Source organism: Pituophis catenifer, unplaced genomic scaffold (genome assembly GCF_029215685.1).
Source record: "Pituophis catenifer annectens isolate HBS135680 unplaced genomic scaffold, rPitCat1.0.hap2 SCAF_2, whole genome shotgun sequence".
NCBI lineage: Eukaryota > Metazoa > Chordata > Lepidosauria > Squamata > Colubridae > Pituophis > Pituophis catenifer.
In genome coordinates, this window is record NW_027256882.1 from 161,149,439 (window position 1) to 161,293,617 (window position 144,179).

Below are 144,179 nucleotides of genomic sequence, written 5' to 3' on the forward strand. Positions count from 1 at the left end.
TCACTTAGCAGTTGCTTCTCTTAATGACCGAGTTGCCAGTCCCAATTATAGTTTCTAAATGAGGACTATTGTCCTATGCTCTGACTTTTAACCATTATTAAATCAACTACAGCCAATTAGCTTCATACAGCACACTGTGCTGGAAATAAAAAAAGCATGTCAGGTTACAACATGTTATGTTAATCAAATTACTCTCTTCCTTTCATTTGTACCCTGCCTCTATTCAAATGCACAGAGATGCTTTTTGAAGCGAGAGATTTTTGCTCCAAATCCTTTGACTTTTTGCTCAGATGACAAAACGAAGGGTCACTCCTGGCTAGAAAGAGATAATTGTTTTGAAAAATGACTAAAGAGTGCCTCTAAACAGATACAGATTATATTTATCACTCTGTAAAGAAGCACACCCACCTCCTACATATCTGGGATAAAACAGCAAGATTTTGGTGTTTTTTTTTAAAAAAAGCAAATTTTAAAAAAGATGTTGCTGAGCCTTGCTTTCTTGTAATCTTAAACATATAGGGACAGCCACTGCGATGAATGCTGAATTGTTGTTGTTGTTTTCTTAAATAAAAATATTTCACATTTGCTTTTTTCAATAGAAGGTGTGCAGCCATCAAAGGGGGAAAGTAAAATCATATGGGTATGCTTAGAGAAGGAAAGGCCAGGTTACAAACCCAAGGCCCACAGTTCCTAGTATTTGTGACTTGCCCCATTGACTGCAATGTAGTACATGCATTCTGCTTATAATAATGCAGATACCTTTGCTCAGAGAATTCTCTGCCTTTTTTCTATCTCTGTTAATGCAATGTCTGTGTAGCTTTTTTCAGCTGGTGGGTGTCTATGCAATAGGGACTTTGTCCTTGTGTCAAATATTATCGCCTGCCGAATTTCCTATGTCTGTAGATCCCTTGTTGTGCGGGTGTGCCTGGCCCCCTCCCTGTCGTCTCCATGCCCAGGCTACCATCTGGCTTTGATCACTCCCCCCCACTCCCCACTGGCGACGAAGCTCTCTTCTGTGGTTTCGGATGTAGAAAATGTTCCAGGAAGTGGCTTCTCTCTTTGGATTTATTCAGGCAGCCCAATCGGAAATTGTTACAAAGGCAAAGGGTGCTGAGTGTGGCCTTCTTGGCACTACCCTCTGCTGGGCTCTGGATGGCTTAGGGCCTGGGCTGCTGGTCTTCCCCATCCCCACGCGCCCAGGGATTGTGGCTCTGGAAAAAGTTTTTCTCCTGGCGTCACTATGAAGGAAGAGAGGACTGAATTGGAGGAAGAAAGAAGGGGGAACAGACAGGCTTCACACTCGGACTGAGCGCAGCCTGGGCAGTGAGCCCAACTCTACTTCTTTGGGTGGGGCGGGGGGTAAAGCAGTCCAGCAAAGTCCGTCAGCTTCCTTGCAGCTTTGGCATCTTATCTTCCATTGGTCCTCAGTTTGTTTTACTGCTGGCTGTGATATGTCTGTGGGTGTTTGAGGTGGGTGGATAAAGATTCTGGAAAATGCTGCCTCTTTTTCTAACGGAGACGATGGAGAAACGACGATGACGGTACAAATTTCAAAATAATTTCGAATGACCAGTGACCAATATGAGCTGAAGCCTACTCCTCATATGAGCTTGAGATGGCTGAAAACATTAAAAAAAAAAACATGGCTGGGAGTACAAAGGGACATTAAATGTCTATAGAGATTCTCAATCATCCAGCTCATGATTGGCCCAAAGGTGCTTTTTCAAGAGGCAACTGGACTTTCCGGTTTTTCTTTGAAGATGTTTCGCTTCTCGACCAAGATGCCTCTTCAGTTCTGACAAAGGGACATTAAATATCCCTGGATATCTTACAATTGAATCCAAGGCTCATTCCAGTCAGCAAGTAAAATTTGTGCACAGGGGATGCAAAGCAGGGGTGGGTTCTACTTACCTTTAGTACTGGTTTGCAGTGGGAGCGCACGTGCACGCTCGCTGCACGTGCTTCTGCACATGCGCAGATCACCCATGATGAAGTCATGGCAGGTGGGCGGAGCCTCCCTCCGGTTTTACTACCGGTTCTATAGAACCGGACAGAACCGGGAGCAACCCACCCCTGTTGCAAAGAGTTCAATCCATCACCAATTAAATTGGTTTGTTCCATCCAGAACAACTACTGCAGAAATTAACCACGGTTAATCTTGTATACACAATAGGAGCATATTCTGTTCGTAAAGCAAGTCTGTTTAGCATCTTGCTAAATTCCCGTGTTGGTGGGAATGCTTCAGCAGACACATTGGGAGGGTTTCAATGGACAGGAACATCTTTACCACCCAGTTTTTCTAGTGCAGAAGTAGTCTGCACTCCTTCTTTCCTGCTTCATACTCACTGAAAGCTTCATGAAATGAGAGGTCCTTGGTGTTCTCTGAGCTTGCTTGTTTTCTTGCAGATGTTTCATTACCCTAACTTTGTAACATCATTAGTGCTGATGATGTTACCCAGTAATGAAACATCTGCAACAAACCAAGCAAGCTCAGAGAGCACCAAGGACCCCTCGTTTCAACCCTGAGCTACAAATATTCTCCTTTATTGGCTTCAGGAAATGTTGTGGGCTCAAGGAGGAAAATGCTAGTTTAACATGAACAAGGGCCGCTGAAAGCTAGCTCAGCCATTGACTGGAGGGAAGGTCGTAGCAAGGTCATAGGACCATTCAGAAAAAAATGTCATCGGGGCACATCTGTACCATGGCATGCACAAGTAGAGTGTGATAACAGTTAACCAGTATATATGAAAACCATAAAACAATCATGTTTATACTCCAGGTGGCAGCAAAGGCTTATTCTTCTACGAGTCTGTTTTCAACTCGTTCGTAGCCTCTACCGCATAAATAAAGGAGCTAAGCTGTGTTGGACTGGTAACTAACAGCAACTTTTAACATTATTGAACGATCATTGTGGCAAAACAATAGCAATGAGGTCCAGAAAGTGATGGCTCAGTAATGCTAAGATATGGTATAAATTACTAAGAGGGACATGCCACATATCTGATAAAATTGGAAACCCACGAATCTGGAAGATACAAAGTGGAGGAAAGTATATACGGACAGGAAAAGAAAAGGCTGCTATTATTTCTACCTTTCTTTCTTACAACTTTAATCCTTACAATGCAATGAAATCTTTATAGTGTTTAGGAGAGTGGGGGAGGGAGAAGGAGACCTTTTTTTTAGTTAGGGGGGGAGGGAGAAGGAGACCTTTTTTTTAGTTAGTTCAGTATTATTTCCATTTTGTTACACCTTTTTCTAAAATTAAATACACTCAGAACCAAAGCTGTGGTAATTGAACACGGTTCCATTAAAAGTCTTAAATCCTCACATTTTCATTAACCAGTTTCATTCAAAGTTTAATGCTAATGTGCAAATTTAAATATTTGCGGTTACATTTTTGTTTAGTGGAAACCTCTTTGAAATGTTAGAGACCAAAGAGCCTTTTTTTTTTTCATTTCTTTTTCACCTCTTTTTCCTTATACCCTCCTCTCCTTCAGCAACATTTCTGCTGCCTGGTCTTATGCTTGCTCTTGATGTCTGCTAGAAATATTCAATAGAACATAGGACATTATTCCCTCTTTCTGGCAATGGAAATTTCCCATTCGGTATCCATTTACTATATTCGCCTGTTCGACCATGATCCATATTCTAAGCTTTCTAGTGCTTCCAAGGTGTTTTGGACTAAAGGACCCATAAGTGATGCCCATAGCCAATTATAAAGTACCAATTTATCAAAGGTAAACGGGTAAAGCTGCTTGTTGACATGTTCTTTAATTTCCCAGGATGCTTATTACCAATACTTTAGGTTAGTTGCTGTCCCAAAAGACCACTAGCCACCATGTTTTTATTTCATAAGAATGGCTATCCAGAGACATTCTTAGAAATAAATTGGAAGCTAGAAGCGGTTGTTTTATTTGGCAACCTCCTAGCTGTCTCCTTTTTCTTTCCTTTAAGAGACTTGGTGGGCTGGTGTTTTCGGCTTCCTGCTTCTAGGAGCACGAAGCCGAAAACACCAGCCTGAAGATGACAAATGAGACTTCGTCGAAACTTTGCCAAGACACTTCCAATTTTACGTGGGAGAAGACCCGAATAACCAAAGACCTACATACAAACACCCGCGAAAACCTGAGAAAACAAATATATATATATATGTATATATCAGTGGTGGGTTTCAAAATTTTTTACTACCGGTTCTGTGGGTGTGGCTTGGTGGACGTGGCATGGCTTGGTGGGCGTGGCAGGGGAAGGATACTGCAAAATCTCCATTCCCTCCCCACTCCAGGGGAAGGATACTGTAAAATCTCCATTTTCTCCCGATCAGCTGGGACTTGGGATGCAGAGAATAGATGAGGGCGGGGCCAGTCAGAATTTTTACTACTGGTTCTCCGAACTATTCAAAATTTCCGCTACCAGTTCTCCAGAACTGGTCAGAACCACCTGAAACCCACCTCTGATATACATATATATATATATTTGATTGATCAATCAATCAAATAAGGTGGAGAAACCAGCACACAGCAAGAAAGGGACCTTTCTCACTGCAGTTGTTAAGTGAATCACTGAAGTTGATAAGTTAATAACCTGGCTGTTAAGTGAATGTGGCTTCCCCGTTCTCTGCTTCTCAAAAGGTCGCTAAAGGTGATCACATGACCTTGAGAACACAGCAAGTATGAACCAGTCGCCAAGCATTATAATTTTGATCACATGATCATGTGGGTGCCACAAAGGTTGTAACTGTGAAAAATTGTCGTAATCACTTTTTTCACTGCCGTTGTAACTTTGAACTATCATTAAATGAACAGTTGTAAGTGGACTAGAACCTGTACTTGAAATGCAGAGACAGAAACTCAGCTACAGGGCATCTCTTTTGGAAGCCTGGACAGTATTTCTGAGTTACCTAAAAGCCTAATCTAATTAGTATTAAAACACTGCCAGCATGGCCTTTGGGTTTCTTTTATTCAAGAAGTAACACGTTAATTTACCTTAGGAATTTTCTTATACTTCTTGCTTCATTCTACAATGACCTAGTTCTAAAAATCCCAAACCCCCAGAAGTTCTTGAATCTCACCACTAAGTGTCACTGGATCCTCAGAAATGTTGGGAAAATAAATTCTTTTCACTGGACTTTATTAAAAATTGTGCTATTGTTTCCTCCGTCCAGCACAGATTTTCGCAATTGTTCTAATGCACATCAGGTAATTATTTATTGCCATCAGAACAAGAAACAATCACAGATTGGATTTATGCTTGGTCACCAATTTAACCTTTACTAATCTGAAGGCAAATATCTATATTTCAAACAAGATTCATAGCAAAACACTGAAAAATCTGGAAGCTGCACACTTATCTGTCTCTATAGTACTCATTATGGTAGTCCCGAGCTTTAGGGATTTTGCTGACAGAACATTACATTTTATTTTCTTTATATTTGATTTTTCTCTCCATATTTGTCCAAAATTATAAAAGACTTTTATTGGACTTGCTTCTACTGGAAGCTTTCCACAGAGAATTAATTTTTAAATAACTGTGGTTAAGATTCATCATCTCCTACGGTAACTGGTGATAGTTTATGGAAATGTTTTATTTCTTAGCAAATAATTTTATAGATCTCCTCATTTGAAGAACATTTTTGAAAACATAAAATGGTATTAAATGCATCCTCCCCTTCATTTTTAAACTTTCTTCTGCATTGTGACTTCTTTTCATATATCTCAATGCTTCCACAAAATTATGCGTCATTTCTTGCCACAGTGATTTTTTTGCTTGTAAAATCCTCAACTTGGTACAGATGATAAAATATGCATCCAAGAAGCTTAAAGCATCATGCATAATGGATTTTGGCCTCTTTTGACTTTTCATAAGACTATTAGATGGATATGACTCATAAGTCTATTAGATGGATGTGACAGAGAGGATGTTACTTAGAACTAAAGAGAGTTTTAAATCTAGATGTCCCAGTATGAATTTTTATTATTGTCCGTTATATATGTTGTCTCAGAGAGACTTTATGATAGAAAGCCATCATAGTAAGATTACCAGATGCTGTGGACAAATATGACCATCTAAATTTCCCAGAGGCAGATATCTGAGCTACAAAGATCTTGATTTGCACCCAGCAGAATTCTCCTTATAACTATATCACAGCAAACAAATAAGTTTGCGAATTCTTAAGGATTTATCAATGCCATGTCTTTGCATAACTGCACCCTCATGTGATGCCATATTTTCTCATGAGAAACACAACATTGTAGTTGATCTGCTGATTTCTTACAGCTTCCTTGTTACTCTTTTGAGCATAATCCACATTCCAAAAGAGAACTCTTGCTCTTCATTTGCTTCCTGTCAATAAACTGACAAGAAAGTTGTAACACAGGTTCCTTTGGTCATTTCAAGTGTTACACAATAGATTTAACAACACTCTCTCATAAGAGAGCCATTAATGGACCTGAATGCCTAGTATAGACTTCTGCGCTGCACTGGATTTTGAGACTATAAGGGAATTTTTTTTACAAACACTGGTTCCTGCTGAGACATCCCTGCATTCACCAATTGCAAACTGGCTTCTATTTCAGCATTGACATATGGTTGCAACCATATGGTCTGGAGGATTATTGTTATTCATCCTTTGAGGAGGAGTGGCTGGAGTCTCAGGAAGGCACTTTTGGAAATATTCCTTTGTGACTCATGTATATTGAGGGAGATGGTCCTAGTGATATTGAATAGCTCTGGAAATCAAGTAGCACTTATTAAGAATAACAGAGGTGGGATGGATCCTGTTAGGTTTGAAGTGAAGGAAAACAACCTAATCTTTATTCTGAGACAGTCATAATACAATCTGTCAAACCATATGACCCCACACTGTTAAGCAGTTTTAAGTCCTGCGGATTTCAATTATAGGTTTTAGCATATTGCTATACTTGCTGAACTAAGTAGGGATAAATCTACAGAATGCAGTGCTTATTTTGATTTGGCTTAGTTGGGAAAAAGGTCATTTGGCATTTTGCAGTTAAATAGTCCTGGCATACTGAGAAAATGCTAGAAGACTGAAGTGAAGCTAGTGTTGTTTTCATTTTTAAAAACCTCTTAGTTGAACTTCAATGCCTGAGAAAATCCTAGAAAAGACTATCAAAGAGCAAGCAAGCAGGAAAAAAAGATTGCTAAAAACAAACATGGATTTGTTAAAGCAGGTCAAGCCAGATTAATTTTTAATGCTTTTTATTTTTTGATAAAGTGATTATGTTAGTTGCCCAAGACAATGCTGTAGCATACTGTGCTTAGATTTCACAGAACATTTGATAAAGCTAATTATAGTCTCCTTCTTGGTAAAATGAGGCAATGGGGATGGATGGTCCTGCTACAGATGGATTTGTGTCTGGTTCAACAATCTACAGAAGGATGTGTGAGAAGGATCTAGGTGTCATGGTAGATTGCAGATTAGACATGAGCCAGTTGTGTACTGCAGCTACCAAAAGAGCTAACAGAATCAACAGAGATATAGTGAGATCACAGGAAGGGATAGGCATATTCCTTGCTGCATTGGTCAGATTGCAGCTAGAATATTATATCCGGTTCTGGTCACCGTAATACAGGAGAAATGTTAAAAGACCTGAAAGAGTGCAGAGAAGGTCAATGAAGATGGGGAAAGACTTGGATGCTACTTCTTATGACAAACAATCCCTTCCATATAAGACTTGTATATTGCACGGATCAGATAGAGGGCTGAGAAGATATTACCTGTAGACCCCTCACATCCTGGACATAAACTGTTTCAATTTCTTCCCTCAGGATGGCGCGATAGGGCATTGCATACCAAGACAACCAGACAGAGGGACAGTTTTTTCCATCATGTCATCACTCTGCTGAACATCTAATTCTTGCAGTTGTGACTAATATCTATGTATATTAAGCCATATAGTGTGACTGCAGTATTATTTATCCTTATTATCTTCTTTGCTTCCCCCTTTATTGGTAAAATTGCTTTTATTCATTAAACATGAGACTCAGTCAACTGATCATTCAAAAATGCATCACAAATACCATTGACTGGTGCTAATAGTTGATACAGGTTGCTGCCAGCATCCTAGGTATCAACCAAGTATCTTCTTAAAATATATGATGCTCCGAGTAGTGCAGTTTTTTGCAGTTTGCTTGTGGTTATTGCAGGAAGCTGCAATTTCTTGATGTGTTTTGTAAAATTCTTGGACATGGTACATGGACATCTAGACAAGGGGACATTTTTTTCCCCTCATGCCATCACTCTGCTGAAAATCTAATTCTTGCAGTTGTGTCTAATATCTATGTATATTAAGCCATATAGTGTGACTGCAGTATTATTATTTATCCTTATTATCTCCTTTGCTTCCGCCGTTATTGGTATTATTAATATTATAATTATTATAATTATTATTTATATTATTATTATTCTCTTTGTTGCTTGCATGTACAGTGAGTGCTTCTATACGAGAGACAAATTCCTTGTGTGTCTAATTACACTTGGCTAAATAAAGTATTCAAACTCAAATTCAATTCAATGAAAACATAGGTATAGGTATATTTAACCTAAAGAGAAGATTAAATAGAAGACACAATAGCAGTCTTCAAATATAGGTACTCCTTGACTTATGATCCCAATTGGGACCAGAATTTCCATTGCTGAGCAAGGCGGTTGTTAAATGAATTGCAGCTATTTTTATGACCTTTTTGTCATGGTTAAGTGAATCACTTGGTTATTAAGTGAGTCCGACTTCCCCCACTGATTTTGCTTTTCAGAAGCCAGCTGAAACATTTGCAAATGGTGATCGTGTTACCCCGGGACACTGCCACTATTGTAAATACATGCTATATGCAATGCTCCCAAACTTTTATCACATGACCATGGGGATTTTGTGACAGTCATAACTGCAAGGACCGGTTGTAAGTCACTTTTTTAAGTACCTCTGTAAAAATTAAGATCACGTAAAGGGTTAATACCACTTTATAATGCCTTGGTAAGGCCACACTTGGAATACTGCATCCAGTTTTGGTTGCCACGATGTAAAAAAGATGTTGAGACTCTAGAAAGAGTGCAGAGAAGAGCAACAAAGATGATTAGGTAACTGGAGGCTAAAACATATGAAGAACCGTTGCTGGAATTGGGTATATCTAGTTTGATGAAAAGAAGGACTAGGGGAGACATGATAGCAGTGCTCCAATATCTCAGAGGCTGCCACAAACAAGAGGGAGTTAAGCTATTCTCCAAAGCACCTGAGGGTAGGACAAGAAGCAATGGGTGGAAACTAATCAAGGAGAGAAGTAACCTAGAACTAAGGAGAAATTTCTTGTCAGTTAGAACAATTAATCAGTGGAACAACTTGCCTCCAGAAGTTGTGAATGTTCCAACACTGGAAGTTTTTAAGAAGAGATTGGATAACCATTTGTCTGAAATGTTATAGGGTTTCCTGCCCAAGCAGGAGGTTGGACTAGAAGACCTCCAAGGTGCCTTCCAACTCTGTTATTCTATTCTATTCAAACGGTTGCTAAATAAAAGATTGTAAACCGAGGAGTGCCTGTACTTGAAAGGCTGTCACAAGGAGGAGGGTTCAGATTTATTCCTTGTAGCTCCCAAGGATAGGACAGCACGCTCCCACAGGGTGGGCCTCCTCAGGGTGCCATCACTAAAGCAATGTCGACTGGTGGTTCCCAGAGAAAGAGCCTTTTCTGTGGGGGCACCTACCCTTTAGAACAGGTTACCCCAGGGATACAAATGATCCCAGATCTTCGTACTTTCCGTCGTGCACTTAAGACCTTTCTATTTCACCAAGCCGGGCTGGCATAAATCTCTTCTAATTGTTCTAAATCTTTATGCTGAAAATTCTTAACCAATGAACCAAATTGGCTTAATCATCTTATATTCACATTTTATATGTATGTTATTTTAATTGTTCATCGCCCTGAGTCCTTCGGGAGAAGGGCGGTATAGAAATTAAATAAATAAATAAATAAATAAATAAATAAATAAATAAATAAATAAATAAATAAATAAATAAATAAATAAATACCAATGGATGAGAACTCTACAGAAAGAGAACCTAACTTGAAATAAAGAGGAATGTACCAGTTGTGGATTTCAACATTTTTTACTATCGGTTCTATGGGTGTGGCTTGGTGGGCGTGGCAGGGGAAGGATATTGTAAAATCTGCATTCTCTCCCCACTCCAGGGAAAGGATAGTGCAACATCCCCATTCCCTCCCCACTCCAGGGGAAGGTTACTGCAAAATCCCCATTTCCTTCCGATCAGCTGGGACTCTGGAGGCAGAAAATAGATGGGGGTGAGGCCAGTCAGAGGTGGTATTTACCGGTTCTCCAAACTACTCAAAATTTCCACTACTGGTTCTCCAGAACTGGTCAGAACCTGCCGCAACCCACCTTTGGAATGTACTAACCAGAAGAACTATTGCGCAATTGGAAAGCATGTCTCCTACAGTTGTGCTGCTCCATCACTGGAGATTTTTAAGTAAAATCTAGACAGCCATTTGTCTGGGCTGTTAAGAGGATTCCTGCCCTAGGCAGATGGTTGAACTAAAAAACTTCCAAAATCTCTTCCAAATCTATGGTTCTATGAAATATACAGGTACGACATGGATTTAAGGGACAGCATCAGTCAATCAGATTTTCAGTCACTCCATTGTTTCCGCATCTCAAAAGAGCCAGTGGGAACTTCCAGTCAGTGGTGGGTTGCTCCCGGTTCTGTCCAGTTCTTGTGAACCGGTAGTAAAAGTGGCGGGAGGCTCCACCCACCCACCCAGATGTCATAATTGACGATCTGCGCATGCACAGAAATGCACGCTCCCGTTGCGAACCGGTAGTAAGGTAAGTAGAACCCACCCCTACTTACAGACAACCAGACATTCTGTTGCCAAGTTGTTACGTCAACAATGAAACGAAGACAGGCATTAAGAAATTGTTCTGGGACTTTAGCATACCATGATGGAACAGAAATGGCCATTTGCACTTATTAATGAGTCCTTGATGCTCACAGAAATCCAACAGCCAAAGACAGCCAGTTTTCCCTTTCCAATGTATGAAAAGGGATGTCTCGGCCAGTTAATGCTTATCTGCTGTCCAGTACTTTCCCCTCAATTTTGTCCCAAGGCTGTATTTATTCTACCTTGCCCCCCAAAAAGAAAAGGAAAATAAATAGTAAACTTCTTTATCTGCCCAGCAAGGTGACATTTCCCTAGATATGCAAGTTTTCTACAAGGACCTCTTCACATTGTCTTGGTAGGACAATGGAATCGAGGTACCCCTCCAATAGCCATGCAAACGCCACTGTGCAAAACAATGGCTCCTCGGTCTGACCTCCTAACTGCTGCAGTTGCACCGAGAGCATTTGAGTCATCCCGAATAGAATACAGACTAGCAGAGTTGAAAGGGGCTTTGGAGGTCTTCAGGTCCAGCCCCCTGCTCAAGCAGGAGACTCTATGCCCATGATGGTGAACCTATGGCATGTGTGCCAGAGGTGGCATGCAGAGCCCTCTCTATGGGCACACGAGCCTTCGCCCCAGCCCAGCTCCGCCATGCATGTGCCTCCCGCCAGCCAGTTGGTTTTCTGGTCTCTCCCACGCATGTGTGAGGAGCAGGGTGTATGCAGGAGATGCGCACAAATGCACAGGGGGTGGGGTGTATACACAGGGCATGTGTGTGCATGCACGGGGGTCGCACGGGGGAAGTCACACGTACATGCACGGGGGCTGCACGCACATACATGGGATGGGGCGCACATGGATCCCCATTCCCTCCCCACTCCAGGGGAAGGATATTGCAAAATCTCCATTCCCACCCCACTCTGGGGCCAGCCAGAGGTGGTATTTGCCGGTTCTCTGAACTACTCAAAGTTTCCGCTACCGGTTCTCCAGAACCTATCAGAACCTGCTGGATTTCACCCCTGAACTGGAGTCTCTTGTGTGCAAAATTTGCCCTGTCCTGGTGAGTTGTGATCCCAGATACATAAATCTCATACTGGCCATCTAGCATAAATGAAGGAATGCAAAGGAGTTGGGCTTCTGTGCCCTTTGCTGTCCCTAGAACTTCTTACCCTTCTTTTAAGAATAAAAGATTGGCTCGTTTCCCACTGGTAGGAGTATCGGAGCAGAGTGTCCTTCTGTTTCTGAATCCCAGGAGCATCAGTAAGTTGAAAGAAGTTCTACAGATAAACTATTCCAGGCCTGCCTGTCTTATCAGGAAATAGGAACTCAGAGACAATAGAAGCAGCAGTTGAAATGTTGGACTCACTATTGCTTTAGTCTTGCCCTGGTCATTTACTTCTCTATCCGTCCTATTTTAAAAAGTGGTTATGAAAGGAGGAAGCATGTAAAAAAAAAAGATTTCCCATAAATAACATGGTTATTATAGACACCATCAATGTCCAGCAATGTGGTTAATGCATGGCACCACGTTTAATGAAGATACAGGTAGTCCTCAACTTATGACCACAACTGAGCCCAAAATTTATGCTGTTAAGTGAGAAATTTGTTAAGTGAGTTTGCCCCATTTGTTAAGTGAATCATTGCAGTTGTTACATTAGTCACACGGTCGTTAAGGGAATATGGCTTTCCCATTGACTTTGCTTGTCAGGTCACAACAGGTGATCACATGTCCCTGGGACACTGCAACTATCATAAATATGCACCAGTTGTCAAACATCGAAATGTAAATCACGTGACTATGGGGATGCTGCAACGGTCATAAGGGTGAAAAATGGTCATAAGTCACTTTTTTCAGTGCCGTTGTAACTTTGAACGGTCACTAAATGAACTGTTGTAAATCGAGGACTACCGGCATTTTGAGAATGCCCTACGGTGTTGATCTTACATTGACCCATATTTCAACAGTTATTCTTGTGCTTTCTATTTTGCAGCCTGGAAAATGCATTGGGTGTCCTATGAATGTTTGCCAGTAGTAGTGTTGGCGCTGCAGAGCCCAGAACTTGTATCCACACCCATAAGTTGTTATATATATATAACATATATATATATATTAAAAAACCAAATTGTAGAAGAAAGTATACTATAAATATATAGATAAGCAATAAAACAGTTTAGGCTTGTTCTAATGGGTTCTGGTACAATACAATGATGACAGAAAGCTTGCAAATCTACTAGTGATTTCAGAGTGCTGGTTTGACAGCAAGAGATCCTTGTGTTCTACTTTCTATTAGATACAGGAGGAGTTCTAAAGTCAGCGTATGAAATCTTGTAGAAGAGGCAATACAGAAATGCATAGACTAGAACAGAGACTCAGTTTCTTAAATTTCTCATCATATATTCACTCTGAAATGGGAATGATGTTGTATATTCACTCTAGAGAGTAGACCACTGAAGTGAGGTAGAGAGTAAACTCTGCAATCGCTTAAGTATGTACCTAAGTACGTATATCTACTTTGATGGAGTGAACTCTTCTCTATTCTCCAAGTCTTAAGTATCTGAGGTTCATAATTTATCTAGAGATTTTTCTAATGTCAATAACCAGTATTTGCAAAAATTGGCTTGAAAAAGCCCTGGCAAATACACTTGACTTGCCATCCCCTTCTAATTCAGAGAATTCCCATCTACTCCAAACCTAATCAGAATTTGAATTTGCAATGCTTCCTAGAAGGCTCTCCTAATAGAATACAGATATCTGCTTCCTACATTAGGCTTTATTTGGGTTCTACAATTTTCCATTTGCACTAAACTTTGTCACTGCAACAGAAGGAAGACATGAGCCCCTTGTTGGAACAAACTCTCCCTTATCAGAACAGAAGGAAGCCATGATCTGCTGTAATGAAACCACCAAACAACAACAACACCAATCGATTATTTCTGTTTACAGAACTGAAGTTCTGTCTAGTCATAGTCTTGGTTAAAAGTATTGCTGAACCAACACACTGCTCTTATTTTAATAAGGTAGACCTTCAGGCCACTTGGAATAAACAAGGTCACGTTTACTGCTGTCCTCTTTACAAAGAAGTTCTGACTTGAATGGAGATTTTGTGCCTAGGCCCAACATCTTTGCATTCCCTTGAAAAACCAAAATAACCATAGAACGGACAATTTGTAGCCTCACATTACCCACCTAGCTGGGTGCACCCAACACATTTGGTTAAAGTATTGTTGTCTAGTTTGTGGCTCAGCATGAATCCAGTCAGCGTGATCTCTTCATGGTTATTTGTTCACACTTGGGCAACTGGATTAATTGAATAAATCATGAATAAGGGAATTATAAACAACCATCTGGTCTTTGCTCATGTTATTCCACCCAAATGGCATCAAAACATCTCCTCTCCTCTCAAGTAGTGAGCTGTGTTTTAGAGCAGGGGTCTCCAACCTTGGCAACTTTAAGCCTGGAGGACTTCAACTCCCAGAAGCTTTGCTGGCTGGGGAATTCTGGGAGTTGAAGTCTGCCAGGCTTAAAGTTGCCAAGGTTGGAGACTCCTGTTTTAGAGGACTCCTTTGGATGAAGTTTGACTATTGTACTTGTTTGCTTTTTATAAATGCAGTAAGAGTCTACGGTGACTGAAGATTAAGCAGAGCTGAAACTCTCTCAGTCATACAGACGAGCAAAAGAAGAGATAGGCCATAGATCACCAAGCATGTCAATGTCAGAGATGAGTTTTTGTATTCCTACTGACAAACTACTTAACGCTGGTATTGTTGTCCTTGAATATAAATAATTTCAGGGCTGGTAAACCTAATTTGTTTCAAGGTGTGTCTGAACATTTAAACGATATGTTTCATGGCTACACCCTCAATTAGAGGAATCTCCTTTTTTTCTAGGTGAAAAAGGCGGCCATATAGAGCAAATTTGTTTTGGTTGTGGCTGCTCTAGCCATTTTTTTCTATTGTCCAGAAAATTAGAATTTAAAAGAAATACAGTTGGCTTCACCCATTAATGCCATGGTATAATGTAAGCCTAAGAGATCTTGATGGGATGTGGTGGCTCAGTGGCTAAGACACTGAGCTTGTCAATCAAAAGTTCGGCAGTTCAGCGGTTCGAATCCCTAGTGTCGCGTTACGGGGTGAGCTCCTGTTACTAGTCCCAGCTTCTGCCAACCTAGCAGTTCGAAAGCACATAAAAAATGCAAGTAGAAAAATAGGGACCACCTTTGGTGGGGAAGATAACAGCCTTTAGCATTTAGTCATGCCGGCAACATGACCACGGAGACGTCTTTGGACAGTGCTGGCTCTTTGGCTTTGAAACAGAGATGAGCACCGCCCCCTAGAGTTGGGAACGACTAACATATATGTGCGAGGGGAACCTTTACCTTTACCTTTAAGAGATCTTGGCTGCAAGTGCTACTGTCATCTGGATTTTTGAAACCCAGATCTGGTAGTCTTATTTAATAATTGAACCTATCTATTGCAATATTAATTTATCGGCTAATATTCAGTTTGAAATGGGCCTCACAGTTAAAACAAGATGTACTTTTAGTGCAGTAGCAAATGTTTTTCTAGAAGAGCACATTAAGTAAGTCTCTGAAGATTGCAGACAGTATGATCAGAATATAATAGTATTAGTATAGAAACAGGGCTGAAATTGTTGGCTTGATTTTTAAGGGTTTTTGGAGGGGGGGTAAGAAGAGGAAGAAGTTGAAAGGAACCCAGTTAGGTGCCAAGTTCTGTCTTTTAAATAGGTTTCTGTTTTGTGAATGGCCATTAATAAAGCAACTAATAACTTTTGGTTATCATCTGTGTCACTTTTAACATCTTCACCCTAAAACCTCTACGCTTTAAAATGCCTTCACCCCTCTTTGAAAGTAAGTAGGATAGATTTCATAATGAAAGAAAACAATTATGTTACAAGAACTATGAGATACAAGTTAGCCTTTGATCTGTTTCACTTTATATCACCACCATTATTTCATTACTATGCCATGAATATGAGATTGAACAGAGCTGGGAGGGAAGAAAATGCAGTCAGCATAAGAGGAGACAAGAAAGCTGACAAGGCTGGTTTATAGTTCTGGCTAGAGATCGAAGAGGGAGAATCATCCCCTTCTCACTCCAGTTGCTCCCTATGTCCTCACCCTTATGCAGCATGATCCACACTGGAATTACCTGCTGCATGGAATCAGGAATTCTCCAGTGGTTCTGCTGGCATTTTGCCTTGGACAGATATTTGCAGAATAAGGTATGCAGGACCACCAAGTTCTAAAGCTACAAACAGCAATTAATATTTTGGAGAGGATGTAGATTTGGAATGGAAAGAAATGCTGGTACACTGATACTGCGGGCTAAAACTATTTCCACCATAATAGAATTCAATACAGCTTGCCCTCCACAGAAAATATAGCACGGGAAAATTGCAATAAACAACATGGCTGTCATAAAACAAGCCTGCAAAATGACTGCGATAAAGACAGACATTGCCCGAGAACTATGGATTGGCAATGGTGCTCTGATTAGTGAAGCAGAGTCTGCAGAGAGGGGAAGAAAACAAATACAGAGTGATTACTACTCTAAAAAGAGATTCTCAGTCAGCCAGATCCCAGAATGTTGGACAAGCACCATCCCTGCAGGATACTCTGGTTAATAATTGCCTCTTTGTCTCCTGCCCTTTGCCCAATGTCAGAGATCAAAAATGGATCTGTATTTTCTGGCTGTTCCTCAGCAATAATTAGTGCCCAACTAACCTTAGGAAAGCTTAGGATTTCCATAAACTTTTCTTTGTGGTGATATTATTAGTATCTATTATTTGTCAGAGGAAAACAAGAAACATACATTCTTCAGCTTTTCTCATGGAACAGAAGTGCTATAATATGCCATTTTATACTATTAAGGAAAATCTATTTCCCTCCTGATTTTTTGAATTACAAAACCCAGAATCCCTGATCATAAGCCATTTTGTTTGGGGCTTGTGGGAGTTGATGTTGAAACCATCTTGAGGATGGTTAGGGTTAGGCAACCATCTTGAAGAGGCCATGTTCCCTGCCACTGACTTAATCTCCTAACTTTTAATATCCTTTAATACACATATACCTCACAAAGCACTCCTCCGAGACTCAACCAATGAATCTTTAGTGAGGAATATACTGTGGTTTATACATTTTGTTGTCATGTTGTGGCAACTTAGTCACTTAACCTTACAACAGAGATGTGCAACCCTTTTGTGTTTAGCCCCTTACAGTACCTGGTGAGTTAAACCACCAGGAGGTTTTTGACTAGTTGACATCAGAGGCTGTGTTTCATTTGGCTAGATCAAAGAGCTGAGTCAGACTGACAGGCGGGCTTTCGGTGCCTCTCCAATCTATACAACCATTAAACTAGTATCCAACAAAGGAAAGGAGCAAGTAGAAGTTGGGAGGCTTGCCTATCAACATTCAAGCAGGAAGCCCAGACAATCATTTGAACCATCTTTGCTGCAATAAACTCTGCACATATCTGTGGATCTGGAATCTTAATTCTAGCAGGTAGCGTGTGATAGTTGATTCAGTTTGGAATGCTGTATATAAGCGTGGTGGGTGCCGTCTTTCTTTTTCTCTCTTTTCCAATACAATTGATTTTTTAATCAAGAGATTTTGCTATCTGGATTTATAGGTTATTTTTCCTTAAAATATTCTCCACATATAAAATTGTACAGTATGTTGCACAGCAACTCTTTGTGCTTCAGGCTTTCCACAAGGTTTCTTTTTTGAATTAAACTTAATTCAACGTGGTGTCTTTCCTAATCTTTCTAAAACTGGGTGGAAAGGAGAATCTAGAATGGAAGGGCTAAAAGTCTGCCAGCTGGATAAACTAGGTGGAATCAGAAAGTTCTGTCTCACTGCTGGGCCTCTATCTTACAGTAATGCTATTTTTTTTACTGGGGAATCCTTGGAACAAGAGTTGCATCAGTACTACTGGAGATTTAAATTAGTCTTCCTCTCTCGGCCCGTAACACCTTTATTGCACCTCCCTAAGACCCTACGATCCCATATTCAAAACTCAGAAGACGATACTGAATATAGCTATACAATTTCATTCCAAGTTCCAGACAAATTTAGCTACCTATTAAGGTCAACTCCCACTTGGCAAACAAAAGGCTAAAAATTCTCTCTGTGACACTCTGCTTCCATTGAAAGGTATGTCATTTAAGGAACCATGATCAGGAAGAAGAATGTCAGCAACAAGAGAGACTGATAGTTAGATACTTCAGATTTTGCAATAATGACGCAACTACGAACTTGCCTTATCATGTGGGAGGCAGAACAGAGGCAATAGTTGTAGACTCTAACATGGGGACAGACTTCTCTGTCTCCCAGCTTCCCCATTCTTTTCCCTTTGAGAGGGAGAAACCCTGAGCTGCAGCAAATGTGGAAAATCCATCCCACACCCATTCAGTCTGTCCAAGGATAAGATAAAACTTCTGCATCCGTTCCTTTCTTGCAAACTCCCTTCCTGCTACTGATTAATAAGACAGTGCAGTTCATGCATAACCCCAACCTAGCAAGGCTCCTGGGCCTTGAAGATTCACAGCTGTCTGGCTTCGATCAGGTGTTCCTGTTTACACCAGAACAAAGCTGCTATTGGAAGAAATGTCCTTCTGGGTTCAGTTCCAAGTGGGGAAAAAGACACTGGATTCATGGAAGTTGCTTGGGAAGAAGGTTTATTGATGAACAGGATCACATGGCTTCCTGAGCTCCTGAGTTCCTGAGCAGAAAAGAGCCGAGATGCTGAGAGTGCCCTGGTTTTATGCCCCCTCTGGGCCCCACCTAAATCTTCCTGTTCCTGTGTAAGAAATGCACTCTGATTGGTGGTCAGACTCCCATGGGGCCATGCAGAGGCAACTCTATAGGTTGTCTTTTGAGTTCCAGGCTTGGTTTGGCCTTGCTGGGGGATGATGTAATCTTCCCAGGTGCCATTGGTGAGTTCTGTTGCTAGATAGGTAGAGGACTAATCCTATCTTTGTTGGATCTTGGGTGAGGGCATTTGCCTATGAATAGATCTAGCTATCTCTTCATCTCTTAAGTGTGGACATCTGCTGTGGGCTATTGAGGATGATGGGGATTATTAAGAGTGAGTCTGTTTCCTGCCTAAAAACATGTTTCTCCATTTCTCATCCAGGGAAATATAACATTCTGCCTTTTTAATATTTCCTAGAATATTTCATTTTCCTAGGAGAGGGTGGGTGTTAACTTCCTACACTGGCAATCCAAAAATTCTAATATCAGACCTCAAGTATAAGGATGGGGGAGTTCTCTCCCCACATACTACCTTCCTATTAGCAGTTTAACTCAGGCAGCAAATTCCAAGTCAGCATCCCATTTGAGATAGACTGGGAAAGAAACACAAGGAATTGTGTTGACATTTACCACAAACAATACATTCTTGTTTGGACATGTCTGGCTTGAGATGTTGCCCTAAGGAATATTTGAGTGCCAACATCATCCTTTTGATACATTTTATTACTAATTACTGCATTTATATTTCACTTTTCCTCTTGAAAGCTTAAGGTAGCATATGGAATATCCCTGCCTTCACCACAGCCCCGTGAAGTAGGCTGTGGGTTGTGAGAGAATGACCAACTCAAAGTTAAACTCTGTAGTACAGGGGTCTTCAACCTTAGCAACTTTAAGACTTGTGGACTTCAACTCCCAGAGTTCCTCAGCTTGCTTTGCTTTGCTGGCTGAGGAAATCTGGGAGTTGAAGTCCACAAGTCTTAAAGTTGCCAAGGTTGGAGACCCCTGCTGTAATAGAAAGGATGTGGTGGGGAAAGGATAAGCTAGCAAGGTGGGGAACAAGCGTATGGCACCCCAGATAATGCCATTTTGAAAATACCCACCAAGTGAAACCAACCAGCTGGCAAGGAAAATGGACTGTCTGCAACCTCTTATAACATAAAAGTGAGAAAAATAAATTCAGGATTTAAACTTTAGGGAACTCGTTTAAAGAACCAAGCTCTTACATTCCTGAGAGAGCATATTCCTAGAGCGGCCTTTCACAATGAGCAAGGCCTCCTCTTATTCAGAGTTCATCCTATCATTTCCTTAACTCTAAATCCTGGTAAGTTTGTTTATACAATAGGCCTTCATAACATTAACCTTTGTTTCATCCCGAGTCGTTACCTTGGGAAACTTGAAGTTGTCCATCTTTCAGTTTTAATTTTCCCTTTTCTTCCAACAGAACTTTTGCCATCTGCGCAACTGAGCATATTTCATTGACCATGTGACTAGTGACACAATCAGGGATCCGCCTGATTCTTCTGGTCACTTTAGGCTGATGCAAACATGACCCTTCACCTCTGGCTGCTGGGCATTACCCTCCATGGCCATTTTGACTGAGCTGCAAAGGAAAGGAGACATCAAACTTCTACCGAGGCATCTGCCCATGTAATGACTAATTTTGCTTTCCGAAGAGCTGCCAGAACTGCTATTTTCTTTGAGAAAGTTCACTCATTATGTTGGTTGCTTCTACATGCCTTCCTGGTTACCTGTTGTAGACTCAGCCTGAAGGAGGAGCATAACATGGGGAAGATGTATTTATTGTAAGAATGGGTGCTTGCTTTACAATAAACAGGGACCCCAAGAAATGGGAAAGCAAATGTTTTATAGAAATTGAGAGCTGCAAGACAGGATATCCTAGGGATCTGATTTGCTGGCCCATTTACTGAAGCTACCCTGATCCTTGTTTCTCTACTTGGAGTTACTTCTATTGTTAGGCAAACTGGGCTTTTCAAGAGGGCAGCAGTGCTGAGGAACTTCATTGTTAAAGATGATGAGACTTTGACGTCATCAGGCTGATTGAGGATGGATTACTTGGGAGTTTTTTTAGGTTGCAATTCCATTATAAAGGCAGCTCTTGGGCTGTGCTGTGAGCTGGTGAGGAGGCCTTTATTCTTTGGTTTAGATGGAGTTGCAGGGGAGAGTTGTCTAGGGACAGAGAGGATCAATTTGGATCTGATAGGATTAGGCAAAGTTATGGACTGAGTTTGACCCCGGTCATATTTAAAAGAAGGGAAAAGAATGACACTTCCAATTGGTTTGTAAAGTTTATTTTTTTTTCACACTATACCTATGATTGTATCAAGTACTTTTAGGATACAGGTTTTGTGCCTGCCTATCCCACTTAAGGAGACTGATTGGTAACACTTTGTGAGAGTGGAAACAAAATCAAAGGAATTCACCAGTTATTTTCCATAACTTGTCCTGCATTAAAATGGTAAGCACAGCACATCTTGGAAGCTTTTCCTTTCCCCTGATCCAAGGAGAGGCCCTCTGCTTATGTGCAAAGACTCCAGGACCAGAAATACAGGTAGTCCTCAACTTACATCCCAATTGGGACCAGAATTTCTATTGCTAAGCAGAGCAGTTAACTCTTGCCCAATTTTATGACCTTTTTTGCCATGGTTGTTAAGCAAATCATGTAGTTGTTAAGTGAATCTGGCTTCCCTCATTGATTTTGCAGTGCAGAGGCTGGTAGGAAGGGCACAAATGGTGATCATCATTTGTGGGGAGGACACTGCAACCGTCATAAGTACCTGCCAGTTGACAAGTACCCACACTTTGATCACATGATCTTGGGGATGCTGCAATGGTCATAAATGCAAGGACCAGTTGTAAGTCATTTTTTTTCAGTGGTGTTGTAACTTTGAATGTTCACTAAATGAATGGTTGTAAGTCAAGGACTACTTGTAAGGCTCTTGTCCCTTCACCTCCAGTAGTATCATGCTAGTTTTTATGCTTTTATGATGGATAGCTTGGAGTCACTTTCTGAATCCAGGGACATATAAATGAACAGATAAATGAATAAATAAAGAATATAAAAATAGGATAAATATTCAGACTCGTGCCAATTTAAAATAAGGGCATGCCAGTCTTTGTGATCACCGTAGCCATTGAGACAATTGTCAATATTTCACAACATTTGAGTATTAGAGAAAGTACCTTCCACCTTTGGAAGCCATCGGCTGAATTTCTGTAATATTCTTGGCACTGCATTTCCGATTTTATGTGGCAATATAGAAAATGCCATGTAAATTTTTATTCTCTCCTGCAGGAAGAGCTCTGCACAAGATGCTAAAATGGCTTGGTAATATTTGATAGGTTACTGCAGGATATTCTCTTTAAACCTTATTCCTCTTCTTAGAGCTGGAAATGAATAGAAAAAGGTGGTCACATTGACGATATATTGCTAATAACCCCTTCCCCCCCCAAGAATGAAAGTTCACAATCTACTGGCTTATCTAATGATATGTCCAAAATTGAGGCCAATCCTTAAGAAGTGATTACAGCTTAAGCCCCAACTCTCATTAAGCCTTTGAATAATATTTGGTAGGCATAGAACGCCACAGCTTAACAACTTCTCTGATTTCAGACTGTTGACCTGGTAGCCCTAGCACCAATGAACAAACACAGGCCTGTGCCTGTTGGAGGAATCCAACTTTGGTTGCCAAGCATATTCTACCCTGGCATTCTGCTTCTGATGTCTACGCCCTTTTCTTGTGCTTGAAAAGGTAACATTATCAAATAGCTGCTTGAAATATCTCAGGCCACCCAGGAGCTGCTAAGCTACATCTGCAAGTCTCACAGGACAAGTTGGAGCAGTTCAACGCTAACAAAGCCACACCTCTGTGGGCGCTCCGCAGACTTCCCTCGCCACTCCCAAATAGGCCTCCTTCCTCTCCAACTTGCGTCAAAAGGAAGATGAGGTTGGGGCTGTTTCATATAGGTCATTTTTCCTCCATAAGCAGGTTTAGAAAGAGAGTCATCTCGTATGCGTAATGAATTGCAGTGATTAAATCGATCTTTGCTAGTTCTGAGCAAGGAAAGAGGTCACTCCCTTGCTATGCCACTATATGGCTGAGAAGAGCAGCTTTAGAATTCCTTTATACAAGGACTTGGAGGTAGAAAACTGAAAACAGATCCCGTTTCTTAGCTTCCATGTATTGCTTGAGCACATATAAAGGGGGAGCAGAATTGTGCCCATCAGCCCCATCCACAAGCCCCTTTGTAGGCAGTGGGAGGAGACATGCATTCAAATACATGATGCCTCTTTCTACCTTTTGCTTCAGGCACAAGGAACAGCAATAATTAGCGTACATAATCCTCCACGTATTAAGCCAAGGCATGTTTTACCGCCATGTTGACGGTCTGCTTTTGCACGGATTCGTTTTAGAGGAAGCAGAGAAAATTACCATTAGTGCTCCTAATTCAATACAGGTAGTCCTTGACTTACCACAACTGAGCCCAGAATTTACGTTGTTAAGTGAGACATTTGTTAAGAGAGTTTTGCCCTTTTTTTATGACTTTTCTTGCCATGTTTGTTAAGTGAATCCCTGCAGTTGTTAAATTGGTAACACGGTCATTAAATGAATCTGGCTTCCCCATTGACTTTGATTGTCAGGTCACAAAAGGTGATCACATGTCCCCAGGACACTGCAACTGTCATAAATGTGAGTCAGTTGTCAAGCACCCAAATGTAAATCACGTGACCATGGGGATGCTGCAACGGACATAAGTGTGAAAAATGGTCATAAGTCACCTTTTTCAGTGTCTTTGTAACTCTGAATGGTCACTAAGTGGACTGCTGTAAGTCGAGGACTACCTGTCTTGCTTTCATAGACTAAATCATTTTGCACTGGAGAGCACATTTGATATATTATGGAGAATCTCATAAACTGTTTGCCATGGGTGGAGCCACTAACAAAATGGCTGCAGTACCCCAGCCAGGTACTTTCTGCCTTCGATCAAGATCCCTATTCCTATGAATGGTCATGTTTGGGGGTTTTTTTCCGGGTAGATGAAATCAAAGAACTCAGGAGCATTTTTGAAAATGAAGGTTATCCTGGAAACTGCTTTGCTTTGTAGCAGTGGTGAAATCCAAATTTTTTTACTACCGGTTCTGTGGGCGTGGCTTGGTGGGCTTGGTGTGGCTTGGTGGTCGTGGCAGGAGAAGGATACTGCAAAATCCCCATTCCCATCCCACTCCTGGGGAAGGATATTGCAAAATTTCCATTCCCACCCCACTCTGGGGCCAGCCAGAGGTGGTATTTGCCGGTTCTCTGAATTACTCAAAATTTCTGCTACCGGTTCTCCAGAACCTGTCAGAACCTACTGGATTTCACCCCTGCTTTGTAGCATTCAGTGCCCTTATTCCATTATTTTTTTAAAAAAAAATTAAACAGAAACACTTTGGTGTGGTGGTAAAGGTGCTACCTAGAAACCAGGAGACCATGAGTTCTAGTCCTGACTTGGGCATAGGGCCAGTCACTCTCTCTCAGCCCAGCTCACCTCATGGTTATTGTTGGGAAAGTAGGAGGAGGAAGGAGTATTATGTATGCTCACCACTTTGAGTTACTTATAAAGTAAGAAATGTGGAATAAAAATCAAGCAAATAAAATAAATAGAGAAGAAGCCGAGTGGACTCAGAGGCATCTGTGAGCACACTGGAATTCCCAAGATTACCTGTTTTCAGGAAGGAAGGAGTTTTTCACAGCATTACTAGAAAATGATAGGAAAAGCTTCCCATGATGTTGTTATATGTCACACTTACATGTAAAACTGTCTAATAGGGCCAGTTGGATGGCATCACAAAATTGTTTTTTTCTCTCTAGATTGTTTCCCCAGGAAAGAACCTTAAAAAAATGTCTCCACTCACATGATTGAGAGCCAATAAATCACTAGAGCAGTTCTAAAGGCGAGTTTGTACAAAAGCACTTCCCCTTTTTTTATAATTCACATGTACATGTTCTTTTAGTCTCAGACTTCCAAGTGGGAAGAATAGTAACCAGATCAGTGAGGAAAAATAACTTTATCCATTTATTTATTTATCTTAAAACGCGTATGCTGCCTCTCAAAATTGAATTTTCCCAAGGTTTTTTGTAATACCGGTACATTTAAATTCACAATATATAAGCCCTGAATCGTTAATGTGCATGATTAAAATAAACTTAGCAAATACTTCATCTCCTATGTTCATCATCTTTTATGATTATCTTTAAAAAGAAAAGTAACATATCTATCCTAAAATAAATAAAATAAAAAAAACCCTGACCCAAAAATGCTTTTTCCAAGAGGCAACTGGACTTTCTGGTTTTTGCCTCTTGAAAAAAAGCACCTTTGGGACAACCATGACCTGGATGACTGAGAATCTCCATGGACATTTTTTAAAAAAACCCTGAAGCTGTTTTCACTACTTCTAATCAAGTATTCAGTTATGATTTTGCAACCCAGAAGATACTTAAAGGAACTTCTCATTCATTCTGATATTCTAATTCTAAATAACTATATTACGGAAGAAGAAAGTATGAAAAGGATTCAAGAGAAGGCAGGATACAGAAGCAAAAGGAAATTTTACTGACTATGGAGAAACCATAAACTGAAATATTATAATTTCAGCAAAATTAGGCTGAAATTCTATGTGTTTACTAGAAAACAAGACAAAATGAACTTAATGGAACTTACTTCTGAATAGCAGTGTATAGATGGCTGCTGTGGGAGCAGAATTTAAATTGGGATAAAATACACTTCCAATTAAATATAGGTTTTTAGTTCATCATGTGAGCTTCCATAAGTAATTCCATTGTAATTTAGCATAACTGTATGCAACTGCTTGGATTGATTGGATTCAGGGACTACAAAATAAGCCTCTCTCTTGCCCCTATGGAAACGAACAGGATACGGTTCTCCTATTTCCATTCCTTTTTCACAAACTATATCCTTTCTCTCCCCAATTATAATTATTTACTACAATAATAACAGAGGAAGGCAGCTTAACTCTGTTCTATCACCCCAGGGAGATATAATTGTTGTAAAAGATGTTAGGTAAAATCTGTATTTTTAGCAAATAGGCAATTCTTTGCCATTATGACTCAATAGCTTCAAACTAGTCAAAAGCTTCTGAACAGCCATTTAGTTAACAAAATCTGTGGCAAGCCAAACCCTGCTGTTGCCAAACTAGAGTAGGAAACAAGCAGCAGTTCTAGATGGATTGGCAGATCCAGACCCAGAGATCATGCTTGGATCTTCTAGAGGCAGCTTCTACTTACTCCAACTCTTCTTCCTCATACTTGTCTACTTAAGTAGTAGAAATTATGCAGTAATCAACAAGAGCTTGGATTATGATTACTTTGAGTTATTGCTATGACCAGTCCAGTTTTAGCTAGCAAGCTCTTAAAGGCAATTCCAAACTATAAAATGTGGAGATTAGTTCCAGGAATCTGCAATGCAACTGGCAAAGGTCCTACACTACTCTTTTTCGAGGAAGGGGAGGAGCAAGTGCCTTTTTTCCTCTTGTTTTTCTGGGAGTGACCTCTGCCTTTATAAACTTCACAAGTAAAACTATTTCCTGAAAGAGATGCAATACGGTAGCCAGAATTGCTTCATCTGCCGATGGTTTAGTTTAGCTGAATTGTAAATATTGCCACAGAACAGCCATTTTTTTAAAAAAGGAATGTGATCCTGCCAGCCACTGTTAGCCCAGTTAGAGAGTTCTTCCATAAGGCAACATCCAAACACAGCTCTCCAGTGCAGGAGACAGTAAAAGGTATGCTGGTTTAGATGTGCACTGACCACATTTCCAAACCCTGTTCTGCCTCAAGAGTGAAGCAAAAGAGGTCCCCTGTTCATGCAAGAGGCAGAAGGGAGGAGAAAGGCAGGCCAGGCATGTGTTCTCTGGTGCCAGTTACTGGAAGCAGATGATTGCCATTTTTTAATTTTATTTTTTTGCTGTCAATTCTCCAGTTCCACACACTGATCGCTCAAGTATGGATAAGAGAACTGACAGCCAGAGTGGTTCTCCGGCTGCTCTCTCCTCCTCCCACCCACGCAGCCCCATTTTTCCTGCCACCAATGCCAAGAGAAGCAGTGGAGAAGATGGGAAGCCCTGTTTTTTAACTCTTCCAGCCACCCATGGCAAGAAAAATCAGGGAAAAGGGGAAGCAAGTCTTTTTGGTGCTAGCTCTTCCAGTGCCTGAGGATGAGGGAAAAGAGTTTTATTAAGTGAGGTAAAGAGCCGGTTCCCCCTTCCCTCAGTATAATCCTCCACTTGCGACAATTGAGCCCAAAATTTATGTTGCTAAGTGAGAAATTTGTTAATTGAGTTTTGCCCCATTTTATGACTTTTCTTGCCACATTTGTTAAGTGAATCACTGAAGTTGTTCAATTAGTAACACGGTTGTTAAGTGAATCTGGCTTCCCCATTGACTTTGCTTGTCAGAAGGTTTCAAAAGGGGATCACATGACTCTGGGACACTGCGACCGCCATAAATTTGAGTCAGTTGTCAAGCATTTGATTGTAAATCATGTGATCATGGGGATGCTGCAACGGTCATAAGTGTAAAAAATGGTCATGTTACTTTTTTCAATGCAGTTGTAACTTTATATATAAAAAATCAGTGGCCAGGCACCAGAGGTGAATTTTACTGAAGTTTATTGATCCATATATACCACAAATTATACTGAATTATCTCTGCACACTCTAATTGCTGTGAAGTTATTTTTGCCTCTTTTTGGAAAGGATTTGATGCCTTTTATAGAAGATGGCATTGTTTAATTGATGGAACTTGGAACATGCCAAATCTGTCAGACCTTATAGGATGGGTGGAAACAGTGAGAAAAGCAAATCTTCAGTCAGGTGCTATACCATAAAGAGCTTTGTGGACATCTTGCATCACACATAGAAGCTTGCCAATAACAAGTCCAGCTTGCTGAGCAGCAAAACTGAGCACCTGCAACTGCTCATGCCACTGCATTTTGGACTAACTATAGTTTCCAAATGGTCTTCAAGGGCAGTCCCACTTAAAGTGTGTTGCAATGGCCTATATGCAAGGTATAGGAAGGAAAGGGAACAAAGTGTTCCAAATGGATATGAGCAAAGGGCCTTCTGGTCACATCTGCTACCTGCTCTTCAAGCAGGATCTGCAAGTCCAAAAGAGCTCCCATTCTCTAGGAGAGTGCCCCATTCAGGACTGAAGATGGAAAATCTATGGCCACCTGAAAATTAAGGAACATGGCCACTCAGTCACATGTGGGTAGACTTTAATTATGTTCTTTCCCATCAAGACAAGCACTGGGACAAAACCATGACAGGATCAGAAATATTCCCTTCTATCATTATCATTTGGTTGATCAAGGGCTGAGATACATAGCTAGTTATCATCAGCATGTTCTCCCTGCTATCACCACCAACTGGAACTAATCATGGAGAAAGGAGATGAACCACTGCAAACTTATACTTTCCATTCAGAAAAATATACCATGATTGATAGTATCAAAAACCGAGAGACCAAAGAATCAGGACAATAGCACCACACCATCCCTTCTCTATTATAGGTAATCCTCAAGCATGATCAATTTGAAACCACTTGAAGCTACAACTCTCTTCCAAAAAAGAGAGGTTGAAGACTGGATAAAGTTGTCCCATACTGTTGGGTCCAGCAATGGCTTTTTGAGGAGGGGACCCACCACTGCCTCCCTGAAGGCAGGAAGAACTAACCCTCATTCAAGGAAACTTTCACTACCATATGGATCCAATCACAGGCCAACTCCCAGGAGGGATATAACATATATAGTATTTGTATCTGTATTTGTTGAATTATTTCAGAAAAGTATTCAATGAATACCGTGTACAAAGGAATTCAAGCATATGTCAATATACTGTATATACAAAGTACTATGCAATACCCTAAATACATACTCTGCTTTCTTTAATTGGGTTCTGATCATTCCTGTTCTTCTAAGGATCTTCTAAAATTCCACAGAATTTTAGAATTAGTACACATTACTCTTTGTATTATTTACTTCAATGTGATCATATGCAATAATTCAAAACACATTTGGACGACTAAAGAAATACATTTTTAATAACCATTTGATTTCAGATAATTAAGTTTAAAGTTTGCTCTTATTCATTGTATAAATAGTAGAAACAATGCCTTTCTTAAAGCATTATAATAAGGATTCAGGTTCTCAAGAAGCACATCTAGCATTTCATCCCTGGAACCATTAATATGCTTCATTTTCTACATAATTTATAGTATAGCACTTTGAAATGAAGAGCTGTGGGTTTAAACACTACTACTGTTAAATACAATGGTTAAAACAGAAGATTCCCACCTTACATTTCTATCAGTATTAAGATCCTATGCATTTATACAGATTTAAGTATTTTTATTTTTTCCATTCAATCATGCTTGATTGTTGGAGACTGCCTGGCCAAGTACATGCAGTTTTCTTGGCAAGGTTTTTTATAAGTTGTTTGCCATTGCCTGCTTCCTGGGCTGAGAGAAAGTGACTAGCCCAAGGCAGCTGATTTTGTGCCTAAAGGGCACCACAACTCAGTCTCCTGGTTTCTAGCCTGATGTCTTAACTAGTACAGAAAATTGCTTCTCATTGTCGGAAGGCAATGCTTCTTTTTCTTTTTTTCTTATCTTTCCTTCCCTTTTCCCTCCCCACTCCTTTCCTATTTACTTTGTACTTTGTATTTTATATTACTTTACAACTCAATAAAAATGTTAACTGGGGGGGGGCAAGAAAATTGGCTCTCATATTCTTCTATTTACAAACATTATTTCTCACATTTCCTTCAAAGAACAGGAAGCATATGTAGATCTTTCTACTGTTTTATATTTTTATTTATTTATTTTGTCAAGATATATTTGACTTTTTGGGTAAAACAAACTAAAATAAGGCTACTGATCCAAAATTGTCCCAAGTTTCATTAGGAAATTCTGAACCTGGATCACCACACTTAACTCGACATTTAACTACTGTATTGAAGACACTGAAATTACAATCCTAGTTTATATGACATAGGGCCAGCAAGTTTCCCCATGTACTGTATAATAGAAAAGTTGCCAACTGACCCACGGAGGGAGACACAGGATATTGTACTACCTATATTGGCAGGTTATTGCTTTTCCTATTAAATAATGTAGTTTATTTGAACCTGTGCAGCCACTTACCATCTATTTTCTAAGAAGCCCTTTGAGATCTATGAGGGGACAAGAAACATTATTGGAAATACAAGACATGCTTCCAGAGAGTGCTTTGCAGCATTCTGAGTTCCCATTCATTTAATAATAATATAAAAAGGGCAGGGAGCTTGGGTTGAAAAGTGTCAGCAGGCATAATTTTCTGAGGCCTAAGGAACAGTTGTCTTACACCACAGTATGTGAGGCTGCCTGCAGTGCCCAAAATCATTTTTTGTAGCTTGAAGTATTATTTTGTAGGCCATGAATTTGAAAAACTATTATATATCTACTACTACAACTAATATTAAAATATTAATTAGAATAGTGGTTAATGAAAAATGCTGCAGGCTAAATGATTGAAAAATTATTTTTACACTTTTTAAAATGCAAATATATTAGCGTTCAATGACCCATCATGTTAGTTTCCTTTGTACAGCTAGTCCTCCACTTACGACAATTGAACCCAAAATTTCTGTGGTTAAGTGAAACATTTGTTAAGAGTTTTGCCAATGTCGTAACAATGAAAAACGGTCAAAGGTCACTTTTTTCAGTGCCGTTGTAACTTGTGACAGTAACTTTGTAACCTGTCACTAAGTGAACCATTGTAAGTCGAGGACTACCTGTAGTTCACCCTTTTATTGTACACATTATCTAACAAAGCATCACATTTGGGAAGAGTCTGCAACCTGATTTATAGCATGAGCAATTTATGTTATCCCAATGTGTTGTGTATCAGTGTATAAGCAATATCTTTCAACATGTGAAAAGTGCCCCTTAACAAGACTAATTTCATTTCTTCTTTTCTTGAAAAATGGGCGCTTCACTGACAGGAGCAAGCAAAAGCTTAAGCACTGTGAACGCCAATCCCTCTTCTTCTTTTTTTTAACACCTTCTTTGCACTAACAGGTAAGAGAGAGAAACTATAGCGAAACCACTGAATCGGTGGCCGGATGCCAACCCCCATTTCACCGATTCCCAGAAAACAGCTCAAGCGTCACTAGCCGTTACATAACGCTTTCATTAAATGGAGGCAAAAGCGGAACCTCGCTTTCCACATCCGAGCTAAAATGGCACCACATCCGTCACTTTTTGCTAAGGCCCATGAGCTCCGTCATCCCCCATTGGCCAATTTAAGGCCGTCCGCGTCCCTCATTGGACTAGGCAGGTTTCCGCCTCCCTGTTGTTGCTGCCCTTCGGCTCAACGCTTAACCGCTCCGAAAGGCTTCTTTTCCCTCAACTAGGCTCTCCGTAGCCGCTGCGCGTGTCATTTCCTGCCCTGTCTCCGCCTTCTTTTCCTTTTCATGAAAACCTCGCGCGGCCTTCTCGAGCTCCGATTGGGTTACAAGCAGGTCGGTCACGAGTCAAGCGGTAGGATTTCATCATACGCGCGAAGCTTCCGAAACTTCGCGCGACAGCCGATTGGCAGACCGCGACGTCAGTTAACTCCCTCCTCTTCGTCCTTTCCTCGCCCGTGTTACTCGAACGCTCGGTCGAAGCCCCACCTCTCTCCATGGGGCGGAGCCTCGCTCAGAGGCGTTTCCTGGAAGGGGTGCCACCACCGAGCTCTTCGTAATCTGTTTCAATTTTCTTCCTTCCCCACCCCCCCACACTACCACCACCATCACCATTCCCGCTCCAAGCCCCGCCTTGCTTTGCTTGAATAGTCGGAGGACACGTCATTCACCGCTAGTACCGCCTTCCGGAGCTTCCTTCAGGCTTTGTGATTGGCCAGAGCGGCGGGAGGCGTGCCCTTGGGCTTGGGCCGTGTCGGCGCAGCTCCCTCCCTTCGCCAACCCTTTGGCGGTCACCGGTGGGGTTAGGCTGCCTCGTCACCGACTTCGCTGCCCCCGCCCCGCCCACCCCTCCGGCACCACTTAGGTTAGCCTTCCCCGTCAGCCAACATGAGCGGTAAGGAAGGGACCATCGTGGCCGGGCGGGGGGCGCCGCCTTCTTTCTCTTTTTCCCGCCCCGCCCAGCCCAGCCCCCCGGGCGGGGGGGAGATCCGAACGGGGGAGGGGTAACGATTCTGGGGAGGGGAAGCCGTGGTAGGGGAAGCCTTTTGGGGGAGGGGCCCCGAGGAGGGGAGCGGGGCTTGCGATGGAGGGTGGAGGAAGCGGCCATGGGAAGGGAGGGCAGCGCTGCCTCAGGGAGGAGGAGGATCGGGCGGGACCAGGTGGGGGCTGGAATTTCTCCGCTGGAAAGAAGCGGCGGAGCCGGATGGATCCTCCGTCTACCTCTCTCCGGTGTTCCTGCCCGAGGTTGGGAGGGAAACGCAGGCGAGGCCGGAGAAGGAGGAGGAGGAGGGAGGAGGAGAGAAAGTAGCAAGGGAAACGTTAAAAAGCCTCTCTGTGTATGTATATGGTGTGTCCCGTCGTCGTCCCCCCTCCCCATAGTCCACTATCCCATTCCCCCCTCCCCCCCACACCCTTGGATCCTTGCTTCGAAGCCGAAGGGAGAGAGGAGAGAGGGCTTCGGGCCATGTGCAAAGTGGAAGTGGGGGGGGAGGGGGGCCCAAACTTGCAGTTCCGGAGAGGCCCTGTGTTGGCTTCCCAGGAAGGCCGGAGGCACTTCTGAGAAACGATAAGGCCTTGTTTGGTAGCGTGCCCAAAATATGAAGAAATCCACCCTTTGCTTCTGCTCTTGGGAGAACGAGAGAGAGAGAAAGAAAGAAAAAAAAGGGGGGGGGATTAGAAAGAAAAGAAAAAGAAATGCAAAACCCGCAGGGCCAACTCCAAAAGATTTAGCTAGGCCTACTTTTCTCCCTTCTCTCTCTGATTCCGATGCAAAGGGAGAGGCGTCCTGTGTGTGTGTGTGTGTGTGTGTTTTAATTATTATTAACATTGGCGTGTGAGATGCCGAGATACTTTTAAAAAAAAAAAGCCCTTCGTTGGACGAGGAATTTTTAAAAGTCTGGGATCGTTAAGGTTTGGCACTGGCTTTGCTTTGTGTACACTTGGGTGCAGAATTCCGTATTGAACCAGCTGCAAGTCAGAAGTTTGCATACTCCTACGCCCCTTTGGGAGTGACTCATGCAACTACTTCCCCTTTTTTCCTCCCAGCCGTCACAGAGAGGCAACTGCCTTTTTACCCAGAGAGCCCCCCTCGTAGGCCCTGCCCTGCAGAGAATGAGAGTTTATGATGAAGAGGGCTGCCAAAGTGCAGCTGTTTTTGGGTTTTTTAAAAAATAATAATAATAATAGCAACACTTAAGAGAAAACGAGGATTTTCATGACAGAGAGGTGTTTTTTTTTTAAAGATGTCTAGCCGCCTTAAGACTCTTGTTAGCGGATGTTGCCAAAAAAAAAAAAAAAGTAGTAAACAGATCTCTGGTATTTATTTAATGTGAGTTTCCGAGGCTTGAAATCCGGTTGGTTTCTGCATCATCGGCATGAGGAAGTGGCCAAGGCGGTGAGGGAGAAGGCTTGTAAATATGACGCAATACCGATATCCGCCTAGCAATTTTGATTCGGACCTTCTCCTGGGATGTTTTCTTTTTATGGATGTTTGTGAAGGTGTACTGCAGCAATTAATAGCAAAATCTGATTTGGTCATAAGAGCCCCTCTTTGGATATTTTTATTCTGGGTCTTAACGACAATTCTTCATGATCACTTTGCCCCATTTTATTTTCCTTGTTGATGAACAGTGCGTGATGCTAATGCAGAGTTGCTCTTTAAATTTTAATCATAGTCATTTGTTGTACCTTTATTCAAAGAGATTGGGAAGTAGTATATCATATCCTTTCTCATTCTTTAAGCAGTCATGTAAGATGCTTGGGCTGTTTACTGTTTATTAAAAATGTGAGCATAGGATTTTTGTAGTTACATTTTAATTGCTCACTGGATTACACTATAGTCACAATGCTTTACTTTGTGTTGAGTGTGCCACTTTATTTAGCGTCTGCTGAAGACCTTAATTTTTAAATCTGTATTTTTAAATAAAAAATGCTGGAGATCTCTTGCTGCCCAATACAGTTAGTCCTCAATTTACAACCACAACGGAGCCCAAGATGTATGTTGCTAAGTGACAAATTTGTTAAGTGAGCCCCATTTTACAACTTTTCTTGCCACATTTGTTAAGTGAATCACTGAAGTTCAATTAGTAACATGGTTGTTAAGTGAAACCAACTTCCCCATTGACTTTGTTTGTCAGAAGGTTGCAAAAGGTGATCACATGACCCTGGGACACTGCAACTGTCATAAATGTGAGTCAGTTTTCAAGCATTCTAATGTAAATCACATGACCATGGGGATACTGCAATGGTCATAAGTGTGAAAAATGGTTGTCACTTTTTTCAGTGCCATTGTAACTTTGAATGGTCACTAAGTGATCTGTTGTAAGTCAAGAACTACCTGTATCCTACATAAGATCTAATGCTAATGATACATTTTTAAATAAGGTATGCGCCCTTCTGCTTCCTCTTGAAAGAACTACATGCTTTATATAATTTATTTAACTCTTATTTATTCTTTTTTCTTTCTTATTCTCTAATTTCCATGCAGATCATGATATTTCAGAAGACATGGTTGTTATCAAGACTGAGAAGGTGGATGAAGGCTGCAGTAATGATGGAGGAAACTGTGAGGCCCAGGTAAGAAAGACTTCTGAGGAGAGATGGGTTGAGGGGGGAGAGTTCTCAATTTGCAATAGAAAGATACCTTTGGTTTTTAATATATGTGGTGATGGAATATTCTCTTTTTGTTTGAAAAGGGGTGATTGCTCATTTTTGCAGTTTTAAAAAAACTTCAGTATTTTTGCAATCCTCTATAATTAAAATCACAGTTGAAAAAGTGATGATAATCTGAACAGTTCTTGAGTTAGGGGATGAGTAAATTTAAAACAGGTTAGGTTAACAGATTAACAGAGTTGGAAGGGACTTGGAGGTATTCTAGTCCAACCCCATGCTCAGGCAGGAGACTATACTGCTTCAGACAAATGGTTGTCCAGTCCCTTCTTAAAAATTTCAAGTGTTGGAAGCATTCACAACATCTGGAGGTTAAAGATTCGTCAAAATGTTATTAGTATTTCTGTGATGTTGGAATTTCTACTTTCTCATGAAAGATTGTTGGAGTGTAAAATTGTTTAATCCAAGTTCAAAGTGAATATTTCTGAGTAAAATAGTCTAACCTGAGTGAGGAGGGGTGTTTATTTTATTAGATGTTGGTTGTTGATGTCTTACGTTGGTTAGACCAGTGTGTACAGTCACTGCTTTAGGAGATTGGCAAATCATCTATTAATTGGCTTCCTTCTTGTGCTCCTTCCCAATTGCTGTTGTTTTATACTGTCATTTGGGATGGCCAGATACTTGACTCCTGTCTTGCTCTTTATTTCCTGATAGGAGTCTCAGCCTTCTCCTCTGGCCCTGCTAGCAGCCACATGCAGCAGGATTGAATCTCCCAATGACAACTCTGATGGTTTACAGGGGCAACAGGGAGGCTCAAGTGAACTGGATCTTGCTTCTGCAACTCAAATCTCCCAAAATGCAAATGGCTGGCAAATAATTTCCACTGCTTCTGGAACTTCTGATTCTCCCAAAGATCTGGGGAATAGCGGCAATGAAGACAACGATTCATCATCCAAAAACCGAGCTGCCACCACTGGGCAGTATGTGGTTGCTGCCACCTCAAATATGCAGAACCAACAAGTTCTGACGGGCTTATCAGGAATGTTGCCGAATATTCAGTATCAGGTGATTCCCCAGTTTCAAACTGTGGATGGTCAACAGTTGCAGTTCGCCACTGCTCCCACTCAAGTTAGTGTCCAGCAAGATGCCTCTGGCCAACTGCAGATAATTCCAGGAACTAACCAGCAGCTCATTACAAACAGATCTGGCACAGGCAATATCTTGGCTGCCATGCCAAATCTTTTGCAGCAGGCTGTCCCCATTCAGGGAGTAAATGCTCTCTCAGGGCAAACCCAGTATGTCACTAACGTCCCACTGGCTTTGAACGGCAATATCACCTTATTGCCTGTCAACAGCATTGCTGCCAGTTTGGCCCCCACCTCTCAGTCAGTTACTCTAAGCAGTTCTAGCTCTCCAGAGAATAACTCTCAGCCAGTTTCCGTCACGTCAATCAGTTCCTCCAGTGTGGCTGCGACTCAAGCCAGTACTGCCTGTTTTTTCACCAATGCTAACAACTACAGTACCACTACCACCACCAGTAATTTGGGCATCATGAATTTTTCTACTGGTGGCAGTGTGGGAACAAATGTTCAGGTGCAGACGCCACAGAGGACAAACAGCACTCAGAATGCCGATGCTGTGCAAGTTGCGGTCCAACAAGGACAACAGAAAGATATTGATCAAAACCACCACCACCAGCAGATCCTAGTGCAGCCTCAACTTGTTCAAGGAGGACAAGGCAGCCAGACCTTTGCTTCTCAAGATGCGCTGCAGAACCTGCAGATCCAGGCACTCCCCAACACTGGTCCAATCTTTATTCGAACGCCCACCGTAGGGCCAAATGGACAAGTCAGCTGGCAAACTATTCAACTTCAAAATCTTCAGGTCCAGAATCCGCAAGCTCAGACAATCGCTTTGGCTCCCGTGCAGGGGGTGTCCCTGGGGCAGACGGGGAGCACCAGCACAACACTCACCCCAATAGCTTCTGCCTCTCTACCCAGTGGCACGGTCACTGTAAATGCCGCTCAGCTATCCTCTGTACCGGGCCTTCAGACCATCAACCTTGGGGCCCTGGGATCTGGCATCCAAGTTCATCAGCTGCAAGGGCTCCCTCTCACCATAGCCAATGCCACTGGTAAGTAGGAGGTTCTCATAGTGCAGGGGTGTCAAACTTGCGGCATCACGTGATGTATCGGGACATTTTTTCCCCTTCACTAAACCGGGCATGGGCATGGCCAACGCATGACGCATCCGGCCCATGGGCTGGGAGTTTGACATCCCTGTCATAGTGCATGTTGTTGATTTCCATGTACATTATTTTAAATTGTTATTTAAACCAAGTTTTCTTTACTGAAGGAATAAATTGGAACATAAAGAATAAGTACTGAAGGTTGGACATGAAGAAACAAGCTAAAAAAACTGCATTTCTAATTCTTAACTTTTTCACATCAAGAAATAACTTTTTTAAAAAAAAAATTATTTTAAGGTTACATGAGTCTGTCAAAAGTTAAAGAGGGCTGCCTTCAGAACTTTTAAAAGTGTGGTGAAGAGATACATCTCCTGTAATATTTGCTGTATTTTTAAAAGAAAATTCTGCCAAGAATGATCAGTTACAACACTATATGTTTCTTTGCTGTGCTGTATTTTTTTTTTACTGAGAAATAATGTTCAAGTTGGATTTAGATGGTCATTCACACTATGAATGGCAACTGACTATCACTATGTTCTATTTATCGCTATGTGAAGAGTTAGTCATCTAGCATTATTAGGTACAGTACTGTATATAGAAAATCGAATAGATCCCAGAACCATTTTGAACCACATGCTTGTGGCAATGTGGCAATGTTCCCACTTTGCTTACCTCGGAGTTTCCTTATTTGGACTTACCTTGAGATTTTTGCACTTCAAAGAAAATGTTTAAACATGCTCATAACACGTTTAGGATCCTATCAATATAATTTGATGGAGAAACCACATGTAGTATGTTATGGCAACCATGTGCACTGTGTGGCCAATCCCCAATTTATGTGTGGAGCCTCAAAATTCATTCGGTAGTGAATGTAGTAACCTGCATAGAGGGATAGATTGGCATCTGCTAGACTAACACTCATCCACCTTCCTAGTTGGATAAAATATATGGAAGGAATTTTAAGGCTGTAACATTGTGACACACATTCAGCTATATGGAATAAGGCCATAAGGCAGCAGCTTCTGTACATTTGCATGTCATATGTGAATATTTGAGAAAGGATTGAGTGAATGGTGGATGCGAGAAATTGAAAAAACAGGTCCTCTAGGATCTGCTGTAGCCTTTCTTAATTAGTTACCTTCCAAATGTATTGGAATTAACAACTTTCAGAATCCCTACCTGGCAAATCCCTTGGAGTCAAAATCATAACACCAGGGTCATCAGAGTAAAGAAGATTGAATGAAGAACAAAGTGTGTAAAATATATTATGGCGTCGTGTTCTCCCATATGCCAAGTGATTGGCTCTGCAAAATGTTAATCATATGAGGCCTTTTTTTCCTTCAGGTCTTTATGATTGCATAGTGCAGTGATGGATAACCTTTTCTGGATCGAGTGCCGAAAGCATGCACTTCCAAACCCCCAAAATGCAATGTGCATGCACGGCCCCACACAGGCGACCGTGGCTCCCCGCCACGCACATGCACAGCAGAGACTCTAAGACCTGCTGGCTGGCGGGATGCACGCAGCGGAGCTGAATTGGGGCAACAGCTCGTGTGCCATCAGAGAGGGCGCTGCATGCCACCTGTGGCACACCTGCCATAGGTTCGCCATCATGGGCATAGTGTAACACAAGATGATTAAACCATTAGAGATCATTGAGTCCATAGTTTCCAGAATTCATTTGAAATGATTTATGCATTGATGATTCCCTAATTATTCAATAATTCTGTGGGTGGAAGAGTAAATATTTACAAGTAAACTCTTGTGATTTGAGGATCGCACACACAAAGGGGAAAAAAGATAAGAAAATGCAAGAAACAGTTTAAATGAGGTAGGGGAATAATACATGCACATTGAGTCAAAAGAGCCATTGATCTCAGGATAATTTCTGGATGGACAGTTTTGGACATCCTAAGTTTTTATTCTATGATGCTGAATTAGAACTCAAGCTGATGCTAGAGAATTAAAATAAGATTAAACCTCTAATGGCTGGAAACATCTCTTAATGCTAAGGAATTACTGACCCATGAAAGTAGTACAGAATGTGCTTTTAAATCATTGTGTGGTGTTTTCAGAAGGTCAAACTTTTGTCCTGAAAATGTTTGAAATAGGGTGGTTGAAAGACTAGGCACCCCTCCACTATACTGCAGACTTTGCATGGATGAGGATACCAGAATAAAGTTGCCTTTCAAAGCAAAAAGGGGTGTGGGCAGGAAGATATTTATTTAATTTTTATTATTGATTAGAATATTTGATATTTATTAAGCAGATAGTTAAATATTCACACAATTAAGCAAATGTAAAGTTATAGGGGGCTTCTCATTTTCATTGCGTATAGAATTTTGGATTTGTTCATTGCAGTGTACTTTTTTCCCTTATTTGGACAAATTGCATGGATGTGGCTACTAGTTCTGTTGCTTCTGTGAATGAATATTGTCATTCATTCTTTTACTTGCTTGCTTTATAGCAGTTTCCCAAACCTATTAGCCTGGATAAGATTTATGAGAGATCCAATCTATATTGAGAATATGAGGTTCAGGGAGCTTGCATTATATTACAGGTGTTATATTGTGAGCTTCAGTTATGAATTTTTGTGTTATGCATCAAACATTACAGTTTTGGAATCCAGTGGCTTATTTATGGTGAATTCTACAAATAGAATTTTTAAAATGAAGGAAAAAAAATATTCTCAGCCTTCTATTGTTTATAAAACTTTAATTAGAGTTGGAAACCGGAAGGTGTTGGCTTGTAAGGTTTTCTGAAGTGAAAGGTTTCCCAGTCACAGCTACACCATCCACAAAGGCTTGACCAAAGCCTCAATATGCCTGTAGAAGTTGCCACCATTTTTTTTTTTTAATGTGAGTTACTCTTTGTAGAAAAGCCAGTTTGGTGCAGTAGTCATCTGTAACATCAGTAGTAGTTTGTAACATTAGACTACAAACCAAGAAACCAGCTGGGTCAAAAAAAGCTGAGTGATTTTGGGCCAGTCCCCCACTCAGCCCTAGGAAGTAGGCAATGGCAAATCATTTCAGAAAAGCCTTGCCAAGAAAACCGCAGCAAGTTCAGTCAGTTGCTAGGAAACAACACTGACTTTAGGGCACACAACACATACACACACTACTCCCCATATATTCAGTAAATTTAATCACGTTAACTTTATTTCAGTAATGTTTGATCTCACCCATTTTATTACGGGCCTATCGATTTTGGAGAGAGTGATTGATGGCATATCGTTTAGGGGCCAAGTGCAGTGCTCAGTTTGAAAAGTGTGTGCATTTCTCTAAATGTTTATGTTTTCGGCCTAGTTCCTGCAGTTTTTCTCCTTAAAGACCACTCATAATTCTATAACTGGTACTAGTATTAATGCTGATGATCCTTACAGCACTGATTATGACAAGTTTTAATTTAGCAATGGAGGGTATGCATAATTTTAAATAGATAATTAAAACATGGGGCAAATGTAGGACAGCTATGAACTTATTTTTTAAATGTCTTTAACATTCAGAGTACTGTAAAGATTTACCCTTTAAAATAACTACAAGTAGTCCTCGACTTACAACAGTTCATTAGTGACCATTCAAAGTTACAACAGCACTAAAAAAATGGACTTATCACTGTTTTTCACACGACCATGGCAGCATCCCCATAGTCATGTGAACAAAATTCAAAAATTTGGCAACTGGGTAACAGACTCACATTTATGATGGTTGCTGCGTCCTTGGGGTCGTGTGATCCCCTTTTGCAATCTTCTGATAAGCAAAGTCAATGAGGAAGCCAGGTTCAATTCACAATCCTGTTACTCGCTCAAAACTGTGGTGATTCATTTAACAACTATGGCAAGAAAGGTGGTAAAATGAGGCAAAACTCACTTAACAATTGTCTCACTTAGCAACAGCAATTTTGGGCTCAATTGTAGTCGTAGGTTGAGGACTATCTGTATTTGTGAGTAGAAAGTATACTTACGTTGCAAAGACTCCACATTGAAGATTAAGAACGATGCAATAGATTTGTGTCATTTGTTCTCTAAAACTAGCTCTTGGCACTTAAAACCTGGTGCTGTTTTTTGAAAGAGATTTGATAAAAGACCATGAAAATAATTATGTTTGGAAAGCCTGTTTTGTTTGTTTTAATTCCTACTTTGCATTCATTTTAGAGGATTCTTAAACATTATGTTCTCCAACTGCACTTGAGAACTTTAGAGTTGATGGTTAAATATTGCCTGACTTAAGTTACTGTTTCCTTATATTATTTTTTGAAGAATTGTGTTTTGTAGTATGCTATTTATCAAAGTGGTTTTTGTTTTTGAAATCTCTTGACAAAGCTGTTGATAGACTTCCTCATTAATAGTTTTGGATTAATGAATACTCTGATTTTTTTTCACAGCACTAGTATCAGGTTTTCAAGTTAAGGTTAAAAGCAAAATGACTACATTACTTATTTGTTATTTTTTTAAAAAAACTTTCATTTGGGGGTTGAAGCAATCCAGTTTCTTAATGAGAAGTGAAATTCTCTAGACCCTATTTGCTGGGCTTAAAGTTATATTTAAAATTAAAGTTGTATTTACTAGCAGATCAAGAATAAGAGAAAAGAACAATTAAAAGCAAAGATTTCAAAAATCTTATCACAGGGTCTAGAAACTTACTGTTTAAAAATAGAATATAAAAGTTGTGTTATTTTTCAAAAATATTTTCAAAGCCTTCTGTATCCTTTAGCATTTGCCTTCATGCAGCCTTGAACTTTGCTTTCTATATTTAAGCCTATAAGGCAAACTAAAGGCCAGGCATATATATGTTATATTTTGGGTTTGTAACTTGCCACATGGCCCAAATTTGCACATTAGAGCAACTTCTAATGGTTCATTTAAATATCCCTTCTCTAATTTCCATTGAAGGTAGCAGTATCTCTTCTGTGTTCCAAAATTTAATAAAGTTAAGAAATGATCAGGCATGTCTATAGTACTAACTGATTTAATCATTATACCCTCACTTTCCTAAACCCTCAGGATCTGTTATTTTCTGGGGGGAGGGTAAAAATTATGTGGTGGCACATAATTCCAGTTACCTTGGAATAATTGGGGAGAGTTCAAACATTTCTCTTTACCATGTATCTGTGTTCTTTAGTTAATATAGGTACTTGTAACCTGTAATCCTTAAATCCATTTCTCTCAGTTCCTGAAGCCACTTCTGACAGGCTTGACAAGAAAATCTACAATTAGATTTCCTACAATACTGAGTTGGGAAACAAAACTATAATGCATATAACTAAAATACATTAAAGACAGTTTTAAATACATACACAACCCTTCTCTAATGGAAACCTAGCAAATGATGGAGAATCCAGACCCTACTAATATGGAAAATCTGGCACAGTGCCAACTACAACTACCTTGCCAACTACAACCTTCCTTCACATAAAAAAACAAGGAATGTAACTTTGGGTGCCGAATGGGATTAAGGTTCAACTTTAATTTCTATCCAAGTTCAAATATTCTTGGATAAATTTCCTTCTACTATATTATAAAACACATACAAAATGTATATACAAATCCAGTTCCCTTGAACACGTGTCAAATATATAAAATATACTTGTGTAAAAATGGATGGAATGGGCCTTTTGCTTTACTTGGCCCACATTTTTTTTTTTTTTGCACAATGACTAATTAGGAACCTTTGAGGTAATTGAACTGAGGTAGGAGACACTCTTAAACTGTTACAATAAATCCTTGATTTACCTGACTAATGGTATAGGGCTATTTGTTAAAGCAAAAAATCGATTAACATTTGAAGCCAAAGTAAAGTTGGGTTTTACGCAGGGGCCTAGGAGTGGCTAGAGACCTGTGTTCTTGTCTATTTCAGCAACACTCAGCTCATTTAGTAACTTTGGACCAGTTGCACTGCTTCAGCCCACATATCTCACAGGGCTGTTGTGGGAACAGATAAGGGATGGGAGCATTAGCTATGCTGTCCTGTATAAAAGTAGGATATTAGCTTTTATAATAAGTAGATAATAAATGTTTGTGGTAATAAATTTCACAACTAGTCATACTTTAAAGAAGCATTTTGTCTATTCTAAAACTCCTGCATTGAATGACTTCTGGTTCTAATATTTTGAAAAAGAAAGTATTCTTCCTGTCTACCTTTTCCATAGTAGTCATGATTTTTATACACATTAATAAAGAAGGGTGCTAAAGAATTGAGGCCTTTGAACTATGGTGCTGGAGAAGACTCCTGCGAGTCCCTTGGACTGCAAGGCGGTCAAACCGGTCAGTCCTAGAGGAGATCAACCCTGACTGCTCTTTAGAAGGCCAGATCCTGAAGATGAAACTCAAATCCTTTGGCCACCTAATGAGAAGGAAGGACTCACTGGAGAAGAGCTGAATGCTGGGAACGATTGAGGGCAAAAGAAGAAGGGGACGACAGAGAATGAGGTGGCTGGATGGAGTCACTGAAGCAGTTGGTGTGAGCTTAAATGGACTCCAGGGGATGGTAGAGGACAGGAAGGCCTGGAGGCCTGGGATCGCGATTGGTCGGACATGACTTGGCGACTAACAACTACGGTAGTTACCTTTTTTCTAAGCTAAAGAATTTCACAATTTACTAGTATTTTTTCCTAATGGAAGAAATTTAAACCTCTGGTTTTCTCCAAATGGAAGGCATTTAAACTTTCTTGTACTTACTAAGTTATGGTGCAGGCCCCAATCAGCATATGTGTGAAGTTAGGATTTTTTTGTCCCAATTTACATCCGTTTCCAGTTACTTAACTGGAATCTCATTTTCAGTTTGGTTGCTCATTCACTTACTTTTAAAAGCTTAAGAGTTTAAAGAGCTACCATGTGCTGATACACCCTGATTTAATGATACGGCTAGAAGAAGTTTTACATGGATTGGTATTTTCTTGCCTTTTGTCCGTTTTAATTGTTAGGAAAGAGATATTGGTAGGACAGAGAGATATGCACATTCAAGACTTAGTTGCAATATTGCATATATTATGAGTAAATATAGAAATTAAATGCATGTTACTAGATAATTTCATATTAAATTAGTTTTTAGGTTATATGTGATTCATAGTACTTAAATTTTATGACAGAAGCAGTTAAAATATGGGCAGGGAGACCATAAATAGGGGAACCATAAATGTTCTGTACTTGCCTCTTACCATCAACTTATGTCTATATAATTTATTTAAAAACTCTCTTGCTCAGTGGAATAAATATTGAAATATGCAACTTCTGCATACCTCATGTGTCTAGCAATGCAAAGGATTAGGACTTCCCTTCATGATTCATTCTAGCACTGCAATTTGTAGAAATTCAGTTGCGCAGTCTTGTTTTGAAAAATATTTAACCTGTAAATACAGGTATGTTGAAGGGCTGACATTGTAGTTTTCAGTTTTCTTCTTTTACTTTTTGGTGAGCTGCTGGGTTCCTGCCCCCCTTAATGCACAAGATGCTTGATACTGTAAAGTGCTTTTAAAAAGAATTAAGGGTACATACAGTATTTGTGTATGGAGCTAGTCTAAGCTCCTAGCTTTGTTCTTTCAGTTCGTTGTACAAATATTCAGTCTGATGTTCAGCAGAAGTTGTATCATTAAGCTCCTAGCAAAAACACTTAGCCAAAGCCACACTGTTTTTGCATATTTAATGTTTGTATTTTGGATGTTTGATTCCTTTAATGTTGAAGCTTGGCTTTGAAAGCTATAGTGGCATTTGAATGTGTACCTTGGGTACAATTAAGTGTTTCTCTAATAGATACAATTATGTCTCCTAATAATGTTGTTAGTCTAGATTTTCTGGAAAAGACTGTGAGAAAAAGCTGCAAGCTATCACTTTGGCTAAAGGAAAAGAAAACAAATAGTGTTGTTTTGTGGGATGTGGTTTTTTTGCCTGCATTTGCATCCATTATAGTTTTTCTTGAACTGGATGTCCTTAGGTTCTGTTGAACTAGAATTCCTATAGTTCCCTAGTCATACTGGTTTAGAATGATTTGAGCTGTAGATCAGCATATCAAGAGAACAACAGATTAGAAAATGCTGATCTTTGTGTTTCCTTGTCAATATACACACTAAACATGAGGCTATTGTGCCCCTCCATAATCACCCCTTTACTAATATTTACACCAAGTTCTATGTGGTAACAATTGTTTGTTTATTCTTCGTTACTTTCCATAGGGCCACTCTATGCTTTCAAATTCTTCGAAGTCTTCTGTCAACCTAAGGAAGTTTTTCCTGGATTTTAATCTCCGATGCACTGGTTGTAGGCCGTAGAGAGGGTGTTGCCTAGATGTATGTTGAAACATGTATGTTTCAAACCTCTCTCTGTAGGCTGCTGCTTCTCTGTGAACAGCAAGTAGGGCAATGCTGATAGGTGGTAGATCTTATCTAATGGGGTAGATTTAAGGCATCAGATAATAATTTGCTAGCTTCTTTCCCAGTGTGTGCTGATTTATACCAGACTAGGCAGCCGTATTCTGCCGAATAGCAAAGAGCCAGAACTATTGTTTGGCACCCCAGGTAGAACTCATTAATTTCCTGAGGATGTTATTTTGTTCACTGACCTCCAGTTTAGTGATGGTACAGTGCTGCTTATATGTTAGGGCCCTGTCTAGAGTGACCTCTAAATATTTAGGGCTGTAGCAATGCTCCTATAACATCCCTTTTACCACCTTCAGTGGTAAAAATGAAGGGCTGTCCTGAGAGGATAGCCTGTATCTTGGCTCCCCAAAGTGGCACCACTGCACAACAGTATGCATGATTCTTGGCACTCACCAAGCTCTCTGTCTGTTCAAATGTTTTTGAATGATTTTTAAATACAAATCATATTACTGGAAAGCGAGTAAAGCTTCCACCTCGAGCATAATCTGTATTTCTGTACTTCTGTACCATACCTAAACCACAAAGTTATTCTTTAAAAATGATTTGCATCTAATAACTACATTTATTAGTGACTGGAAACCCCTTATGGACTTTTTGTTGGGAAAAAAAAAAGGAGAAAAAAGCCTTGTGATTTATGCGTTTGATAATTAGAAAGGCTGTAGAGTAGACTATGGAGAGAAGAAAATTATATTGTAACAATATATTATATTGTTAAGGTAAAATATAAAGTATAGCTGTTGTTAAGAAGACCAGAAACCTTGTCTTTTCTTTTCTTGTTTTGCCGTTTTTTCATCTCTTACTTTTCTTTTTGTATTGTCTTTATTTTATTTTATTTTTAAAAAACTTGAGTAAAATTGTGTGTGTGTGTGTGCCCTGTTTCCCCCAAAATAAGACATCCCCTGATAATAAGCCCAATCAGGCTTTTGAGCGCATCGCAATAAGGCCAAGCACTTATTTCAGGGTTCAAAAAAATATAAGACAGTCTTATTTTCGGGAAAACACGGTATGTCTGTCCCAGTACTGACTTTGCCTGTGGTATATGATGTTTTGTGGTTGGCCTTACCCATTCTGGAACCCATTTTTCGGAATGCTCCTGACAAAGGTTTAGTAGGCATCTTTTGAATGCCCAGATGTAACCACTGTTTGGGATTCTTGTCTTGTAAGCATGTTTTATGAAAGGGGATGGCTTAGAGTTGAGATGACTAGTAATTTTACTTATGGGTGCAAATGGCCTCAATAATAGAGCTGTGTAACATTTCAGATTTGAAGGCAGAAAAGCACACTGGAGCTCCTGAAGCCAAACAATTTCCCACATTGTGCAACTGTGGTGGAGGGCAAGCCCCTAATCCTGGGGAAAAGGTCTTTGTAGATTGAAGATGTTGCAGACGGGGTGTTTCTACCAGACTGCTCCAATTCAGCTTTTTTACTTTCAAATCCACACTGCTGCACATCCTAGTAGTTGATACTTTTGGGTTGTGAATGGTTTCCGCCCCCTCTCTATTAATCATTGCACAAAAACAGTTATTTAAAAAATTGAGTACAGAATTTTTCTAATGTGTTCAGTATTAAAAGTATTAGCGTTAGATTGGATTTTTACTCCCAGCTTGTTAAATATTAGGGGACTCTAAATGATTTGGAAACAATTTAGAAGAAGAGCTTCACCATCAGCCTAGGATTCTCCTCTATTTATTAAAAGACTTATTTTCTGTATAAGCCTGGGGGAAATGTAGCTTTAAGAGTTTGCAATCAATATCTGCTATTTTAAAGATTTGATTAATTAAAGTAGGGTGTTTTTTTCCCCCAGGCTTGCACAGAAGTGTAACCAAAGGTGTGAACCTTTAATGAATAGCAGAGGTATTTCTGAATCATTTTGTAAGCCTGCCCAGTTCTACTAAATATTAGCACTTAACGGGATCAATTTTTTATATTGATTTAGCCATACTTTAAACTTGAAGTAAACTACTCCCAGCAGGAGGAGTGTATGAATAATATAGAATTGTCATCCAGCTTATTGATGAGTGTTGATTAAGGAGTCTCAGATAATAACTGCCCTATATTATCATACTGCTTTGATTGGCATATATCGAAATTCCTTGTTTTCATCCTCAATGTACAAAAGATCTGAGAAAGAAATAAAGAACTTTACTTAATTCAATGTTTGGGTTATCCAGCCTCTGTCACTTTTCCTGGCTGTTTTTTAACGTGATCTTTCTCAATTGAAATACAATTTTCATTCTGTTCTACAAGGGTGCACTCATTGAAGTGCCGAGGTGGCACAGTGGTTAGAATGCAGTACTGCAGGCTACTTCTGTTGACTGCCAGTTGCCTGCAATTTGGCAGTTCAAATCTCACCAGGCTTAAGGTTGACTCAGCCTTCCATCCTTCCGAGGTGGGTAAAATGAAGACCCACATTGTTGGCTGACTTTGTAAACCGCTTAGAGGGCTGTAAAAGCACTGAGAAGTGGTATATAAGTCTTAAGTGCTATTGCTATTTTCCACCTGCATTCCAATGCATTTTAATTGGCTGCAGGCCAGATAACCAGTCAGTAGTTCATACGCTGGCCTCACTGGCACATTAATGGCCCCAAGCCTCTCTCAGTGATATAGCAGTGTGGCAATTAGGAGAAATGATAAACCATAGATTCATTAGTGACCAAAGTTAGAAGGGGGGGAGTAGCTTACAGCTGGCCCTCACACTTATGACTGTCACAGCATCCCCAAGGTAACATAATCAAAATTCAGGTGCCTGGCAATTGGCATGTATTTATGACTGTTGCAGCACCCTGCAATCATACGATCACCATTTACAAACTTCCCAGCCAGTTTCTGACAAGCAAAGTCGGTAGGGGAAGTCTGATTCACTTAATGGCCATGTGAATCTCTTAACTATCTCTTATCTATATTTTTCTTGACTGTACACCGCCTTGAGTCCTATGGGAGAAAGGCGGTATAGAAATATAATTAATCAATTAATTAATTAATTAATTAATTAATTAATTAATTAATTAACAACTTCAGTGAGTCTCTTTAACAGTTGTGCCAAAAAACCCAAAATCAGGCGTGTCTCACTTAATCGTGTTAAACACAGTTTATAACACAGTTGCACAGTTTATCAACCATTAAAAAAAGCAGGAAGCAACTAAAGGTAGTTTTTGACATAAAACCACAATTGAGACCAGAACGTCTGTTGTATGTAAAGACTGCCTTTAGTTGCTTCCTGTTTTTTATAATGGTTTATAAAATGTGCAAAATTAGGTTTGTCAGGGATTTGTAGTGATCAGACAGGTAGATTTTAACTGACCTAGTTGTTATCAGTGCTGCTATCTGAAAGCAAATGAATGAAGCAGTCATCATGCTTCAACATTGGCTTGAAATGGGATGCAACCTGTCCTTGCTTCAGTAGTAATAAAGGGAAAAAACCCTGGGATTTTATAAGCAGAAAGTGTCACTGACTGTTAAGAGGAAAATGGTAACTGAGTTACTATATTGTAACTCAGGGGAAAAAAAGTCCAATTGAAATGCCCAAAGAAATAAGGCAGACGAGTCCTGAATGCTCAGACTAATTGGTTTGAAATAACCATGATTGATGAATGCACTGAAGTTAGCTCAGGGCTGAGCAGCTTCTAGTAAGAATAAATTCTGCCATGATTAGGGCTCTTTGCTTTAGTTGATTAGCCAGATTTTCAACCTGACAACAGTGAAACGATTTATTGCTTAGAAGTACAGATGTTAAAAAAAAAAAAGAAAATAACATAACGTTTGGTCAAAGAACTTGTATGGCATGTTTTAGTTTAATTATAATAATGGCAAATAAGAGGTGAAAAACATTCCTTATTTTCATTTGTATAACAAATTAGAAATGGGAACAAGGTATGTTGTGATTTACATAGATAACACAGTTCATAGTTTGAATCTTTTAAAAAATAGAAATGCAACTTGATAGTAAAAGGAATCCTAAGATTGCAGCTACCATAGTTTTTTTTTTAACCCTGGTGTTAGCAATATAGGTTACTTCTTAGTAATATCTCAACTATCTACAAGGATATTAAAGGTAAACAAGTTTTTAAGATAAACTTACTGTAAAGAAACAACAAAAGATCTGTGCTTGAGCTATATCATAATACAGAGCTTGAAAACTGAACGTAGCCCTTCACATAGGTAAAATGCTCAGTAACTAAATCAAAAGATTGCCTTCCTGTACCAAGTCAACCATATTTGTTCTGTTTGAAAACAAAGATGACTCAGTGGCAGAGCACTTACTGCCACTCCTTGCAAAGAAAAATTGATAGCATGTAGGTATTTAAGCAAACAACTGAACAGATGGGAATTTGAGCAAGCCATTTGAGGACTGCTTCAGATCTGCTTGTATTTCATATGATGAACATGAATCTGCATGACAAGTTTTGCACTTTCACAGATCGTGCCATGTTCATCCTAATGGGTGGAGGTTGCATCCCCCTCCCTACTGACTAATTGAATTTGTCAAAATCACATTATATAATTGTCCTCTATTTCCCTTTTCCACGACCTGCAATGAATGCTGCAAGTGAGCAGTGCTATTAAACTGAACAAAGCATGCAAGTGACATGCCATAGAATTGATTTGCTTAGTTAATGGTTTTAGCCAAAGACCTTACTCCTTTTATATAGACAATTCATGTATTTATTACTAGAATTCATTTGTTTGCCTTCTCTGAGCTCCTCAGAGAATAGCACAAATATTAAAATACCTGCAGATTAAAATATCTAAAGAAGATTAAAATATCTAAAGAAATATCCCCAAGACTGGAGGGAACAGCCTAAATTGGGTGTCGGCAACATGTGGCTCCTGAGCTGCATTAGGCCCTTTTGTCCTGCTGCTGTGGCTCCCTGTCAGCTGGCTGGCTCCGCCCCTTGCCCTCCTCCCAGTCACTCCTCGCGTGGCCTGAGAAGGTAAGGGCAACAGCAGGGATGGAGACTTGCTCCATATTTCAGAGCGGGAGGAAAGCGCCCCTGTACTTGCCTCTCATCTCATGGGTGCGTCTTCCGGCACTTCTTGGTGCTGCACCTCGGTCGCTTGGGGAGACAAGTGACATTATCTCCACTCCGAGACACACCCGACCCAGCTGCGACTGATTCTCCGTGTCGCAATGGGTTCCAGGAGGAGGAGGCGATGTCCCCCATTGTGAAGCCCGCTAAATTTAAGTGTGCTGGGCAAGGCGCTGCAAGAGCAGCGAGCAGGCCATGGAGGCGGCAAGCTACAGCAGTGGGACCAGAGAGCTTCGTTTATCTGGGAACCTGAAATGACTCTTTATTTAAATCATATGGTAAAAAGCACCCAAAGAAGAAAGAACATCAGGAAAAAAAAAAACTCCTAACCCTCATCTCTTTTTGGAAATTGTTCAAAAGGGAGCACACACACACACACAGACACCCGGGGGTGGGGAGAGATGAAAGAGAGAAAAGGGGAGAAAAAGAGAAATGAGAAAATATGGAGGGAGAGAATGAGAGAGGAAAAAGAGAAACAAATGAGAGAAGGGAGAGAGAAATGAGCTGGAGGGGGAGAAAGGGAGAGAAGGGGAGAGAAAGAAAAGGAAGGAAGGGAGAGGGAAAGGGAGAGGAAGAAAAAAACGAGAGAGCGAGAGACCCATTTTCCACAGAAAACACACAGAGCCACAAAACCCGGGTAGGCGTGGCTGGGGCAGGTCATGTGTCTGGGTGGGAGTGGCATTGAGTTGGCCACGCCTACCCAGGTTTTGTGGCTCCCAGTGTTTTCTTTTCTGTGGGAAACGGGTCCAAGTGGCTCTTTTGAGTGTTTCAAGGTTGCAGACCCCTGGCCTGGCCTAAATAAATGTTCCCTCTGCAGGAGGAGCAATTTAAACACATAATAACTGAAAGGCTCACTAAAAAAGACAGGTATTTTCACCATGCCAAGAAAATTGGCCCCAATGTGATCTCCAGAGAAATACTATTCCAGGAAAGGGGGGCAGGGACTGACAAGGCCTATTGCAAATGCCTTTCTGTAGAGATAGGAACCCCAAGGGAGCCTTTTCTTCACAGTGTTAGAGATTACCTGGGTCTCAAGCCATGTTGAACTTTAATTGCAACTTTAGTTGCACCCAATCCTGCACCTGGTGATAGCAGGATAAAGGCAGACATAGAGCTGCAAGCATTATCCACGAAGGTCTTGGCACCAGAGAATTATACTAGCTAGTCTGAATATAAGGAGCCTTGGTGGCGCAGCAGACTAAAGTGGTATTAAGTAGCACCAGCTGCCTGCAATTACTGCAAGTTCAAATCTCACCAGGCTCAAGGTTGACTCAGCCTTCCATCCTTTCGAGGTAGGTAAAATGAGGACCCGGATTGTGAGGGCAATAAGCTGACTTTGTATAAAAAAGAACACCGCTTTTGGGGGTGGGTGGGCGAAAGCCCTACTAAGCAGGTATATACAAAAGTATGAAGGCTATTGCTTAACGCGCTGTAAGGCTTCCGGAGAAGGATGGCATATAAATCCAATCAATCAATATCAAAGTGAGGTTCTGAGTGCAAGGCAAGGGCCAAGAGTGAGAGGAACATGGGTCCAGAGTTAGAGATGTATAAGGGCCCCAAGACTGTTCTTATAGAACCACAGGTGCTGGCATAGGCAGGTGTGCTGTTTACAGGGTGGATAAAAATCAATGATTTTTTTAAAACAAAAAAATCAGATTTTTTTTTAATTTAAATTGGATTTTTTTTTATTTAAATCAGATTTTTTTTTATTTTTATCGAATTTATTTTAATAAACTTTTGGGGTAAAAATCTATCGTAAGATAGTTTTCTGTTTAAGATAAATAATTTAGTTTATTCAGCATGAAATGGAGCTTAGTTATGTAGTATGAGGCTGTATATTCGGCAACACTGGGACTATTGGTGAGTCAACAGTGGGTCAAAGGAGAAGCAGAGATGACAGTTGCTCTTTAAAAATTATGATTTAAATCGAGTTGATTTAAATCAAGCCTTTTTACTAGTGATTTAAATCATGATTTAAATCAAATCCACCCTGGCTGTTTACCTTTGCTCCAGTGGTATATTCTTGGGTTAGGTGCCCTGCCAGAATCTATCCTCTCATTATCTGAATCAGGTCCCACCTGCTCAAGCTTATTATCTTCGAAAGCTGTCTGAAGCGTTTGTTTTGCCTTCTGGCTCTTCAGGTTAATGCTCGCCTTTTTAGCCTGGCGTGTCAAAATTTTTCAGCTTTGAATTTTGAAACATTAGGGATGCTCAAAAGTTGTGACATGCCTTGGGGAATTGTAAAGATATTTCAGTTACATTAATATAATTTTGATGTGCTTGCTAAGTAGCTACATAAATATCACATAACTTTTTAACATTTTGTTTCATTGAGAAGCTTCGGAGGACGTGATAATACACCTGCAAGCAAACCAGTGCAGCTATTAAAGCAGCAGTTTATGCAGAACAATTAAGTTCTGCCTTCTGGATCAGCTGAAGTTTTTCAGCAATCTTCGTGGATAGCCAAAGTTGGAGGGCATTGCTGTAGTTCAAACAAGAGGCATAGTGATAGTGAGCAGGGCCTTCTAATCTAGGAAAGGCACAACTGGGACACAAGATAGAGCTGTGCAGAGGCCCTCCTAGCCATTTTGGTTACAAACCAGGTCCACGCAGCAAACCTTGTTAGGATTTAGCTTCTTGATCAGTTGACTAAAACCAGCAGTAAATAAAAAGCACGGTGTACTTTCTCACCACATCAATCTGTTCTTCTAGCTTTCCTTAAACATAACGAACATTCAGAAGATTGCCTCACTTCCCATTTGAAGTAATATAATCCAGTCCATTGCTTTATTTCCATTTTTTTCTACTATTTGGGAAAAGAAGTGAAATTCGTTTGGAGATTGATTTGGGGCCATATTGGAATCTCATCTCCATCCCATGTGAAGGCATTCAAAGTTGTATAATGTCGCTGTGTGAAATAGACTATTGCTCTTGGTTACATTTGGTTTCTTGGGGAATGGTTGGCTTGTTTAGAACCAAGATTAAGCATTTTGGATGTGTGGGACTTCAGTAATATTTCCCTTTCTTCGGACCATAATTGCATCTTTAGTTTGTGTTTACATTTGGTCTCTTTTGTCTCAAATTAAAATTGAGGGGCCAGAAAGGTGAAACTTGAGCATCTGTGAACATGATAATTAAATCTAAACAGGACAGTGGAGACACAAATCACTAAAATAAACATTGAAATTTTACAGTACTTTACAATTCATGCATGTTTGAATTTTATAGTTGTAGTGCTTGTTTAACATCAGGACTTCCTTATTTAAATTGTTGCTACAAAGTTCATAGTTGTTATCAAGAAGGCAAAGTTTATTACTCAGCTGCAATGAAGCAAAAATTATTTCTTTACAATGGGATAAGCTTTTGATTTGTCTTAAATTCCCCTTTAGGAAGAGATGGGGAGTGCAGGTACTGTATGTTCCCTCTCTCCTTGAGGCAAACAGTAACAGTAACAGAGTTGGAAGGGACCTTGGAGATCATCTAGTCCAACCCCCTGCTCACGCAGGTGACCTGTACTAGGGATTCAAACTGCTGACCTTTCTGATCAACAAGCTCAGTGTCTTAGCCACTGAGCCACCTGGTCAAACAGTTTGATTGTAAAGCTTTTAAAGACTTTATTTTCAATTGTTTGGAAATATTCTGGAAGATTTCCACAATTAATCCATACAGTTTCTGGTGTTCACAAAAGAAAGTGAAAAAAATATATTTAAATCTACAGAGTTGGGAATAATTATTTTCTTTGGATTGCCCCCATTTGCCTCATTCACTTTTATGGGGGAAAATATTTATTTCTGTTTACGATTATATCAATCAGTTGGCATGTAGATTACCAGGAACATGTATCCAATCACATTTTTGTACTTGTACATGTTACCAGAGCATTGGGTAACAGCATAAATGAGTAATTTTATTAATTAATTCTAAAGGATACCAGAGGAAGGAGGTTGTGATTTGGAGTTTTCCTGTCAAAGTAAATGCTGGTTTAGTATGGAACAAAAAGTACCAGTAAAGTCATCAATTTAAATCACACCTTGGTCATCTCTTCTGCAATGAGCATCACCATAGGTTAGCCTTTCCTGTGTGGATGTTACTCTAAATAAATTATGTGAGATATTGTCAACAGTAGAAAAGGCTTTATAAGAACACTTATGTGGGATCAAGGCTTACAGGGAGTACAATCTTTAGTTCCTTGTCACCAACATCATCTGTGAATCCCTCACCTGTTAAAGAATATTCTGTGTTTATCTGGTACTTGGAGCACTGGCATGCATGGAATATGTGTTGCAATCTTCATGCCAGCATTGGCTTTAAGGACAATGTTTTCTTTTAAATAGAAACACATTGCCAGAGCTATGAAGCACTCTTGAAGACGGTTCATAAACCTTGGCTCAATTGAAATGTACTTGGCATATGCTAATTTCCTCAAAAAAAACCCAGATTGCTTGGCCTGCTGAGTTTTTACATCTGTAACAGTATGTGTCAGGTTTTTTTCCCCATGCAAGAAAATAACCAAACAATGAAACTTATAGGAGAATAGTTCGGGAAGGTGAGGTGGGAGTTATAGAAAATGCAATTAGATGACTGCCTGAGCCTAGGCCAATAAAATGGGAAGAAAAATTGATAGGCTTCAGAGCTTGCCATGCCTCCTGAGCTCACCTCCCTTTAAGAAGTGTTTTATATCTTGTAGTGGAAAACACATCAGCATTGAGCTATAATTTCTAAGGTTTAACTGGATATTAGTTTTCAGGAAGGAAGAAGAGAGAATGTGGTGCAGAAGTTAACAGATGATTTCTCAAGCTTATATCCTTTCTGAAATCACCGTAATTAGCCAGCTAGCAGGCTCCAAAAAGTCCTCTGGATCTCTTTCTTAGGAGAAGTATTGCTGCATTATTCCCTGTCCTCCCTTTATCATTGGGTTAGTTCACATCAGCTTTGCATATTAAGTTTCTTGGTTTTTGCTGCAATCATTTCCAGCTAAACAGATACTTTAAAAAATGGTTTTTGTTAAGCCCAGCATTTTGCAAGTTCCAAAATAAACTCACAACAATATGACATGCATACATACATGAATATATAACAGAAAAAGTTTCAGAAACTCACAGCAGGAATCAACATTCAACATTGTGTAAAAGTTGAAATACATTTCAGATTATTAATAAGAATGGATATTTATGTCTATTGCAGGCAGACATTGTAATAAACAAAGATATTGGCTTCTGTCATCTAGAGTGCTATAGCTGCCTTTGCATGGCACCACTGCGGCCATGTTTCAAAAGTTTTTAAGGGATTGGATAACCGTTTGTCTGAAATGGTATAGGATTTCCTGCCTAAGCAGGGGGTTGGATTAGAAGACCTCCAAGGTCCCTTCCAACTCTGTTAGTCTATTCTATTCTATTCTATTCTATTCTATTCTATTCTATTCTATTCTATTCTATTCTATTCTATTCTATTCTATTCTATTCTATTCTATTCTATTCTATTCTATTCTATTCTATTCTAAAGTGGAAAGTAATTGGGTCGTTTTAAGAGCAGATTAAGTATATCCAAGTATTAAGCCACTCATTTTGCCCCAAACACTCCAAAATACTAAAAATGACCCAAATTTTTGTTTAACCCAGCATTTTGCAAGTTCCCCACTTCCTCTGGAAGCCAAAGAAGAGATTCTACTCCTTGGTTATACCCCAGCAGCTCTGTACAACTATTAGGGTTGTAGAAATCCCCATCATGTCTAGATGTGAGAAGTTTTGGAATATTAATTTTAGTTCATAATGCCATTCAAGTCTGAGGAAGTGTGGTTAATTTAAAAGCTGGTTAGTTTGTGAATAGGCCCGTTTCAAAGCATGATTTATGAACTTTGTGTCTGTAAACTGCCCAGATTCACTTGGACAGTAAGATGTGTGGTTTTAAATTTGATAAATAAGTAAGTTCCTTATTTCAACAGAGTTAAGATGCCTATTTCCCTTTCTCAAATTTTATGTTTAAATATTACACAGAGTAGCCTGGAAGCTGAGTCATGGCAACTGGACATCTTTTCCTTTTGGTTTGAAATATTTCACTTTTTATCCAAGTAGCTTCTTACAGTGTTTAGACTGAGTTTTATAATTTTATGTATTATTGTTATACTGAGTCGTGCTTACTCAAAAATTTGAAGTGCAAAGGCAAGAATGAAGTATGCAAGCTTGAGGTTTGCACAAGGCTGATGATGGCATCAGGATGCAATCTGTGTGTCAATATGCTAAGAATCCTAATTTCATACATGGCTAGACACTGAAAATAATTTAATTAAAACAATTATACACAAGCATTTGCCCCAAAGTATGGCTGTGTTCTTTTCTTTTGCTTGCTTGTAAATGTGTCATCCAGATAATTTTAAGACATACTTTTAAAAGTTAATATGTAAAACAAACTAGGAAAAAAAGACAGAAAGGAAGAGAAAGGAAAACTGGGAATAACATTTAGAACAACTTCTGTACAAATGATAATATAGTTGATTATACTCTTGTGTTTGGATATATTCATTCTTTATGTTGACTTTCAGGTAGTGAAATTATATATGTGCTTAAAATTCACTGATTTGGTAAAAGATGATCTTTTGGCTTTTTGAGATGATAAAAATCCCAGTTTCTTCTACAGGTGATCATAATACCCACCTTAGCCTCCATGGTACAGCTGGAGATGGACTGGCTGATGATGGAACCACTCTGGAAGAAGGGGACGCCAGTCCGGATGCCCAGCCACAGCAAGTCCGAAGAATGCGCAGAGAAGCCTGCACTTGCCCTTATTGCAAAGACAACGATGGCAGGTAAGTTTGTGCAAGGAAAACGGGCTGCAAATTTTGAGTGGATTCTGATGCAAAGGTCAATAAATAAAGGAAGGGATTATCATAGACTCTTGGTTTAGTGCAGGGGTGTCAAACTCAAGGCTCGAGGGCCAGATCCAGGGTGCTTAGATCTGGCTATGCGACTGTAGCTCTTTTTTTTTTTTTTTTGGCCATGGGGCAAAACAAATGGTAAACAAACCAGTTTATCTGATTAACTCTTACATATGTCATCGTTTTCAGAGGCTCCGGGGACCCTGGCAAAAAGAAGCAGCACATCTGCCACATCCCAGGCTGTGGGAAAGTGTATGGGAAGACATCTCACCTGCGAGCTCACCTTCGATGGCATACTGGTGAACGGCCATTTGTTTGCTCATGGACGTATTGTGGCAAGCGTTTCACACGCAGTGATGAGCTACAACGACACAAGCGAACACACACTGGTAAGTGCAAGGAGCAACAAGTGCTGTGTGAAAGTTGAGGTGAAGGAGAGGTTTCAAAAGAGTTTTGTGTTGGGGTCTTCTTTGTTAACACAGCTATATGTTATATATTCTTCTTTTTAGAAGAACACTTGACGGCTGTGGCCGGGAGGTCTTTTTATCAGGTTCGCCTGATTCGCCAGTTGCGTCCCTTTCTGGATCGGGACTCGTTAAAAACGGTCACTCATGCCCTCGTCACTTCACGCCTGGACTACTGTAATGCTCTCTACATGGGGCTCCCCTTGAGGAGCACCCGGAGGCTCCAGCTGGTCCAGAATGCGGCCGCGCGGGTAGTTATGGGAGCAGCATGGCGCTCCCATGTGGCTCCCCTCCTGCGCGAGCTGCACTGGCTCCCTGTGGTCTTCCGGGTGCGCTTCAAGGTCTTAGTTACCACCTTTAGAGCGCTCCATGGCTTAGGACCGGGGTACTTACGAGACCGCCTTCTGCCACCAATAGCCTCTCACCGCCCAGTACGCTCCCATAGAGAGGGGCTTCTCAGGGTGCCGTCAGCCAAACAATGTCGACTGGCGGCCCCCAGGGGGAGAGCCTTTTCTGTGAGGGCACCCACCATCTGGAACGAGCTCCCCCCAGAGATACAGAAGATTCCGGATCTGCGCACTTTCCGCCGTGCCCTCAAAACATTCCTGTTTCAGCAGGCCGGCCTGGCCTAACTTTCCCTTTATATTGCTTTTTGATTTTATTTTAAACTGGGATGTCTTGAATTATCTAGGACCAGAATGTTTAGTATATTTTAATTGGTTTTTTATTATTAACGTTTGTATTACATGTATTTTTATCGTTCGCTGTTCACCGCCCTGAGTCCCTTAGGAATAGGGCGGTATATAAATTTAATAAATAAATAAATAAATAAATAAATATAAGTCAAGCAACCTCTCAGTTATTCAGAATAAATTTGAACATTTAAGTAAAGCGTATGACACATCCCTTCCTGGTTTACTGCATGTAAAAGTGTTCCTTAGCACTTTGTAGTTTTTATATCATGGGTCAAGACTTGTTTACAGTTACAGCTATTATAAGCAGCATTGCTGCTTTAAAAAAATTGCAGTGGTACTTTGGAACAAATACCTCCTTGCCTTCAAAGTTTTAAAAATGAAATTACATCGCTATAAAAATGCAGTGGAGATGTGGAGGCAGAAAGTGCTTTGAAAATAATGTTTCCGGAATGTATTTGCGTTACTCAAAAACAACTCACTGTAATTGTAAATGAATATAAAACGGCAAATTTAAAAGTGCTAAATAGAAAGTAAACAAAATAACACAGCTGGCAAACATATATGTGTGATTATCAAACAGAAATAAATATTTCTGTTAATTTGCTTTCTGCTTTAAGGGCTTGTAAATGAGCCTTGAATTGAAAAATGAGAATCAGGGCATAAAGAGCCATATGAATGGGCAAATAATGCCCAACATGTGGGAACATTCAGTTGAGTAAAAAATTGCCAGTAATCAGTAATAAAACTGGATCTTTTTCAAACTGAAATCTAAGAATTGGTTTCTAATTTTGTATATACTATTATTTATATTGTAATATTTATGACTTTTATTGTAAGCCACCCAGAGTCATTTTGCAGTGTGAGATGGGCAGCATTATAAATTTAATGACTAAATAAATAAAATAAAAAAACCCATACAAGGATATGGCATTTAAAACGTGTCAGTTTTAGAGGCCTACTTTGTAAAAACCTATTTGGATGTCTAATATTTGTTGAAGGTAGCAAAGTTGAAATATCTTCATAGAATGGGGAAAAGCAAGTAATTATAGGCATAGGCAGTGGTATATTTGGGTGGCATAAGATTGATGTCTGAGGAAATTTATTCTCCAAAAAGAAACCACAACAGGACACAGTTGCTAATGGGAAGATGTTGGGCTGCTATGTTTTAAGAATGAAATGAGTAAATGGCTTCACGATTGTTTTCTTCCTTCAGGAGAGAAAAAATTTGCCTGTCCTGAGTGTCCCAAACGCTTCATGAGGAGCGACCATCTTTCTAAGCACATCAAGACCCACCAAAACAAGAAGGCAGGCGCACCTAACAGCATGGCTATGGACGTCTCCGCAGTCGCCATGGATGCGAATGCTTCTGCCGAGAACACCAGTGGAGCAGCACCTTCGGCCCTCATTGCAACCAATATGGTGGCCATGGAAGCCATCTGCCCAGAAGGCATCGCGCGCCTGGCAAGCAGTGGCATCAATGTCATGCAAGTGGCTGATCTCCAGTCGATCAACATCAGTGGCAATGGATTCTGAGGGTCTGTCTGATCTTGTATAAAAGTATGGATTCTCAAGGTGCAAGAGATGCCTTTCATTACAGAAGTGAAAGAAGATGGGGACTCAGCTGCCATATCTAGCTTTCAGATACCATTTCTGTCTCCCAGGAATATTGTATGCAGAATAAGGTCTGCTTGCTGTATAGGTCAGCCTAGTGATGCCTAGAGTGAATACTTGGGAAATGGGGATGGCCCAGAACTGATTGATTAATTTTTGTTTTTGCTTTTTCTTCCCCTCCCCCATTAGGTCTCTTCACCTTTATTAGGTACCCCAATGCCATCATGCCTTGGTTCTAAATGTATATGATCATTGAAATACTTTTTAGCAGAAAAAAAATCTATATTATTATTGTTATTATTATTGTAATTATATAAAATTATAAAATATGTTCTTTTGGATGAAAGAGATTAAAAAGTGCTGCAACCAAAGTCTTTGGTTGTAGTTCAGATGCCTTAACTTGGAACTTATTGAGCTGTTAAACGGCGCTCAGGCTTATGTTCAGATGCTATATTGGATTTTAATTGTAACTATAAAAATATATAATTTAGCTTTTCTTATGTTTAACTTTTAGGTTTGTCTTCCTCCCTCCTCCCCCCCCCCCATGTTCTCTTCCCTTACTTGATTAGACTCTCATACCTACCTGTACCTTTTTTTAAAAAGTGACTTCCTGATAATTTCCACTTTTCTCTATTTGGAGAAAGGAGTGTCTATTTAAGTCCCTGTCGCCTTTTTTCCTACCCAAAGTGGTAGGGTCCATGACCCACTGTGTGTTCTGTACTTGCAAGGGAAAATGACCCTAGGAAAGATGGAAACGTGACACACAATTTACATCCCTTCCCTTCCCTTCCAAATGCATGAATTCAACTTTTAGCCCAAGGGGAATTCTTTTCAGTCCCTAGTGTAAAGCAGTGAATCCTCTTTGTTTAAAAGTATTTGTGCATGCATACAATCCAGGCGATCCATCTAAGAATACCAGGAACCTTAAGGGTGTGGTAGAGAGATCTTTATATGTGTTAAGGTTCAACTCAAGCCATTTTACTACCGCGCAAGTTGGAACTATGGTATTGGACTCTGTTGTGCTTTGTTTAAGATCTTGACAAATGCTATGGCCATGTAGTTAAAGGGGAAAAAATGTAAGTTAGGGTTCTTTTAGCTTGAGATACTGCATTGCTGTGAAACACTAAGGGACTTGCCCAGTTCTTTCCAAATTGACAAATGATCCAATATTTGGCTCAGTTGCTGGGCACTTCATTGAGAATAAATTATGAATTGGCTTTTGTATCTCCTATTTGTAACTTCTTTTTAGCAATTTAGTGCTTGCTAGCCAGCTTGCTCCCTTTACGAGTTACATATGAGAACAATTATTATGAGGAAATTGCAACAAAGGGAACTAAAGTGAAAGTTCAAATACCAAAGAAATAAGTGAAGAAGGCCAGTGCTTACAAGATTAAAAAAAAAGTGATGGGGAGAAAAAGGGATGCTTGACAGTATTTGCGGAATCTCTGTTAAGGAATGGGGCCTTATGACACTCACCTGCATCCCAGTAAGTCTTCAGACAGTTCCTAAAATCTCTTGTGTTTAGAGTGAACAACTTAGACAAATTGTTCAGTACCTTACCAAATTGTTCAGCTGATCAGTCCTATGTCTTTTTCCCTTTGCTACTTAAAACAAGGCAGCTCCTCTGTTAGCATGACAGATTTTCTTTTATTAAAGTATTGAGAGAAATCTTTAATTGTTACATAGCCTTCATGAAGCTCCTGCCTCTTGCATACTTCAGTGCTGGTTGTGTGCATAGTGAATTTCTACACCCCAGAAAGTTCACAAAAGGGTCCATGAATTGTTGGGGTATTATAGCTGGCCATTATATGTTGCTTCCATTGCTTTGCTCTGAAGTTCTCTCATCACTTCACTCCACTCCTCAGTAGCATAAAAGCCAGTTTATTATTATTTTTTCTCTGCCTTCAGTATAAAGTGTTGTGTCGGTAACATTTTGATGCCTCTCTTGCCATGTCCTGTCTTGTTTTCCTTTTATTGTGTTGACCCTCTTCCTCTCTGCATAAGCAGAGCTGAATTACTACATTGTTTTCATCAGGGACAGGGAGAAAATATTATTTTTCCTTCCTCAGGACAACGCTGGAGTTAAGATAACAGTCCCAAAAATTATCCAGGTGCTTGCATCTGCGGATCCTTGGAGTCCCTTACCTGGAGTTGGATAGCGCTTTCACGATCTTGTGTAAGTTTTTAAAAAGAATATTCTTGTTTCACAAATGCTGCTTGTTGAGCTGAGAGAGGATGGAAACAAGACCAAAAAGCATAAGCATCTTAAAGCATATCAAAAACAAGAAAGCCATGGTGTAAATTGTTGACTTCTGTAGTGCTTGTGAATTATTTGCACTGGTGAATTGATTTTGCTCAATCTATTTTGGGTGAGGTGAAATTATCACTCGGTGCTTAGCCTTTTCCCTTTTTCTCTACGATTTCTCTATTCATTTTGATGAATTGGATTGGAAAAGGCAGACTTATACCAGTAATATAAGAAACATACAACCAATATAAGAAACATATAACAAGTATAAAGCAATGTACAACCAGGAGGACTGAGTAAGTATGTAACTCAAGCATTTTATTAAGAGTTTCCTTGTCACAGAAGTAGGGATTTGTGATCTTCCGGGTATTGCTGTTAGATCAGAGGTAAAGCAGATTGTATTTCTAATACAGTGCAAACTCAAAAGCAAAAGAGAATGTTTCAGGGTCTTGGAATTGGATGTTCCAGAGACTCAAGGATTGTAGTAGTCTGATAGAAGATGGTTTTTACTATTATAGATTTCAAGTACTGTAATACCATTACTGAAATAATTGGATAAGACATTATTTGCCATAGTGAAGGGAGCTTGATGTTCTAGATAAATTTAGCCCCATATAGTATGCAGCAATAAATAAATTGCCCCATACCTCAGGCTGCGGGCTTATTCTTGCTATTTTAAACCCCTTGTCCCAATCTTACTAAGATTGTCTTAGTAGCAGTTATTTCTTTGGGGGTGGGGGGAAGAGCAGTATGATATCTATGATGCCCAAGTTGTCATTTGATTTTCAAATTGGGGAAAGGAGAAATATGTTCTTAAGGAAAAAAACTAAAAATGCTCCAGATCTCATGACAGTTTTGTTTATACGCTCAAAACACCCACAGACTTATTATACACACAATATGTATATGCTTATGAAGGATTGCAGGATAGATAGTTCCCGCTTTCTGAAAGAATAGCTGATTTTTTTCCCCCTTTAAACTTCCCTATAATGCCAGATTGTGCTTGTTAATGGCATCCATTCTCAAGTATCTGTTTTCCTAGCAGATGTGGTGTTAATGGAATGCTGTTATGACCTCATCGTTTTTCTTCTGTTACAGAAAATACCACTAGCATTTTCTCAAGTGCTACACTGGTCTGTATAAAAGCCTGTCTTTATTCACATTTACACATTTTCACAACTGAGGAAATAGCATCCTTTTTAAAAATGCACTGGACAGTTCTTGCTATTTTGAACATTACTTTCTCACTCAGTTCAGTGACTTGTAGAAGGAATCCATCTATAATCTGTAAATGAATTTTTTTTTTGTCTTGACAGACTTTCTGAGTCTGGTGTCTCAGGTTGGCCATCACAGAAGATTTATGACTCTCTCTTCGTGGCTCCTGTTTGTTTTCTAAAGAGCAATATTTAGTTTACAGCTATTGCTACAACTCAGGAAGCCAGGAGGAGGGTTTCTAGTTAGTGGTAGAAATCCAATAAATCTGTGAAGTGTGAACCCTTAAGGAAAGGGAAGATGCTATTATAAATCTCTTTACTTTCAAAGGGCAGAAATAAGGATAGAGGTGAACATTTTTATTTGTAATAATCTAAATCTGGAAAATGAGCTAGGTGCATGGAAGAATTCTGTTTGGGGAATACTGGGGATTTTAGGTCCCTTGGAAGATGGCAGTATTTATTTCTCCTAAGTGGTGTAAACAGTATCTCATTGCAGCACCCAGTGACAATTGCTATTTTTTTGTGTGTGTGCCTCTTTTTGTCATAGGCTTTTTCTGTGTTTCTGCTAGAATTGAAGGTATTTTCTGCAACGTCCAAAGTAAATGTATGCATGGTATATGCCAAATATTTAGCAGAGTATGGAGGAAAGTGGTCTTTACAAAGATTATATTGCATGGTAGCATTGAATTCCTTACATATGTGTCCCTCATTTCCCCACCCCCATCCCCACTCTGACCTAAAAATGCTCTTTTGGTTTTCAACCAAGGAGAGAAATATTTAACTCAGGTCATTTTTTTTCTCTCTTTCTTTCGTGTATAAATAATATTGTCTGAAATAGGCTCTTATGTGTACTATCACTGAACATAATAGCAGTTACAGAAAAATTGTCAGAAAAACATGCAGTAAGTGCCTTTCCTAGAACTCAAAAAAAAAAATCATCAAAATCAAACATATTCTATGGAAATTATCATTGGCTTGAGACCACTTCGGTTGCCTCTTTGGCAAGCCTGTGACACTTGGTAGCACTGTGTTGAAGTTCTAATTTTGCATTCCATTTAAACTCCTGATAGGTTGTTTTTTTTTGTTTTTTTTTTAATGTCCTGAGACATGAATTGCCACCCGTACTGTAGCACCACTTAGATTTTTCTTCTGTCGCAAAAGAGGTCTGCTTGCATCATTTGGTTTTAGCTCAGCAGACAAGAACTCGGAATCTTTAAAGTCTTAATGTAACCACGAGTGTTTATAAGAGATGTATGCTATTTGATATATAAGAGATGTATGCCATTTGAAATAGTACTGTTGGAGAAATGCGATCTCTCCGCATGGGTAGCCATGTAGGAAAGTCTTTGGTGCAGAAGGATCTGGCCTAGCTTCTGTTTCCCTTTGAAGTCTTCTCATTTAGATTTTTTTTTTTTTTAATGGTATTGTCCACACTTTTAAGTGGCAGTGGCATCCCCATTTGGTGCCATCTTCCCCTCATTTTTCAGTTTCGTTTTATAACGTCGTTTGCAGTGACTGTTCTTGTGATCTGGTCAGAATGATAGCGTGATCCTTGGTTATCTGCTGGGCTGAGAATGTCTAGTGCTTCCAAATGGTGGCCTCTGCTTACAAAGGGCACCGTTCAGTTTTCACACACAAACTAAAATAATATCCTTTGCTGTGTATGTGTATGCTCAGAACAAAGCTCAGTTATTTGTATGATCAGCACTATTGGTGGACTTGAGTTGTGTTTGGTTAAAAAAGAAAAAAGAAAAAAAGAGCATCCCTTTCCGGAGGCTATTTCTTTCGGGTGAGGTTTGTTGTCTTACTGAATATTTTCCCATCACAGTTGGAAGGGCTTCATGAATTTTGAAAATGACTGTATAGTGAGAGAGGGCAGGGTAGTAATTAATTGGACGCATGCTGCATGTGTGAGTGTGTCTCAATTCCAAGAATATTATTAATTGAGGATCGTTTAAGCACGTAGTTGCAAGCTGGGTCTTGGAAAAGCTTTACTGAGCCTCAGTTTATACAAACTGGCCTTAATATAAAATGTGTACATAAAAGGAACCTCCTTCTTCCAGATGGTAAAACCTGTTTAATTTTTATATTATCTTAAAATTACTTGCAATGCTGTTTTTTGGAATAAAATGTGCCTTTCCTTTTATAAACAAGAATTGTATATAGTTAAGCCAATGCCATCAGCCTTAAGAGATCTCTGTAGCATTTTGTGCCTTGAGCCAGACTTTTCTATATTAAAATCTTGTCACAATCCAGTTTAAATGGTCCACAAGTGTCCAGTAATTAATTTAATTTTACTAATCCACTGGCAAAAGGATGAGCACTTGCTTTTCACGTGCTTTGTGGTTGGGCAGGAGGGAATTTCGGCTCAGATTCCATGAAATAATGCATGTACTTTTATATCATCTTCAATAGCTTGTAATTCTCTTCCATAGTAACATGGTTGCCTCTATATTTGTTCCCAAGAATGAGAAGTGATCTAAGGTGGATGCATTTTTTTTAATTATTATTTTTGTTTTCCTGGTGCTTATAGCACAGCTCTGCAGTCACTTAAGCCAACCTGTAACACTGGCAATAAAATAATTTTGTCTATTCTATGTAAAAGACTGTTTGTTTTATCTTGTAATAATGTATATGCTTTTTTTTTAAAAAAAAATCCAATTACCTATGTAATGATGTCTGAAACACTTTTAAAAAGTGCTATTTTTGTACAAAGATTAAAATAGTTTGCCTCCTTTGTATACTGATTACATTTTTTAAATGAAAGGAATAAACAAGTATCTACAGAGTTTGTATTTAATCTGGCTGGCCATATGGATTGTGTATGTCTTTTCTCTTCTACTTTGCCCCAGTATTTTGCTATAACTCGCTGAAAAATCGTGGTTTCATATTGTTTCATGTTTCTGGTTATTTTACTTTGCTGGCTTCATATTTTACTAATGTGGACACTGATAGCCAAATATTAAACATCTAATAGTGTTTCTTAAACATTTAGATACAATACTGAACTGCAGTCTGCCTTGATTTTCTAAGGATACTTCTAGGATCCACATAAGGCTCAGAGTCATTGTTGAAAACAAATGAGATGCTGAAGCAACATTATCTTAGAATACAATTACAAAAATGAAAAATTTTCATGGGTAAGAAATTTATATAGCGTAAAAAAAATTACACAATGACCGAATGTGGTCAAAATATGTCCCTTTAGAAGTGTTTTTACTGCTATATCTTAGGCCAGCAATCAAGTTCTTCAATGCATTTGATAAAAGAAACCATATGAATATAAACAAAGCCATAAGATTTGTTTTCTGTAAAACAATACTCTTTAATTGACAACTACCAAAGAGAAAGCCACTTCCCCTCCAATATATAGGGACAAACCCCACGCTAACCCACACTGATGGTGTTACCAAGCTAGGTGATGAAATGTTTGCAAGCAAACAACCAAGCTCATAGAGCACCAAGGACTCCACAGTTCAATTCTGAGCTACATTTATTCTCTTATATTGGTAAAGCTTTGTGCCTAAGACAGACCTAGAAAGTAGAAATCATGAATTCCTGGTTTCTACCCTGATGCCTTCATCACTACACTCAACTGTTCCCATAACTCTTTGGGTGTGGATTTTCTTCTAAATGTACCAAAGTATGGGAATTTTGATTCTTCGAAGCACTCACTCACCTTTTCTTCTCTTTTGGGGGTTATTTTTTCCAATCTATTAAAATATTTTCTTTTTAAATCCATCCCTTTCTTGTGTTGCTGATTTTATTATTAACCTTTGCTGATTGAGTCCATAACAGATTAATTTGATTTAGGATTGAGATTCAAATGGAGCCCTGGTTGAAAAGCAGTCGCTACAAAAGTGAGGAAGAGGACTCAACGCACTCTGGAAAGGGAAAGATTTCTGCTCCCGTCCCCAAAAGGAGGAAGTGATGCAATAAGTGATTGGAGACTTCCTACTTTGAGACACAGAAGCAACAATTCGTTAAGTCAAATAGTTTTGTCACCTATCCCTATTTTCTGGGAGACCTACTCTGTACAGATAGCCCTTGACTTACAACCATTCATTTAATGACCATTCAAAGTTAAAATGGCATTGGAAATTTCAAGTGAGTTGACCATTTTTCACACTTTCACACAATCGTTGCAGCACGTGATCAAAATTTGGATGCTTGGCAACTGGCATGTGTTTATGACAGTTGCAGTGTCCCGGGGTCATGTGATCACTTTTTGCGAACTTTTGACAACCGGCCAATGGGGAAGGCAGATTCACTTAAGAATCATGTTACTAACTTAACAATTGCAGTGATTCATTTAACAACTGGTAAGAAAAGTCATAAAGTGGGGCAAAACTCATTGAACAACTCTTGCTTAGCAACAGTCATTGTGGACCCAATTGTCATAAATTGAATGCTACCTGTATTAATTTTTCCACAGAGTGAAAATAATACACATTTTAAGTTAAGGGTAGGAGATAGAAAGAAACATAATAAAATGAAATAAAAAGAGGAAAAGAAGAGGAAAAATAAGATGCTACCAATCTTCGTTAACAGCAGTTATAGTTATATTTTATTATCTCTGGTCACATCAGAGTTTCCTTTCTAATCATCAAATCTATACATTATCAGTTGATTTCTTTTTTTGTTTTCAGTAAAAAGTCCATAAGGGTTTCCAGAGACTGATATAATAATTCATCTTTTTCTAAGTAAACAATTTTGCCATCCCTGTACTTCACAAACCATTTCTTCATTCTAGGTGTTTCAGAATCTTTCCTTTATTTGTACATTATTATTTGTCTTACAACAGTGATCATATATAAAAATAATCTTCCAGTTTTTTTCTAGTTGTCTCTCCATTAATCCCAACAAAACAATATACTTGAACCCAAAATTACCCAAAATAATCAATGTACTTGAACCCAAAATTTTCTGGCTTTTTTACAAGTTCTCCAAAGATGATAAAATGATCCTCAATGATGTCCATGTTTTCAACTTTGAGGTACATTCTAGATTATTTTTCTGGAATCATATATCAATAGAATATGATATTTTGTAATGTATTTTGTAAAAATACTTGGGTGGATTAAAATAATGTGAATTTCAATCCTTTCAACCACATGTTCTCCCGCTGTTGCGACAATATGTGATGACCAAAATGCTTAGTCTGTTTTATCATTCGCTCTTTTGCTTGTTCCTCTTCCATTTCAAATTTCAGCAAGAGTGTATACATTTTGGCAATTATATGTTCGTCGTTTGTACATAATTCAACTTGAAATTCGGTCTGCAATTCCAAATGTTTGCTGTTATGCTGTGCCACCGAAAATTCAATTAAATTGTTCTCTTGATTTCATCTTATATTGGGGCTCATGCTCTGTGCTCACTGACCATTATCCCTTTCTCCTGATGCATGTGAGAACATATATGAAAGGACTATGAAGTCCTGGGCAGGAGGCTGAAGGGCCTAGAAGCCCAAGTGATGTTTTCTTTACTCTATAACTTTAAAGAACTTGGGAATAGAGAAAACAATACTGGAAATAAACAGCTGGCCATACAGTAGGTGCCATTAGTAAGGTTTTGGGTGATTTTATACTTGGGAGGTGCTTCTGAGATTCTGGCAATAGATGAGCTGTATCTTACAGGAAGTGGGAAAATGTGTTTAGAAGGCAAACTTCATCAGATAGCTATAAATTGAACCCTGTGGTGTGTGTATGTGTGGAGAGGAAGCCCAGGAAGTGGTATCCTTGTGGATCACAAGCTACAGAGTAATTGCAAAAAGCAATCCTAGGCTGCATCAGCAGAAACAGAGGTCAAGAAAAGTCATCGTTCTACTCTCTTCTGCATTAGTCAGATCATACTTAGAACACTGGATCCTTTTCTGGGCCTTGCATTTGAGGAAGAACGGTAACACTTTGCAGGACAGCAATCTGATGAAGGAGCCTAGAAAGAATAAGCTATGAGGTATGGTTGGAGAGGCAGAGTATATTTTATTGGGAAAGAGTGTAGGCGGAAAGAAGATTGTCATGCAAAATGTAGAGCTGAGTTGTTTCTGGAGTATAGCATGAGGAAAAATTTCCTAGTGATAGGAGCACTACAAGAAAGGCCTATGGAAGCTAGCAGACTACTTCACTGGAGGATATTATTTAAACTGGATGGCCATTTGTTGGGAACGCCGTAGGTGTGGATTTCTAATGAATTCAAGTCCCTTCCAACCCTTTTGTATTCTGATTGTGAGACTATTTTTATAGACCACACCAGTTTTTTAGCTTGATATTTTAGGTGGCAACCAAGTACATACTGTATGAAGGGATCATTTTTCATTCAGCCTTTCATCCTTCCAAGGTCGGTAAAATGGGGGCCCAGATTGTTGGGGGCAATATGCTGACACTGTAAACTGCTTAGAGGGGGCTGTAAAACAGTCTAAGTGCTATTGCTATTTTCATACTAGAAGGTAGTCTGGGTTACTTTACTTGGAAGTAAGTTTTCTCTTAGCATGCTGCAATATTTTGTTCTTCTCCATTTCTCCGACTTGGAGACAGGATAATTCTCACGTGACAAACTTGATAAAAACAAATATATAAAGGTTAAAAGCAAGTTATGACCAGTGCTTCAGGTATGACTTCCAGCCAGTGGTGGGATTCAAGTAATTTAACAACTGGTTCTCTGCCCTCATTATTTCTTCCAACAACCAATTTTCCAAGCTGCTCAGAAAGTTAACAACTGGTTCTCCCGAAGTGGTGCGAACTGGCTGAATCCCACCACTGCTTCCAGCTGAATACCGTAATGATTCGAGTCAGAGTGCCCTATCCAAACATGGCTGTTTTTACACCGCAATTAACTCAAGAGGGCAGCATTGCTATGTTGGCTGTAGGAAAGTTGGCTGTCCTTTCACCACCATGAATAGTTTTGGAAATGTAGAATAAAAACAAGGACAGAAAAAAGTATACAGAGGGGGACTGGTATTTTAAAAACCTGTAGAAAAAGATTAGTTGTAGGTATTTGGAGATAATTTGATCAAGGCCTTGACCAAAATGGTAATTTTAACTCAGATCAAAGGGCAAAACCTGTTTGAGGCTTTCCTGGATAAATCTGTCACTGCTTGTACCTTATGTACTGTAAATAAAACAACGGGCTTTATAATCCAGATGATATTCTTAGAAGCAAGAGATCATTTGTCTTTTTTCCCCCCAGGGTTTTCTGTCTGCTGCTTGCTGGGATTTATTGAAAGATTTTGGGGATTGATCAAGATACTAATGCCCTTGAGATAATCAAGGTCATTTAACCACTACTTATGGTGAGATAGCTATGGCCTTCTGGATTAATCACCAGTCCCAGCAGCTCCAGCCAGGTGAGGAAAGATAACAACTGGAGACCAGTTTCCTTTCCCCCTGAGCTGTCATAACTAAGCTCTGCAATTTTGAGATGATTCTTTGTCATTTTACACCACTTCCCACGAAATGAGAATCCTGAGAACTCTAGTGCAAAGAAAGTAAGAGCCCGCTCTTGATAGACACCCATGTCCTTATTCGAGGAATATTTATTGTTCTTAACATGAGCAGATACAGGCAAAACTGGGAAGGACCGGCGCTGAGTACTGAAAAGGGAAGAGTATGCTTTGACTACAGCAAAGTTATTTATCAACCTGAATATGGCAGAGCATTGTGATGGTCATAAAGTAAAGCGAAGTGAAGCTGGAAAAATCGATGCATTCCGCAGAAGTGTTTACACCACCAACCAAAGCTGCTTCAGCTCTATTTATGCCATTGTGGGATTGTGTTTTTTAAGCAACCAAAAGGAAATAGGAGAATACAGAAACCCTTGCATACTGTACTATTGGATGGGGAAATGGTATTCGAGGTAACTGAAACAAATATACTCTTTAAGATGAAGCTTTGGATAAAACCATCCAGAGGCCAATCACCAGATATAGATCAGAGTTCCCTCATCTTTGTGGGTATACTTGGACTTTACTTCCCAGGCATCATGGCTTAAATGTAGGCTTAAGAGCAGCTCTGATGTCTAACCAAATGGCCAAGTAGCTATGAATGCTGGGAGTTGTATTCCATATTTCTTGGAGATGACCAAGCTTGGGAAATACATGTTTCTTATGGGAAATTCTCACATAAAAACTGTTGTCCCGTGCTATCACAGCAATGTTGATTAATTTCCAACAAAATTCTAAATACCTTGGGAATTTCAATGGAAAAGTATGTGGTATAAAGGTCCCTAGACTTTCAGAATAACAAGAGTTGGAAGAGACTTTGGAGGTCATCTAGTCCAAACCCCTGCTCAAGTAGGAGACCCTATGCCAGTGATGACTAACCTTTTTGCCATCGCGTGCCAAAAGTGGGGGGAGCATGGAGGGTCGCGGGTACGTGTACCCCCATCCATAATTCAATGTGCCCCACCCTCCTGTGCATGCGCACATGACCCCCACACACTTCCCCCTGCTTTTGGCGCACAATGACATGGTGGGCCCGGTAGTCCCAGTAGGCCCTTTTTTTTCCCCTCCCCAGGCTCCAGAGGCTTTCTAGGAGCCTGGGGAGGGCAAAAACAGCCTTCCCCATTCCCCCGGAGGCCTTCCAGAGGCCGGAAACAGCCAGTTTCCTGACTTCTGGTGGGACCGGAAGGCCTAAAAATCAGTTGGCCAGTGCGCACATGTGCGCTGGAGCTCAGCTAGGGCAACACTCGCGTGCCCACCAATATGGCTCCGGGTGCCACCTGTGGCACCCGTGGCATAGGTTCGCCATCACGGCCCTATGCCATTTCAGACAAATGGCTGTCCAATCTCTTCCTAAAGATTTCTAGTGATGGAGCACCCACAATTTGTGGAGGCATGTTGTTTCACTGATTAATTATTCTCAGTCAGGAAATTTCTCCTTAGTTTTAGATGGGATTTCTCCTTGACAAGTTTCCATCGGTTATTTCTTGTCCTGCCTTAAGGTGTCTTTTTTAACTTTTAAAAGTTGCCACAGGACATATTCTAATGCCAAAAAGCAGGTTTTTAATTATAAATTTTATGCAAATAGTTTCTCTTTTTACACAAGTGTCCATTCATGGTAGTACATGATTAGAGCACAGTGCTTGCAATCAGATGCCCATTCAAGTAATAATCTTTTTAGTAACCTGTCCATAAGAAAACCTTTGTCATTACATTGTAGCTGACCTCGTACAGGTAATCCTCAACTTACAACAGTTCATTTAATGACCATTCAAAGTTACAATGGCACTGAAAAAAGTGACTTATGACCATTTTTTGCACTTATGACCACTGCAGTATCTCCATGGTCACGTGATCAAAATTCAGATGCTTGGCAACTGACTCATATTTATGACGGTTGGAGTGTTCTGGGGTCATGTGATCATCTTTTGTGATCTTCTGACCAGCAAAGTCAATAGGAAAGCCAGATTCTCTTAACAACCGTGTTACTAATTGAACAATTGCAGTGATTTGCTTAACAAATGTGGCAAGAAAAGTCCTAAAATGGGGCAAAATTCACTTAACAAATTTCTCACTTAGCAACATAAATGTTGGGCTCAATTGTGGTCATAAATCAAGGACTACCTGTACAGAGACAGTTGTATGTAGCAGCTGACCATAATTTTTTTTCCACATCACTTGAAACTTCATTCTGACTGTAACAGTAATGAATACAGGGACATTCATTTCTCTCTACAGTAATTAAAAACTGAACATGGCTTTTTAGAATAATAGTCATAACAGTCATTATATTCTCTGTCCATTTGTATGGTGTGCCTATTTTACAAAAAAGTTTTATGCATGTGTCTATGTACCTGATTTTTTTAATACAGAGAGATTCCCGTTATACAGAAAATGAGCTAAAACCTGGCAGAAAGTAATTGGATCAGAGCCACAATTGGCCTTGTGCCTCAGTTCCCCAGATCAGCCCCCTGCAACCCCTCCAGCTCCAACTACATCTCCCAAGTTCTAGAATGATCAAGACTCCAGGGAGTTGTAAAGGCAGCAATTCTGGCAATGCTAGGATATCTAGAATACTGCATCCAGTTTTGGTCACCACACTATAAAAAAGATGTTGAGACTCTAGAAAGAGTGCAGAGAAGAGCAACAAAGATGATTAGGAGACTGGAGGCTAAAACATGAAGAACGGTTACAGGAACTGGGCATGCTAGTCTAGTGAAAAGAAGGACCAGGGGAGACATGATAGCAGTGTTCCAATATTTAAGGGGCTGTCACAGAGAGGAAGGGGTCAACCTGTTTTCCGAAGCACCTAAAGGCCGGACAAGGAATAATGGATGGAAACAGACTGAGGAGAGATTCAACCTAGAAATAAGGAGGAATTTTTTGACAGTGAGAACAATCAATCAATGGAACAGCTTGCCTTCAGAAGTTGTGGGAGCTTCATCACTGGAGGCTTTCATGAAGAGACTGGACTGCCATCTGTCAGAAATGATGTAGGGTCTTCTGCTTGGGTGGGGGTGAGGTTGGACTAGATGACCTACAGGGTCCCTTCCAACTCTGTTAAAATCTGTTTATCTGTTAATCTAGTTTCTAGACAGACATTAGCCTAGCCTATTACACATGATACAGTATTTATCTTGGAGTTGAGAAACCCAAGGCTTCTCAAAGTCTGCATATATGCAGCTGAGCTAAGTTGGCCTACAGTTGGCCAAATAACTTAGAACAATCTGCTATGACTGATAAGAGGTCTCCAAATTCTTAGGTAGATTGTTTCCTTGTCTTGCTTTCCAAAGCCATTATCTGTCCCCAAATTTTGAAAATAGAAAAGTTTTTTAAAATGTGAAGAAGAATAAGATGGAAATGTGCAGTATTATTATAATGCTGAAATGTTCCTATGGTCAGAACTCTATCAAGATGGGAGGGGACACACATCCCCAATTCTAATCAGTGTTTCAAAGCAGCTGGATACTTTCTCAGGGTCATTTGTACTTCTAGCTAATTAACTGGTTCTACAAAGCTAAACAACTACATACACTACACTAAGTTACAATATACGGGAGGTGGATTGTTCCATATTGATAATACTGCACTTCTGTGGTTTTTATGACACTCCTTCTCCTCCAAATTCTCCACACTCCAAATGTGCGACATATTAAACACATCTGTCAAAATGGGTTTTAAGGTTTGCTGATAACCACCTCCAAATGCTATTCTGCCTGCCTCCCACAAGCATCATTCACATGTGTATCTAAACCTGAAAAGATGTCCTTGGCCTATATAGTTGATATCTCAACTTAGGGCACTTCAAATTCTTTCCTTGAGTTTTCAGGGGAGTTGTTTTTCCTCGGATGAATGCAGCTGTCTTGTGGGAGGTGATTTTCTTTCTTTCTATGGTATCTCAGAAACATAGGAATAAAGACAGATCTAGTAGAGGTTCATTTTTGTCCTTCCTTGACTACATTCATTGCCTGCCTCCCCTGTTCGCTTGTGGTCACTAGCTGACAGGAGTCAGTCCCATCCCACACACTGGAGCTTGCCAAGTCCTTCCCACCTGGGCCTGGAGGAGAGACACCAAAGCGGGCAAGCTGGGTTTGCATACCCAGACCAGGTGCTGCTGGAAAATAGATGGGGTTCCACAGCTTTCTCCTTTGGCTTTTGATGCTGGCAAAGCAAAGTAGGTATGTGGATGCCCTGAGTAAAAACCGTAGCTGTGTCTCCTATGGATCCAATGCTCTGACTGAGGGACTGGAGCATCTTCAGGGCTTAATCTTGGAAGATGGCCGCAATGGCACAATCCAGTGTCCTCACAACCAGTGCTGTTTTGGCATCTGGGACCTGAACCAAGGACAACTTCAAGCCAAGATGCAAGGTGAGGAGGACAAATGGATGCAACAAGGGACTCTTCCCTGGGGAGTGAGGGTGAAATGGAAGCAGAATATCAGCAAGCACATTGAGTGTTTTCTGTTTCTTGCTAACAAAGGGTAGTGGGATTTTTTTTTTTTTATGTAAGAATATGTGAGTTAGGGAAATAATTCTGTCATCTGCTCCTATTCAAAAGTATGAATTTCAGGATCTTTTTTATATTTTTGCCCTAAAGCAGGAGATCATAAAGCACATGCTATTTTCTTCAAGTAGGGTTCGCCAGCTTAAAATTTTACTAACCAATCATACTAGCCCAGATTGGGATTGAGTGCAGAGGGCAAAATTCAAAATGCAACTGCTATTTCTGTGTTTTTTTGGTCTGACATGCATCAAATTTAAAGACACTATATGTGTGGGTATGGTTTCTGAAGATTGATCTGTACAGGCATTTTAGTCAACTGATGTCCCACCTCTGGCTGATTCCCAGCTGAATGGCTAAACTATTCTCCCTGTTAGAATATAGGAAGTAAAGAGATAAAATTTGGGATTGCCTCACCGAAATGTATGTTCTTCCCTTGAAATTTGTACTCATCAAGTATTCACTTACCTTTGCAAATGCATGCCAAAAACAAACGGAACCTTTCCAGATTGGTAGCTTAACGCTTCTGCTTGCTTAAGCTCACCTTCCCTAAACCTAAGAGATATGGTGGGTTGTAAGTAGACCTTGTATCTCCGAGGTGGGCGCATTTTATTATCTTTCAACTCAGATACTGAAGTGTCTTGTTAAGTGGTATATCAGTCATGTTTTATTAGACATAGTGAGATTATTTGGAGAGCTTATTTGTTATATTTCAATTCGTGCTGAAAGGAACTCACTTTGGTAGGACTTTTGTCTATTTCTCCTTCTAACAACCCTTAAAGGTAAAGTAGACTAAGAAAATATCGCCTAGTTAGTTGGCTGAGGTCCACCCAATTAGTTTCATAGTTGAGTGAAGATTTGAATCGGCTGCTCTCTGGTTTTTATTCTTTTGGCTGCGATCACCCAGGTGTCAGTCACTCTAATAATATTTAGCTTTATCTTTTTGAAGGAAAGAGAGATCAGGAAATAGAGGAGGTGTTTGCATCTCTAGAAATGTGTTCCCCAAAAAGCATGTTGTGCTATAATTCTCATCTGTGAATTTGGGGAATTATACATCAAAATATCTGCAGAGCAGCAGACTGAAAAGGGATTCCAGGTTTGTAGGGTCTTTAAAAAACAAAACAACCCCCCCCCCCCACCAACTTTAAATCCTTAAGATTCACTACTTAGGACTTAAGTGTTTTGACTAATAGCTCACTGAGCAAATATGCACTGAGGTGAACAATGGGATAAACATAGCACAACAGATAAACACATTAAACGGCAATAAACACATTAAACGGCAAGCATGAGTATTTGCTCTACTCGGGAATCTCTCACAGTAGTGAGAGCAAAACTACTTGCTTAAACACATCTTCCCCAAATCTAAGAGATATGAAGAACCGCTTCATCCAAATATTCAAGTTCTTGATTTTCCTCTTCCCCTGAATCCCCCCTCCCCCGAGGTTCTTTCATTTCAGAAACCAGCAAAAGATTTTTGAGTTAAACTGAAAAGCCAATCGTTTGCACATCTTCTGCAAGTCATCTAGAGATCTTGCCCAGTACATTCCAATCTATTTTTGGCCCATCCCTGCCTGAGAAAAAGACTGCAAACTGACTTTTCTTTTGGAGATATCTACAGCTTTCTCTGTTCTCCACACTGAATCACGCCCGGGAGCTGCAGTTACCATGGAGAGCAGCAAGGAAGATAAGGTCAGAGTACGCACTATGCAAGTGTGTAGCAAAAAGAAACAACAACATTCCTGCCTTCTTTGTCTAACAGCCACGCTTGCAGTGGGCTGGCTACCAGAAATTTGAGCGGGAAAGCTTAGCATTTCCCATGTAAAGACTGATACTCTTATTTTTGATCATGGGATTCCTTTTGGACTATGATTTCCCCAAGGAATGCTAAGTCTGACACCACACAATGCTTCTAGAGAAGCAGGGGTTAAGGAGAGCATCTGGTTTGAAGGAAACAGGATCAAGGTCATCTGAAGAGGTCTGAGAAGGCGCAGCATTTTTGGTTGGAAAACTTTGCCAGGTTTCCATTGCGTGATTCTGTAGATTCTTCTTCGTATGAGGCTTTTTTCCAGAATATTGCTTTGGGGCAAGCTACTAACTTGCACATATATGTATACCAGGGGCAACCAATTAATTTTCCCACTTGAGAAACTCGGACTGGTGTTTTTTTTTTTAATAAAAGTTTTATATTTTTTATCAACATATTCAAATGTACAGTCTTTTGTCCATCATTAATCATTATTCATTCATCTTCTTTTTTTTTATTGCAAAAGTTTTACAATTACATTTTCACCCCATTTCCCCCCCCAACCCACCCCACACTCCCCACCCTAACCCCCCCAAACTCCCCCTAACCCTCCCCCCTGACTTCCACAGAATATAATCCCATCAAAATCCCCTTTTTATAAAACTTGAACCCCTCAAACCCCCTTATAATTTTTTATCTTCACAAAATTCATACATTTCTATTTTTATATAATACTTTCAATGAAAAGCTATTTGATACTTCCTAATTTGATATTTGTCATTCATCTTATTCTTTAACTTCCATTTGCTAATTAGTTATTCGGGTCTGCTCTTCTACCACCTCCTTCCTTTATTTTAATACAAAACTGGGACTATTATGGAGGGCCGAACCAACAGGCTGAACCGGTTTTGATTAGCTGCTACTGGTAGGAATACACATTACATCTTATTTACATTTGATTTCTAATTTCTGATTGACCTAGTGCAGACCAGACAGGGACAGCCAAAAGATCTGACTGTAAAATGCCCAGGTCTGTATGTCCTGTTGAGACATACATATCCGAGGAGATACGGAGGATCCCAGATTTGCGCACTTTCCGCCGTGCCCTCAAAACATTCTTATTCCAGCAGGCTGGTCTGGCCTAACCTCCCTTTTAATTGCTTTTAAATTTGTTTTATAAATTGGGGTGTTTTAAATTTGTTTTGGGCCAAAGTATTTAATGTATTTTAAATGGTTTTTAACGTTTGTACTATGTGTATTTTATCTTTTGGCTGTTCACCGCCCTGAGTCCTTCGGGAGTAGGGCGGTATATAAATTTAATTAAATAATAATAATAATAATAATAATAATAATAATAATAATAATAATAATAATAATACAATAGTTCGTTTAGTAATTGCTCAAAGTTACAACAGCACTGAAAAAAGTGACTTATGGCTCTTTTTTTCCACACTTATGAACTTTGCAGCATCCCCGTGGTCACGTGATCAAAATTTGGATGCTTGGCAAATGGTTCATATTTATGAAGATTGCAGTATCCCAGCGTCATGGAATCCCCTTTTGCGACCTTCTGACAAACAAAATCAATGAGGAAGTCAGATTCGCTTAATGTTACTAATTTAACAACTGCAGTGAGTCACTTAACAATTGTGGCAAGAAAGGTCGCAAAATGGGGCAAAACTCACTTGACAAATGTCTCACTTAGCAACAATAATTTTTGATTTAATTGTGGTCGTAAGTCGAGGACTACCTGTATACTCTCAAACATGAACCTTGTTGAGAAAGAACCATGGTCCTAGCACAATGGCTCTATTATTTCCTGGCCCAGAAGTGTTTGGATTATAACTCTCAGAATTGTCCATCCAGAATAGTCTCATTTGAGATGACTAATATCGTGACCCAATGCATATGGATATAAGTACATTGTGGAAGGCTGATTTTTTTGATTTATTTATTAAAATTGGTTTTCATTCAGGAGCTCAAGATGGCATGCACAGTGTTCCCGTCTTCTGTTTTTTTTTTTTTTCCCTGTATATTTGGGAAGGATCCCAGATTTTAAGAGGGATGATTTTGGGGATAGGGAGGAATGAATTGTAGAAATCAGATCTTAAACGTTACCTGTTTGCAATTGATTCTTGATTCTGCTCAAACAGCCAAACTCAGATCGGGGCAAAACAGTAAACTCCCTAAAGTGGCCTTGGATGTAATTTTTCTTTCTCTCTTTTGCAGCCTCAGTGCGGGGTTTTTTTTTTCTGCCTCTTAAATACAAGCATAGTAATGGATAAACTGCAGCATAGAATACAGTCCAATCCTATCCATGTTTAATGAGAATGTTGCATGGCCTTCATGCGACAGCCCTATTTTAAGATCTTGTGGATTGGAGGGATTTATGATCCTCCCCTCTCCCATTTTGTGTTCTGTGTTACTGAACACGTGGCTCTTTCCATGCTTTTGAGGGTGGGATGAAATAAGGAATACTCCCAGATGTGGAGAGGGGAGATAGTCATAAGAGGTTTGTGCATTATTCATTGCTATCCTCCTTGATGGAAAGCATGAAAGGGAAAGAAGCAGTGAGGAAATACAGGAAAGTAATAAAATAGAAGATGAAGCTGGTTGTTTGGACTTCTCTGCCATAAATTTCCATAAATGAGGTTCACAATTGTAACATCTCCAGATTTATCAGAATGTTCCTAAAGCATTCAGCCGGGGGGGGGGGGGAGGTTGGGGGTTGGGGGGAGCGGAGAGAACATCGAACTAGATACAGGTAGTCCTCAATTTAAAACAGTTCACTTAATGACTATTCAAAGTTACAGTGGCACTGAAAAAAGTGACTTATGACCATTTTCACACTTATTGCAGCATCCCCATGGTCATGTGATTTACATTTAGATCAGTGGTGGGTTTCAAAAATTTTTACTACTGGTTCTGTGGGCGTGGTTTGGTAGGCGTGGCAGGGGAAGGATACTGCAAAATCCCCATTCCCTCCCCACTCCAGGGGAAGGATACTGCAAAATCCCCATTCCCTCCCGATCAACTGGGACTCGGGAGGCAGAGAATAGATGGGGGTGGGGCCAATCAGAGTTTTTACTACTGGTTCTCCGAACTACTCAAAATTTCTGCTACTGGTTCTCCAGAACTGGTCAGAACCTGCTGAAACCTACCTCTGATTTAGATGCTTGACAACTGACTCACATTTATGACGGTTTCAGTGTCCCTGGGTCATGTGATCCCCTTTTGCGCTCTTCTGGCAAGCAAAGTCAATGGGGGAAGCCAGATTCACTTAACCACCGTGTTACTAATTTAACAACTGCGGTGATTCACTTAACAAATGTGGCAAGAAAAGTCATCCAATGGGGCAAAACTCACTTAACAAACATCTCACTTAAGCAACATAAATTGTGGGCTCGATTGTGGTCATAAATTGAGGGCTACCTGTATGTTAATTATATTTTTAAGACGATGTTCCAGAAATTCAAAAATGGGAATAACAACATGACTGTGCCCAACTTGTGCAACTTATTCAATCTTGGTTGGCAGTCTCCTAATTATAATGCCATGGTCGGCTATTTATTCTGCTGGTATTCTTTTATTTTGCTGTTCATATATTGTTCCTATTGCTGTTTTGGAAGTCTGTAACTCAGAGAGAGTCAGGCATGATTGCAGAGGCATATTAACTCCATAAATATGTATGTATATATATGTGGGCCTTTAGTCAATTTTTGACTCCTGGAGACTGCCTGGACTGTTCCCTGCAGTTTTCTTGGCAAGGTTTTCCAGAAGTGGTTTGCCATTGCCTCTTCCTTAGGGATGAGAGAGATTGGACCAAGGTCATCCAGCTCGCTTCATGCAGAGTTTCCTGATTTCTAACTTGGTGTCTTAACCCTGTGATGGTGAACCTGTGGCACGTGTGCCCGAGGTGGCACACAGAGCCATCTTTCCAGGCACATGAGTTCTCTCCCAACTCACCTGCAGCTGCACATGCGCCCACGTCCCAGCTGGTGTTCGGCCCTCTGGTGCACATGCGCGGAATTCAGGGGATCCAGGTAGTCTTCGGAGCTTTCCTGTGCATGCACGCTCGTTTGTGCATGCCCGTAAGAGTACTTGTGTGCAGCGCGCATGTGTAGATGGTGTTCGTGTGCATGCATTGTGCATGCGATAAACTGTGCACATGTGCAAATGGTGTGATTGCACGCGCAGCGCACGGGGGAGCCAGACAAAACCTGCGTGCATGCACAGATGGTACGGTTGCATGCACAGCGCATGGGGAGAAGCCGCGTGTTAACGCAGATAGCACGTGCACGCGCAACACGCATACCTGTTCAGCTCTCGGTGAGTAAAAGGTTCACTGCCACTGCCTTAACCACTACACCAAACTGGCTCTCCCAAATGTATGTAGGTAAAGGTAGTCCTCAACTTACAACCACAACTGGGACCAGAATTTCCATTGTTAAGCAAGGCAATTCTTAAGTGAGTCAGGCCTGATTTTACAACCTTTTTGCCACGGTTATTGAGCGAATCACTGGAGTTCTTAAGTGACTCACACAGTGGTTTTGCAAATCTGGCATCCTCCATTGACTTTGCTTTGTTGGAAGCTGGCTGGGAAAGACGCAAATGATGATCACATGACCCTGGAATGCTGCAACTGCTTTAAATAGATGCTGATTGCCAATCCTCCGAATTTTAATCAAGCAGGATGCTGCAACAATCACAAATGCAAGGACCAGTTGTAAGTCACTTTTTTCAATGCCATTATAACTTTGAATGGTCACTTAAATGGATGGTTGTAAGTCAAGGAGTACCTCTATGTATGTTTTTGCAACAAAACAAAACAGCCATTCCTCTCTGCTTCAGTCCCTTTTCTAAATAAATATGTGCCAATGTACATATTTCATTCAAGATTTAAGACTTGAACAGATCTCCAATCTTGAGGCCCTGAGCATGCTGGTGACAAAAATTTAAATTCCTGTATCTTTAATTTGGCACAAAAAAACACAGTATGTTAGAAACGTAGAGCTTGTTGCAACTACAGTGAAGAATGAAAGAAAAAGCAGCAATGACTATAGAAAAGTTACCGAATAATACAATTTGGTGGAGGGCATGTGGATACCGTTACACTGTACCAACACATTTCAACCATGTAGGAGGCTGAATAAATTTAGGAGGCTGAATAAATGAAAAAAATCGGGATTCAGCTAAAAGGCAGGTCAAATCCCACAAATTCTTTGGAATGGAAAGTGGCTTGTCTCCAGTGGGTGCTCCAACACTGTATGTTTTTAAGAAGAGGTTGGACTATTTGTCTGAAATGGTATACGGCCGTGATGGTGAACCTATGGCACGTGTGCCACAAGTGGCACGTGTAGCCATATCAGTGGGCATGCGAGCTTAGCTCTGGTGCATATGCGTGCGCCGGCCAGCTGATTTTCAGGCTTTCTGGGCCTACCAGAAGTAGGGAAACAGGCTGTTTCCTGCCTCCGGAGGGCCTGGAGGGGGTGGGGAAGGGCTGTTTTTCTTTCTCACCTGGCTCCAGATCCTCTCTATGAGTCTAGGGAGGGCAAAAACAGCCTTCCCCATCCCCTCGGAGGCCCTCCGGAGGCCAGAAACAGCCCATTTCCCAACTTCCGGTTGGACAGGAAGTGACTTTTTTGCTATCCCCAGCCTCCAGAGCCTCTCTACAGGGCCTACAGGGCCATTGCGTGCCAGGAGGGGGGGTCACGTGCGCATGCGCGGGGGCGGGGCACATAGAATTATGGGTGTGGGCACATGAGAGTGCGAACCTCCCCCGCCCCCCCCCTCCTGGCACACGATGGCAAAAAGGTTAGCCATCACTGGTATAGAGTTTCCTGCTTGAGCAGGGGGTTGGACTAGAAGACCTCCAAGGCCCCCTCCAACTCTGTTATTCTGTTCTGTTCTAAATGTCTATGGAAATTCTCAGTCATCCAGGTCATGGTTGTCCCAAAGATGCTTTTTTTACCCCAAAAGGCAACTGGACTTTCTTTATTTTTCCTTGAAGACGTATGGCTTCTCATCCAAGTTCTGAAGAAGCTTCTTGGATGAGAAGCGAAACGTCTTCAAGGAAAAACAAAGAAAGTTTAGTTGCCTCTTGAAGAAAAGCCCTTTTGGGTCTGTTCTGTTTTCCTTTCCAACACGCAAGATTTAGTCCTTGCAGAGAAGCTCTCATGAACTTTGTCCTCCTGAATCCCCTCCAGGGGTAAAATTCAAAATTTTTCCCTACCGGTTCTGTGGGCGTGGCTTGGTGGGTGTGGCAGGGGAAGGATACTGCAAAATCTCCATTCCCTCCCCACTCCAGGGGGAAGGATATTGCAAAATCTCCATTCCCACTCCACTCTGGGGCCAGCCAGAGGTGGTATTTGCCAGTTCTCCGAACTACTCAAAATTTCCACTACCGATTCTCCAGAACCTGTTAGAACCTGCTGGATTTCACCCCTGATTCTCTCCTCACTTCTTTCCCTCTCTTCCTCCCCCCCCCCCCCAATCTCCATTCAGGTTGCTGGATAAGTGAAAAAGAAGCCTGTGATTCCCCAGCTTGTGAGTTTCGCTCTTCGGCTGCCATCACCTTGTCCTGTAGGTGCCGCTCTGATCTGTGTAATGCGAACATCAGCTACGCCAAGCCTGGAAACAGACCTGGTAAGAAATCTGGAGGTCAGAGGTCAGGAAGGAAATGCTGAATGGGACGGGGTGGGGGTGGGGGATAGGATGGGGGAAGATTTATGGGTCGCAAGTGGAAGTCACAGCAGAACAATTAAGGTGGCAGGGAAATTCAGGATAGAAGAATCCTCCTGCCCACTCACCCCCCCATCTCCGCCCCTAGTATTATGCAGATGCTCCTTCACAGTTCTTTCTTCTCCTTCCTGTTTTTATCTATTCTTCTCCTTGCCCTGCAAATCTTGAGAGTCTTTGATTTTTTTTTCCTTCCCAAGCAAGCTCACCAAGAGATGCAGAGCTGGATAGGTGGTGGGAAGGGAGGGAAGGGAGCTGCCTTTGTTTGAGAAGAGCACTTAACTCAGGAGAGACCTTGAGGATGCCGAGAGAAAGCCCAAGCCAGCCAGATCTCTGAGTCAAGCTGATAACTGCATACCAAAAGAGAGGGAGCTGTCTGGCTGCTCTAAGGAGAGGCTTCAGGTGAAAAGGAGAATTGTTGCTCCCAAACAAAAATTTCCCTTTAAATAAATGTGCTAAGCCAATTTGGGACTTCCAATTTGGCTGACATGGAAGGGTTGGTATGGGTTTGATTTCCTTGGTTTTCCAGTTCTGGAAGTACAGTGGTATTTAACTGGTAGGCAAGCTAGGATCAAAGGTTGTCGTTTTGAGTTTCTGCGGCCATAAATCACCGTAGTCCACTTTACATATACAATAATAAGAGGCAGGTTATTTCTAATTTCTTAACTTGCAGCTAAAAATGTAAAGGGTGAAAAATGACGGCAGGTTTTGACTTCAAAAGTGCGACGGCTTTAATGCTGTCTTAAGTTTAAAAAGGAGGATACAAATAGGTTAACTAAATTAGTTTAAAAGCACACGGATATGCTGACCAGTATATGTTCTCATTTTTCCTAAATACAGATAGTCCTCACCTTATGACCACAATGTCTGTTGCTAAGTGAGACAGTTGTTAAGCGAATTTTGCCCATTTAACGACCTTTTCTTGCCACAGTTGTTAAGTGTATTGCTACAGTTGCTAAGTTAGTAACATGGCTGTTAAATGAATCTGGCTTCCCCATTGATTTTGCTTGTCAGAAGATCGCAAAAGGTAATCACGTGACCCTGGAACACTGCAACTGTCGTAAATATGAGTCAGTTGCCAAGCATTTGAATTTTGATCACGTGACCGTGGGGATACTGCAATGGCTAAGTATGAAAAAAAGTCATAAGTCACTTTTTCTAGCGCCGTTGTAACTTTGAATGGTCACTAAGTGAACTGTTGTAAATCGAGGACTGTTGTAAAATGCAAAGTCCAACTATGATTTTAGCAGCCAAGGCAGAAAAATCATCTTTTTTTTTTTTTAATTTGATTTATATGCCGCCCTTCTCCGGAGACTCAGGGCGGCTTACAGTGCATTAAGCAATAGCCTTCATACTTTTGTATATTTATACAAAGTCAGCTTATTGTCCTCACAAACTGGGTCCTCAATTTACCTACCTTAGAAAGGATGGAAGGCTGAGTCAACCTTGAGCCTGGTGAGATTCGAACTTACTTTAATTGCAGACAGCTGGTGTTAAATTACAGTGGCTTGTCCGCAGAGCTATCTATCTTCCTCTCTTGTGGCAACAAATACAACTTTAAACGCCTGAATTTCATCATAAAGGCAGGCACTTTTCTTTGCTTCATATCAGATTCCTAATGGGTTCCTTGGTTTTACCTCTTGCTTTGCTCCTTCTCTAGATTATTCCCTTGGGAATATTCAAATTTAGAGTGCTTTTCAGACAAAGCTTTTGCCCAACTGCAATTTTCCAAAGTTCCCAGATAATAATCCAATCACTTTGCTAAAAGTAATCAGTTTGGTGAAGTAAATAATAGAGCATGGAGACACTCCCACCACATATGGTAGTATACATACTACCATATGTGGTGGGAGTGCTCAAAAGCAAAAAGTTTTTGGCAGCAAATAAGGAGCTGGTTAGAAGAGATGTTAATGTTCAAAACAGAAGTCAAGCCGGAATTTTTCTTACTGGGCATGACAGATGGCAAATATGACAAAAATTAACCTATTTAATATTGCATATACTTACTGTGCGCGCGGCCCCATTGCAAACCGGTAATAAAGGTAAGTAGGATCCACCCCTGTATAGCTGTTTAGGAAGTACAATACTGTATACTTGATATATAATGAAATAGGAGATATATAAATTTGTATATAGATTAAGGAATATATTACTTATTAACTTGAATTTGACGCAAATGTTAGAAACCAGAGACGTTGAGCAATGTCCATTGTTTTACTTTTAAAATTAATAACATATTTTTTAAAAAAAAAATAGAGCATGGAGACAAATGGTCATTTTTCTATTGTGAAGCTAGAAAGTTTGGATATTTGTTTCCTCTGTGAAGGATAGACAGGGAATGATGATACCTTCTCTTGAGGTAGAGAAGACCTACCAACAAAACTGTTCATTTGCAAAACTAAAGATATCTGGAACAAGAATAGGCCATGTAATCTTATTTATAGGACGGTAGGACTTTTTGAGGCAAGAAAGAGGGACAAGGGGTTAATATGAACGGGAGTAAATTCATTCATGCATACTAATGCAGCTTTCTCCGATTTGCTGGTCTCTGTGAGTTATGCTGACTGGGAATTCTGGAAATAGGAATTCCTGCACTTCTAGAGGACATCTGATTGGATACCATTATGTTTAGGCTTTTCATTTGGGATGACATTGAAGGGGTTAAATTTCATAGAAGAGATTGGGAAGTCTGCATATTAAAAAGATGATTATCGTGATCTGGCAACCTAAGAATTCTATTCTGTAACTTCTCAAAGCCAACTTATCAGAGATTCTATGACATCCCCCTGTCTCCCTCCTTTCTATTTTGTCTTGTGAATTAAAGAACCTTCCTTTGTTTGGGGTAATATTTCTTGCTGTTTTTAATTTGACACAGAACCCGATCCAAAGATAGAGGGAGCCTAGCAAAGGAAGAAAGGGACCTTCTCACCTCTTGAGGAACATTTTCACTCTTTTCTTCTTATCCCTCTCCCCCCAATCTCCATCAACCTCCGTGCTTTTGAAGCTGCTTGTCTTCTGCTGATACCAATCTCCAACCACCCTTGACATTCCCCCACCCTGATATTTAAATTAGCCCCGGATTCCAAAAGTATTAAGTAGAACAACGATTAAAATGGAGTTCCACCTGGGACTTTCTCCTTATTCCAGCCTTCTTTAGGGCTTTACATCAAATCCTACAAGAAAAAGAAATATTAATCTCTCACTTCAGCATTGGGTAACGTAAGTGTTGTCTGTCATTTGCATTCATTTTCTTGGTGGCTGAGCACATTTCAAGAAAAAAAAGAACTAGATTCTGTAATCAAAAGTCCTTATAGTTCCCATTTCCCTTTTTACAAAAATATACTCCCCACACTGCTGTTTTATCATCTCTCCAACGCTTACACACAAACACACACTCCCATCCGCACAGCCTTCTGTAGTGTTGTGATGCCATATTATGGCCTTCAAACCTTCAAAACCTATGGGGAGGACATAGGAATGTTGGCTGCAGAGATGAGAAGGTATGGGCTGCTTCTTAGAGGGAGGGAAATGTCCTTTCCCCTGCTTTAATTTTAATTAAAACTTCAGAGGAAAGGGCCAGGAGAGGATGGCAAGAAGCCGATATCGAGGATGGGCAGAGAGCTTGGAGATGGACATGCAGAGGCCCATAGGCACCTGGAGATGTGGAGGAGGGCCCGAGACTTTGAGCCAAGAGGCTTAGCAATATATATAGCTATTAAATATGGCAAATGGGTTGAAAGAGATTGCTCTGCCTTCTCGGAAACTTGAAATGCTCTCCTCCCTTTTCTCCCATTATAATATGACATCTGTGCTCTCTTGTTTTATCCCTGCAGCCGAGTCCTTGCCTAGTCCCGCCAAGATTGCCTGGATCACAGTAACCTGCCTAGTGATCCTCCTATGTTTCTCGGCATTTCCAGGTATGGCAATTTCAAGGAAAGTATTTTTAAAAAAGAGTTGGCTGCACAAAAGTTGGCTGAATTTGAGATAGGGAAAGTGAAGAAAAGCTCCCCTACTCTCTGAGACACTCCTGAAAAATATGGTAGCAGCATGTTTAGATGATGTATTTCCATTATATGCAGGGGTGGGCTTCAAAAATTTTAGCAAGGGATTCACTGCCCGGTTGCTGGGTGGGCGTGACCATGGTGGGCGTGGTCTAGTTGGTCTCCTGCACCACAGCGAGAGTGGGGGGAGGCATTTTGCCTTCCCTGGGCTCCGAAGGCTTTTCTCGAGCCTCCAGGAGGGCAAAAACAGCCTCCCCAGGCTCTGGAGGCTCTCTGGAGGCCGGACATGGGCCCATTTCCGGCCTTCTTGAACTTTCAGTAGGCCCGTTTTTCACCCTCCCCGAGCTTCTGCGCACGCCCTGCACTTACCTGCATCCAAAACAGGCTGCATGGGGACTCCTGGGAGGGGCAGGAAGGGGTAGGCAGGGCCAGCCAGGAGTAGGATTTGGGGGTTCTCCAAACTGCACAGAATCTTAGCTAGAGGTTCTGCCGAACCAGTGGTGGGTTGCCCCCAGTTCGGACTGGTTCTATAGAACCGGTAGTAAAACTGGCGGGAGGCTCAGCCCACTGACCCTGATGTCATTAGAAGCGATCTGTACATGCGCAGAAGCAAGGCACGTGCATGAGCGAAGCAAGCGTGTGTGTGCGATCCCGTTGTGAACCGGTAGTAAAGGTAAGTAGAACCCACCCCTGTTCCGAACCCCTGCGAACCCCCAACAGCCCACCCCTGATTATATGGAAAAGATATAAATACTGAGCAGACTCACAGAGTGAAATTTGGGGGCACATTAGAAAAACCAAAGAACCCACCACTGAGTGCCTCTCCTCTCCTCCTGGCCACTAGTCATCACTGTTACAGGTAGTCTTCACCTTACGACCACAGTTGAGCCCGAAATGTGTGCTGCTAAGTGAGAGAGTTGTTAAATGACTTTTGCCCTGTTTTACAACATTTCTTGTCACCATCATTAAGTGAATCACTGCAGCTGTTAAGTTAGTAACCTGGTTGTTAAGTGAATCTGGCTTCCCCATTGACTTTGCTTGTCAGAAGGTCGAAAAAGGGGATCACATCATCCCAGGATGCAACCATCATGAATATTGATTTAGTTGCCAACCATCTGGATTTTGATCATACGACCACGGGGATGATACGACGGTTGTAAGTGTGAAAAACTTTTAAAAGTGACTGTAAGTCACTTTTTTCACTGATGATGTAACTTCAAACGGTCACTAAATGAACTGTTGTAAATTGAGGATTACCTGTATAAGATTCAGACAAGAGATTCCACTGGCTTTGCCCTTGCTTTTTTGGTAGTGGTGAAGTATGGTGGCTCTAAAGCAGGGGTGTCAAACTCAATTCATCAGGGTTGTGTGTTTGACTTCAGGGGGCCGGGGTGGGCATGGACAGGGTAAGTGTGGCCAGGTCGATATCACTTGTGTCAGGGGCACTCGTGGTGGCCCGAGTGATCTATCACTGAAAACAGGCTCCCAAGCTCTGTTTCTGGCTGTGACGGCTTCCTGCAACCCTCTGCCAGCAAAAACAGAGCTTGGAAGGATGCACATCAGTGGTGGGTTGCTATTGGTTCTTCCCAGTTCTTGCGAACCGGTAGTGGAAATTTTGAGTAGTTCGGAGAACCGGTAAATACCATCTCTGCCTGGCCCCGCCCCCAATCTATTCGCTGCCTCCCGAGTTCCAGCTGATCGGCTAGAAGGAAAAAATCAGGGCTCACTTGACAAAGAAGAGAAGAAAAAACACAAGACATCTTAGCTTTAAATTGAGAAGCCAAGAAGCCTCCCAACTGATCGGCTAGAACCGATCCTCTCCTTGTAAACTGCTCAGTGGTGGTAGATTGGCAATTGAGGCCAAGTTGTCTGAAAACAGTTTCCGATGCTCTTGGTGATGGCAGAGTGGCAAAAAACTGTTTAAACTCTTGCCATGGCGCATCAAAGGGCCACCCTTCAGCTGATCAGCAGTAAAAGGCAGTGTGGTGGTAGACCAGTGCGCTCCAAAAACAAATGGGTAGACTGGTATGCTCCAAGAACAAATTGGTAGACTGGTACGGCTCTGCAAGCAGTTAAAAGCCTGGTAGACCAGTACCTCTGCTAAATCCTAAAGAATTGTTTGTCACATGACCATCAAACCATGCCCACAAAATAAGCCACGCCCACAGAACTGGTAGTAAAAAAAATTTGAACCCACCTCTGGCGCACATGGCCCTCCTGAGCTCCGTTTTCACTGGCAGAGGCACCGTGGGCTGGTCCTTTGCTGTTTCCAGAGCAGCCCCACGGGCCAGATCTAAGCACTCTGAGGGCCAGATGTGGCCCACGGGCTTTGCGTTTGACACCCCTGCTCTAAAGGAAAGAAGCAGGCAAATGAACAAGGTGGCAGTGCTAAGGAAGGTAGCCAAAGGAGGAAATTATTGAACAAAAAATTGATATGAAGCCAGAGTTATTCCTTTTGGGTATAATAAAAGGTAATGCAAAGAAATTCAATACATCATGTTCCATATATAATCACCGCAGCCAGAATCACATTCACCCAAAACTGGAAGCAAGAAAACACTCCATCAAACACAATGATTATAAAAAAGGTGCTAGAATACGCAGAAATGGACAAATTAACGATGGAATTAAGGGACAGAGAGGAAACAGTGTATGATGAGAGGTGGAACAGGTGGTATAATTGGCTTGAAAAGAAGTCTAAAATTAATGTTTAGTGAATGTTCAGGAAAAATAATAATTGGAAGAAATGTATATTTTAGAGTGTAGTAGACATGTAAATATTGTATACATCATACAAATAAGTAACTATGAAATAAGAATATATATGTTATAAAACAATAGGCCTGTGGATAAATTGAAATTAAGAAAAAATTCCGATAATAGAAAGCTGTAATAGTGTAATTGTGATTTTAAAGGTTAAAAATGTAGAATAAAAATATTTCTAAAAAAAAAGAAAGAAAGAAAGAAAGGTAGCCAACACAGGGAATCTTGCTCAAGGATCCATCAGAATCTGATATCCAAGATACATCTACATAACTACAACCTTGTTTTCAGGCTGTCCTATACCAGGACCTCATAATTATAATCCACATTATCATGAATATACCCATGATTGTTTGCAAGAAAATGTACTTTTTAAAGCAGAACCCGGGACCACATGGGAGCCATAGTTTTGTGCATACAGATAGTCCTTGAGTTATGATCACAATTGAGGCCAAAATTTATGTTGCTAAATGAAGCATTTGTTAAGTGAGTTTTGCCCTATTTTTTATGACTTTTCATGCCACAGTTGCTAAGTGAATCAGTGCAGTGTTTAAATTAGTAACACGGTGGTTAACTGAATTTGGCTTCTCCAAATTGTTACTAACATGATTGTTAAATGAATCTGGATTCCCCATTGACTTTGCTTGTCCAAAGGTTGCAAAGCCTGATCACAGGACGACACTGAAAACCGTCATAAATATGAACCGGTTGCCAAGCATCCGAATTTTGATCAGGTGATCCTGGGGATGCTGCAAAGGTTGTAACTTGGAAAAATGGTCATAAGTCATTTTTTCAGTGACAATGTAACTTTGAGCAGTCGTTAAATGAAATGTTATAAGTCGAGGACTACCTGTATAGTGTAAAATTGCATTTAGTCACGGAGCTGCTGTTGGGCATGCAGAAGGTCCCTGATTCAACTTTCAGCAAGTTTCTTAAGTAGAGTTGAAAAAAACCTGATGAAAATGTTGGGAAACTTTTGCCAATCAGTGCTGACACCACTGAGCTAAATGGATCAATGATCCGATTCAATATAAAAGAGGGCTACTAAAAACTGGGCCACAAAAATCTGAATGACTAGCAAACTGTTGAGTTGTTCAGTGGGTTTTTCTAGCTGAAATATAAGGGAGTTTCTTATATGCTCATGGTACAGCTTCTCTGCCCTGTACTTTTACTTTTCCCTTGAATAGCAAAATATTTTTTTTTCTCAAATAGATTACTATTTGCCTAATTTAGGGAGGATATAACATTGGGAAAAAAATACAGAGTATGTCATTGAGGAGGAAATGTCTTTCTGTGACTTTTTAGTTCTAAGGCATCGGAAAGTTCATGCAGTGCTACTAAGACCAAAAGAAACTGGAGAACTCAACAAGGTAACGACAGGCTCAGAACTAAAGGATGAGAAAAAACTGCCCAGGCTGGAGGTTCCAGATCTCCAATTCATTCAGGTATGATTCAGTCTGGGGAGGAGCCAAGCCACCAGGAGTCACCATCACTAGGTCTACCAAATCCACTGCAAAAAAACCAGATGACCCCTATATGGCAAGCATTGGAATTTCTGCATCTCTCCACTGTCATCTAGAAGTCACCTGGAACTCTGCAGGCCAGATGTGGTAGACCTACCATGATTTGCTTCCCCCCCCCCCCCCCGGTCAATCTTAATGGCAATGCCAAGATAGCAGTTATTGGGGTGGCCAGAGGTTTCCTTCACATGCAATTCCAAAGAAGGAGGTTCTTCAGTTTGGCAACTTGATGATCCTAAAGAAGTAATCAGGGACCAAAATATAAAGCTCTAAAAACATGTGCTACTGACTAGAGCAGTGATGGCTAACCTTTTACGTCACTGCGTGCCGTCCTGCGTACTGGAAATGGTACGCGAAACCATCCTGTGAGGAATGTGCGTCCCCGCTGGCCTTCGTGCATGTAGGAGCGCCGATACCCAGAAGAGCGGCGTTCCATCACGCATGTGCAAGCCAGAACCCGAACTTTTGGTTTCTGGCACGCACATGCGCCTGATGAACAACTGGCCATCGCGCATGCATGCAACGTAATTTCGGAAGTTAGGGTGCCGGCCTGCACATGCGCGATGGAACGCCCCTCTTCCAGGTTTTGCCACTCCCGCACGTGCGATGGCCAGCTGACTGGCACGCGTGTGTGCACAGGAACGCAGAAGAGGAGCCAGCGAGGCCCCGCATTCCTTGCGGGATGGTTCTGCATGCAACTTCCGGCATGCGTTCCATAAGTTTGCCAACATGGGATTAGAGTGAGGTCCTTGCCAGTACAGGTAGTCCTTGATTTATGACCACAATTGAGCCCAACATTTATGTTGCTAAGTGAGAGTTGTTAAGTGACTTTTGTCCTATTTTACAATCTTTTTTATAGTTATTAAGTGAATTATTGCAGTTGTTAAATTAGTAACACGGTTGTTAAATGAATCTGGCTTCCTCATTGACTTTACTTGTCATAAGATTGCAAAAGGGTATTACATGACCCCGGAACAATGCAACTATCATTCATGTGAGTCAGTTGCCAAGCATCTGAATTTTGATCACGTCATTGCATTGAGGCTGCAACGGTAGTAAATGTGAAAAATGGACATAAGTCACTTTTTTCAGTGCTGTTGCAACTTCGAGCAGCCACTAAATGAACTGTTGTAAGTCAAGGACTACCTGTATCAGCTGGAAGCTAGCTTTATCTATAACAGGTGTTTCCAAGCTTGGCAACTTTAAAAGCTGTGAATTTCAACTCCCAGAATTCCCCAACCAGCAGAGGGAACATCATAAGGGACAGAAAATAAGATCAGTGTGGAAAGAGTTTTTAATTTCTTGGTACAGTTGAAAAACAACAATCTCCTACCTAAAGCATTGATAGGAATTTTAACTAATCCTTTTCCCTAATCCTTTTTGGAACAGCTTCTCCACGAAGGGCAGCTTTCTAAACTGTGGCAAGGAACCTTCGGCCAGCAATCTGTGGCCATCAAGGCCTTTCCTCCTTTGTGCCACCAACAATTTGCATCTGAGTGGGCCGTGTACAGCCTCCCATTGATGAACCACAAAAACGTGGCACGACTTGTGACTGCTGGATATGGGGGACCAAGTGAAGAACCTTGTGGTCTCCTGGTACTGACACTGTACCCATTGGTAAGAACCATAGGCAAGAATGGGTGAAAGTGATTGGAATTAGGTGTTAAAAAATAAAAGTGATCTTGTATGTGTCTAGGTGCAGGGAGCTAGTTTGGATAAGGCAGTGGTGAAATCTAAAATTTGTTACTACCGGTTCTGTGGGTGTGGCTTGGTGGTGGTGGGGTAATGTGACTGGGTAGGCGTGGCCTTTTTTTTTTTTTTTTTACTTTTAAAACCATTTTTTCTACAACCTCTTCGGCAAAGAGTTATAAAAAAATGCTTTCAAAAGGCTCTGACGATCCCTTGCCTGATCGGCAGCGGCTTTTTTAAAACCTCAGCTTGGATCGTCAGAGGCATTTAAAAGAAAAATAGGGTTTTTTTTCTTTTAAATGCCTCTGACGATCCAAGCTGAGTTGCCTGATCAGCAGAGGCTTTTTTAAAAAAGAAAAATAGGGTTTTTTTTCTTTTAAATGCCTCTGACGATCCAAGCTGAGTTGCCTGATCGGCAGAGGCTTTTTAAAAAACTCAGCTTGGATTGTCAGAGGCATTTAAAAGAAAAATAGGGTTTTTTTCTTTTAAATGCCTCTGACGATCCAAGCTGACTTGCCTGATCAGCAGAGGCTTTTTAAAAAAAGAAAAATAGGGTTTTTTTTCTTTTAAATGCCTCTGACAATCCAAGCTGAGTTTTTTAAAAAACGTCTGCCGATCAGGCAACTCAGCTTGGATCGTCAGAGGCATTTAAAAGAAAAAAACCTTTTTTTCTTTTAAATGCCTGTGATGATCCAAGCTGAGTTGCCTGATCGGCAGAGGCTTTTTAAAAAACTCAGCTTGGATCGTCAGAGGCATTTAAAAGAAAAAAGGGCTTTTTTTCTTTTAAAAGCCTTTGATGATCCCAGCTGAGCCACGCGATCATCAGAGCCTTTTTTTTTACTTTTAAAAGCATTTTTTCTGCAGAAGAGGGCGTAGAAAAAATGCTTTTAAAAGTAAAAAAAAGCCTCTGATGATTGTGTGGCTCAGCTGGGCATGGGGGGGGCAGGGATTTTTGCTACCGATTCTCCGAACCACCCGCCTCCATCACTACCGGATCGGGCGATCTGGTCCGAACCGGGAGCATTTCACCCCTGGGATAAGGCACCAGGTTAGATAGACTGGGAGTTCTAGTCCCGCCTTACCCCTGAAAGCCAGCTAGGTGATTTTGGACCAGTGACACTTTCTCAATTCAACTCACTTCCCAGGATTGTTGTTGTGGGGAAAATAGGGGTGTGTGTTGGATATGTTCACTGCCTTGAATAATTTGTAAAAATAATAAAGGCGGGATATATGGTAAATAAATAAAAATGATTCACAATAAACTTTCACCAGTGTGTACTAAGGTACATAGGTATTAATGTCATTATAATCACATCACCATGAGGAATAGATGTTTAATTTATTTTTTTTGCCATGGATATTATAGATGTGGAATTTCTAGGAGTAAATTCAACTTTTCTAGATTCTCAGATTGCAAGCTGGTTTGTTTGTTTGTTTGTTTTGATAAAGAGTACATTTTAAGGTTTTGCTGAAGGATTTGTTTTCAGCTCTATTTCTAAATTAAAATGTCATATAGTAGAGTGGGGTGATGGGGATGAAAAGGAATTGTTAATTGCTAAACTAACTTCAATAGGCAGCAGTATAATCCAAGTAGTCCTCGACGTGCGACCACAATTGAGTCCAGAATTTATGCTGCTAAGTGATAAATTTGGTGAGTTCTTTTGCCCCATTTTACGACTTTCCTTGCCACATTTATGAAGCGAATCACTGCAGTTGTTAAATTAGTAACTTGGGTTTTTAAAGTGAATCTGGCTTCCCTATTGATTTTGCTTGTCAGAAGGTCGCAAAAAACGATCACATGACCCTGGAACACTGCAACCGTCATAACTACGGACTAGTTGTCAAGCATCCAAATGTAAATCACATGACCATGAGGATGATGCCACCGTCATAAGTGTGAAAAATGATCAGAAGTCCCTTTTTTCAGTGCCATTGTAACTTTGAATGGTCACTAAATGAACTGTTTTAAGTCAAGGACTACTTGTATTACAATAACACATTTAATAAGCAAATAAGATATGAGAATTTGAGCCTTCCTTTCATTGCCCAATCAGAAACAGATGGTCATGGTTTGCAGTTCCTCTCCCTACAATCCAGTCTGCAACCTTAAACACTCAAAGAGCCATTTGGACCCGTTTCCCACAGAAAAGAAAACACTGGGAACCACAAAATCCTTCCCATGCCTGACTATTTCTTTTTTTTTAATTAAAAAGTTTTTTATTTTGTAAACAAACAAACATACAATATATAATCAATCAGTCAATGTATCATCTGAATACATCTTTTTTCCACCTTACTCCTCCAATAATTATCATATCTTAATATTATCATTTCATTTATTATTACATTTCCCCCACATTTACTTTTCTATTAAAACATTTATCTATTCAACACTTTTATCCCAACCCAACCTTTGTCCCTCCCTCCCCACCCACCCCCGACTTCCCAGAGCGAAAACGGTGTAACATTTAACAAGCATAAGCTAAAATATACTAACTAACTATAAAATTCAAAACTCCCACACACTCTTTAACTCCTAAACTCTTCCTAAATATAAAGACCTTTTTCTTGATGTGTAATCCAATAATTTAACAATATTACAAACATTAAAAATCATGGATAAATTTCATTTCCACACCTTCAAACACCACTCTTTTTCAGCATTACTCCCTAATAAGATTCTAAATTTAACATTTATCGTCTTTAATCCTTCATAAAATTGAACATTTTAAAACCTTAAACATTTCCTCTCATATACCTTTTAAGATACTATAATCTTATATTAAACATTTTAAAAATCTCTTAATACATCAATAAAACATTCTTAATTCATTTCACAAAATATAAATTTCAAAACCTGCAGGAAGATATCCTTCAAATTTTCAGTTAACCATTTTAATACCTCCATAACTTTTAAGAAGCAATCGTTTTTATATCCAAAACTAATTGTAAAAAAACACTTCCTTTATATCATTGTCTTAGAAGAACCTTTAAAAATACCAATTTAAGATTTTAAATTTATTACTAAAAACCTCCCCCCAAAAAGAATTAATCTTCTATTCTTCCCTTCTTTCTATATTTTTTCCAGTCCTTCTTCTTCAATAATTCTTTCAACATTGCTCCTCCCCCTAATTTTATTTTCAAAAATTTTTGAATTTTGAATTGAGGTTGATGTATTTTGAAAGCTCGCTCTCTTCTTGAAATCATTTTCTCTGGTTTAAAACCCCCATTTCAACTCTTCTTGCTTGTGTAATCAATCAGTTCATTCCTTTGTCTATAAAGCCATAAAGTTTATCAGCTTGCAGTAAAGAATCTACTTGTTGCTTTTCTATTAATTGAGTGGAAGCGTCTGCCAAGACCTGTGTTTCAACTGTGCCAACCTCCATTTCAATCCTGACAGCCTCTTTGTCCTCCAGAATCAAAATCCTCTGATTAATTTCCTTCTGTTTCCCAGCCAACAAATCATTATAATTCTCCAAACTATATTTTTGAAAAGCTCTTTCAATTGATTCCAAAAGAGCAGAGTTAAAAGAGTCTAAAAGTTCTTGAAAAACCTTTACAGTCACAACTTGAGAATTTGCTGAGTCACCAAACAGTGATCCTCCAGCCCTAATGTCAGCCATGTTTCAGTCTTCACTTTATATTTATTCAGCTATCAGGTCGACAAATCCAATTATTTTCCACGCAGTGTAAAGATGTAAATTAATTGAGGTCAATACTAAGTTCTTTTCCATGCCGCTTCCACTTTAAATCTTTTTCTTAAGGTGTAATCCAGTAGCTGTATCAATGTTACAAGCATTAACAAGCGTTAACAAGCACTTTCACTAATAGCTTTTGCTTCCACGCCCTCAGGCGCCATTTTCTGCATTTTTAAACGGAGTTAAAGTGTTACTTGCGGGGTTTTTTTTCGGTTCTCCTGATTTGCTCTGCCAGTACCCAAAGTCCAAATTCTTTATGATCCTTAAAATTGCGTTGCTGGTGTGGACGCGATGCCTTCGTCTGCATGAAGCAGACTTGTCCCGGATTCGGAGCAATGAAGGGCTTACAGGGAACTCACCCTGCAACCCCCAGGCTTAAAAAGACAAACCTGGGGGTCTAGGGGAGCTCTACCCAGACCCTTCGGCTCTTCTCTCCCCCTTTTTCCCAGGGGGAGATTTTCAAGCCGCTGAACAGCCGGTTTTCGCTGTTCAAGTGGCTAACGAAATCACGGGGCTGGAGCTCCTAAAGGAGCGTCCGTTCAGCAATCGCGGAGCCACCGGAAGTCCCTCATGCCTGACTATTTCTTGAGCGGCCACAAAACTAGCTTATGTAATTGAATTAAACGTTCTGTTTTCTTCTGAAACTTTTCTTTTCTTGGATTTATCCATGGTTGGCCTACTGGAGGTTGAAAAGCTCAATAAATCACGTGCCGGTGGATGTCGCACATTGGCGGTTGTGACGCATATTTTGAGTTACAGCAAGCCGCAGCAGAGGGGTGAAAGAGCCACATGCGGCTCCAGAGCCGCAGATTGCTGACCCCTGATCCAGTAACTTCTCTTCCATTCCCATTCTTCAAAGCCTTAATTTGAATATAAATAAATAATCCTATTTAAAAACCAATACTTAACTTTGGATGAAGAGCCACATAAACCCATGTCTATAATATTGATATTCTCAATTGCAATTAATACTGATAGAATTTTTATTTTTATTTTTTTATCCTCAATACTTTTAAGCTTTCTAGATAATAGTACAGGTAGTCCTCAATATATGACCACAGTAGAGCCCAACATTTCAGTTGCTAAGCAAAGCATTTTTTTATGATCTTCCTTGACACAACTGTTAAGTGAATAACTGCAGTTGTTCAGTCAGTAACACGGTTGTTAAGTGAATCTGGCTCCTCTACTATCTTTGTTTGTCAGAAGGTCACAAAAGGTGATCACATGACCCTGGGACACTGCAACTGTCATAAATACAAGCCAGTTGCCAAGCATCCAAATTTTGATCACATGACCACGAGGAACTTGCAATGGTCATAAGTGTGAAAAACGGCCATAAGACACTTTTTTCAGTGCTATTGTGATTTTGAATTATCGCTCAATGCTGTCATAAGTCAAGGACTACTTGTAGATTTATACATTTTAATCATAGTATATAAATATTGCTGCACTGAAGTCTGCTGTGAAATAATACAACCTATCAAGATTTATAACACTACAATAAAAAAACGAAGGAAAAAAGCTATAGCTGAGCATCGGAGGAGCCTATTATCCAAAATTATTCTGTCAGTTTGCTTAATCCGGACACATCCTTCACCATAATCATGAGAAGTTGAATGCTGATGTCAACCATCTTGTGTTTGGGCGAGTGGTGGGATTCAAATTATTTTACTACCAGTTCTGTGAGCATGGCTTAGTGGGCGTAGCAGGGGAAGGATACTGTAAAATCTCCATTCCCTCCCTAATCCAGGGGAAGGTTACTGCAAAATCCCCATTTCCTCCTAATCAGCTGGGACTCAGGAGGCAAAGAATAGATGGGGGCGGGGCCAGCCAGAGGTGGTATTTACCGGTTCTCCAAACTACTCAAAATTTCCATTACCGGTTCTCCAGAACTGGTCAGTACCTGCTGAATATCATCTCTGGTTTGGACCTAAACTGAATCAGTTGCATTTTCTTCAAAGGGATCCCTACGGAACTTCCTCAGCCATCACATTTGTTCCTGGGATATCAGCATCCAGCTCGGATCATCCCTTGCCAGTGGCCTTGCTTTCTTACATGAGGAGAAACGGAAGGAAGGTAGGCCGCCAGAATATTCAGCAGGAAGCCATAGGATGATTTTTGTCCTGGAGACTTCCCGATGGACCACTTGTGACTCCTGAGGCAGCATCAGAGGATGGAGCCGGCTGGGTATCATCCACAGGTAGTCTTCGATTTACAACAATTCATTTAGTGACTGTTCGAAGTTACAAAGGTATTGAAAAAAGTAATTTTTGGCTGTTTTTCACACTTACAACTGTTGCAGCATCCCCATGGTCACGTGATCAAAATTCAGATGCTTGGCAACTGACTCATATTTATGACGACTGCAGTGTCCCAGGGTTATGTGATCAAATTTTACGACCGTCTGACAAGCAAAGCCAATAGGAAAACTGGATTCATTTAACAATCACGTTGCTAACTTAACAACTACAGTAATTCACTTAGCAACTGTGGCAAGAAAGGTCGTAAAAGGGGGCAAAACTCAATTAACAACTACCTCACTTAGCAATGTAAATTTTGGGCTCAATTACGGTCGTAAGTCGAGCACTATCTCGACTTTACAAACCCCTCAATTCAATATGTAAACGTTATATTGGATTGAGGATTTTATAATGAAAATGGGAATAGCAACTGCAGGGACAAGCTCTTTTTTATATTATATTATATCTCTACCACTCAGGGAGGGGGTGTCACAGGAAAAGGATCAAATTTCTTATCAGAATTTTTGCTTTTTACCAGAATTACCAGAATAAACTGGAATTCAGCATGGATATCCAGGGGATCTGTCTTGATCATAAAGAGTATCCAATTCTAATAGACTAAATTACTAGATAACATTACTCAGAGAGTAATACCTAGAAAACCTCCTCCTTTTAAAATTTGGCTGGTGAGATACAAGAGAAAAGGTAGATAGGAAAGCAGCACAGACTGAGCATATCAGTGGTGGGATTCAAAATTTTTTACTATCAGTTCTGTGGGCGTGGCTTGGTGGGCGTGGCAGGGGAAGGATACTGTAAAATCTCCATTCCCTCCCCACTCCAGGGGAAGGTTACTGCAAAATCCCCATTTCCTCCCGATCAGCTGGGACTCGGGAGGCAGAGAATAGATGGGGCGGGGCCAGTCAGAGGTGGTATTTCTCAAAATTTCCACTACTGATTCTCCAGAACTGGTCAGAACCTGCTGAATACCACCTCTGGAGTACATGCTGAGACCAGGGGTGGGTTCTATTTACCTTTACTACCGGTTCGCATCGCCGGTTTTACTACCGGTTCTTGTGAACCAGTCCGAACCGGGGGGAACCCACCACCACCTGAGACATTTTTATTCCTTAATTCTAAGAACTGTGTTCCTCACTATCACTCCCAAAACATTATTTAGCACCTGGCTTCAGATTCTACTAAAAAAAAAAAAAAAGTTAGCATTTTTATTGTATTTATGGACAACATGTATATACAGATTTGATTACTTTTTTAAAAATCAGAGCGCTGTATATATAGTGATGTTCAGTACATGCTACAGTTCTTTTTTTTTTTTTTTTTTTTTAAATTTTTTATTGTAAACAAACATACACATATAGACATAAACATTAAAACAAACTAGACATAAACTAACTATACAATGAAATCAAGTCGCATGACTTGAACTTTGAAAGTAGAGCTACTTCGGTAATTATATATCAATATATCTATATATATTATCTTTCATCTTGTATCAATGTTTATATAACGATATTTCCTGTTATTTACTTATTTTTGTAGTATTGGGTGGTAATCTCTTATTTCGTGTCTTTTTTATCTAACCATTTGTACCATTCTTGCCAAATTAAGTAAAAGTCTGTATCTTCTTTTCCTTGTATTTCTTTGGTCAATTTGTCCATTTCTGCACATTCCATAATTTTTTGTATTATTTTTTCTTCTGGTGGCGTGTTTTCCAATTTCCACATTTGTGCGAAGACAATTCTAGCTGCAGTTAGGATATGTATTATCAAATGTTGTGTCTCTTTTTTATAGTCCTTTGTCAGTATACCTAATAGATAAGTTTCTGGTCTGAGGGGTACTTTTTGGGCGGTAATTTCTTCCAGCTGACTTTGAATTGTTTTCCAAAATTTTTTGACTTTGGGGCATGACCACCACATGTGGTAGTAGGTCCCCTTCTGTATTTTACACTTCCAACAGTTCTGATTAGTATTGGGAAACATCCTTGCCAACCGTGCAGGGGGGAGATGCCACCTATAAAACATCTTGTACGTATTTTCTTTGTAGGGCACGGACATTGTCAGCTTAGTATTTACTTTCCATATTTTTTCCCAATTCTCTAGGTTAATATTATATCCAAAATTTTTGGCCCAAATAATCATATTTTCCTTCACCACTTCTTCTTCCAATTTGTATTTTAATAGATAGTTATATATTTTAGCTATTAATTTGTCATCTGATTGCATTATAATTTTATCTAATTCATTTCTTTCTTTTTGGATTCCAAATTTTTCCATATCACTTTTATATCTTGATTTTATCTGTAAATACGGCCACCAATCAATATCCGTGCCTTGTTGTCTCAGTTCCTCTCTTGTTTTCATATCTCCCTCTGTGTTCAACAATTCGTCATAGGTTTTCATCCTGTCTGTGTCCATTGTGTTCGGGTAGATTTGGGCCTCCATGGTTGATAGCCATCTTGGGATTTTGTCGTAGTGTTTTCTCCTTATTTCAGTCCAAATTTTTGCCAGTGCTCCTCTGATATAATGTCTCCTGAAGTGTTCATGTTGTCTGGGCTTTTCTTCCCATAGAAATGCGTGCCAACCTTTTGACAGGTCAAATCCTTCTAGTGCTAGTGTTCTTTTATCTTTAAGTGTCATCCAATCCTTAATCCAAGTTAAAGCTGTTGCAGTGTAATAGGTTTGCCAATCTGGTAGTCCCAGACCACCCCTTTCTTTAGTGTCCTGCAAGTGTTTCAGTTTAATCCTGGCTCTTTTTCCATGCCATAAATACTTTAATATCATTTTGTCAAGGTCTTTGAAGTATGATTTTCCTGGGTTTATCGGTATTGTTCTAAATAGATATAGTATTTTTGGTAGAATTGTCATTTTAATTGAAGCAATTTTGCCTAGTAGTGATAATTTCAACTTACTCCATACCTCTAAGTCCTTCTGGATTTGTTTGGCCAATTTGATGTAATTGTCTTCTTTGAGGGATGATATCTTATTGGTGAGCCAGATTCCTAGATATTTTATTTTGGTTGTTGTTTGTATTCCTAATGTCTCTTCCAATTCTTTCTCCTGGGTTTTTGTCAAATTTTTGGTTAGTAGTTTAGTTTTTTGCCTATTAATTCTCAATCCTGCCACTTCGCCATATTGATCTATCTTCCTTAGTAAATTCAGTCCTGATTGTTTTGGTCGTTCTAAAATGAATACTACATCGTCTGCGAATGCCTGTAATTTATACTCCTGGTTTTTTGTTCTTAATCCTTTTATTTCATTGTCGTTCCTGATTTCATTCAACAGTGGTTCCAATGCTAATATATATAATATAGGAGAGAGGGGACATCCTTGTCTCACTCCCTTAGATATTTTAAATTGGTCTGTTGTCTCTCCGTTTATCCATATTTTTGCAATTTGGTCTGAGTATATTGTTTTAATCATATTTAAAAATTTGTCACCGGTTCCCATTTTTTCTAATTGTAGTATTAAGAATCCCCAGTTAAGATTGTCGAACGCCTTTTGTGCGTCAAGGAAGAGTAGAGCCATCTTTTCATTCGATTTTTGCTCATAATATTCCAGTATATTTATTATTGTTCTTGTGTTCTTGTTAATTTGCCTGTTTGGAATGAATCCATTTTGATCAGGATGGATGTAATTCACAATAATTTTCTTCATTCTCTGGGCCATGATTGATGTAAATAGTTTATAGTCTACGTTTAGAAGTGATATAGGTCTGTAGTTTTTGGTTTGGGTGAGATCTGAGTCTTCTTTGGGTATCAGAGTGATGATTGTTTCAATCCATGATTTGGGAATTTTGGCTTCTAAGATTGCTTCATTTAGGACTTGTAATAAAATATCATCTATTGGCTGGTATTCAATTTTGTAAAATTCCGTTGGGATGCCGTCTGGACCTGGTGTTTTATTGTTGTTCAGCTTCTTCTTTGCTTCCATTAATTCTGACATCGATATTGGTTTGTTCAAGAGTTCTCTTTGAGTTTCCTTTATTTCTTGAATGTTGGATTTATTTATATATTCTTTCACTTTTTCCAATTGAATTTCTTCCTGTGCATATAGTTCCTGATAAAAATTTCTTACGATTCGCTTTTTTTCTTCGTCCATGTGCTGTAATTGCCCTTGTTCGTCTTGTAGTTGGTGTATTATTTTTTTTTCCTTTTCTTTCTTTAGTTTATAAGCCAACCAACGTCCTGTTTTATTTGCGAATTCAAATTGGTTTTGTTTTGCCATTTTGATTTTCCTAGCTATTTCTGTTGTTGTTATTAAATTTATTTCATGTTTGATGAGATTTATTTTCCCCTTGATCTCTTTCTTGTCAGGTCTGTTCTGTAATTCTGCTTCCTGTTTTCTGAGCTCCGTCAATAAATCGTTTCTTCTTTGCTGTTTCTCTCTGTTTTTCTTCGCCTTAAATGAGATTGTTAATCCTCTTATATATGCCTTTGTAGTGTCCCATAGGACTTGCAATGATGTTTGTTCCCTGTTATTTATTTGGAAAAATATCTCCATCTCTTTCTTTATCATCTCTATGTATTCTTTATCTTTAATGATCTCTCTATCCATCATCCATCGTCCCCTTTTTGGTTGGCCTTTCCAGACTATTGTTATAGGACTATGGTCCGCCCATATATTCGGTGTGATTTCAATTTCTTTTATATTTTCTCTTAATTCTGCGGTCATCCAGGCCATGTCTAGTCTGGACCAGGACTGATGGGGATTTGAATAATAAGTATACTGTTTTTTAGTTTTATTCAGTTCTCTCCAGGCATCTTTCAATTGTAACTCTTGAGTCATGTCCTTAAAAGAATCAGGTAGTGTCTTTTTCCTAGAGTTATTTTTTTTATTACTTTGGTAGTCATATTCCATATCAACGATTGCATTATAGTCCCCTATTATACATAGATGTTCGTAGTCTAATTCTTTAATTTTATCGTGTATCTTTTTAAAGTATTCTTTTTGGCTCCCATTCGGGGCATATATTGATATCAATAACATATTTCGGGTCTCCATCTTAATATCTATCATTAGTATCCTGCCATCTTCATCTGTGTAGATTTGTTTTGCCTGGATGTGGCTTTTAATGTATACTGCGATACCTCTTTTTTTTTGATCTGATAGTGAGGTGAATAGTGTTCCAAGTTTTCTGTTTTCTAGTAACTGTTGATGTTGTTTTTTGATATGTACTTCTTGTAGGTTGATAATATCTATGTCTAATTTTTGAAGTTTTCTGAAAGTGTGTGTTCTTTTGGTTGGTAGATTAAGGCCGTTTATATTAATTGAGATTAATTTCAACTCTCGTCCCATTTCCTTTAGTTTTTCTTTATTAGTTTAAGTTTACTTGTGTTTCTTGTTACCATATGCGTTTTCTCCCTAGCCCCTTCTCTCTCCATCTTCTCCCTTTCCCTAGGCTCCTTCTCTTCCTTCCCTTTTTTTGTTTCCCCCGTGGGGTATTCCTGGTTTACATTATCTGAATCACGTCTAGTTTCCTGTTCCTCTTCTATTATAAAGTGAGTATCAAAGAATTCTTGTGCCTTCTCTATCGTATCGATTTTATATTTTTTGTCGTCCCAGGATATTAAGATTCCCTCTGGCACCAGCCAGCGGAACATTATTTTGTGTTGAATCAGTAGGGTTGTCAAAAAGTTGTAGTTTTTTCTGTATTCTCTTATTCTTCTTGGAACTTGTTTTAAGGTTATTATTTCTTTCCCTTGGTAGCAGGGTTTTCCCTCTCTCATGGACGTGTAGATCTCTTCTTTTACAGTTTTACGTGCGAATCTAACATGTATTTCTTTAGGTAGTTTGTTCCTACGAGCATAGTTCGTATGGACTCTATATATTTCGTCAATTTCCCTACTAATTTCGGTTTTTTCCTTTTGGGTAGCCTCTACTAATATATCTGTCATCAGGTCTCTTAGATCTTCTCCTTTTGTTTCTGCAATATTTTGAAATCGTAAGAAGAATGATGCTTTTTCTAATTCTAAATGGGTAATTGACTCTTCGAGTTCTCTAGTTGACTCCATTTGATTTTGTTCGATATTGTCCATCTTTTTCTCCGTTAGAATCATTTTGGCTTCCATGTTTTGGATTTGTTCTTCGTTTTTAACTATGTTTTGTTGTATTCTCTCAATCTTATCGTCCATTTTTTTAATATTATCATTTATTTGTCCTACTTCTGATTTCAATTCCTCATGGTTCTTTTTTGTTTCTTCGTGGTTATTTGCAATTGTTTCTTGGGTTTTGTTCATCCCCTCCTGAATCATAGCTAGTATAGACTGTATATTCTGTATGCTGTGTGCACTAGCAGCTTTTTCTTTGTCTGTCGTTAACATCGTGTCTATAGTTTTTTGTTGTGCGGGTGAAGATTGTGTAGGTATTGGATATTTCACCCACCCCCAACCAATTAGTATATGAAAATTTGGGGAAAATTAATACAAAAGACAACGATGGCAACATCTTCACTAACAATAACTAAATCAGGGAAAAAATTAACAGTACATGCTACAGTTCTATATCTCTGCAGACATCATGCTGAGAATATGGGTAAAATATATCTGCTTCTAAGGCTAGCAGAGAAGTCAGCCTTCTAAATGTATTGTTACTTCTCCTGCAAGGAGAGGGAGATTAACTAGAATCAGAAAAAAAAAATGGAGATAGTAAATCCTTTTTAGGATCACTTTGGGAGAATGCATGTTAAAATATTCCTGCCTCAGTTAAACCACGGGGAAGGAGGGTGGTAATCTCTCTGATGTATTTGTTTTCTCCATGCAAATTTTTGCACTCAGGATAATCTGATGCTGCCTTCATTTGATTGTTTTGTTCCTTTATTTCTGAATCTCAAAAAATAGAACATTAATTGAATGTTTGCTTTAATCTTAAAAGGACTACCAATTTAATTTCTTCTCCCTGATCACACTCCCTAAGTGTGTGTGTACATTTCTTTACATAAAAATGTAGGTAGATATATGAATTCAAAGCAAGAATATTCCAGTACCCCTTTATTCACAATAAAAACAACAAAAAAAAAACAATCTCTTTCAAAACTTTAGCATTTTTTAAGTACAGTTAGTCCTCGATTTACGATCACAATTGAGCCCAAAATTTATATTGTTAAGTGAGACAGTTATTAAGTGAGTTTTGTTGCATTTTACGACCTTTCTTGCCACAGTTGTTAAGTGAATCACTACAGTTGTTAAATTAGGAACACGGTTTTTAAGTGAATCTGGTTTTCCCATTTGACTTTGCTCGTCAGAAGGTTACAAAAGGTGATCATATGATCCTGGGACATTGCAATCATCATAAATGTGAGTCAGTTGCCAAGCATCTACATTTTGACCATGTGACCATCCCCAACGGTCATAAGTGTGAAAAACGGTCATAAGTCACTTTTTTCAGTGCCGGTGTAACTTTGAACTGTCACTAAATGAATTATTGTAATTTGAGGACTACCTGAACTGTAAGAGAGGGAGAGGCTTTGTCATAGGTGTTTCTCTGAATAATAACCTGCATTTTAACCATGAGAAAAGTTAACCTGGGAAAAGTTTAAATGAGAAAATGTGTTTTCTTCTTGGATAAGGGGAGGAATCTAACAGTTATCCAAGAGATGTGATTCAGAAGTCGGGGTGAAAGCTACAGTCAAGTCTATTTGGTTCTCGATGCTTTTTTTTTTTTTTTTTAATTGAGCTGCTCTACAGCCAGACATGAATGAATCCCATTTTGGCATTGCATCCAGAGATCCTTTCTGACTTTCTTTAGTGACCATCGTTGCATTTTGAAGTGGCCACTTTCATAAATAACACAAATGGTAGTCTATCAATATTTAAAATAAAATAATGCCGGGGCTAATGTTAATGTCAGTTGTGAAGGTGCCTGCCACATCAGTTTCAGTGACTGAGATGTGGTACCATGATTAGACAGCAAAATATCTCTTTTGTACTTTTTATTGAGCCTAGTCAAAATTTACTACTTTGGTATCATGCAGATGTTCTATACAACCAGAGCAAACAATCAGAGTTAATGAGAACTGAGATTCAGTGATATTTATAGTGCCAAAGACTTGCCACGCTGGCTGTTATTTGACTGCCAGCAGCTTTCTAGGGTTCGAAGCAGAAAGAAACTATTCTGCCTGATGTCTTTTAACTGGAAATATCTGGGCTTAAACTTTATGAATGGAAAATATCTATTAACTAAGGCTTCTTTTAGCTTAGTTCACCTGACATATTACACAATGTCATAATCTGGTTTGAGTTATTACTAAGTGATACTAGGCATTATGGATTTTAACCAAACTTTCCTTACCATGCAGTTTCTTCTCATGATTCAACAAGCCATGTTTAAACAAACAATGGTGTGATGTGTGAATCCAGTCTTCCTTTGTCCACTCTCACTGTCCTGTTCATGGTTTAATAAGGTCATATGTGGTTAAGATGACAACTTTGTTGAAACTTGGTTTTTTCCCATGATGCCAGGCCTGCATAAACCTGGGGTGGCCCATCGTGACCTCAGTAGCCAGAATGTGCTGGTGCGGGAAGACAGGACTTGCGTCATAACTGATTTTGGCTTTGCTATGACCCTCCCTCTGCGACACGAGCATTCAAGAAAAGATCCTGCAGAAGCCATCGTGCACAAGGTACCATAGTTGACATAGAAAGTTCCAAAGAGATGCATATTGTTGAAATGTGATCAATAGTTCTTTTAAAATTCGTTTATTTACATTGAACTTCAAGCCCCAGACATCTAATATCAAAACTCATAAAATGAGAACAATCATCACGGCACAGTTCAGACAATAGTAACAACAAGAGATTACCCTATAATATTTATTCCAGTAGAGATGAAGAATCAGTATGTCGGATTCCAGCATTGTGTTTGAGATCTGACAGCATCCTGGTAGTTCCATATAGCACTTATCAATAGCACGTTACACTTACATACCGTTTCACGGTGCTTTTCAGCCCTCTCTAAACGGTTTACAGAGTCAGCATATTGCCCCCAATCATCTGGATCCTCATTTTACCGACCTTGAAGGATGAAAAACTGAGTCAACCATGAGCCGGTCAGGATCAAACTGCTGACAGTTGGCAGAATTAGCCTGCAATACTGCATTCTAACCATGGCTCTTTCTCATATTGTACTGTTTATATACCTACTGTATATAAAATTTAGGCACAACCAGTTCTTGCTCCAAGTAGGCATCATACATAAGCTGCCTGCATCTTTCATTGGTATTTTCTCTAGGCAGGAGCTCAACGCTACGTAGCTCCCGAAATTTTGGATGAGAACCTGAATCTGCAGGATGTGGGCTCTGCACTGAGGCAAGCGGATGTCTATTCCCTGGCACTAGTTCTGTGGGAGATCCTGATGAGATGCTCTGCACTTTTCCCAGGTAAACCCTTATGGAATTCCACAATTCCCAGCCTGCATGGCCAAAGACCTTGGCTGAGAATTACAGGAGATGATGTCTAGTAGGTTTGCCTTTGCAATCATTTAATTGCCAAGGTCTCTTCCAAAGAATGTTGGGAGCTGTAGTTTGATGAGAATTCTTGGCTCCTGCAATTGGTTGGCTGTAAACTGGAACCTGTTGTTCATGCCAAAAGCAATTGTGCTTTATGTAGAAGAGAAATCATGTCTAGCATTTTAGAGAAAGGTAAATGTGTGCTGCGTAACAGAAGGAGGAAACCACTGTATAATGAAAGTTTCAGTGCAAGCTGGAAGAAAGAGTGTAAACTATCATTGCCTTTATCACTTTATTCTTATTGTTGGCTATTTGGATAAAAATGTGGTATGTGTGTATGTGCACCCGTGCGTGTAAATGTTCTATTATATTAAAACACATGGAGAAAATTTATCTATGTGGCACAATCAGTAAAAAAAAGTCCTTGTTGTTAGTTGCTAAGTCGTGTCTGACCCATCACAACCCCATAGACAACATTCCTCCAGGCCTTCCTGTCCTCTACCATCCTCTGGAGTCCATTTAAGCTCATACCTGCTGCTTCAATGACTCCATCCAGCCACTTCATTCTCTGCCGTCCCCTTCTTCTTTTGCCCTCAATCTTTCCCAGCATTAGGCTCTTCTCCAGTGAGTCCTTCCTTCTCATTAGGTGGTCAAAGTATTTGAGTTTCATCTTCAGGATCTGGCCTTCTAAAGAGCAGTCAGGGTTGATCTCCTCTAGGACTGATCGGTTTGATCGCCTTGTAGTCCAAGGGACTCGCAGGAGTCTTCTCCAGCACCATAGTTCAAAGGCCTCAATTCTTTGGCCCTCAGCCTTTCTTATCGTCCAACTTTCACAGCCATCCATTGCAACTATATCTATGTAGAAAACAGGAATTAAATCCAATTTGAGATTTTCTCTGTATTATCTGTAAAATAGATTCTTAATTTAGAAAGTCCACGGATGAATGCAGGAGTGTCCTTTGAAGAATAGAAAGGACGAACCCCTTTCTTCCTTATTCTTGGAAAGCTCAGAATGCCAAACCTTTCTGTATTAAACTATTAGTAAAGCAACTTAAAGTAAGATTCTAAGCATGGGGCTGAATTTGAATAATTCCCGCATCATATTCTATCCCTCATTGGTATCTTTCTTATGATTATTCTGTTGTTTTACCATATATACTGAGAGCTTCTGCACTGGAGACAAATTCCTTGGATCTCTAATCACACTTGGCCAAATAAAGTTATTCTATTCCATTCCATTCAGAAGTAGACACACATAGTTTACATATGGTGCAACTGCAAAATCATGGTTTGTTTAGCCATACTTTTTAGAATGAAACACAATTTCTGGGTCCAAACAATACAGTAACCTTATATACCATGCTTTACAAAGAGTGAGACTGGGCAGCATGATGTTTGAACCCAACCTTAGAGTCTTAAGAGACAAGGTCACCGAGAAAGGGAAGTAGCAGAGAAAGGAAAATCCAGGGCCATATGCCGTTTACCTTTTAGTTGTTTCTGCTGTTCAGCTGAGCAATACAACTGGCAAAGGATGATTGAAATCTCCTGCAAACCTTACTCAGTTAATCAGCAGAAAAAAACAGTTCTCCCTATCATCTTTTAATTTAGTGTTATTCAAACTTTAGGCTGGGGAATTCTGGGAGTTGTCATCCACATATCTTAAAGTTACCAAGTTTGAAAAACATTGTTTTAGCTGCTCAATTAAATAACTAGAAAATAGCAGAGAAATAAGGCAGTAGGTCCAGAGTGGATAATTCTTGGGCAGATGGGTGTGAGAGATTGTGGGGAGGCTGGAAAAGAAAAAGGTTGGAAAGTGGACCTAAACAATCAAAGAGAAGGCAATTTAGTTGGCAGCTTTATCTTGTAAATAATAACTTAGTCCAGGTGGCAAGAAATAGGGGGAGTGAACATTGCAACCCCTTCAAAGAGACTGGGCCTGAATTTATGCACTACAACTGAGGGTGCAAATTCCTCTCATAGTTTCCCAGATTCTGTACTTACCCAAGGCTAACATTAAATAAACCTTACAAGGATGAAACTTTAATATAAATAGATGTGAAGAGCTAAATAAGGGAAATATGAATAACAAAGCAGGTGAAAAATGGAAGATAGAAAAGAAACGTCTTTGAATATTATGGTAACATGGAAAAAAAGTTAAAATAGAGATAGAAATAAGAGGGGAATAATAGTATGGATATATTAATATAACAAGATATATGTAATAATAAGAAACAATATGAAACAATGAAAATGAAATGTAATAACTATGAGTAATAATATTATGTCTGTTTGTATCAAAATGTATGATACTCAGGTATCACACTATTCATGCATTGATATGTATAAATAATATAAAATAAAAAACTTGGGAATTAAAAAAAAATTAAATATTCCTTACAAGTAGTTCACTTATGACCTTAATTGAGCCCAAAATTTTGTTGCTAAGTAAGACAGTTGTTGAGTGAATTTTCCCCCATTTTATGACCTTTCTTGCCACAGTTGTTGCGTGAATCACTGCAGTTGTTAACTTAGTGACACAGTTGTTAAGTGAATCTGGCTTCCCCCATTGACTTTGCTTGTCAGAAAGTCACAAAAGGGATCATATGATCTCGGGACATTTTCCAAGCATTGGGTCTTCTTCAAAGACACTTGCATCTTCATTATGTGCCTCAAATAAATAAACTTTAGCTTCATTGTTTGTGCTAAGGTAGGCATTTCTTGTACTCTATAATGGGATCCTGCATGGAGGACACAATAATTAATATGTTTTGATTGTTCTTTTGGGTTTTATTGCCTCCCACTGTTAATTAGGATTATAGTCCTAATGCAGGGGTGAAATCCAGCAGGTTCTGACAGGTTCTGGAGAACCGGTAGCAGAAATTTTGAGCAGTTTGGATAACTGGCAAATATCACCTCTGGCTGGCCCCAGAGTGGGGTGGGAATGGAGATTTTGCAGTATCCTTCCCTTGCCACGCCCACCAAGCTACGCCCACAGAACCGGTAGGGGAAAAAAATGGATTTCATCACTGTTCTAATGATATCCAATTTTCTTAATATGAAGGGTATAGTCGATTCTTTTTTCCTAAAGGATAAGAATAGTTTTGATTTTTTTTCCCCCAGAAATAAGAATGTACAAACATCTGTTCACTTCTTCCAGGTTGTTTTGGGTGAGCCCTTGCCATAACCAGACGCTGAAATCACATCTGATAAGATTCAGTTTGAGGGCCAAATTGGCCTAAATAATAGCAATAGCACTTAAATTTACACATACTGTATATCGCTTCACAGTGGATCAATTCAATTATTACTATTCATTGTAAAAAAAAATATTTATTACAGGCTGTCACGATGGGGTGTGAGGGAATTGCTAATAAAGGATCTGGCACTGAAACAGTTTTTATTTGTATTTGAATCCAGAATTCACCCTTGATTGTATCACAAGCTACACCCCTAACAAGTTTTGATTTCACGAATCTAGTACAGTGAAGATAAATGCACCCCCTTTATTATTTCATGTGCATATGCCTTTTGATGCAGACACGATGGCAGAGCTGTGCTGGGCTCCAAAGTAAACCTCTCAGACCAGGGGTGGGTTCTACTTACCTTACCTTTACTACCGGTTCGCAATGGGAGCACGCGTATCACCCTTGATGACGTTGGGGCGGGTGGGTGGAGCCTCCCGCCGGTTTTGCTACCGGTTCTATAGAACCGGACCGAACCGGGAGCAACTCAGACTGACTGTCTCAGACTGACTGTCCAATGGGTGAGAGGCCTCAGGCCTCTTGCCCCAACTGCTACCATTGAGTAGGGGCAGGAGAAGGGGGCAGGGTTCCTAAAGCCCCTGTTTATCTGCTATGGCTATAGTAGCAAGTCTGAGCCACATAGCTATCTCCACCCCCTACCCCCCACCCCTGACCTGGCTTCTCAGTCTCCCGTTCCTGACTGAGGAGAGGTACAGAGAAGTTTGAAGATAGCTTTGAAGAAGAAATCCAAGGGCCACTTTGTAAACATCAACTTGGCCCAGATTGGGGATGCAGGCGGGAAGAAAGAAATCAAGATAGCTGCACCAGGCTAATATAAAAGGGAAAAAGAGAATCTCCTTCAGGTTTTCAATATTTGATTAACATACCCTGTAATAATAATAATAATACAGTAGAGTTCCATTAGTTCACAGTGTCTGTGTTTCTTGACCAGGTCTTCCTGAAAAGAGCTGATAAAATGAGGCTACAGTGCTCATATAGCTGATTGATGCGACAGCTGGCTGTGGGGGAAGCAGCAGTTTCTTTTCCTTCCTTCCTTCCTTCCTTCCTTCCTTCCTTCCTTCCTTCCTTCCTTCCTTCCTTCCTTCCTTCCTTCCTTCCCTCCCTCCCTCCCTCCCTCCCTCCCTCCATGCTACTTGCCTGCTGCTGCTGCTGCTATCAAGCCCCCCCCCCAAACTGTGTGTGTGTATTTGTTGTTGCAAGATTTAAGGCGAAAGGACAGGAGGGGCTAGGTCGAAACCCAGAGCCCCTGTGCTGGCAGCCTCCAAGATGCAGTCACCCTTGCCTTCACTATTTGTATACCCCCTGCGTTGGTATGCAAGTTTTTTTAAAAAAATAAGCCTATTTCTGAGGAGTCCTTGGTGCTCTCTGAGCTTGGTTTTCTTGCGGGTGTTTCAGGGGTGAAATCCAACAGGTTCTGACAGATTCTGGAGAACCAGTAGCGGAAATTTTGAGTAGTTCGGAGAACCGGCAAATACCACCTCTGGCTGGCCCCAGAGTGGGGTGGGAATGGAGATTTTGCAGTATCCTTCCCCTGCCACGTCTACCAAGCCACGCCCACAGAACCAGTAGTAAAAAAAAATTGGATTTCACCACTGGGATGTTTCATTACGCAAACTAGATAACATCATGAGCAATATTACCTAGTTTGGGTAATGAAACACCCCCAAGAAAACTAAGCTCAGAGAGCACCAAGGACCCCTCATTTCAACCCTGAGCTACAAATATTCTTGGTAAACCTATTTTTGTTTATTAACAGAAATCGTGCCCTGTTCTTCTGATCGATAAAGAGAAACTGATCCATAATCCTGCGCTTCTTCACAAATGCGGCCAATCTATAACGGGTATGGTAGCCAAAGGGCTGCTACAACCTGGTATTCTTCCATTCCCACATATCTCCCTTTGAAGGGGCAGGAGAGAACTTGATTTCTGTCCTTTATTATGGTCTCAACCGGTTGCACTAATAACCGAGAACAGTTTCACATGCTGAAGTCATGAATGCCCCCCCCCTTGCCTGTTTGAGCACCACATTATAGCTTGGTCTGATTTTGGATAGTGGCAATAGTTATTCCTGTTTTGTTGCAGAAGGACAAATTTCTCCTACCTTGGCTAGCCAGCTCTGCCAAGATATAAAGAGGGAGAGCATACAGCGGTGATCATGGTGTGGGGTATGCTGCCATCTGGTGGCAATTTAGAAGCACATCCTGCCCTTGATCAACAACAAATGCTGACACGTTCAGCTTGAAAGGATAAAGCTGAACCGTAGACTTCCGGGGTGGGATTATATGAACTTGGTTTTATTGAACTCAGTCTCATTCTGCTTCCTCTTCCCGCTTCTCTTCTTCAGATTTTGTGTGACCTTTTAAATCACTTGAGACAAGAGGCTTCTGTTGCTTCGAGACATCATTTCCAGCAGTACGGTGACTCATCTCTGTACAATGAGATGGAGTCATTGATGGAGCAGCATGAGCAAAAGCACCCCAGCCTAATGGGCGCTAGCCAGACCCCTAGTCTCAGGGCCGGATTTTCCTATAGGCTAACTAGGCTTCAGCCTAGGGCCTCAAGATCAAGAGGGGCCTACATTCAAATTGTTAGCAAAATTAAAATTACACTTTCACTATAGGTGAAAGGGCCTCATAAGTGGAATAGCCTAGGGCCTCTTTTCATCTAAATCCGGCCCTGCCTAGTCTCCTAGCAAGACCTATTGCTAAAGAGAAAAGATTGTGGAAGGAGAAAAATATTGCATGTTCCAAGTCAATAAATTGGAGCTTGTATCCAGGGAATGGGCAGAGTCCTCCATGCAAAAAGTATTTTTCTTAAGAGTAGAGGCTGGATTGGAATACAGGTAGTCCTTGATTTATGACCATAATTGAGTCCAAAGTTTTCTGTTGCTAAATGAAACATTTGTTAAGTGAGTTTTGTCTCATTTTATGACTTTTCTTGCCACAGTTGTTGAGTGAATCACTGCAGCTCTTTATTTATTTATTTATTTTATTTGATTTGATTTATATGCCACCCTTCTCCGGAGACTCAGGGCGGCTTACAATGCGTTAAGCAATAGCCTTCATTCTTTTGTATATTTTATACAAAGTCAGCTTATTGCCCCCACAAACTGGGTCCTCATTTCACCTACCTTAGAAAGGATGGAAGGCTGAGTCAACCTTGAGCCTTGGAGAGATTCAAACCAGCAGAAATTGCAGGCAGCTGTGTTAATAACAGGGTGCACTAAACCCCTGTACTATCAAGGCTCTTAAGCCAGTAACACAGTTGTTAAGTGAATCTGGCTTCCCCATGGACTTTGCTTGTCAGAAAGTCGCCAAAGGGGGTTGCATGGCCCCGGGACACTGCAAAACCAGGGGTGCAATCCATCCGGTTCCATCCGGTTCAGGCAAACCAGTAGTAGCAGCTGTGGGAAGCTCCGCCCACCCATGTGGACATCATGACGTCACTTTTTTGTGACATTTTAAGCCTCTGCACATACGCAGAAGGCTTTGTGCATGTGCAGACGACGGCACGTGCACATTGGCAAACCGGTTGGGAAGGAAAGTAGATTTCTCCCCTGTGCAAAACCATCATAAATATGTCAGTTGCCAAGCGTCTGAATTTTGAACACGTGACCATGGGGAAGCTGCAATGGTTGTAAGTGTGAAAAATGGTTGTAGGTCACTTTTTTCGGTGCCGCTGCAACTTTGAACGGTCACTAAGTGAATTGTTGTAAGTTGAGAACTACCTGGCTGAGCATGTGTTACTGAGAGGCCACCAACGTTTAATAGCAGTAGGTGTCTGCAATGTGAAAGATTTTATCCCTCTACAGCAGTGTTTCTCCACCTTGTCAACTTTAAGATATGTGGACTTCAACTCCCAGAATTCCCCGGTCAGCATACTTGAAGTTTAAGTCCACAAATCTTAAAGTTGACAAGGCTGAGAAAGGTTGCTTGCTCTGCAGGTAAGAGCAAGAAAGTGCACATTTTTTGAGACTAAAGACAATCTTTGCCCACATGCAAGGCTCAACCCCCCCAAAAGGTGACAGGCTGAAAATAGGCAGCAACACACTAAAGAATCGCTTTCTCTTGATAATTTTCAGCACCAACAACCATAAATGGATAACTAGTTTCTGCCTTTCCTTTTGTGAATCAATATCGATACACAGGGGGTGTCAGTGACCACTAATAGCAGTGCAACCTGCCGAGTCTCCTTTATTGGTAGTCTTCAACTTGCAACCATTTGTTTAGTGGCTGTTCAAAGTTACAGAGGCACTAAAAAAAAGGGACTTATGGCCATTTTTCACAATTACGACCGTTGCACACTATCCCCAGTCACCTCATCAAAATTCAGACGCTTGGGAACTGGTTGGAAGCCAGAGTCACTCAACAACTGTGGTATTAATTTAACAGCTGGAGAGATTCACGTAACACCTGTGGCAAGAAAGGTCCTAAAATGGAGCAAAATTCCCAGTTGTCTTGCTTAACAACAGAAACCTTGGGCTCAGTTGTGGCCATAAATGGAGGACTACCTGTACTAACAGATTGGGACTCTGAGCCCAGGGATAACCACTGTCCAGCAATGTCGCAATTATTTGAAAGTGGAATTTTGTTATGGGATGGATAGGTACTGTGAAATGTGTAGAAGTCAGCTGAAGCAATAACTTTGCTCTTTGTGCACTGGATATGCTTGGCCCACACGTGTGTTTGCACAAACTCTGCTTTGAAAGGACAGGCCATTTTTGTCTCTTCAGAAAACAACATTCCCCCATTCCAGCTTGCCTATGAAGCAGAATTAGGCAGCAGCCCTACGTACAGTGAACTGCGAAGGTTGGCTGTTGAGGAAAGGCGAAGACCAATCGTCCCACCAACTTGGACAAGATTTGGGCAAGTACGTTAAACCACAACATATGTAGGCTTGAATACGGGGCAGTAGGCTTTAGACCAGAGGTCACCAACCAGTGGTCCATGAGAAAAATTTGGTGGTCCGTGGCGCACCCGGGTGGAGGAGCTGCTCCGGGATGACTAATGGCCAGTCCTGTGACTAGAGTTCTGGAATATGGGACCGGCCAGGCAGCTCATGGTGGGGTTGGAAATCTCTGCCACAGAGGGAGGTACGTGTAACTTTGCAGGTGGTGCAACGTACAAGGAGTAGCACAGCCTTCGCCAGCTGGAACCAGGTAATGGTGCAAGAGGGGGCGGTGTTTTGTTTTCTGTGGGAAACAGGTCCAAACAGGCAGCCAAACTAAGTGCCTGAAGGACCCCATCCTGTCACTGGGAGTCCAGGCGCTTCAGCAAGCGGCACACTGGATTTGTATTAGTTGTCCGTGGGATTTAAAATTATGAATTTAGTGGTCCCTGAGGTCCAAAAGGTTGGTGACCCCTGCTTTAGACAATATGATGGCAGCCACATTCCTAAAGAGGATGGACCAGCAGTTGAGTTTAAGAAATATAATTGGGTCTCTTAAACCATGCAAGGCTAAGGGAACACAGCTTGTGCCTCAGCCCTGTCCCTCTGCCAAAAAAGAGAAAAAGGAGAGAACACAGGTTGAAAAGTCGGCCCTGTCAGTTCTGGAGGCCACAGATAGGATAAGCCTGTATTTGACTCTTGTGGCAGGGGTGCTATTCATCAGGTTCTGACAGGTTCTGGAGAACCGGTAGCGGAAATTTTGAGTAGTTCAGAGAACTGGCAAATACCACCTCCGGCTGGCCCCAGAGTGGGGAGGGAATGGAGATTTTGCAATATCCTTCCCCCAGGAGTGGAGAGGGAATGGGGATTTTGCAGGATCCTTTTCCTGCCACACCCACCAAGCCACATCACAGCACGCCCACCAAGCCACGCCCACAGAACCAGTAGTAAAAAGTTTGAATTCCACCACTGACCCTTGGGCAATATTTTTCCTGCCCTGAGATAGTGGCCCGAGTTCAAGGCAGAAGCTGAGGAGAACAAAAATACTGCATGGCTGATGGAGGTTTGGGAGTATTACCTAATTGAGAGGTGGAAATGGCAAGAGCCCTGATGCCCTTTTGCTCTTAGGGCAGCACAACAAAACCTTGGACCCAATCTAGATGCAGTAAAAGAAATGAAAGGGATTAATCCAGGGGTGGGGAACTATGGCTCTTTTATGACATGTGGACTTCAACTCCTGGAATTCCTGAGCCAGCCGTGAATTCTGGGAGTTGAAGTCCACAAGTCATAAAAGGGCCATAGTTCCCCACCTCTGGATTAATCTAACAAAAAAAAAGATAGCCAAAAAGATAGGAATGTTGCAGGAGCAACTGTCATGGGGACAAATCCATCAGGTGATTATCGCAGGAGAAGATGGAACAAGCTCCTAGAGAACTTTAATGGAGAGAAAAGATCTGGGGCTAAAGACAAGAGGGGAGGCTCAGTGAACAGAACCATGACCTTTTAACGACAGCAAGGAGAATAGAAGTTAAATCTGGATCCACTGGTAGAACTCTGGGTATTTTACATTAGTTCATTAAGAATTTCATTTCCTATTTATTAGTGGCAAGAGGAACAAAATAACTCCCTTGCCTTGTGCTAAAAATACTTGAAGTAGGAGGAGCTTGGAGTAACCAATGGTAGAGTTTGCTTTGAAAAGGAGGGTTCTTATATACTAAATGAAAGCCTGATTTCAGAATTGTATGTCTCTTTGCAGCTGGGTGGATGTCAAAATTCTCTTTTAAAAAATTAGCTTTCTCAAGTTCAAAGTCTGCCTAGTTATGCGCAGAGAAATCACGTTCCCCAACATCTGTATTAGAGATGGGGGTCTCACTAGAATGACTAGCCACAAAAGCTCTGTTGAAATTCCTTATTCCAGATATAGAAGGCTTATTTGCACCCTGTGTCACATCTCCTGCAACAGCTTTTGCTACGCCTTCCTGATGCATTGGAGTCCCAGGTCTTTATCAGCACGGGCTGGGAAGGATGCAAACGGCAAACATCTAGAATAAGACACTAGACTAGACTAGACTAGACTAGACTAGACTAGACTAGACTAGACTAGACTAGACTAGACTAGACTAACGAGACAAGACGAGAAGAGAAGAGAAGAGAAGAGAAGAGAAGAGAAGAGAAGAGAAGAGAAGAGAAGAGAAGAGAAGAGAAGAGAATTTTTTATTGGCCAAGTGTAATTGGACACACAGGAATTTGTCTTGGTGCATACGCTCTCAGTGTACATAAAAAGAAAAGATACATTTGACAAGAATCATAAGGTACAACACTTAAAGTGTTATATCTTATGATTCTTGTCAAATGTATCTTTTCTTTTTATGTACACTGAGAGCGTATGCACCAAGACAAATTCCTTGTGTGTCCAATCATAGGGTACAAATAAGCAATTAGGAAACAATATCAATATAACTGTATCAGTATCACACACCACTAGGGAGGAAGTTAAATATGAGCCAACAATGTATTGGCAGCAGCCAAAAAAGCCAATGCAGTCCTAGGCTGCATTAATAGAGAGATAGTATCAAGATCATGTGAAGTACTAGTACCGCTTTATAAAGCCTTAGTAAGACCACACTTCGAATAGTACTTCCAGTTTTGGTAGTACTGGAATACTACCAAAAAAGATGGTAGAATACAAAAAAGATGTTGAGACTCTGGAAGGAGTGCAGGGAAGAGCACCAAAGATGATTAGAGGTCTGGAGGCTAAAACATATGAACGGTTGCAGGAACTGGGTTTGTCTAGTCTAGTGAAAAGAAGGACAAGGGGAGACATGATAGCACTATTCCAGTATTTGAGGGGCTGCCACAAAGAAGAGGGAATCAAACTATTCTCCAAAGCACCTGAGGGTAGGACAAGAAGCAATGGATGGAAACTAATCAAGGAGAGAAGCAACCTAGAACTAAGGAGAAATTTCCTGACAGAACAGTTAACCAGTGGAACGGCTTGCCTTCATAAGTTATGGGTGCCCCAACACTGGAGGCTTTCAAGAAGAGACTGGACAGCCATTTGTCTGAAATGGTATAGGGTCTCCTGCTCAAGCAGAGGGTTGCAATAGAAGACCTCCAAGGTCCCTTCCAACTCTGTTATTCTAAGTTCTAAGTCTTCTAGTAGGAGTTCCTCTTGTCTCTTCCTCACAATTGCTGTTCCTCTTCTCTCTCCTGTCCCCTAGGTATCTATTTCCTTGCAAGAGCTCCTGGAAGACTGTTGGGACCCTGAACCAGAGGCTCGTCTGCAAGCTGAGTGTGCTCTACAAAGGCTGCAAAGACTGGGCACTGAGGATCTGGTGAACGAATACTGAGGTCAAAGCATTTTAGGCTTTCCACTCAGATTTGCTTGGACTTCTTTGCTTAGAAGAACTTTATGTTTGGCTGAGAAAAGCAAGAGGCCTTTAAGAGAAGTCCATCCAGATCCATTTTCTCAATAGGACCCTACTGGGACATTGTCAAAGTGGATGCGTTTTTATAAGTGCTATCCACTAAATCAACTTGAATTGTATTTGTTAACTACTGTTAACCTGGGGGCCATCCTATATCAAGCCTTTGACCTTGGAATTTTCATCACTTCAGTTCCTCCATATAGCACAATATATTTCTGCAACCTTAAGTACTCTTTCTTCAAAATAACTCCAAGTGAACCCAATGGGACATTTCTGAACAGGTACTAGATGCATAGTTTATAGCAGGGGTGTCAAACTCAAGCCCTGCGGGCCAGATCTGGCATGCAGTGTGGTCGGATCCGGCCCATGGGGCTGTCCTGGTCTACCCAATGTGAAGAGGAAAGATCGGGACAAAGTAGCTTCAGCCCGGTCTACCCAATGCGAAGAGGAAACATGCCAGCAGTTTGGGGAATGGTGTCAAGTTTGTGGAGCGGCGTCAAGCACACCCACCCAGTCAGCCACACCCACTAAGTTGGCCATGCCCACCCACTCCCTGAGGTCAACCACAGTCCTGATGTGGCCCTCAATGAAATTGAGTTTGACATCCCTGGTTTTATGGCATGTGTTACCCGAATGCAAAAATTAGTTTTAAATGAAGAATTCAGATTCCTAAGAAAGACTTTTCTCCGGAATTGCTGAAAATTATGGAGATGCAGCCCACCACATCTAAAGGACATACAACTGGAAAAGACCGAGGACCCAGATTGTTGGAGGGCAATATGTTGACTCTGTAAACTGCTTAGAGAGGGCTGTAAAGCACTGTGAAGCGGTATATAAGACTAAGTGTTATTGCTGTTCTCTTCCACTGAGAAAAATTCATTCTTCTGTCTGCATCCAACTCAGTACCTCTACACTAGGGGTGTCAAGCTGGATTTCTTCGAGGGCCAGATCAGCATTATAGTTTTCTGCGGGCCGGTAGGCAGGGCAGGGGGGAGACAGGACGGACACCTCCTGCAGCACCCTGCCGGCCAAAACTGGCACGGGAGGGCTGCATGCAGCTCCCCTGAACCTTGTTTTCACCTTCCATGGCCTCCTGCAGCACTCTGCCAGCCGAAAAATGGGCCGTTTTTGGACAGCAGAAGCACCACGGGCCAGTCCTTTGACATTTCCAGGCCAGCCCCACGGGCCGGATTTAAGCACCCCACCGGCCTTGAGTTTGACACCTCTCTCTTTGCAATAATTTGTTACCAAAAAATTGTTTGTTTGGTTTTTTTTAAATTTGATTTATATGCCGCCCTTCTCAGGAGACTCAGGGCGGCTTACAATGTGTTAAGCAATAGCCTTCATACTTTTGTATATGTATACAAAGTCAGCTTATTGCCCCCACAAACTGGGTCCTCAATTTACCTACCTTAGAAAGGATGGAAGGCTGAGTCAACCTTGAGCCTGGTGAGATTCGAACTTACAGTAATTGCAGACAGCTGGTGTTAATCACAATGCTATCAGTCTGCTGAGCCACCAGGCCCCGGTGTTCAAGATTGTTTGGGATTAAATGTCCTAGTTGAAGAGATACAGTCATTAACTTTATGCAGTTTTTATCTGATGGGCTGTCCACTCTATACCTGTTTTAAAGGGAGAGAAGGAGGGAAGGGAGTCTTCAAGCAGACCATCCAGAAGGAGGGAACCAAGTCACCTAATCACCACCATAAGGCGGTGAGACCTCAAACCTCCTATATTTGTATTAGAAATCTTTTTTTCCTTAGCTTTCATCCAGATTTATAAAGAAGCACATGCAGACATGTATATTTCTTTTCTCTTTTGTTGTTTGGTGACTCTTTTTTTTTTTGGTCATGTATTCTTTTGTGATCCGTTCCCTTTTTCATCTAACTTTGTTTTAAAATTAAAAGCTTCGCCCAAGGGTGTTTTTAGCTTATTTTTATCTCTCCAGAATGTAATATGAGGTCAGTGTTGAACAAATATATCAACTAGTAATCTAGGTTTTACATTGATTTAAAACATGCATATCCCTCTCTGGCATTCAGATGCTCACAAGCAGATGACAGCAGGAGTGGGTTCTACTTACCTTTACTACCAGTTCACAACGGGGCCGTGCAGCCGCAGAAGCATTTTGATGATGTCGGGGTCAGTGGGCGGAACCTCCCGCCGGTTTTACTACCGGTTCTATAGAACCGGTGCGAACCGGGGGCAACCCACCACTGGATGACAGCAACTTAAGCATGCCCATTTTAATGCATAAAACATAATAAAAATCATAGAAAACAAAACCCCCACACACACATTTTTTAAAATAAAAATTAGGAAATTTAAGGCATTTGCAATTTGATAATCCAGTTGGTGAAAGTGTGGTAGGAAGGGGATGAAGGAATTCCTCTAGGAAGCCAGCCTCATTCCAGATATATTGGGACTACCAATTCCATAATTCCTAGCTAGGTTTTGGGAATACACTAAGTTGGGAATGTTCTTCCATTTCCTAGCCAAAGATATGAGAGCCAGGGGAATGGAGCGGTTCATGGATTAAAGATGGGATGGGGAGACATGTTTAACCAACTGGGGTTACTCAACAGGGCAACTGTGATGGAGCCTTTGAGAATCCAGAGAATGCAATAAACTAAATGAACAGAATTCAAACATCTAGCAGATTTAACAAGAGGACACACCCAGGAAGTCCTCAGTTTATGACAGTTCATTTAGTGACCTTTTGAAGTTACAATGGTACTAAAAAAAAGTGACATATTACCATTTTTCACACTACCGTGGCAGCATCCCCGTGGTCAGGTGATCAAAAGTCAGATGCTCACATTTATGACTGTTGCAGGTAGCGTTCTGGGTTCATGGAAACCACTTTTGCCAAGCAAAGTCAGTGAGGAGGCCAGATTCACTTAACAACAGTGTTACTAATTTAATAACTGCAGTAATTCACTAAACAACAGTGGCAAGAACGGTCGTAAAATGGGACATAACTCACAACAACTGTCTCGCTTAGCAACAGAAATGATGGGCTCAAGTGTGGACTACCTGTAGTGTATCTAGCCTACAATATAGAGCATCCATCTAGCTGTAAACCCAGCATGGCATTTTGTTGTAAACCTTGTAGTAACCAACTGGTGCAGGATAGTCAAGGGTGGGGCTGGGAGACAGATGCCACCTTTGGGAGTTTGAGGCACTAACATGAGGCTGTCTTAAAGCGGCCCTTTGAGATAAGACAGCAGGCAACATGCTGTGTGGGGGGGGGGCGTGTGTGTGAATTGTCGGGATGATGGCAGAGGCATAGCCACAAAGTGATTATGTCATTCGTACAAGCCTGTTCCATCTAGCAGTCACAATTACAATAAACATGCCAGAGGAAAATTTATTTCCCCAGAGACGGCACTACAACATTGTGAAATTCAATTGCTTTGGCGATAAGATCTTATGCAGTGCATCTGTTTTCTTTCTTTACCTTGCCCTAATAAGGTAAAGGAACCAGCGTGGATCATAATAGGAGAGTTGAATAAGGATGGACAGGGTTCAAATCTCCCTGTATCCACAACAACTATACTTGGATGACTTCCTCCTAATCTCCTTCCCTTCAAACGGAATCGCCACACATTCAACTTCCAGGGAGGAGACCGAGAAGGTCTGAGAAAGTAAAAGATTCCCTGTGAGCCATTTCAAGACCACAAGATGAAAGCAAAAAAATAAAGAGCACAAGATTCAGCTGCTCAGCTTTTGTTCTCCTTTTGCCCTTCAGCTGTCGAACAGAATTGCATTCTTGCCATCTCATCAGAAGAGAAAAGGCCGATTTGTTACTATATCATGCACCAAGCTGCTTGGCCAGATGCCAACAGCCACCAGAAATGCAAGGCCTCTGTCCTTGACGCAGATGCTTACATATACAGGCTCCGCTCTTCGTACTGGAGCCCCAGATTTTCTTTATATAGCCGGCGAGAGGAGTGAATCACTGTTAGAAGCAAACCTGTTATTCTGACACAAGCGGTATTTTGAATATTTTTAGGGAACTATACGAACATGCGCCGCCGATTATGGGGATTTGTGATTTACCAAAAGCATTTCCTGTGCACATATTCACCGAATGTGGAATCTTTACGTCTGATTTTTGTACAAGCATTGTAAAAAAACATTTTAAAAGCTGAAAATGTAACACCACACAAATGGAAATGTTTTTTGAAAAAGATAAAAATAGAATTTAAAAAATGGAGTAAAAATTAGAATCGTTAAAATATAGAATCATCCGGGGAGGAAATAATGACTGGAAAAGCTGACATTAAAAAAAAATATTAGGATATCTAAAGCACTTTAGATCCAATTTTGGTATAGTGGTTAAGTCCCACCTTAGCACAAAACCAGCTGGATGACCTTGGTCCGGTCAGTCTCTCTCAGCCCTAAGAAGCAGGCAAGGGCAAACCACATCTAAACAACCTTGCCAAGAAAACATCAGAGATTAGTTAAGATGGTTGCCAGGAGTTAACACTGATTCAAAGCAAGGCACACACACACAGATAAGCAGCCTAGACTTGCCTCTGTGGCTGAGACAGCATACAGGTTCATTAATTACATATTCTTTTCCATACAAATCACATTAAGCCAAATCCAGAACAGACCATTTTAGGACCGATCCAAGTGAACTCAGTCTGTTCTCCAGGGTAAGTAGAACTCAGAAAGAATAGACCGAATCTGCCATCTACAGTAATTTCCACATTGCGTAATGGTAGAAGTGAGCCCAAATACAGCATATTTTTACAATAGCTCTAAATGAGATGATGTTAACTAAAAAAAAAAAGACATTTGTTATTAAAAGTCCCCTCCCTCCCCCGGAAATATATTTATTGCTCCTTTCTCTATCCTTCCTTCCCCCTCCCTATATTCAGTCCAATAATATGGGGCAAGGAAATGGGATACTCTCCTTGGATCACATTGCTGCCAGGGGAAACAGGCGTGGATGTCATGTTGGTAGCAGGCTCCATTCCTTAACGCTGGCCAAGGTTTCAGAATGCTGAGGGGCTAAAAATAGATTTTTGCTCCAGGATTTGTAGGAGGCAAACGCTCTTTAATCTGTGCCTGCATGATGGACTGCACAGTGCAAATATAACTCTTTACCTCACTGGATTTTCAAGAGTCCTCTGGACCCTTGAATTAAACCAGGAAAAAAAACCCCACCATAACCTTGAACTACATTTAAGACACACATCTGAACTACTTAGCTCAGTTTTAAAAATGTGAGGCATATGGAAATGATCACAAAACGCATCATGCAGGATGCGGAAGGGAAAAAGATGTGGAGACTTTGGAAAAAGTGCAAAGGAACAACTAAAACGATTAAAGGTCTGGAGACAAAAACGTATGAAGAACGGTTGCAGGAATTGGATATGGCTAGTCTGGAGAAAAGAAGGACTAGGGGTGGCATGACAGCAATATTCCAGTATTTGAGGGATTGCCACAAGGAAGAGGAGGTCAACTTATTTTCCAAAGCACCAGAAGGCAAGACAAGAAACAATGGATGGAAACTAATCAAGGAGAGAAGCAACCTGGAATTAAGGAGAAACTCCCTAACAGTGAGGACAATTAACCAGTGGAATAACTTGCCTTCAGAAGTTGTAAGTTCTTCATCACTGGAGATTTTTAAGAAGAGACTGGACAGCCACTTGTCTGAAATGGCATAGCTCAAGCAGGGGGCTGAACTAGAACTGGGGTGTCAAACTCATGTCGTCACAGCGGTGTCACGTGACATATCAGGACTTTTTTCCCACTTCGCTAAACCAGGTGTGGGCATGATCATCGCATGACACATCCAACCCGTGGGCTGGGAATTTGACAGCCCTGGACTAGAAGATCTCCAAGCTCTATTCTGATTGAATCAAAATTGTTCTTCCAAAGCCACATTCATGAAAAAGGGGGTAGTATTTGATCACCCAGTCAAGCCCCTCCTTTTGAAACCAGTAACTATCTCAGCAGATGTGCCCTTCTTGGTCCCCAATGGGTTCAACTGGCCCAGGTGTCATCTGCTCAGGTTCTGTACTTCATTTTTATTTATTTATCTAGGTGCCTTCCAGCTTGTGTTGACCCCTGGCGACTTCCTGGTCAAGTCCTTGCAGTTTTCTTGGCAAGATTTCAGAAGTGGCTTTCCCTTGTTTGTTTCCTAGGGTTGAGAGACAGAGAGAGGGAGGGAAGGAGAGAGAGAAACAGGCCCAATGTCACCCAACTGGCTTTGTGCCTAAGGCAAGACATGCACTCACAGTTTCCTAGTTTTCAGAGCCTTAATCATGATACCAAACTGTCTCTATTTATTTTACCAGATTGGATCAGTGGTGAAATGTAGAATTTGTTACTACCGGTTCTGTGGGCATGGCTTGAGGGGAGGTGTAATATGACTGAGTGGGCGTGGCCAACTTTTTTTTTTTTAACTTTTAAAACCATTTTTTCTATCACCTCTTCAGCTGAAGAGGTTGTAAAAAAATGCTTTTAAAGCCTCTGACGATCCCAGCTGACTTGCCTGATCGGCAGAGGCTTTCTTTTTTTTTTTTTAAAGCCTCTGATGATCCCAGCTGAGCTGCGCCATCACCAGAGGCTTTTTTTTTTTTACTTTAAAAAGCATTTTTTCGGCCAAAGAGGTTGTAGAAAAAATGCTTTTTAAAATAAAAAAAAAGCCTCTGATGATTGTGTGGCTCATCTGGGCAATGCGGGGGGGGGGGGGCAGGGATTTTTGCTACTGGTTCTCCGAACCACCTGCCTCCATCGCTACCGGATCGGGCGATCCGGTCTGAACCGGGAGCATTTCACCCCTGGATTGGATAATATGCCTAAATCCCAAAGGTCTCCCACAAATCACATCTAACAAAAAGAGGGGAAAAAAATATTGTAACTAAATCTAAATCAGTATTAAAAATAAAAATTAAATATGAAAGAAAAACAAAGAACCCAATACAGTCACCTACTTACTGACAACTAAATGAGCATGAGAATAAAACAGCATTAACTTCTCTCACACCCCACAAAGTACAGGAGTAAAGGGAACTTTCAGCAGGCCTTCTCCTGATTTGACTGGATGGGCACATGTTGCCTGCTGTATGGTATCTCACTCTACATCAGGGGTATCAAACTCACGTCACATCGTCATCACGTGACATATCGGACTTTCTCCCCCTTCACTAAACCAGGGGTGGGTGTGGCCAGCACATAATGTATCCGGCCCGCGGGCCGTGAGTTTGACACCCCTGCTCTACATTATTTAATTCAGCTTCTCATAGGATAGAGAATTTACCAAATGTTAAACTGTGATTTGTTTAATTGTAGTTTCTGAAATAAACCACAACTGGCTCCAATCATGCAACACAATAAACCATAAAGTATGATTTTTAAATCTCAGTGGTTGGGGCTAATCAGATGCACTAAGCCACAAACAAGCAAGGAAACTGTATCATGGCTTAGCACTGATACTAAAATCAGTCTATATGTTATATTGTAATTATGCCTTCAGAGTTTATAGACTAACGTGTTTGGGTTAGAACAGCCTTTCTTAACCTTTTTATCCTAGAGCAGCGGTTCTTAAACTTGATAACTTTTGAGAGGCATGGACTTCAACTCCCAGAATTCCCTAGCCAGCAGGCTAAGGAATTCTGGGAGTTGAAGTACACATATCTAGGCTGAGAGAAATAATGACAAGAGGAACTGCTGGAATAATTGTAAGGTCTCAGAAAGTCTTGCATAAAAATCATAAAATATGCAATTTCACAAGACAATTCACTTCTAACCTATATACTCTTGTGTTTTATAATCTTTACAACAACAATAAAGCAGCAGATGAGCATATGAGTCACAGCACATAAAAATTTTACCAAGGTGAGCTTTTTGCATTGCGCAGTCCATGAAGTTCAAGAAGCAATGTTTATTTTTTTCCCATCATGATAGCTCGCAGAACCCCTAGAGACCCTTGCAAATCCCATTTGAGAAAGCTGGGGTTAGAGGGTCATAACTGATTTTGGCTTGTTTTCTCTGTTATTTATTGACTTACAGTATTTCTAGGTCTATAAATTTCATCCCTCCTTCTGGAAACAGCTTTATCCATTACACAGAGACCTAATTCACACAACACATTAAACTATAATGTGCTTTGCTTGTGTCCAAGTTAATATGTGGTTATAAACCATGTTTTAAGGCTTAGTGTGCTAGGTGAATCCAGTCAGCTGGGATTGCTGCAATAGGCCCTGGTTAAGGAAAGCATGGCTTAATTCACAAAGTGTGTGAACAGAGGCAACCCCTTCCTTTTTCAAAATCAAGCAGAGATCCCCTCTTATGCTCATAGCAGAGGTGGGGAACTTTGGCCCCTTTATGACTTGTGGACTTCAATTCCCAGTATCCCTGAGCCAGCAAGAAAGTCAAGATGGCTGGCTCAGGAATTCTGGAAGTTGAAGTCCACAAGTCATAAAAGGCCACAGTTCCCTATTCCTGGCTTATAGAAAGAAGAATTGACTTCAAATAGGAAACGATCTTTAGAAGGAAAAAAAAAAAACATCTACTGGCCCCCAGTTCGAATTTCATTCACATCTACTCAGAAATAAGTCAGACAGGAGTGAGATAACTGTATCTAGGATTTGAGGAGATGAGAATGGTTTATAATGTATCCTTGCTTGCTCATCTTTTGTCAGTCTGATTGTAAACTCTGCAGGGTATAGAAATCTATTTATTTCCTTAGGCTTAGGAACAGCTAAAGAAAAGCTTGTACGGGACTTAACCACTTATGATTTCCCTTCTGCAGAAGCTCAGCCTTACATGTCTTATTTCACTGCTAGCACTACTTCTCCTGCCCATTATTCATTGCTACATCTAACTTCAGGCTTCATTGTCTTGTAATACCTAAGATCTCTCTGCTCTCCTCTTTACCATTTTCTACAAATTAAATAAAAAGTAGGCAAGATTTATATGCTGCTTTCAGAATTATGAAAAGGTGCTTGTCCATTTAACCTATATCCGTGATGGCGAACCTATGGCACATGTGCCACAGGTGGCACGCGGAGCCATATTGGTGGGCATGCGAGTGTTGCCCTAGCTCAGCTCCAGATTTTTGGGCCTTCTGGGCCCACTGGAAGTCAGGAAATGGGCTGTTTCTAGCCTCCAGAGGGCCTCCGGGTGGGGGGGAGGCTGTTTTCGCCCGCCCCAGGCTCCTAGAAAGCCTCTGGAGCAAAAGGGCAAAAAACAGGCCTACCGGGTCCACCGTGCCAACACATGCCAAAAGTGGGGGGAGCACGGGGGAGGTCGCGCGCGCATGCGCGGGGGGCAGGGCGCATAGAATTATGGGTGTGGGCACGCACACGTGCGACCACCCCACACTCCCCCTGCTTTTGAAACATGATGGCAAAAAGCTTAGCCATCACTGACCTAAATTATACATTGGACATAATGCTTATAATGGGAAAAAAAATGATTTTCAAGGATTTGGATTTTCAAGGAAAATCCTCTTGGATTTTCAAGGAAGCATCCTGTAACATTTTCTAACAGAAAGCTACACTCAGTTGGTACACGTTATCCTCAGTCAATCACCACAGAGCCTTAGTTCCAACAAGTCCATCAATAACTTTTTACACCCATTCCCCTTCATATTTTTATCTGTCATTGCCTGATCTAGGAGTTGCCATTTTAATTTTCCATAACAGTATTTCAGGATGCAATGGAAAATTAAGCTGGTAACTTCCAAATTTAACAACCACTAGTAGAGGGGGCCTTTAGGAAATTCTTTGGCATGCACATGTGTCCATGTATACATGCGCACACTCAACAAGCAGATTATATGTTGCTGTTGGTTGTGGGGAAAAATAGATCTTCTATTCATATTATATATATATATATAATGTGTGTATATATAATACACACACACACACACAAACATATACATGATGTATAAAATATACTATAAAGGCATCATAAAATAAACCAAACAGACTAATGTAAAACATCTCACCACTACTCTTTCATAGCCCATTGGAATCAAATGGTTTTCATAATCTGATCAGAAGAAAGCCATATTAAGACCACCAGGTCTTCCTCCTGAAGTAGTATGTATAACGTTGTGGTTTATTTATTTGATTTATATTCAGTCAAAATATACATTTTGTCAACTACCGTACTTGGTTTCTATCAACAGCTGGATAGAAAGTTGTACCTGGTTGTTCTACACCAGTGTTTTTCAAACTTTGCTCTCAGGACTGCTTTCCACGTTTAAAAATTAAGGAGAATTCCAAAAGAGCTTTTGTCTGTATAGGTTACATTTATCTATATTTACCATATTAACAATGAACATTGATGCATGTGTAAGAACACTGAATCCCATAAAAATAGCAATATTAAATTCCTTAGATAATAACACAAATAAAAATATTCATGAAAAGTCCTATAAACAAAGAAAAAATAAGTGATATTGTTCTACATTTTTTGCAAATTTCTTCAATATCTGGCAAGTCGTTTTGGTTTTGTGGACTCCCCAGGGTGTTTTGGAGGATCCTCGGATCACACTTTAAGAAACTCTGGCCTATAGAAAAGCATCCAATCAGTTTAACATCAATACCTGGGAAGATCCTGGAAAAGATAATAAAAAAATAGATCTGCGAACAACTAGAAGCAAATAAAAGTTATAACTAGAAGCCAGCACGGGTTTGTTAAAAACAGATCACGCCAAACCAATCTTATTTCATTCTTTAATAAAGTCACTAAATTAGTAGACCAGCGAAATGCTGTGGACATAGTATACTTAGATTTCAGTAAGGCATTTGACAAAGTAGGCAATCTACTTCTTGATAAACTAGAAAAATGTGGAATAGACAATACCATCACCAGATTGATTTGTAGCTGGCTGACAAACCGTACTCAACAAGTAGTCCTTAATGGTACTACATGGAAAGAAGCAGTGGGGTACCACATGATTCCATCTTAGGCCCAGTACTCTTTAATATCTTCATAAAGGGAATAGATGAGGGAATAGAAGGGGATGAGGGAATAGAAGGGGAACTCATCAAATTTGCAGATGATACTAAACTGGCAGGAATACCCAGAAGACAAACTCAGGATCCAAAAAGATCTTGACAAACTTGAACAATGGGCCTTATCCAACAAAATGAATTTTAATGTGGATAAAAAAAAGCTTTACATTTAAGCAGGAAAAATCAAAGGTATAAGTACAGATTGGGCGAGACCTGGCTCAAAAACAGTAATTGTGAGAGGAACCTTGGAGTTCCAAGTGGATGATCACTTGAATATGAGCCAGCAATGGGTTGCCTACTGGCTCCGGACGGCCCCCAACCTCCGCACCTTCTGCGCCGACCTAAAGACATGGCTCTTTCCCTGATCTGCCGTGGATTTTAACTTGGGAATTTGGGGATTTTAAATTGGTTTTTAATATTATTTAATCTTTATCTATTGTCAGGTTGTTTTATTGTTGTGAGCCGCCCCGAGTCCTATGGGAGAAGGGCGGCATATAAATCTGACAAATAAATAAATAAAATGTGCAGCCACTGCCAAAAAAGCTAATACAATCCTAGGTTGTATAAACAGACGCATAGAATCAAGATCATGTGAAGTATTAATGCCGCTTTACAAAACCCTAGTAAGACAACACCTGGAATACTGCAACCAATTTTGATCACCATTCTACAAAAAAGATGTTGAGACTTTGGAAAAAGTTCATAGAAGAAAGAGCAACTAAGATGATCAAAGGCCTGGAGACTAAACCATTTGAAGAACAGCTGCAGGTTTTGGGTCTGGCTAGTCTAAAGAAAAGAATTAGGGGTAACATGATAGCAATATTCCAGTATTTGAAGGGCTGCAGTGGTGGGTTTCACTTATCTTTGCTACCGGTTCGCTCGCTCGTGCTCACTTCGCTCGCACACATGCCACTTGTGCGCATATGCAGAGCATATTTGATGACGTCCGGGAGGGTAGGCGGAGCCTCCCACCACCACTGCTATTAGTTTGCCTGAACCGGAACAAACCGGTAGCAACCCACCACTGAGGGGCTGCCACAAAGAAGAGGGGGTCAAATTATTCTCCAAAGCACCAGAGGGTAGGACAGGAAATAATGGTTGGAAACTGATCAGAGAGAAGCAATCGGGTATTAAGGAGAAACTTTCCAACAGTGAGGACAACTAACCAGTGGAAAGCTTGCCTTCAGAAATTGTGGATGTTCCATCACTGGAGGTTTTTAAGAAGAGACTGGACAATCATTTATCTGAGATTTCATAGGTTCTCATGCTTGAGCAGGGGGCTGGACTAGAAGACCTCCAAGATCCCTTACAACTCTATTCTATTCTATCCTGGAAGGAGGCAGTAATAAGCCATTTTAGTTAAGAAAACGACCATGCGTCAGTGATTTTAATGTTTAGAAAAGCAATGGATGCAAGTGAGGCCACAGTGGCTCTCGTTTCCCTCCTACCGGCCATCCCTCTGTTGGCTTTTGCAGTTTCAAACCTCTGCACTTTATAAAATGCCCTTTTCCCATTCACTTGCAAGTTCTATCTCAAAATTTGAACGGAAAGAGGTGCATATCCATTGAAAAACTTTAAACCGGACCACAGCTGTTTATAGCAGCAGAACCACCAACAATACTTCCCCTTATTACGCTGCTCCTTTCTACAACTCCTGCTCTAAAAGCTAGAAGAAGGCGGGGTGATGGAGACGCGACTTTTGACGGACATCACTTCGGACCAATGGAAAGTTTGGAAAGAAGCGCGGTGAGCCAATGGGACCGAGCAATTTGGAAATGGTGTCAGGTGCAAAGGGATCCAGGAAGTGATAGTTGGAGCAGTTAAGAGAGTGCTGCTGCAGGGAGAGGCGCTAAAGGTAGTTAACTCTTCTTTGGATGGGATTGTTTGTTTGGGATCGTCTTCTTTTCTGAAGGAAAATGGGTGTTGTTTCCGCTGTGGGTGTGGACATCAGAGACGACACATTTAGCCATGGCTAGTTTAAATCACCTTTTATTTAAGCTACTTGCTGGGTTCTCAAGACGTAGAATCAATAAACTAATTGCATGCATGGATTCACTTTGCACCTCTTGAGAACCCAGGAAGCAGCTTAAATAAAAAGTAGTTGAGACTGAAATGAGTTGGTGGTTAACGGCTTGGTTTTACCACCAGGTATATAACTGGGCACGGGTCTTGCACATTTAAATGGAAATGCAATTTTCGGGACATCCTTGCTGAGGCTAAATCCACCTCGGTTAATCTGCTGATCGAGTTGGATTTACCCTATTTTTACCTCTAAATTACAGTAATGGGATTGCCACGCCCAGAAAATGAAGTGTTGGCAACCCAGCACCTTTTTAGAAAGTAAAATTGGAGTCTTAGAGCTGTGTTTTTCAAACTTGGCAATTATAAGATGTGTGGACTTCAATTTCCAGAATTCCCCAGCAAAAGCATGCTGGGGGAGGAATTCTTGGAATTCAGGTCCGCACATCTTTAAATTGCCAAGGTTGAATAACACAGATTTAAAGCTATGGTCCATCTTTAAAACTAAAGAATACAGTTAGGTTATTAGTAATCATAAGCACACTAATATTTTAGAGCATTTAACTAATAATCCTGGTGATGAATTTTAGTAATCCATGCAGATGTGTGAGACTTGGAGTTACTATCTAATACAATCGTTTCATCCTAAAAGTGAGATTTTTAACTGATGAATCCTACTGGAAGTTCACTTACTATACCTTAGAACAGAGACGGGGAACTATAGCCCTTTTATGACTTGTGGACTTCAGCTCCCAGTATTCTTGAGCCAGTCATGCTGGCTCAGGAATTCTGGGGGTTGAAGTCCATAAGTCCTACAAGGGACGTAGTTCCCCATCCCTTCCTTCTAGTATCATAGATTCTTAAAGAGGCCTGTACTAAAATCCCAGGTGTTAGAAGAAGACTCACTGAGTTTATGTAGCTAAAATGATGTGAAAGAGGAATAATTTTGGAGTAACCTAAAAGCGAAAAAGTTACAAAAATTATTGGGAAATCCACTCCCACCTTGCTGAGCATGTTCAGCAAATGCAGGATGCTGGCTGCTGAAAATTGAGAGGAGGATGGCATGGAACAGCCTGGGAGTGGGTGGGCACAGCTGGCTGAGCTTTAGCAGGCATACTATATACACTGTCACGTGTTGTTTCTAGTGTTGTTTCTAGTTCCACTCGCTGTTGTTTAATGTCAACAATGTAAGTACATCCTGTGTAAAAGAGTATAGGGAGTCTGTGTTGGGCAAATAAGAGCAAGATATGAGAGAGTGGAAAAAGTAAAGGAGAGGAGACGTTAAAATTACACAATGAAGGAACGTGGGTCTGCAGAATCATAGATTGGAAGAGGCCATGAAGTGCTACAATCCCAATTAAAGCACCCCTACCAAAGCTATATAATTTCTACTTGAAGCCTTCCAATGAAGGATGTCTCCTCAATCATCTGGGTATTTAGACCCACTGTCAAACTGTTCGTATTGGTAGATTTTATTTTTCCCATGACAGTCAAACAAAATCTACCTTCCTATAGCTTAATGCAATTGTTTATGAACCTGTATTCTGGACCAATGGAGAATAAATCTTTCCTTCTTCTGTGAAATCTTTTCGGGTATTTGGTGCTATAATATTCCTTTTTCCTTCATAGGCTTTACTTTCCAATCTTCTAATTATCTTTGTTTCCCTTGTCTGAGATTGTCTTCTTGTCTGCATCTTTTTAAAGTGTAGAACTAGTAGTGTACAGATACTCCAGGTGGGATCTGACCAATCAAATTGATGATTATTTCTTGTAATTTGGAACCTATTTTTGTGGATGCAGCCTGAAACTGCATTTGCCCTTTTTTCTAGCCACACAGTAGTTGATTTACATTGAGCTGCCAAGCAATCACTATTCCAAGATTACATATAGCAGGGGTGTCAAACTTGAGGGCCACATCAGAGTTGTGTTTGACCTTGGGGGGCCGGGGTGGACATGGTCAAAGTGGGTGTGGCCATCTTGACATCATTTGTGTTGGGGGTGCCTGTGGTGACCCAAGTGCTCTGCGAGAGAAAATGGGCTCCCAAGTTCCGTTTTTGGCTGCGATGGCCTCGTGCAGAGGCACTGTGGGCCAAACCTTTGCTGCTTCCAGGGTGACCCCACGGGCTAGATTTGGCCGGTGGGCCTTGAGTTTGACACTCCTGTTCCAACACCTTGGATCCTAGGTGTTCCCAGGTCTTTGGAAATGATTAAAATGTCACAATCTGATGCCTTCTGTCAGTTACCGTGTTTCCCTGAAAATACAACCCATCCCGAAAATAAGCCCAAGCCTAATTTTGGGAGGTGGGCTAATGTATGCCCTACCCCCAAAATAAGCTCTAGTGAAAATGTGCATCTGCAAGGCTCCCCTTTGAAAGGAGGATTGGCAGGGAAACCCACCCCCCCCCGTCACAATTTTATTTTGCTTGAGATGCGGGAGAGGGAGAAAGATCAGAAGCAGGCAGGTTGAGGAAAACTCTTTCAGAAAGTGATTTCCGGGTGTGGGGGGTGGATTTTTGTGCCAATCCTCCTTTCAAAGGGGAGCCTTGCAGACGCATATCCAAACTGCTCCCTCCATGGCTTCAAAGCCTCTAGCCTTGCAATCCTGCAAGGGAGATGTTTGCTCCGAAGCTACGGCAGAGCATTGCACTGGGAGGCCTCCACGGGTAAGATTGAGTTGCGTGTCTTGCTCCAGCGAGAGGGGTACAGGCTGGGGGCTTGGGGGCCAGGGAAGGTGGGGTTTAGGGGTACAAAGGAAGAAGGGGCGATCTCCCCCCCTCCTCTGTCCTGCTGCAGAGCCGCCATGGAGCTCACTCAGGGCAGCGCAACCACTGGCGAAGGGCGTCCTGGCAGGCCGGTGGCGGAGAGCAAAGCAGCCATAGGGCAAAGAGCCCCTGCGAGGGCAGCAGCAGCGCGTGCAGCAGGCCCAGCAGCCGGATAGAGGCGGGGGAGGGAGCCTATTCTGATAGGCTGCATGGCTTTCTGTCTCATCGTATCAACAGCCTGTGCAACACCGGAGCTCCAGGCCAGACAAAGTGCAAACCATGCTCGCCGCCTGCTCCATAGCCACAAGATGAGCTGTGGAAGAGAGGGGTCCTCAGCTGCGAGGTTGCCTGGCACCCAGAGAGTGTGGGAAGGGCTGGGGCTAATGAGTGCACCGGAAACATCTCCTGGCGCCCGGAGAGACAGAAATCCTGGCCCTTGCTGGATCAGCTGATCTGCAGGCCACGATTAAGGGGCCCAGCAGCCATGAGGTGACTGCACTCACGGCTTCCAGCACCTCAAAAAAATTAAGACACCCCCAAAAAGAAGCACTAGACCAGTGGGTCTCAACCTTCCTAATGCCGCGACCCTTTAATACAGTTCCTCATGTTGTGGTGACCCCCAACCATAAAATTATTCCTAAGACCATTGAAAATATGTGTTTTCCAATGGTCTTAGGCGACCCCTGTGAAAGGGTTGTTCGACTCCCAAAGGGGTCCCGACCCACAGGTTGAGAACCACTGCACTAGATGTTTTTTTGGGGGGGGGGGGTCAAAAGAAAATAAGACCAGAACTTTCTTTCCCCTAGTGTTTCTGTTTGTCCAGTAAGATCTGACGTAGGCATATTTGTTTATTATTAATCAAATTTTTATGGCTGCCCATCTCATGGAACTTGACTCTGGGCAGCGTGCAACAATCTCTCAAGATAAATATAAAATAATGATTACCTAAAATCATTACAGTTAGTTATTAAGAAACATTAACAACTACAAAAGTAGAAGTAAACAAGAAAAGGAAAATAATTGGAAGGATATCACTAATTGGCCACCTCACAAGTTCACTCATCCCTTGAGGTCCTCAGATCCCATCCTTAAAACAGCATCATCTGATGGAATCCCAGCAATCTGTCTTCTCTGTCGTGGACCTTATCCCCAACCCTCTCATCCTTTGAGCCTTGAAGATCTGGGCCTTTCCCCAGGGGCTGGGTTAGGAAATACTTGTAGATGCTGCTAGGTTTTTTTTATTAGTTTGCTATCCCCAAGTTTTTGCTTTCTTACGGCTTTTGCTATACTGAATTTGACAAAGCAGACCACAGCCTACTTCTTGGTAAGAAAATACAGACAGCGTCACCACCAGATGGATTTGCAATTGGCTGACCAACTGCACTCAACATGTAGTCCTCAAAGGAACTGCATCTACATGGAGGGAAGCATGGAGAGGGGTACCTCAAGAGCACTGGGCCCAGTGCTCTTCAACATCTTCATAAATGATCTAAATGAGGGGATGGAAGGAGAACTCATTAAATTTGTACACGATACCAAGCTGGGGGCAGGAAATAGCCAGCACTATGGAAGATAGGCTCAACATCGAGAAGGATCTTTTCAGACTTGATATTGGTCCCTCTCCAAAAAGATACAGTTCAATGGTGAGAAAAGTAAGGTCCTGCACTTAGACAGGGAAAGGCAAATGCATAAGTATAGGTATATATTATAGATAATACCTGGCTCAACAATAGTGATTGTGAGAGGGGTCTATAAGTCCTAGTGGACTATTACATTATGAACCAGCAGTGTGCTGCAGCTGTCAAAAAAATAAAATAAAGCCAGTGCAGTCCTAGGCTGCAACAACAGACAAGGAGTGATAGAATTGCTTTACACCATGCTGAGACCACACTTGGAATATTGCAACCAGTTCTTGTCATCACGATGCAAAAAAAAAGTTGAGAACCTGGAAAGTGTGTAGAGAAAAGGAACAAAGATGATAAAGCATCTGGAGGCTAAACCATATGACAAATGGTTGAGGGACTAGGTATGTCTAGCCTATTGACGAGAAGGATTGAGGGGAACGTACGTAATTTCTGTCTTCTAATATTTGGGCTTTCAAAAAGAGGGGATTGACTTACTCTCTAGGGCTGTGATGGTGAACCTGTGGCACGTGTGCCAGAGGTGGCATGCAGAGTCCTCTCTGATGCCCCAGTTCAGCTCTGCTGCAAATGCCCGCATGCCTCCCACCAGCCAGCTGGTCTTCGGGTCTCTGCTGCGCATATGCAGGGGGTGGGGCACATGCGAGGGGGCTGAGAGTGGGGGCGGATGCATGTGGGGGGACGTACACAGGGATCAGGGCGCATGCATGGGGGCCATGCATGCATTGCATTTTGGGAGTTCGTGCACGCACACGCGCATTCGCACACGAGCATGTGCACTTCGGGCACTCGGTCCGGAAAAGGTTAGCCATCACTGCTCTAGGGTCTCAAAGGGCAGGACAAGAAGTAATGGGTGGAAGCTTGATAAAGAGAGATCCAACCTAGAAGTAAAGACAAATTTTCTGACAATGAGAGCAATTAATTGGTGGAATAGCTTGCCTCCTGGAGTTATGGGTGCTCCATCACTATAGGTTTTCCAAAATAGATTGGACAACCATTTGACTGGGATGATATAAGACTCCTGCCTTGAGCAGGGAGTTGGACTAGAAGACTTCCGAACTACCTTCCAGCCCCTATGAATCTATGATTCTATGTTTGTTATGAATATTGATTATTTATTTGTATGCCATCAAGAGCTGTGATGAGAAAGGTGGCTTTTAAATGTGATTAATAAATAAACATTTCAGATACAAATCATACTTAAAAACAGTGTCTTGGACAAAGCCTTCAATTCAGAACACAGATGAGCTAGTTTGTGTGCTAGGCATTTCCCTTGTTAACATCCTGCCTTAAACAAGCCTTATCTTTTCATTCTCTCAACATAACTTGTTGCATCATGAAGGGATAATGTTAGTTTTAATAATGGCGGAAGAGCGATTGAGATGATGTAGATAAAGCCTTTTCTTTTTCAGCACTATAGACTTGCTGCTTCCTTAGCTGCAAAGAATTAGTTAAGTGACCTGCAACATTTGGGGGGTTGTGGGGTTGTGCACATGGTCCTTTAGAGCCCAAATGCCTACAATAGCAGCGGTACAAATGTTCATAGAGAAAAAATGTATACATTAACAATGACCATTTCAGGGGGCGTAGTGTATTTCAATGCAGAAATTGCTGGTGAGGGAATCGTCCTGCCTGCGAGGATGAGGATTTGTTAGAATGGCATTTGCAGTCAGTTCCTCCCTATAGCAAGACTTTAAGGAGTTTGCATAAGAAGCAAATTGTAATGGAGGATCTAAATATATTTGGCAGGAAAATTGTTAACCTTTCTGGATTCAGTAAGTGAAAAAGAGTGGGGCTTTTTATCCTGCCTCAGTCTAATGCAGAGTAATTTATGTAGCTTTCTTGGCCAGGTTTCAGTCATGTATTCTTTTAGTCTAATTGCAATAACAAAAATTGATTTGCTTTGATGGAGATGTATTGGTCGATGCGTGTTCCCATCATTTGGTCTTGGAACATTAAAACCTTAAAACCGGAGGATGCTAATTCTAACTTGTCCTTTTAAACGTTGTTTTGAGTATACATGAGCGCGATTAGAAATGAAAAGCTGTAATATTTATTCTGGAATTGTAAGGACATTGTTGAAAGAAGGTAGCATGTTGTATTTAAACCATTTCAGGGATACCTTAAGGACTTCAGGGCAAAAAGGAATTCTAAACATTGAAATAATATATTTCTTGCCCTGAATGTTCAGTCCAATATTAAATGTTTTAATCTCACTTAGATAACACGCCAATGCTAGGATTTCTAAAATGGTTTAAAAAAAGGAAAGGAAAGAGAAAGAAAACAAAAGTATGTAGATATGCTAATGGGGAATATAAGAAATAATGTTTCATGGCCCCTTGAGATGAAAAAGGGTGTGGGTGAGAAAAAAAAAAAGGTAATGGTTCTTGCTGAGGGAAAGATATGATATAATGTGTTTAGGAAGAAAAAAAGGCAACAAATATACTCAAAGAATAAGGAATGGATTAGAAAAAGACAGGAAAATGTCGAGTGTTTGTGTAAAAATAAAAGAATTGTTTTCAAAGTGGATGAAAATGGCTAAGGAAGGAACCTTTAGCAGAGACAATGGAACTAAAAACAAAAGTGCTGAACTTATTTTATTTAAGTGATTATTTTATATCAGGCCTTTCATTCACCAAATCAATGTGTCATCTTCTTCCTCTTTTTTCCTCACAATAATAATTATGTGGGGAAAGTTCGGCAGAGAGAGAGAGAGAGAGACCCAATTTAAATATAATGAGGGGGAAGTATGATGGTGTCTTTTAGAAATAAGTTTGGGAATGCTAGTGAGATGTCAATAGCGGAGTTGAAATGTACATTGTAAATGTTTGGGTTTGAGGAAAAGTTATTTTAAACAAATCTTGGTGCTGTGAATTTGTTGAACAAGACTGCAGGTGTAGATGGTATAGATAAAACAATGTTTAGATATGAAATTATGTGTATGGAATGGCTTGGGCATATAGTTTAAAATGTCACTGAAGAATGCCATCATTGTTCTCCTGTACTAAACCGTAGGAAAGAAGAGTGAATTCAGAAAGCAGAGTTTAATCAATGTACTTGGCAAGGTGTTTGACAGAAACGGTTCAAGAGGAACAATGAACAAAATGTGGGAAGTGTTCTGCAACTTTATGCCAGAAAGTTTGCAAACTGTCCGATAAAGTTTATTACATGTTTTTGTTTTGATTCAGAAAAAGCATATAATAAAACGAGTAGACTTGATTTGAATTATGGAACATACAAAACAGTTGAAAATGGAATATGGATTTAAAAATAACTGGATCTGACTGAAAATGGAGTGAATAATTGCAAGTTATACATAATTGGCAAACCCCAGAGCAAGTGGTGAATTTGTATATCTTGGTGGAAACTTGCCAAAGATGGGAAAATGACAAGCAACATCAATGGGGGAGGCTAGATCTGCTTAACAACCACATGGTTCATTTAACAACTGCAGCGAATCGCTTAACAAACATGGCTTAAAAAGATCATAAATCAGGCATGACTCAACTTACTTAGCAACAGAAATTTCGGTCCCAATTGTGGTTGTAAATCGAGGACTGCCTGTCTATGAAGGAAGTGTGAAAACAGAGAAAGTTGTGGCTGAAGGAGACCCCGAAAAGAGCAAAAGGTAATGTGGTGCATGAGCTTAGTGGAAGCAAATATGGTTTCAATGATAGAAAAGTAGAAAAGGCTATATAATAAATGGTGTTTGTAAAACTATGTTTAGATTGCTCTTTTTTGTTATCACCTGTCTTTAATTTCTTTTGTTCACTACAACTTGATATTTTTCTGCATTTTGCATAGCCTGATTTATCTGAAAAGGGAATAAAACATGGGTAGTTTCTCAAAATTCAAAATGTTTCTTTTTTTATAATTCTTCAAACCTATTGAGAGTTTGGTATGAAACATGAATATTAGAAAACTTCATCTCATTTTTTTAAAAAACTGCTTTCTTGTATTTGGGTGTATTTTCTATCCTGCTGTGAAGGATATTGTTTAAATCGGTATGAGTAAGAACTACAAATACTAAAAAATATATTTGAAAAGATATGTCAAGAATCCTGAAATTCACACTGTGCTGTTTTCCCAAATTACTCCTTGCTGAATGTATACATCATGTTTTTATACTAGGAGGTGGGTGGGTGCGGGTGGGAGGAGGTTCTTAATAAGATGTGTGAAATCAACCATGATTGTTTATAACTCATGATTTATGGTTTGGCTTTATAAATGAAACAGGCCACTATAATTTGTTCCAAACCGTGATGAAAACAAACGATGTATATCTAAAATACATAGATATACACCTGCCATGTGCAACCTGACCTTGGAGAAAGATTGAATGGAAAAGAGCTTCATTGCATCTTTCACTATGGCTGGTTTGTCCAGTACTGATGGCCTTCTAATTTTACATTGTTGGTCTTACTTGTGTCTTCTCCCTTCAATTGGCAGATTGTTCTCTTGTGAAGGACCATGTGGGATCCCAATGCAGGTAAAAAGGGAAGGCGATTTAATGGGAATTGCTAAAATACTTCTCTAAAAGCACAAATTGAGTACAGTGTGTCATTGCCTATTAAATCTTTCTGGGCAAGTAGTTGGCCTTGTGACTGGAGGCTTTAATGGAGACCAGCATTTGGCAGCTACCCATAAAGGTTTGGAATGCAGGATCCTTGCTGAATTAATACATTTGTTGCCATGGTCTCTCTGTCTTTCTGTTTCCCCCCCCTCCCCTCCCCTGTAATGCCTTAAATGCCATTTTGTTGATGTCTCCTAACATTGTCAATGTAACAGCATTAGCACACTGGTGGCAAAAGTCTTGCAAATTTCCTGTGGAAAGGAAATCTGTCCAGAAGCAACTCTGCAGGCATTTATGGCCGGTTGCAATTAACTTCAGCCAGCCCACTTCCTGCAGCCGAATTAGACTGTCTCCAGTAATCTATGGAAGAACTTCCTGTGTGTTTTCCTTACCGCTGCCTGCCAGATACACTTCACAGTTGGCTCATTTGGATTTTTCCTTTTAAGAGACATGCTTAAGGTTGAAACGCAGAAACACGGAGGAATCCTTTTTCGTGGTCTCCCAGACATGCACCCTGAATTTGCCCTAAGAGATGGAATTTAGGATAACCTGATTTTCTAATGGGGTGCTTGCTTTCAGATTCGGTTATCTTTGGATAAATTCTATTTACAAAAAAAAACACCCACGCCAAAGCATCTTTATGATGTTGCTCAAAGAGCAAAAATGTTCGCAATTGCCATTGGGTGAGAATCTGCTGGATTGAGAGGTTTTACGATTATCACTGAGCACACTATAAAATTGTGGGGAAATAGGAGCTGGTGCTATTTGCATCCATCATGAGTCGAGGATGATAACTAACTAGCCTTTCCCAGTCTGATCTTAATCTAAGTATATTGGGTTTTCTCACAACGGTCAGACAGTGTCATGGAATACACCAGTTTAGCAGCATTCTGGGTGTAGCAGGTTAGGAAGGAATTGAGTTTTGCATAGAATACGCGCTTGTCTAAAGCTACAAAATATAACCAGGAAATTCTGTGAGCAAATTAGCCCTTCATTGATAGGCATTCTACAAAGATGGCTACGGCTGGATTTGTTTCACCAAGTAGCAGATCTATTGTTTCTTCTTACCTTCCATTTTAGGGCAGCCAGGTGTCTTCCCTGGAGCAGCACATCCCCCCAACCCTTCCTATCCAGGTGGCTTCAATCCTGCATACCCACCTCCTGTGAACCCTGCATTCCCTCCAGTACCTATCCCTGCTGGCCCCTGCCCTGTTCCCCCAGTAGGGATCCCAGGGCAACCTGCCTATCCCCCAGGCCATCCCATTCAGCCCCCATATCCTGGTCATCAGCCTATCCTGCCTGGTGGTCCTTTGCCCCCACCTGTTCCTGGGATGCCGGGAGGAATAGGAGTCAATCCATTGCTGCCCGGGGCTGCTGCTGCGGGTGTCTACGTGATGGACAAGAAAGCTGCTAAAAAGATGAAAAAGAAGATGAAGAAGGCACACAAGATGCATAAACAACACAAACACCACAAGGTGCATGGAAAGATCAGTAGAGAGTGGGATGGCAAACCTAGGCTGTACAGGTAGTCCTCGGTTTATGACCACAATTGAGCCAAATTTTCTGTTGCTAAAAGCGAGCTTTGCCCCCATTTTATGACCTTTCTTGCCACA

General features: G+C 40.6%; 3 protein-coding genes across 5 annotated transcripts in view; all 3 read left to right on the top strand.

The window, feature by feature from the left end:
* Positions 1–31,728: 31,728 nt before the first annotated feature.
* SP1 (Sp1 transcription factor) lies at positions 31,729–66,003 on the top strand. 3 transcript variants are annotated; one of them, XM_070937915.1, is made up of 6 exons: positions 31,729–31,813; positions 34,406–34,494; positions 35,242–36,661; positions 56,746–56,914; positions 57,173–57,372; positions 59,356–66,003. In XM_070937915.1, exons 1-6 carry the CDS (start codon positions 31,807–31,809, stop codon positions 59,673–59,675), a joined length of 2,205 nt encoding a protein of 734 aa, XP_070794016.1. In that variant the 5' UTR covers positions 31,729–31,806; the 3' UTR covers positions 59,676–66,003. The 3 variants fall into 3 exon arrangements, with proteins under 3 accessions (XP_070794016.1, XP_070794019.1, XP_070794018.1); XM_070937918.1 differs by lacking the exon at positions 31,729–31,813 and adding an exon at positions 32,025–32,163; XM_070937917.1 differs by lacking the exon at positions 31,729–31,813 and adding an exon at positions 32,204–32,255.
* An 8,772-nt stretch (positions 66,004–74,775) lies between these two features.
* On the top strand, positions 74,776–120,506 carry AMHR2 (anti-Mullerian hormone receptor type 2). Its single transcript, XM_070934935.1, has 10 exons — positions 74,776–75,019; positions 83,403–83,543; positions 87,470–87,553; positions 91,706–91,845; positions 93,310–93,537; positions 99,269–99,383; positions 108,021–108,181; positions 108,790–108,937; positions 117,002–117,138; positions 120,378–120,506. Exons 1-10 carry the CDS (start codon positions 74,776–74,778, stop codon positions 120,504–120,506), a joined length of 1,527 nt encoding a protein of 508 aa, XP_070791036.1.
* Positions 120,507–133,357: 12,851 nt separating this feature from the next.
* PRR13 (proline rich 13) overlaps positions 133,358–144,179 on the top strand; it is a 15,912-nt gene continuing 5,090 nt past the window's right edge. The window contains exons 1-3 of the mRNA XM_070934936.1: positions 133,358–133,427; positions 142,443–142,482; positions 143,647–144,041. Coding sequence (XP_070791037.1) covers positions 142,464–142,482; positions 143,647–144,041 — 414 coding nt within the window. The 5' untranslated portion in view covers positions 133,358–133,427; positions 142,443–142,463. The remainder of the gene's footprint in view (positions 133,428–142,442; positions 142,483–143,646; positions 144,042–144,179) is intronic.

Bases quoted from the DNA above. Each gene is read 5' to 3' on its own strand.
- SP1 (XM_070937918.1), top strand. From the start codon at position 32,025: ATGGGAAGGGAGGGCAGCGCTGCCTCAGGGAGGAGGAGGATCGGGCGG. The intron at 32,164-34,405 runs GTTGGGAGGGAA...ATTTCCATGCAG, and splicing joins CTCCGGTGTTCCTGCCCGAG to ATCATGATATTTCAGAAGAC. The intron at 34,495-35,241 runs GTAAGAAAGACT...ATTTCCTGATAG, and splicing joins GAGGAAACTGTGAGGCCCAG to GAGTCTCAGCCTTCTCCTCT.
- AMHR2 (XM_070934935.1), top strand. From the start codon at position 74,776: ATGGGGTTCCACAGCTTTCTCCTTTGGCTTTTGATGCTGGCAAAGCAA. The intron at 93,538-99,268 runs GTAAGAACCATA...TTTTCTTCAAAG, and splicing joins TACTGACACTGTACCCATTG to GGATCCCTACGGAACTTCCT. The intron at 99,384-108,020 runs GTAGGCCGCCAG...CCATGATGCCAG, and splicing joins TGAGGAGAAACGGAAGGAAG to GCCTGCATAAACCTGGGGTG.